At 36.4% G+C, this 113,965-nt stretch overlaps 10 protein-coding genes, 1 long non-coding RNA gene and 1 other non-coding gene across 13 annotated transcripts; 5 read left to right on the top strand and 7 right to left on the bottom strand.

Moving 5' to 3' along the window:
* Nucleotides 1-18,348: 18,348 nt before the first annotated feature.
* Nucleotides 18,349-18,955, bottom strand: LOC126802631 (sigma factor binding protein 2, chloroplastic-like). The gene has a single exon (XM_050530281.1). It carries the CDS (start codon nt 18,821-18,823, stop codon nt 18,428-18,430), a length of 396 nt encoding a protein of 131 aa, XP_050386238.1. The 5' UTR covers nt 18,824-18,955; the 3' UTR covers nt 18,349-18,427.
* Nucleotides 18,956-24,598: 5,643 nt separating this feature from the next.
* LOC126802981 (transcription factor TGA2-like) lies at nt 24,599-30,724 on the bottom strand. 2 transcript variants are annotated; one of them, XM_050530707.1, is made up of 9 exons: nt 30,503-30,724; nt 30,252-30,393; nt 29,992-30,069; nt 29,841-29,900; nt 27,805-27,882; nt 27,610-27,664; nt 26,470-26,741; nt 25,604-25,852; nt 24,599-25,014 (listed from the first exon to the last, which is right to left on the bottom strand). In XM_050530707.1, the coding sequence occupies exons 2-9, from the start codon at nt 30,312-30,314 to the stop codon at nt 24,868-24,870; spliced, it is 1,002 nt and encodes a 333-aa protein (XP_050386664.1). In that variant the 5' UTR covers nt 30,315-30,393; nt 30,503-30,724; the 3' UTR covers nt 24,599-24,867. The 2 variants fall into 2 exon arrangements, with proteins under 2 accessions (XP_050386664.1, XP_050386665.1); XM_050530708.1 differs by lacking the exon at nt 30,503-30,724 and having other exon boundaries at nt 30,252-30,496.
* Nucleotides 30,725-34,711: 3,987 nt separating this feature from the next.
* LOC126802986 (NADH dehydrogenase [ubiquinone] 1 alpha subcomplex subunit 6) lies at nt 34,712-37,208 on the bottom strand. The gene is made up of 2 exons (XM_050530712.1): nt 36,945-37,208; nt 34,712-35,075 (listed from the first exon to the last, which is right to left on the bottom strand). Exons 1-2 carry the CDS (start codon nt 37,155-37,157, stop codon nt 34,890-34,892), a joined length of 399 nt encoding a protein of 132 aa, XP_050386669.1. The 5' UTR covers nt 37,158-37,208; the 3' UTR covers nt 34,712-34,889.
* Nucleotides 37,209-45,950: 8,742 nt separating this feature from the next.
* On the top strand, nt 45,951-49,327 carry LOC126803420 (uncharacterized). Its single transcript, XM_050531230.1, has 3 exons — nt 45,951-47,839; nt 48,068-48,425; nt 48,525-49,327. The coding sequence occupies exons 1-3, from the start codon at nt 45,951-45,953 to the stop codon at nt 48,990-48,992; spliced, it is 2,715 nt and encodes a 904-aa protein (XP_050387187.1). The 3' UTR covers nt 48,993-49,327.
* A 5,577-nt stretch (nt 49,328-54,904) lies between these two features.
* On the top strand, nt 54,905-58,163 carry LOC126802987 (uncharacterized). The gene is made up of 4 exons (XR_007673037.1): nt 54,905-55,125; nt 55,287-55,452; nt 55,944-56,040; nt 57,389-58,163. It is a non-coding gene; the product is annotated as an uncharacterized LOC126802987 (long non-coding RNA).
* Nucleotides 58,164-63,682: 5,519 nt separating this feature from the next.
* On the top strand, nt 63,683-65,243 carry LOC126802980 (pentatricopeptide repeat-containing protein At1g59720, chloroplastic/mitochondrial-like). The gene is given in 2 exon segments (XM_050530706.1): nt 63,683-63,987; nt 63,989-65,243. Coding segments are annotated over 2 exon segments (1,560 nt in total).
* Nucleotides 65,244-67,465: 2,222 nt separating this feature from the next.
* Nucleotides 67,466-70,132, bottom strand: LOC126802984 (peptidyl-prolyl cis-trans isomerase CYP22). The gene is made up of 7 exons (XM_050530710.1): nt 69,924-70,132; nt 69,811-69,834; nt 69,625-69,712; nt 69,346-69,438; nt 68,301-68,333; nt 68,156-68,212; nt 67,466-67,781 (listed from the first exon to the last, which is right to left on the bottom strand). Exons 1-7 carry the CDS (start codon nt 70,088-70,090, stop codon nt 67,671-67,673), a joined length of 573 nt encoding a protein of 190 aa, XP_050386667.1. The 5' UTR covers nt 70,091-70,132; the 3' UTR covers nt 67,466-67,670.
* Nucleotides 70,133-70,563: 431 nt separating this feature from the next.
* Nucleotides 70,564-71,160, bottom strand: LOC126803422 (dnaJ homolog subfamily C member 7 homolog). Its single transcript, XM_050531231.1, has one exon. It carries the CDS (start codon nt 71,158-71,160, stop codon nt 70,564-70,566), a length of 597 nt encoding a protein of 198 aa, XP_050387188.1.
* Nucleotides 71,161-87,486: 16,326 nt separating this feature from the next.
* Nucleotides 87,487-89,459, bottom strand: LOC126802982 (chaperone protein dnaJ C76, chloroplastic). Its single transcript, XM_050530709.1, has 7 exons — nt 89,095-89,459; nt 88,913-88,993; nt 88,719-88,756; nt 88,494-88,573; nt 88,329-88,409; nt 88,060-88,168; nt 87,487-87,858 (listed from the first exon to the last, which is right to left on the bottom strand). Exons 1-7 carry the CDS (start codon nt 89,314-89,316, stop codon nt 87,717-87,719), a joined length of 753 nt encoding a protein of 250 aa, XP_050386666.1. The 5' UTR covers nt 89,317-89,459; the 3' UTR covers nt 87,487-87,716.
* A 1,630-nt stretch (nt 89,460-91,089) lies between these two features.
* LOC126804191 (small nucleolar RNA snoR127) lies at nt 91,090-91,155 on the bottom strand. Its single transcript, XR_007673150.1, has one exon. It is a non-coding gene; the product is annotated as a small nucleolar RNA snoR127 (small nucleolar RNA).
* Nucleotides 91,156-103,456: 12,301 nt separating this feature from the next.
* Nucleotides 103,457-106,293, top strand: LOC126803423 (uncharacterized). Its single transcript, XM_050531232.1, has 2 exons — nt 103,457-103,587; nt 104,608-106,293. Exon 2 carries the CDS (start codon nt 104,716-104,718, stop codon nt 106,291-106,293), a length of 1,578 nt encoding a protein of 525 aa, XP_050387189.1. The 5' UTR covers nt 103,457-103,587; nt 104,608-104,715.
* Nucleotides 106,294-106,517: 224 nt separating this feature from the next.
* LOC126803424 (uncharacterized) lies at nt 106,518-107,333 on the top strand. Its single transcript, XM_050531234.1, has one exon. The coding sequence runs from the start codon at nt 106,518-106,520 to the stop codon at nt 107,331-107,333; it is 816 nt and encodes a 271-aa protein (XP_050387191.1).
* Nucleotides 107,334-113,965: the final 6,632 nt, after the last annotated feature.

Raw genomic sequence — 113,965 nt, forward strand, 5'->3', positions numbered from 1 at the left:
TAACATGGAAATGCGAGGGTATATTGACCTTTTATACCAATTAGTCACAATTTTTCAGAATTCTGGAGTTTTGAGTTATTAATTTAATCTTGCAAATGTCGATTGATCCACTAGGAATTTGAGATTGATTCCTTATATAGAGTTCTAGAAGACAATTCAAAGAGTCATATAGTACTTGTTAGAATCATCCAGAACGGAATTTTCTGAAATTAGTTATGAATTTTCAAATTCAAGAGTTGTTACATTTGATTGGGTTATCAGGTTTTCGTTTGATATTACGGTTCATGTGTTTGCAATAAGGCATGTAAACTTCATTTGCATAACAATTTAAGGTAAAGGAAAGGTGGTAAACCTCCTATTGATCAAAAGTAGATGAACATGAACATGGAACGCTCACGTGGACTTCAACAAAGTAAAACAATGCGAAAGTACCTAACTAGACAAAAAGCGGTCTCTATGCTGAAACATCCGAGAGAAGCTCAAACATAGAACTTGTTAAACTTGTTAAACTTGCTAACTTATTCAAAGGAACCCAGAAACCACCCTTACGCAGAGGGGGGTTTCCCAGATTCAAAAGAAAAATAGACTAGTCTATTAACAAATTAAAGCAAGCCCAAATCCCAAACAAACATTCAGACCCTTGTGCACTGACAGAAGTCCCAAACCTAAGAGTTTGCCGACTCGGATCAGAGCACCCACCGCACCACCGCTACCAAGCACTGTCACCCCCCACTTGCTCACGCCACAACAAAAAACCAAGGGCATATATCCTCTTGATATATAGCACCAAATTTGTAGTTACTTAGTGAGATTTCCTTGTACTAATAGAACAGCATTGTAATGTCATAAATTTATGAAAACTGTATCTAAATATTTGTGTAGACACTTCTTTGGTTTATAATATACATTCATGGTTATTCGAAATTAATAGTGTTATAGCGAGAAGAGCCCCCTGCTATGCTCATATTGAGTTTGTTCAACATGAGTGCACACCAAGTTTAATTTAATCTTTTGTTGAACATCTAGTTTCCAGAGTTTATTCAAGACTTTGATGTTCCTGTGTTTTCTGAGGTCATCATAATGTAGCGAAGTTGCAGATTTAATTGAGATATCATTATAATTAAGCTGGACCCCAAATGCAATTAGTCATCTTCCTGGTGAGAAATGGGTATCGATATACCTAAAATGAACCTAACTATAATTTGGTCCAGTACAACATCTAGTTTAATTCTATTCCGTGAACCATTATTAATGTAATCAACAATAGTTCATTCAAATTAAGATTTTGCCTTCAACTAAAATGTATTAAAGGGCAATGAAAGACCCAATTAAAAGTCCTAAACATTTTTTTTTCATTTCCAATAATCCATCTCACACCTTGTGATGAACTCTCTTGCATCCAAGACACCATTTCCAGCAGTAGAGTTATTTTGTTTTTTCTTTGCCTGAAAAAAAAAACATTTTGTTGGATATTGTCTCTCATAATATGAGAACACTAATTATCTTTATCAATAATTAGTTTCCAAGCTAGCTTGGCCAAAGTACAATTTTAGTAAAAAACTTGTAGGGTAATTCCGAGGCCTCCAACAGATTTTAGTTGGCAAACTTGATCTCAAGCAACTGGGTAAAGCTTAGGATCAGAATCGCAGGAGAAATCTCTAGCACATTTATCCATAGTATATTTTAGGACATTTGGAATAACATGATCAGGAATGGCGGAGCTGTTAGATTGGATAAGAGTTAATCTAGCTGCTCTTAAAAGGGTATTATTTTTCTAACTTGCAAGTCTGATTGTCATTTTGAGAAGCAGTTCTTTTGTTGTAACAGTGTCTTTCCATAAAATAATATTATGAATACCTAAGTTGTTACAGGTGCTGAATCTGGGGGATCCTGCACCTCGTAGCCTGTATTCCGATGTGACAGCTCAGTGAGACCTGCACACAACATATGACAAGTCAAAAGATCAGTGGTGCGTCAGTCTTTAACCCTCCAAAGTTTAAGTTAGTATTAGGAGTGGATTTCAAGTTCAGGAGTTAAGAACTTAGAAATACGTTACATTTTTTAGGAAATTTCTGGCGGGTCATTATAGGTGCATTGCGAGAAGTACAATTCCTTATTTCCAATGTGGGAAACGTGCCTGAGCACTGTGCGTTTACTTTTCTGGCGAGCTACTTTGGACGACACCTGAGTCGGAGATTATGTGGCAGGTCATGCCAGCCTGGCATCTCGTCGGGTTGGGTCCCCTCCTGCCGGTCCGGCGACCGAAATGGGAAGATATTTTGACAGGAAATGTCTTGTCAGGGAGAGTGTTAACAAGTGCCTAGATCCCTAGTCGAGGAGATTCCTTAGGTGTAGATTTAAATTATTTATTTTCGACATATGATGAGGTTTCCTAGCCCAAATATGACTATTATTTTCATTTGATGATTCGAAACCTTCATGATTCTCCTCGTCACAACAAGAATCCTATTTCTTTAACATTTACGTTCCTTCTTTCCTTCTTTGGCTCCATTTATATTTCACCTAAATAACAAAACTAAGTCAAAACTAACTTTCTTAAAAGAATAACTAAGCAAAATGCAGGTAGTTAGACACTAAAAACATAGACAAATTATCGTCGATCACCACATAGCTAAGGATATTGTCTGCTTTGAGCCCACTAACCCGCATGGTTTTGTTCTTAAGGTAGCACCTCTAAAACGCGTTCTCAGTATAATAAGCTGACTTTGACCATATTTATAAGATATAGTTCCTTCACAACTGCATACATTTGCAATAAGACCACTAAACAAGTTATACCACATTAGTAGACATGTTGTGGTTCCAATATCTAAAATTCAAATTATGAAATTTCGACCGTCGGATGTGATCAGCATATATAAATACATATATGGTAAAAAATTCACCGAATTTTGATAAAGTTTGGGTCTCGATCGATGTGGTCAACATTAACTTAATTTCATCTAATTAAGTGAATTTGTTCTTACCCCCTCCTTCTTGACTAGTTTTGGTGGATTTTTTCAAGCACACACTCTCACATATATGTGATGTAGCAGCTCGTGTAAAATTTTCAAAAATTTTACGTTCCATGGATAAGGCTACCCATAGGTGATAATAAGCGTAAAAAGGTTGACCGCCTCGATCGGGACACAAACGTTATCGAAAATATGTGATTTTTTTACCATAACCATATTTCACTATACGTAACGCATCATGCGGACAAATTTGCAAAATTCTATTTATAAGATATAGTTGCTTCACAACTGCATACATTTGCAATAAGATCACTAAACAAGTTATACCACATTAGTAGACATGTTGTGGTTCCAATATCTAAAATTCAAATTATGAAATTTCGACCGTCGGATGTGATCAGCATATATAAATACATATATGGTAAAAAATTCACCGAATTTTGATAAAGTTTGGGTCTCGATCGATGTGGTCAACATTAACTTAATTTCATCTAATTAAGTGAATTTGTTCTTACCCCCTCCTTCTTGACTAGTTTTGGTGGATTTTTTCAAGCACACACTCTCACATATATGTGATGTAGCAGCTCGTGTAAAATTTTCAAAAATTTTACGTTCCATGGATAAGGCTACCCATAGGTGATAATAAGCGTAAAAAGGTTGACCGCCTCGATCGGGACACAAACGTTATCGAAAATATGTGATTTTTTTACCATAACCATATTTCACTATACGTAACGCATCATGCGGACAAATTTGCAAAATTCTATTTATAAGATATAGTTGCTTCACAACTGCATACATTTGCAATAAGATCACTAAACAAGTTATACCACATTAGTAGACATGTTGTGGTTCCAATATCTAAAATTCAAATTATGAAATTTCGACCGTCGGATGTGATCAGCATATATAAATACATATATGGTAAAAAATTCACCGAATTTTGATAAAGTTTGGGTCTCGATCGATGTGGTCAACATTAACTTAATTTCATCTAATTAAGTGAATTTGTTCTTACCCCCTCCTTCTTGACTAGTTTTGGTGGATTTTTTCAAGCACACACTCTCACATATATGTGATGTAGCAGCTCGTGTAAAATTTTCAAAAATTTTACGTTCCATGGATAAGGCTACCCATAGGTGATAATAAGCGTAAAAAGGTTGACCGCCTCGATCGGGACACAAACGTTATCGAAAATATGTGATTTTTTTACCATAACCATATTTCACTATACGTAACGCATCATGCGGACAAATTTGCAAAATTCTATTTATAAGATATAGTTGCTTCACAACTGCATACATTTGCAATAAGATCACTAAACAAGTTATACCACATTAGTAGACATGTTGTGGTTCCAATATCTAAAATTCAAATTATGAAATTTCGACCGTCGGATGTGATCAGCATATATAAATACATATATGGTAAAAAATTCACCGAATTTTGATAAAGTTTGGGTCTCGATCGATGTGGTCAACATTAACTTAATTTCATCTAATTAAGTGAATTTGTTCTTACCCCCTCCTTCTTGACTAGTTTTGGTGGATTTTTTCATGCACACACTCTCACATATATGTGATGTAGCAGCTCGTGTAAAATTTTCAAAAATTTTACGTTCCAGGGATAAGGCTACCCATAGGGGATAATAAGCGTAAAAAGGGTTGACCGCCTCGATCGGGACACAAACGTTATCGAAAATATGTGATTTTTTTACTATAACCATATTTCACTATACGTAACACATCATGCGGACAAATTTGCAAAATTCTATTTATAAGATATAGTTCCTTCACAACTGCATACATTTGCAAAAAGACCACTAAACAAGTTATACCACATTAGTAGACATGTTGTGGTTCCAATATCTAAAATTCAAATTATGAAATTTCGACCGTCGGATGTGATCAGCATATATAAATACAGATATGGTAAAAAATTCACCGAATTTTGATAAAGTTAGGGTCTCGATCGATAACATATTTAATTATGTATATTAAAAATATCTATAAATAATATAATTTCTTTATAATATATATATATATTCGGTTTTTCGGTTCGGTTTCGGTTTTCAAACGTCCCAAACCAAAACCACACCAAATCTTTCGGTTTGGTGCGGTTTTTTTGCGGTTTGGTGCGGTTTTTTTTTTCTTCGGTTTTTTTCGGTTATGGTTCGGTTATGGTTCGGTTTTTTTTTCGGTTTTCGGTTTTCAATTAACACCCCTAGTATGGCGTTATCGCTTTTGGAGTACAATCCACAATTTTTTTTTATAAAAGGTAAATGTCTCATATAGTACCTGATGTATGACTACTTTGACAATTTGACACATGATGTATGAAAACGAACAATTTAGAACCTGATATTCTCATTTATATTTCTTTTTGATACTTATGTCAATTTTGATCATATATTTCAGGGTTATTTTTGTAATTCTAGTTATCAACTCCATAAATCCACACTTACATTCATTTTTTTCGTATTATCTCCAAATTACCTCTCATTTACCTTCAAAAGTTTTGTATATCTCCTCTATTTAGCATCTACTATTTATATATATATATATATATATATATATATCTAAGGGCTATATCTAAATATAAGTCTTCTTAATATAGTTCTCGCATCCATTTAATTATTTTTTGGTATAAGTAATTTGAAAATAACTAAATTGTGATTGCACATAGGAAATTTATATTCTTTTGCAAAAAAAAAAAGGGCTAAATTATTTTCTATTTTTATTCGGCTCAAATTAATTAGTTTTTTGTAGGGACCAAACTGCAGCCCCTAGGTGATACTCATTAATAAAATCACAGAATACAATGGGGGTTCATTGAGCCTAAACCCCACAAAGCAGAAATCTCAACTAAACAACTGATGTATTCCATCAAACACCAATTAGCAAAGAGCGCATCATAAGCGACTACATTTACTTTACATGTATCAATAAGATATTAACCAATCCCAAGATAATAATTCTACGTAAATATACAATTGCAAAGCTCAAACTGTAATTAAGTAATGAACATACCAATATATACATAAAATTCACAGTATCTAAAAGTTTTGCTATTTACGGACTCACCATCTTGATCATCATATTAAGTCTATAAGGTTAGATAATGTGGGAGAGTTTACATCAAAGACTTTTGACGATTATTGCATGTCTATCGGAATTGAAGTAGAACATTTCGTTCCCCATGTGGATACTCAAAAGCCACTATTAAGAGACTTCAATATGTAGCACGAGCATTGGTGATGCACACCAATCTCCCTATTTCCGCGTGGGGATATGCAATACTACATGCAACATTACTTATTCGTTTCAGACCCATTGCTAATCAACACATTAGTGCATACCAGTTGGTCACTGGTTATGAGCCTGACATCTCACACCCTAGAACTTTCGGTTGTGCAATGTATGTGTCAATTTGCACTCCACAGTGCATCAGAATGGGTCCATAAAGACGATTAGGTATTTATGTTAGTTATGAATCATCAACGATCGCCTGTTATTTAGAACCTACGACAAGTAATCTCTTTACCGCACGTTTTGCGGATTGTCACTTTGATGAAACATTATTCCCGTTGTTAGGGGGATATAAGAACAAGGATGTTCAAGTGGAATGATGTGATTTTTTGTTGTTTGTACCCACTTTGTCTCATTATGATCCTCGTACATCATTTTATGAAAGTGAAGTCAAGCAAATCCTTGATCTACAAAAATGTAGCTAATACAATGCCAGATTCATTCGCGGATATCGCTAAGGTGATAAGATCACATATACCAGCTGCTAATGTACCTTCTAGGTTAGAAGTTCCTAAAGTGAGGACCGACACCACCTTAGGAGGTGGCGCCGTCGGCGTTACTGACCATAGTCGATAGGTGGTGACCACGGCTCCCTAGAGAAAAGGGAGACTGCGTGGTTCGCTGGATACTCGGCCTAGGAAATGGTGGATGAGTATGGCACAACAAGAATCAAAAGATCCAATGATTATCGACGTAGAAAATCCTTCTCACGAGATTATCTCTTATTATAGCTATGCTAAGACTTGACTATCTCAGAGGACACTATAAATGTCACTTTCAGAAAACATAGAAATCTTAATGAATTTCGAGAATGGATATGAGCTAATAGAAAGATCAACTACGAGTGTTGATGATGTATTTGCTTATTCTGTAGCTCATGAAATAATTGAGCACGACAACTGTCATAGCCCGGAAATTGGATGAAATTTTGTAGAGATGATCTTGAATAGCATAACTAATTATTGAATCGCTTATGGTGAAAACATTTGACCGAAAAGTGTGCCAAAATTGAAACTTCACTCTGAAATTACAGAGTGAAGCTTTACTCTTGATATGGACTATATATATAGTAATCTATTTGGGCTGTGACTTTATATATACATATATATATATATGGATGTGTAATGACCAAATCCGCCTCAATATGAAGTAACTATATGAAGGAAACTTCTCGGGATCGATCGACACCAGTCGATATGATTGATATATATATATATATATATAATGACCTGTAAAACTTTCATCCAATTCGGACCTCGTTTGACCGTCGGAATTTCCAGTAAACCAAAATCAATACTTATATGTCATAAGGGAAAACCCATTACCAAAATGCGAACACCAAAAGCTGTTTGCATATCTGAAATCACCTAATTTTTGTCACCAATTGTGTGCGGTCGCACCAAGGAAAACCATTTGGCAAAGCTCCGGTCAATGAGGATTTTAATATGTCAAAACGCCTCTTTTTTAATTGACCGTTGGTACGAACGGTCAAACCATGTCCAAACCGGACGAGATTTTTACGGGGTCCCTAAATATATATACCGATCACATCTACTGGTGTCGATCGAGCATATTTCGAACTAGAGTTGGTGATCGCCTAAGTGTCAACTAATGTATCATAACCTTTATATTAGGTTTAAAATAAACTATCGCATTATGAAGCGGCTATATGAAGGAGAAACTATCGCATAATTTCCAGTAAACCAAAAACAACACTAATATGTCCTAAGGGGGACCCATTACCAAGATGCGAATGAGAAAAGTTGTTTACATATTTGAAAGCACATAATTTTTGTCAACGATCATGCGTGGTCGCAACAAGGAAACTCATTTGGCAAATCCCCGGTCAATAGGGTTTTATTATGTGAAAACGCCTTTTTTTTGTTGATTGTTGGTACGGACGGTCAAACCATGTTTAAAATGGATGAAATTTTTACATGGTCCCTAAATATATATATCGATCACATCTATTGCTGTCGATCGACAATATTTCGAAACTAGAACTTATTTGTGACTTTTTTAGAATGTTTATAATAATTCTTTAATTGTTTAAAACCCTTAAATTAGAGTATTATTTTTTTTCCTATACAAGCCCGCAAGGCCCGTTGACGAGCCCTAGATTCAGTCCGGTTTAAAAGAAATAAAAAAAATTGAAAAAAAAAAACGAACCGAACTGAACGGTTTGGTTTTTAGTTTGGTCTATCAGAGAACCGCGAACCGAACCGAACCGAAGTTCAATTTTAGTTTGGTTTCCGGTTTGAGCCCAAAACCGAACTGGTTGAACTAAATTCCACCCCTATTGTCGTGTAGCAGCAGTTGTGTCGCACATAAGCATCTGCAACTTTCCGTCGCCATCAAGTTTGCCGTCGCCAGTGAGTTATGGGTTTGGTAACAACTTCAGTCGACTGGCCTAGCTTCGTGGGTCCCGGTTGCACAAGCGTGGTAGTCGTTTGAGCTTAAACCCAAATCCACTTTAGCTACTACAGTGACAGAGGAGTTGCAACTACACTGTTACGGTCCTCCAGCCATTCTGACTACCTTTTATGGGTGAGAACTTCATCCTCCACTTGAATTTATAAGTTGGAAGTGTTGAGGCGGTGAGTTTAATAAATTTGTTTAGTTTGGGGTTTGAGGCCCTAAGGTTTGGATTTTGTGGAATGAATGGTGGTTTGAGGTGTTGGTAGGTGGTAGCTTGTGTTGGTGGAAACGTGAGGTTAAGACTCCCGTTTGTTTGTAGGTAGTGTATGGAGTTTGAGCTAATTCAATGGTTGTTGATTTGGGGAGAAGTCCCATTATCAAAGTCAAATGACTTTATTTTTGTGATTAAGTGGGTTTACGAGGGTGCTAGTGAGATTGAAGAGGGCACCAAGCTCTTTGGATTATTTAGAAACTTTTTGGGTTAAATTAGTTTACTCTCTGTCTCTTTTTACTAAGTGAAGTTTTGTTTAACTTAGGTAATTGGGTTGGAACGGGTACTTGACTTGGTGATTAGGAGTTGCAATGGGTTGTAAGGTGAGTAAACCTCACTATATCTACGTCACTCTTGGCGGTGACTATTTCTATATTTGCACTTCCACTTTATTTAGTTAAGTATAATTGCATTATTTCATTTCTTATATAATTGGTGGCAATATATGTGTGTTAAATGGTAATATTATGCACATATATTGACGTTGATTATATAATGTTTCATTGTTTCATTGTTTAATTGTAGATTATTTTGTTATGATTATATTATATTGTTGTTATATATTGCGTGGAGGATGAGACTGAAATGGAAGAAAATGTACCTCTCGGTAAAATGGATGTTTGTGGATGGAATAACTGTATAGTTAAAGTGTTGTTGTGACGTTTGACCGGAAGGGAAGAAAATGTATATTCCGGTGTTATTGTTGTGAGTTTGGGTATTGTTGTGGCGTTGTCAAACTGTTTTACCAAAGTGGCGATAGGCAGTGTTGGAACCACACCTTGGCAGAGTGTGGGATGATTTATCTAGAGTTCTAGTGTTTGTGCCTACTAACCATGGGGCAAAGTGTTGTAACTCATGAATGGCTCAATTGGTGAGCATCATATGTGATGATGCTTTTGGAATGGTGGAGTAATGGTGGTTGAGTAGTTGATATTGTTGTGACAGGTTGTGATTGTGGTGGTTACGTTGTGATGTTGATGTTTTATATTGAGTATTTATTTGGTTTACTCATACAAGCTGTGAAGCTTACTGAGTTTTGTATTTGTAATCCCGGTGTACCAATTAATGATGCAGGGGGTAGTGCTACAGGTAATACTTCATAGCAGTGGAAGTTAGGCATGTAGGCAGTGGGGCCCAACTAGTGCAGTTTTTTTTTTCATTTTTGGTGAGATATAAGTAGATTATACAAACTGTACATTTCTTTACATTGTGTAAATTGAGTAAATATACTGATGTTTGTAAACTAAGTTATATGTTTAATCTCATAGTGGATATTCAGCTTCTGTAAAGTAATTTTAATTAATATTGAAGTTATTTTAGAGTTAATGTAATCTTAAATTTAATTTTTATTGTTCAAAATTTAGAGTTGTGACAGTTGTCACACATACTATTTATTCAACGAGAGCTAGCTGACTGGATGACCCTGGTGATTTTTTAGATCGATTTGATCTCTTCATTTGTAACAAGCAACTATGTAGAGTGTCATTTCCCATACTTTCTACCTGGAGACATGTGTATGATGATATATTACCTCCTAATCTTCCTAAAGTTCAAATTCTTAATTTGATCATGCTTTTCATCAAACCAACCTAGAGGTGGCAAACGGACCAGGTCGGCTGGTCCGTCCCATTTTAAGTGGACCAAAACCGTGTCTGTGCCGTGTTTGGGTTGGCCAATTTATTTTTCGTGCTAGGCTCAGACCGGCTCATTGACTTAAATATTAAGGCAAGCCCAGCCCACGACTCAAGCCCATGTCGGGCTGAGTTCGGGCCCGTTCCAGGCCAAGAAGCGGACCGGCCCAGCCCATTAGCATTATAAGACACAACTAACATAAAAACAATTATGTAACTAGAATATTTATTTTATATAAGTATTTAAAATAGTAAAATAAATAAAATACTACAATACATTTGATAATCTTATTTCTAAAACGTTACATATGTACAACTATGACTTTTTTATCACTATTTTAATGATATTTGTGAAATAATGTAGTTAATATAATGAAATAATCAAGAGATTTATATTTTAAATGTCTAATATTCAATTATCATTATTATAATTATTTAAATATTTATATAAATAATATAAAATTATTGTTTAACGAGTCAGCCCATGAATTTATCGTGCCCGAGCCCAAAACGGACACAAGTCGGGCAGCTAACGTGCTCGGGCTTTTCGAGCCACTTGTCAACCCAGTGAATTACAATTTAGCCGATTATGGTCATATTAATTTTCAAATTTTGAGTATGAGATTCTGTTGGCCGTAATTTATTTAGGCTGCACTTGAAAGTTCCTACTTGATAAAAGGTTGTTCTATAGTTTCAAAAAAAAAAAAAGCACACCAAATATAAACTATTAAACTTATGTTGCAAGATAATGAAATGAGAATAATAACAACGTAATAGAACATAATCTAAATCTAAATCTTTATTGATTGATAATAGAGCATATATATAGGTATTACATACGAAGTATCCAGAAAAATCAGGGATTCATATCTCTTACATTAAGGCATAATCTACTCTAATAATACCTAAGTAGGCCAAAACACACACAATGGTGGAATAATAATTCTCCCGGAACACTCACATTTGTGACGCATGTCTAGGTTTCATGGTACAAATAACGTTACCTCAGTAAAAATCTTATCAAGCAAAATAAAAACATCTTCGGTGAAAAACAAAAGTTTGATCGTAAGAGCACAACACACCATCTACATTTTATAGCATCATGTAAGGTAGACTGCCCATGATGTCTACAAAACAACTCCCCCTGATTACTGTCATAATTATGGAGTACAACTAACAATGTATACAACGTTCATTACATGCTTCTCAAAAATAGTACTGGGCTAATAATTAATCATTAATCTCACCAAATATCCTTAGATCATACAAATTATACTTAGCCAAACTTATATCTTAGGAAACAAGATTGCATAACAACTCAAAACAAGAGTTTCTAATGAAAATCAAATTCTTGCATGGAATGACCTTCACGCACTTAGATGACCATAACATCTTCATCACAACAAGTATAAGTGAACCGTAAACTATTTTGGAAAGTACACAGATTTCCAGTGACATAAAGCTCACAACCTAATTCGACCGGACCAGTTCATAGTGCTACGTCGAAGTTGACTAACTTGCAAATTCCCAGACAAAACTGTCATACTTAGCTAAAACGGCCATAACTCACTCAATACGACATAAAAGAAATGGTGGTGTCCCTGGAAATTAGACACATTGACCTTTCCATTGGTACTAAATTCACCATTTTTCATCAAGTGAGCTATCATGTAGGTCTCGTTGAAGTTGACCTACGAAACTCAACAGATTCTTATTTGTCACATTCAATGTGTCTTTCACAATGAAATGGGGGAATTGACCAATGAAAAACTGATTTCGGTCCGAGATGGAACCTGCGTTTCCTCCATGTTGCCAATGTTGACTACTACACTAAGGCGTGCGTTGATGTTGCTGGAGTTGCTAGTGGCGTTGGTGTGGAGAGGATTTGTGTTAGTTCACTAAGTGTGGAACAAGACCCTTGTCAATGGAACAATTCAAGTTCAATGACGATGCGTAGGCACATAGATAATCACATTATAATGAAAGAAATAGTGTCCTAACAACACTTATATATATGATTGTTTAGCTCATTGAATCTATTCATCATCCTTAGATAAAATAGAGAATCTAGAATTAGCTTTCATATGAACACGTATATGTGTAAGTTCTTGCAACCGATTGTATTACGTTCTCTCAAACGTTGCAATATAACTGCATAAGCTCTCCATGGTCTGGAGGCACTTAATCAAGCAATTAAGGTCCCTCAGGCACTTTCATATCTACGTCAAGATCCATTTATAGATATGCTATAACCACTATTATATGCTACAAATCAATTTTCATGGACACTACTACTGATACGCCAAGTATCGGAAAGTAATTATGTCCATAACGAGATAACATAAATCATCGTACTTAATACTAGGGTAATGAGACCATCTTTACGCCATAAGTCATGCAATGTATAACAAGGCTAACATAAGAAGGCTAGTTTAGCCTGTATTTATTCTTTCCACTTCGGTCAAGTTGCTCATCATTGATGCTTTACAATGGAATAAGAGCATAAGTGAATACATCATCAATCATGGGAGATCAATATATTAACACACGCGCGTGTTCATACAATCAATTGAGAGATTGCTTTTGTTCTCTAAGATCAACAAAAAGAACATGTAGTGTCCCACATAAAATTTAGTTGATAGACTTGTTCAGAGAATATTTCTTGATGATAGGCAAAATATTTGTGCCTTCGCACTCTGCTTCTTTCTGATTTTTTATTCCAAAAAATTTGATGGTCTCTCTCTCTCTCTCTCTCTCTCTCTCTCTCTCTCTCTCTCTCTCTCTCTCTCTCTCTCTCTCTTCCGAGTAGGAGCCAAGACCGAAGCTATGACCCTTACTAGTTCATCCTTGTGTTTGCCGCCCTTATTTCGTAGTGTAATACTACGGGTGCCGACAACACCACAGCGTATGATGGTGTCATCGCCGGCTGCCTTCCCACTGTCAGAGATGGTGCCAATGGTGTTAGGACCAGGTCATATGAAATTCTCCCATATTCTCAGAGTTCCATCCTTATCGGCACATCACAACATTTATGTGCAATCTTGTCACTTTCGCAATATCGATAAAGACATTGAGCATCAAATCTTTGACTTTCTGGAGGTCGATAATGCATTGGACTTTTTGCTTACTTAGAGCAGTGTGGGATCTTAATGAAATATAGTGTCACACCACGTCAATTACTGGCGTTAAAACTGGAACGGGAGCATTCCATATCTCCCCCCTAACGATGGGAAGTATGTCTCATCAAAGTGATTGTCTACTAATATCGCAGGATAGAGATCCACGGTTGTAGAGTGGAAATGGCATACAAGTGTTGGTGATTCATAACCAACCAAAATACTTAATCGTCTCATGTAGACCCATTGAGATACTAAAATTGAGGCACATAAACAATTTAATCAAATAGGCTTTAGTAAAAAGACCGTTGGGATCGTATCCAATAACTATTTGGTACGTATTAAATGCTTGGTTAGTTGTGGGTCTAAAAAGAATAAGTGTCGCTGCATGTAACATCATTGCATATCTCCATGCAAAGACCGGCAGGTTAGTACCCATAACAAGGCCTAAGTCTCTGCTGGATCATTCTGTGAATTAACATGAGGAACAATAGGTTCAACGATGATCCCAATAGGCATGCAATATCATCAAAGGTCTTGGAGGTGAACTCTCAAACGTTATCCAATCAAATAGATTTGAGAATATGGGAATGGTGGTGAGCCCTTAGTATGATAATCATGGCTAAAAATTTAACAAATGCATCATTTCTTGTGGATAGCAAAGAGACGTGTGGCCAACGCGTGGATACTTCAACCTATACCATAAAATACCGAAAAAGGTTCGTATTCAGGTTGGATAGATCCACTAATGTCACCTTAGATACGTTGTAAAAATGGAATATTTTCTGATGTATCTTTAGTATAGGAGGGTCTTTCTCCTATGTAGCTAAATACATAGCCTTTATAGAACGAGTGATGGCGAAGCATATTGGGAATGTTATTGCGTCACACTAGCTTTTGTTGACGTCTTACCATTGTGGAACTAGTTCGAAAGCATACCCCATTATAATCAACTCTACTGTGACATAGCCCAATGTATAATCAAATATATGATATATACATGATATTGGCCTCTCAAATGTTAAGTGAAAGACACGTATAGGCCATTCAAGAATCAAATAACTTAATTGGTCCATGCCATGACCATGTCCAGAGATAGGACTAAATTTTGTTTGATCATGAATGTTGATAACCACAAATTAATAGGGCATCAAGATGCTTCTCATAGTGCAGGTGACGTGCAAGTCACCTAAGCTACGACAATGAGCCATGAGGCGTCATCACAATTCTCCATTGTGATGATTTTCTCAATTTATCTCTTCCTATATGAATTTCAAAAAATTCGAATCATCAATCTCATCCATAATGACTCAAATGAAAATGTCAAAACCAATGAGGCAGCAAAAACCGAACCTATGATTCAAGAAATCTCAGGTTGCATAAAAGCTGCTGCTGGCATGCAAAGCTATGTCTACAGGCTAACAAAGTCATTACCGAAATTTGAAAAAGCTACTGTCAACAAAATCTGACATATATATTCCTCTCCATTCTTAACATAACCATGTATGGTCTTTAAAACTTAACAAGGCGGGAAGATTTATTAAACACAATCTCCGCACGAGATCCGTAAAACAACTACATGTGTCGTAGGACAATGTAGGTGGTTGTGTAATTAGCAAGACACTCGATTTCATTGCGGGACATCCTCAAAATAAAATTAAGAAAGTTAACGACAAGTTAGCTTCTCTAGACAATACGCCGTAAGATATTGTAAGAGAGGGGATCAGAACAAAGTGCAATCTCATCGAGTGTATCACATGGTAATAATACTACATTTTTCAACTAAGGAGGTGATAACGGATGTTAGAAAGAAACCTTCCAAATAGAGCAGGTGGTCACCAATAATAAAGTCGGTTGAGCTATGAAAAACGATTTAGAGAAAACTGAAAAAAGATAACTGAAAATCCATGTCAAAATATGCTCAAAACCGAATGAAACTTTGGCGGGAAAACACTTTCAACAAAAAATGTTGGAATGATGCTGGAAAAACGAGAAAATGGCAAAAAAATCGCCGTAAAACTCACGGGAAACTGGTCGGCGTTGGCTGGAAACGACCGGTATGGAGGCTAAACTGTAGTTTTAGGCAGGGGATGTCGGCTATAGGTCGAGTATGGGCGCTGGAGGCCAAAGGACAGCTGGAAATGCCAAAATACGGCCGAAAAAAGGCCACATACGCCAGAAAACATTTCTAGATAGGGAAAAGGCGTAGCGACGTCAAATTTTGATGTTCTGAGTTTCGTTTCCAAATTGTAAGTGTCAAATTCACAACGTAGTGCTATTATGGTCTCATGTAACCCAAAAACATCCAATTTAAAAACTACAACAAGTTGCAAAGGTTGAACATTCATGTTAGGTTTAAGGCAAATAAAATTCTCAAGAGATCAACTTGTAAACAAGGAATATGATAAATTTTATTGAATGTCAATCTTTATAACGGCACAATCAGACTTCCAATTCCAATAAACGAATTGAGCAAAAGACGATGAAGAAACATGACAATGTCAACGTCACACTAGAAAAATATTAAGCAGAATAACATAGTCAAAACAGATTGACTAGTGAAGAATCTATAGCAATAAAATCTTGCTTATCAAATAGGGCAAAGCCTTAGCCTGAGATTCAAAATTTGCTTACTTGAGAACTGAAGAATGTTACGTTCCAATCTCTAAAGTTTCCTCAACATAAATAGATACATGAGCCAAAAATTGCTAGTGTTTCTTAGATGTAAAACATACATCAAGGTCAATTCTGGTAAAACTATGGCATAGACATTTATTGAATCACTATTAAGTGTGTATCATTTTGGGATATAGTGCTACTTCAGAGTAGTTTGAATCTCAACTTAAATAAATGAATACGAAGACGATAATCCAGTTTGAATCTCAACTTAAATAAATGAGTACGAAGATCTTTGGATTATCGTCTATTGACATGAGTTTAAGAAACTCAAAAATTCAAGTAACAGTTGCAATAGCAACGCATCCAAAAGAAACGAGACTTGTATAGGTTTCGAATGATTGAAACTAGTCAAGTATGTAACCGGAATTAAAATGGTTGTGATGTATATGGTCACAAAATAATTGATGCATAATGACAATTATCATGATCTCACCCAAAACAGTAGTGTACACAGACGACCACAGAAATTGATTTATTCATTTTAAATAATAATGTGACTCCCCCAGGACCGTCACACGGAAAATATCGACCAAGAGGCGAATCATATCCATCATTGGTCTCATCAGCGCTATAAGAAGGTTCGGAAAAGAGACATGAAGAAAACTAATAGCGCTCGATAATTTATATATATATATATATGTTCAAAAACAATAACTTTAAGAAAACGTGCAACTTTAAGCAGCAACTTTATTATTTGGTCTGCCAAAATAAACCGCATTAAATTGAGATAATCTTCAAATTTATCTTCATGTAGAAAAACTGCTTGATGAATTTATTTTCCTTATCGATCTTCGTACTAATGGCATAAAGAGCTCTTGAGTAACATCCATCTCTGACATGTTTGTCATCGCAATGGTATGACGATTGATTATTTTTTCAATACGAGCACATGAAAAATAGTTAGACAATAAAACGTGTAATAAAACGATTAAATGAATTGGAAAAGAAAAGGAGAAAAGAAATAGGTTTTTAAAGCCCAAGGGGCTGTTGGGCTCGGCAGGCATGAGGCCAAAAAAGGGCTGGGTCAAGTTTGGGAGTCAACAACACGGGTCGGATATGGAGGAAACGGGTCAAACACGTTGCAAATCCGGATTGAAGACACTGTGGCGCGGCGGAGGCCCGATGAGCGTGTGAGTGTCGATCTGGGAAGCCAGTCCGTCGTCGGCGCTGATGAGGAGAGGTCGGAGAACACCGGTCTAGAGAGACGTCGAGCTGGGTTGTCGGAGCGTCGAGGGGGCTCAACGAGGTCGGGGCTGAGCAGCGCAAGGTTCTAGGCAGAGGACGCTTGTCATGGCTGGGTCTGTAAGCTTGAGGCGGCGTTGACCAGAAGGGTAGCGCCGGAGGGAAACAAGACGGAGGCCGGAACGACAGCAATAGCAGGTCGTCGGCCCGGGGATAACCGCTGCAGATCGGACTGTCGAAGAGGAAGATGGGGTGCCCAGAGAAGAAATCTGGGTGCCCATAGCAGTTACGGTTTGATTTTTATTTTTATTTTTACAACTATTTTTCGCATTCTTATATAATTTTCCAGCAATGTTAAGAAAAGGAGGTTGCCCGGGAAAAGATTTCACGATTATTTTTTACTCAGATATTTTAAAGTAAAGTGCAAGTTATAACGTATTGCAGGATAATACAAAGAGAATAATAATAATAATATAATAGAACATAATTAAATTTTTTATTAATTGATAATTAAGTCTATATGTAGGCATTACATACGAATTATCTCGAATAATCATAGAATCATAAATCTAAAATTAAGGCATTATCTACTATAATAAGAAAACCTAAAATAAGTTAAGACACGTACAATAATAGAATAATAATTCTCTCAGAACATTTGTTTGTATTAATTTGTTAAAAAAAACATTTGTATTGATTATGGTGTCTCATGTTCAGGACCCTTGTATAAAACCACAAACTGGCATTTACTTTGGAGAACTGAAAAAATTAAGCAAAGTATGTTAAATAAATGAAACAGGATACATATCTGTAATGGGTAATTACATATCCCTACTAGCTATAAGACTTAAAATTGATCAAAGCTTCTGAGAGCGTCGAGCTCAAAATGCCCAGTAAATGAATCAAACAAAGAGTCGGAGAAATAAGGGAACTCATAAATCGAATTGGAGAAAGGAATCTGACGATGAGGGAATACATGATGGTCACAATCGGCAGCCTTGAGTTGCTTCTCATAAGAAAAGTCGGCAACGTTCTGATTGTGGTGACCGTCCCCGCCGTTAGTCTCCATGAACCGCTCGGCGTCGGAGTCTCTGCCGGTGAGCTCCTGCACAAGATCCCTGAACTTAGAGGCACTAGTCTGAACCTTCATGGGGCTCGATATGTACACGACCTTCACCCCCTTTGAAGACCTGCTTCTCTTGCTCTGCTTGGGGCTCCGGTTGTTCACTCCCAACATATCCATTTCAAGACAATTTATCGAACACTTGCAAAAAGGCGCACTAAGAAATGTTTCGAAAAAGAGTGAATATTTGAAGTAGACAGAGTAGGAAAGTGGATTTATAACAAACTTTTTTTTAATACCGATTTATAACAAACTTTGCATACTGGGGTTTATATAAGGTAGGATGCAAAGTACGGAAATAGACGTTTTTGGTCTTCATGCATGTAAGAGTTTCCTGGAAGGAGAGAATGGAAAGAAATAGATGAATGTAAATGGAAATTACAGACGTACGTAGAAGATTCGAAACAGAAACTTAGGATGACCCGTAATGCTTTGCTTTATAGATATTAATGTTATTAAACTTCCATCAAAAATTGGAAAATTATATGAGTTGTATGACATACAACAGCAACATCCATCACGCATTCACACCACAACTCGAGGTGTATCAGTCTCTTTTTTCTTTATCTACCGTATGATCCTATTGTATGAGACGAGCCATCTGGAGGGTTCGATTATCAAATACAACAAAAGCAACGAGGGATAAACGGTCATGCGTTCCGCAGCCTCCTATGACTGAAAATGAAAGGGGTTACGTGGTGTCTGGAATTGAAGACGTGCTTGGTGCCAATTGGTGAGAGTTATACTTGGGGAGTAGGGTAGCGTTGTGGAAATCTGGTCAGGTTGGTTAAAATCTGATCAACTTGGGTTTGTTCTCTTTTGTTTTTTTTATTGGATTATCTCAAGTAACTATCAGTCACATGTTTTTATGGAACTGATGATGGGGATCCTCTTTAATTATAACATCTTTACTTTGTCCTAATTCTGACTTATTTACCAAAAGACCTTCTTTTTGGAACAATTTTTTCATCGGAATTTTTAATGTAGATTCTCACCATTTTGAATGTTGTCAATGTCATTATATCAAACTTATACTATATTAAAAGTAAACTAACAAATATGATGCACAAGCATACATCATACATTAATTTGATGTGTTATCTTACTTTTATCGAGCCACATCGTTTTCTTTTTTTAGTGAGTTTATTTTTTTTATAGAGAACTTATATTCATACCTTCTAAAATAATACTTAGATTTTTTTTTAAAATTAATATTGACCTTTTCAACTAATACAAATGTGAAATTACCAATACACACAAATATAAGAACAAATAAAAAAACTCAACACTATACATTTGATTTCTCAATTTGTTTTTACCGTAATAATTTCAAACAGACTCCTCCTTCACCTCGCTAAATTATGATACTATTGATTTCAATAATTCGCATGCATCCAAACACAAATATTGTTATCAATTTGTAGATGTTTATTTAAAAAAATTAAGTTGTTTTATTTTTCTAGTTTATTGTGATATGCCCGTTTAAATGCATTTTCTTGTTATAAAATTGTAGATAAATTTTATTTTCTTATTATACTGTAATTATAAACAAACCAGCTCAAGAGACTTGATATAGTTATAATAGGCTTGAATCAATTGAATGAATTTTCAAAATAAAAAATAGAGTTTTATTGATTTTATTAGACGATGGGCATTTTCAGAAAATTAGGGAGGTTTAAATAATATTTAGTTATTTATCAAAGTAAATTGGAGATCTAATTATCAAATAGGTCCAAATGTCGTTTTTGAAGAGTATGAATTAAAACTCTCTCTTTTTTTTATAATGAACACTTGCATGAAAAGAAAAAAAAATCTAAGGTTCAAAAATTGGGTGCCAATTAGCCTCATCTTTGTAAATTCTACACACAACAAGCAGAGATATGAATCCATGGAGAACTAGTAGAATTTGCCTCCAAATATCTATGTTGATCTAATTTCTGTCATTAACGAATCAAATTCATTCACATAAAGAAATCAATTCCAATTTTGTTTATTTGCTTGGATACGTACGTAGAGATGATCCAACATGATCCATCTAGAAGTCTGTTTTATCTCTCTTTGTAATCCACTACAAGAATTTGCTAAATACTACTTGTAATGGATTTTTCTTTTCTAACTTTCATCTGTTCATGCAAGAAAGAAATTACCAAAATAACTCTCTTGGTAACTTACACCAGGCAAATTCCAATTAAAAGCATTTAGCACATAAAAAAAAGTTCGCTAAATATTTATTGCAGCTAAATAATCGGCTATGTTAATGCAAATTTATAGTTGATTATTTAGCTAGAATAAGAATTGGGTGTGTCTATTACCACCCCATCATCTCCTTTGTTCACCCCATAAAGACTTTAATTATTGAAAGACTATATTACCCAAGTGCAAAATGACTATTAAGTACACTCGTTTTCTAAATTACATAATTATTAATTATATATATATATATATATATACAAATGTGAAAATATTTCTCTTTTTATCAAATGTGTTTCTATTTTTTTCAATAATTTTACGTAATTCGTTATTCAAATCATAAATCATTTCTATTAACTTAATAAATTTTTATATTACCTTGTGAACATTAGAAAAAAATTTAACACCAAAATCAATATTGAGAAAATGAAGTTGATAATCTACGACTTTTTTTTCTACAACTCAAAGTCGTTAAACTATGAATTTTTTGACATTTATATTAGATAAACACTTAAACTTATTTTTTTAATAAAAAGAAATATTTGAAGAATATGTATATGAATTAGATTACTAGAATCATAATTGGAAACTTTAGTATTCCTTTTATATATTGATGTAAATTAATTGAAAGATTTTATTTAAAAACTTTCTAATTTTTTAAATTCGATATGTCATATAAGGTAATAAAGACACGCTTGAAAAATTGATGAAATAAGTAAATTTAATGTTAATTTTAAAATGTGGGGTGAAATGAGTAGAGGATAAACAAATTAGATCGTGGGACAATAGCCCCACCCATAAGAATTTAGTTGATTATCAAGTTTAATTACGTCTAATTTTCATCGAGCATGTCAATTTAGATAAATAATCAGCTACATCGTTCGCTTCCAGGAGACTACCGTATGAATATACAAAGCTGTCGCCATTGAATATGAGTTTTAGTCTTCCGAGCCGTTGCCAATCTTGTAAGTTTCCGTGGTGATAGCGTAACCACCAATTGCTTCTTTAATTAATTGGATTGAAGGCTAATATTTTCAGTATCTGTATATAAAAATATGGATTCTTGATTGAAGATTTTGTAATTTGTATTGTATATCCGATGCTTCCCCTTTGGGAAAGAATCCGTGATGTATATATGGACGTCATCTTGTCCTGACCTTCGAGAAAGTCATCAACATGTGCATATTATCTCCAGATCTTGCATTTAGTCCATTGTGTAATTGGAATTCATTGAATCGCAGTCACACTCGGCATCCAGCATCAGGCCATCACTATATTCAACATGGTCAACTTGACAAGAAATATGTTTCCTCGATATTACTTGGCAGTGTTTAGCATCTCAATCGTCTTGAAGTTTCTCTCTTTATAAGACCATTCAACTCGTGTAAAAATTATCTATAAAAAAGGATGAAATCACAAAATTTCTACAAAAAAAATTTACAAATTCTAACAATTCTTCTATATTATTTTACAAAATTAAATTTATTTATACATATTTTAATATATATATATACATATATAATATAATAATATTTGACTTTATTAACGTTTTTCTTTTTTAAGAAGAGAGAAAGTTGTAAAAACAAGTAGAATAATTATTATATATACCCGCCACATATCTCACGTGACGTACCCCTTTAATGTATTGATTCATTTTTTTAATGTGATTGTTTCTGATTGGTTCTTTATGTAAATAAATTTTTATCATTTTCACCGCGTGCATGTTAGTTATACCATGACGTAATATGATTGGTTGGGTATATCACATGACAGTGTCACGTGGTGTGGCGAGTATACATAATAATTACCCGTACAAGTAATAAAGTTTAGAGATTTTTCAATAAATTATAAAGTTTTGAGAATTCTATAAATGTATAGATTTTCATCATCTCTCATCCCACTTTTAGTATAATAGAGGATGATTTACATGAACTGTTTGAGCCAAAATATAGTGTTTTTCCCCTTAAATAGAAATAATTTTGGTTCTATTAGAGATGCTTTAATTACCTAATGTATAATCCGAGTATTAAATTTAAATGTAGTAACTTGATAATGAAATGAGCAAATAAATTGTAATGCAAAGTGACTCCCTATAAATCGGAAACAGTTTACTTCCATTTCCTTTAAGCATGTTTGGAGATGAAGTTATTTTATTTTGTTGCGGATTCCTCGGCTAGATATGGACACCAAGTTGGTGTGGGCAGTTGGTTAAATTATGTGTCATGTTACACAAAATGCTCTTCTATTTGACTCTTTATCCATCTGTTGTAATCATAGTTTTACTCTGTTATTTTTATTTCATTTAATTGAAAAAGTAACTTTCTATCGATTCGTTCAAGTTACCTATCAGTGAACGCCCCCTATTCTCTGGCCTACCCTCAACCTTCTAAAGGGACATGACTCGTATCTAATACTATGTCCTCATGTGTAGCATTACATTGGATTGTGCATTTGATGGGGTTACTAGAGTTGTAGCTCGTAATGACTTGAGTGGTACCTAGAAGATCACGAGGGCTTCCTCTAGAGTGACTTTAGGATATGGGTGGGCATAAACTGAATTAAACAAGCAAAACCGACTGAACCGAACCGAAAATATGGTTCGGGTAACCAAACCGAAGAGATGTAGTTTAAAAATGAAGAAAACCGAACCGAAATTGGTTTAAACGGTTTGAAAATGGTTTACGTGATCAAACTAACCGATTTAAAACCGAACCGACCGAATTTAATTTAATGATTTAAAAAATAATAAATAATGGGTATTAGTACAAAAATAACAAAACATAACATAGAAGGTTGTCTAGTGCAGTTGGTAGAGCGCATGGTCGTTATATTCTAGGTCAGGAGTTTGAATCCCAACATTGACATTTTGATATTTTATTGAAAATCTATCAAAATGAGAAAAATATAATCTTTACATAGTTATTAATGAAACGTGCGTGTGATGTACTGATTTGTGACATCATCTTTAGGTAGGAATTTGAGTCTCATCTCTTGAAAAATTTAAAAAAATTACGTATAAGGTGTGAACCGAAACCGAACCGAATTTCAGTTAAACCGATTGTTTCAGTTCAAATTAATTTAATTCGATAAATAGTTTGAATTTCTAAAAACCGATTAAAGTGGTTCGGTTTCGGTTTAAACTAAAAACCGAACCGAACCGATATATGCCCGGCCCTACTTTAGAACATGATTAGGAATTGAGAAAGTAAACAACCTCCTTCTGGCTGCAGTAAAGAAAGGAGGAACAAAACCGATATACATGTACTTGTATGTCACTCTAAAATGGAAAGTTTGAAACTGCTTGCGAAGCACTGCACCTTGATACTGGGAGTCTCTTCCAAAAACAAAGGCCATAGAACTAAACGTTTGATTTGAAGCTAAAGAACAGCTCACATATACGCAATACTATGATGCAAACCTCTATCGACTAAAAAAAATACTATGATGCAAACTGTGATGTCAAACATCACTAGAAACCACATTATTTCGATGAGCTGTTTTGCCACCTAAACACTTGTGGAACAAAAAGTAGCAGCCAGGAATAATGATGCATAGTCCTCCATTCACCTTTTGGGAAGACTTGAAGACTTTCTTGTGGAGCAGAGAAGTGTGTGCGTAACACTTGAAGGTGTTTATTCATGTCAAACTTTCATAAATAAACCAGTCAAAGCCATATCCAGAACTCATTTCCAAAGTCTGTTACAATTACATCAACAATAACACTATTATTAACAATAAACAAATACATATCCAATAGTATTACAAGATAATATATAATGACTAGAATGAAGAAACGAAAATTACAGGATTAGCTTTAAAGATACTATTTCTGCGGCTACGACATAAAATGATTTTCTTTTTAAAGATGACCAGGTATATAATACCAGTGCTGTACTAGAGGATGTCAATTTCTATTCAGATGTTTTGCAGGCTACAACAATACCAATCAGCTCAAGAGCAACTGCAAAAGCGTTTTATTCTCTTGGACGGGCAAGCCACAGTGAACTAAGAGCTCGAAGTCTCGAGAAATAATCATTTATAGCCAAAAGTGCACGGGCGGACTGGCGAGTTGTCAAGATACGATGCATTTGTTGCAATGTTTGTTGCCGTAAATTGTCAGCCTAATATTTTGAGCCCAATGAAAGGATTAGAAAGTTTACTCATAAAACTAGGCACATGTGAAACAGATTAAAAATAAATAAATAAAATCATTTCTGGGTTTCTTATCTCTATTTAATTTTTACCATATAAACTTTTTGGGACGTAAATTCATCATCACAATCTCAGCCATTCAATCATACAATGAAGATGAGAAACAAGGCTGTGGGAGGTTGATGCCCAATCGAACAGTAAAGCTGTCCTAACAGTATTATTATTCATACAATATCTGTTTGGTTCATTCGTGAAAAGGAAAAAGAGAACTTGGGCATAAAAAGAATCTTTTAACAAAATTTGACTCAGAAAGTCGAAAAGTTCGGTCCTTATATCCAAAAGTAAAAACCAAACAGCCAAAGCACAGTTCAGAAATTCAGGAATTCATTTTTCTACCCCAAGTTTTGAATAAGAAACAAAGTCACTGGTCAGACCATTTATTTTTGGCCTTCATATTCTGACTATGTAATTATCAAAATTAACAGTTCCACTATCATGACGAAGGTTTGTGTAGTGACTAATGCAAAGACAATAAAAGAATGAACTATAAGGAATTACCTGGCGGATAAACCCTTCAAGAGTGCCTAGTTTTCCCATTGCCATTGCCATTTGACCCATGTAGTTTGCAACATTACCAGACGAACCTGAGGAGCCAAGAGATCCACTGGACAAAGTCTCAGCTAGAGATTGTTGCAAAGCCTCCATTCCTTGAGATAATGCGTCTTCTGCCTGTTGGGATGATTGCTGCAAGTTGGTAAGCCCTGCCAACTGCTGCTCTGTCAGAGGCTCCAACTGAGTAACAAGAAGCTGCGCAGATAGATATTTATTTGAATTGATCAAGGGGAGTGAGGCCACCAAAAGACACCGGATACAATCATACTTAATAACATATTTATAATAAAACTGTGTTAAAACTTCTGGAAAAAAGTGCAAGCACACGGACATCTGTTCTGTTTAAAGCACATGAATATTTATAAACATTAATATCAGCATCTAAAGAAGAGAGAATTAGCAATGTACATCATTGCCAACTTTAGGGGAAGGGACGACGTCAGGGGAGGGAGTCGACCAAATTCTTAAAAAAAGTACGATAACAACTGGGGTCAACAAGGAACATCTCTTTATAGGTAATCATTATCCCTTCCATTAGAAGATGGAACTGTTCCAACATACGGGTCATCGGCTGGTGTTTAAGAAGAGAACTTGAAAACCCAAAGATAGGCAGATGCTCAAACCATGTAGAACTTTATCAGTTCTACTAAATCCGTACGAAAGCATTTTAATTACCATTTCGGGCTTTTCTGTTTCTCGTTATAACTTCAGCATCCAATTATTGAGGAAAGTAAATTCAGGCTAGTTACAAGAAACAGTCAAAATGACTGCACTCAAGACCACACCCATGTCATGCAATCAAGAAAACTCACCTTCAGGAGCTCAGACGAACGAAAACCACCAAGCCACAAGAAACACCTTTCTGCAGGTGTTTTCCACATACCAGACAACAGATGGAATACATCAGCTTTAGCTGCTGTACCTTTCAGCCTAAAGATCTCATCATAATGTGCTAAGATTCCATCTACAATAATACGAAGCTCTGCATCACTTGCATGAGAATTTACAGCAGCTCTCAGTTCATTAACTTGCCGATTATGATCTTCCAGCCACCGCCCATACTCTACATCGAACGCCATTGCCCCTGCACATACATACAGTGAAAACGATAACGTATCTCATCCGCTGAAACTAAAGTAAGAGAAGAAGACCAAACTGAAAAGCATGAGATTTTCTGTCTTCAGTCTGTCTGGCATGTAAACATACAACCCAATCTGCTTCGGTAGTCTCCATTGTCATTTGTGTTAAACACTAATAATGTAAATTAATGGAAATCAATGTATCCTTTTCACTTATATATGAAAATAAGTCATTTTGCATTTAATGAAGTAGAGTAGTTGCTTGGGACATTTTAGCACCACAACATTAGACTCGTTAATAAATTTGTTTTTATGCAATATCGATGGTCAGACTGCATATCATTATTGACTAATTCATGGCACTCATTAAGTTAACGCGTAATGTGATTGCTAATACATCCCACAGAGCTAAAATAAACTACCCAACACAATTTCCAGAACCATCCTTTACATATAGCAACCAAAAGAAAAGACTGTTATCACCATCAAGAAACTACAATAGCTCCATTTACTATAATGAGTTAATGACACTCAATTAGAAATGCACTCATGCAACCAACATGGACCCAATTGATGTTCAACAAGTCCTCAATAATTATACCTCTGTGTGGCACATAAGCAGGAACACTAGCTGAATTAAAGTCCCCTAATTGTGTTTATAAGCCCTAATGTCTGTGTGTATGAGAGAGAGAGAGAGAGAGAGTTCTTAATTTCTAGGAATCAAAGAATGACCATTAATTTGATATCAAGCTCAATAACTACATGACCCAGTCACAATAACCAAAAGCATATCCCACAAATATCAGAAGCTCGTCTACCTTATTGTTAGGAAAAAAAATATTCACAATTCAAAACTAATGAAAGAAGGAATACCATTTCCACTTGTCGAATGAGCAGCGTCTCCTCCTGAGCCGGATATGAAGATTCCCTGAACACAAGAAAATAATATCTTAGGACATACAAGGAATGCACCCCTAACAAAAATCCATTTATCAGGAAGACTAGAGGCACAAAACAAATAAGAATATACATTAGTGGATACTATAGTGAGGAACAAATGAACTTTACCTGCTGTCTGGCTCGCTGAAGCTCTTGTTCTAGTTGACTCAGCTTCAAACGACTAGTTTCCAGCTGCTGAACATATGCCTACAGTAAACAAGTACAGATGCAACTCAATAACAACTTGCAATACCCGTATACAGAAGACTTACAATTTTCCTCTTTGTTTTTTGATTGAGAATGATAAGCATCTTACAATAGATTCCTCCTCTTTTAGTCTCTCATTGTAGCCATATGAACACCCACCTTTAACACTAGTATAAGAATTCTAAAGGGGTATGGTTGCATCTACATATGTCAGAAGTAACCCCCCCCCCCCCCCCCCCCCCCCCCCCATGATGCATCAGTCATTTTTCTTATAATAACTGGAATTCATTAAGGTTGCACATTTTTCTTTCGAATAAAAAAAAAGGCTTCATTTAGGAAGTAACCCTAACCGTACATGCATTAGTCTATTTTCATATGCCAACTAGGATACCACAACCCTGTGGTTAAGGAAAATCGGACCAAAGGAAGCAGACTTAGAGTGGAAACCCAAAATATTGGTAGGATTATACCTACCAATCAAGAGCTAGGATCTAGTTGTAAAAAAAGTGTCCAGTATTAGTGTAGTCCAACATCAAAAAGCCCTTATAAAGGACATATTAACATTTAAATGGGAAGAGAGAAGCTGACTGAAGGATCTATCAGGCTAAAAGAGAGTTGGGAACCATATCATACACGAATTGGAGGATCCAAGCATTAAAATTATATCAACAGTACATGTAAAGAGGATGAGTTGACCGGGTGAACCCATTTGTGATTTCCCTTAATCATCCATTCCTTTCATTAGTCATTCAACCTTCCAAAATAAAAGATAAGCAGAGCAGTTCATTGGTCTAGAAAGAGGACTTGCATAAAGTATAAATGTTTTCAATAATACATTATCTAGCCCTGGGCATATTTCTCAATTATATGTTTCCAAGGGGAGTGATTTTGGCTTCTCAATTCTAATCTTGCATTCGCTTTCATCTACTTTGCAGTGGGGTTCAAGTAGTCAAATATGTTTAAAAGTAGATTGCCAAAATCACTACCCCTTTTCCAAAAGAATGTAGAATCATGCACGTGATCTACATAAAAAGGAAAAATTAATCAAAAGAGCTGTTTATAACCCCCCAGAGTAAAAGAGGAAAGATACTAAATTCTCATAAAACCGAATAATCCCCATTATGAGACACTACACTGAATCTGAGGGAAGAACTGATGTCCAACCTAAATCAGCCTCACATATCTAATAATGATTTGTATATGGCTAAGTATGCTAGGCCCCACAGAGACAAATAATAGCTGAAAGCAAAAATAAAACCCACTAATTAAAGTTTCAATCCACGCTGCTTTTATAATCCTAAAATTATGAAATCAAATAGTTGAAAGGACAAAATGAAGAAAACTTTCAAAGACACATGTAACAAGATTTCCAGATTAAGACCAAGAAAGAAATAAATGATAGATGAATAATGAGTTTACAATTTCAAACCTTGAGGTAGACAAGATTGAATCTCCTAGAGTTTACGAAATTATGCCAAGGAAATAATTTTTTCATGGGAATTCAAACAACTAGATCATGCATTCACCCTAAACCCCAAAGTTTCACCATTTTCCCATATTGTTACAAAATTGTGCCAATGTAATAAAGAAATGCAAACGAATAGATACAGAAAACCATATGGACTTCCAACTCATCACATGTTTGTTTCACCGTCAGCTGATAATTGACAACGACACTCGCATGCATGCAGACACTTGTGAGATCATAGCTGACAGATAATATTATTCGCTAAACGACTAAACCTTTATATGGGAATCTAAACAACTAAGAATATAAATCCACTGACTAACATATTTGAAACAGAACTATTGGACTAAATAATTGTCACTATTCTGAAGCTAGTAGGACACTGGATTTTAGTCTTAATTTCCAAGGAAAAAGCAATAACTACATAGATACTAAGAAGGCAAAATGAATGCATACAACCAAGTAAATAAAGTAAGGAAAGAAAGCTTACTTTCTTCCTCAATCGACTTTTTCTTGCAGCCTCCCTATTTTGAGCAAGCCTTCGAAGAGTCTGCAAAAGATAATTGAACAAATAAGCATCTCAGACCCAGCTAGATTCAATTCACATATCACATCAATATAACAGACTTGCTGACCATCACCTTCTGATCCTTGGGGTCTTTTGATTTATCACTGGAATCAGAAACCGCGGCATTGATGGCATATTGATCTCTATCATACTGCACAAACAGAGTGCTCAAAACATCAGATGTATGGAAATTATGCACTTAACATCTACTCTCACCACGAAGAATGCTCACACAACTAGAATTGAACTTGCGAAAAACCAATAATTCCAAATAGCATCCAAATTCCAAAAACAAAACCAATATATGACCCAAAACTGAGAGAAGAGGTATACCCTTTGATTCTTGTCATCAGTATCCACATCTGTAGAAATATCAGTCCTAGGACTATCAGCCATGGTGGGTTCTCTTCTTCTTCTTCCCAGTTCTCAAGGTTGACCCTTTTTCTGACTGCAAGTCCCAGATGTCCAAACAAAGCTACATCCAGAAATCAAGCAATCAGAAACTGCCAAAGATGGAATCTTTCATGATTCCACAGAAATGAAAATTCAAAGATGGGGGGGGGGAGGCAAGTGAGTTTGCAGACCTTATCAGAATTGTTGGAGTGATTCAGAAGAGATCAGAAGAAGAAGAAGAAGCAAAAGGGTTTGGAGGACAGAACCTACTTTACTCTTCTCTTGTCTTGTGGGTTTTTTCTGGCTCTGGTCTTCTGTGGAGGTTTCGTTGAATTCAACACAGTAGTTTTGCATCAGCGCAAGCTATTGTCCTAAAACTTTGACTCGCTCTCCACCCACTTTCCACTTGAGCACCAAAAATTTGTTCTTTCCCAGTTTTGGATTTGTACCTTAATTATGGAATATATCATTTAGCATCCAGAAAATGATTACATTTATTGAGAATTTCCTTCTTTTAATATGGGGATGCTCATTCTGGTGGTGCCAGTTTATGCCCAACAGAATATATAAAATGGTAACTTTGTAACAAAAAAAATGTAAAATGGTAACTCTTTTATTTAAAGGCAACAAATTTGACCCTTCCGCAGCGATTTTTGTACTTTTCTATGACACAAGGTCCAACAAAGAATAAAAAATTACGTAGTCCAAGTGCACCTAAAATTCAAAGGTGTTGGGTAGACCAAAATAAACTCTGCATCCAATTTATCAAAAAATTAAAATTTGCATTCCAATTTGAGAATTCTTTTTGTCTTTCACCTTTTTCTTTTTCTTTTTCTAGAAATGATAGTCTACAAGTAAAATTTATGATCAAGTGCCTCAGATTTGCACTTAGGAAGTTAGGATCCAACCTTCATGAGGAAGATAAAAGAGCATTTGGCTTTAATGTAATACCAATTGTATGTAGCACAGAAAATGGCTTTGTGTGGAGGGGGGTTTCAGAACTGAACAGATACTATTTCATGTGCCATATTCATTGGAATGTAAGAATCTGACCTCTCTACTTGATTTGATTTTGATTGGTTATAACTTATGTGTTACTTGCATCATCCTTACTCATTTTAATGTTAAATCTAATCAACATAAATTCAAGCAGGAACAACCGTTCTAAAATTACAAGGGTTGTTATGGCTGAATTACACTAACAAAAAAGGATGGGTTTACTTGGATAATTAACGGCTCACTTCTCAGCTTCTCCGTTGAATACATACGACAATGTAAATAATTAATAAAATCAATGAAAAACGGAGAATTGGATTTATAATTTCCTCACAATCTTGTTTCAGCAACCACAGTTATTCCCCAATGTAGTGTTTCGTAGTTTCACAGAGACCATCCTCAAATTATGTACTCCAAGCATCTCTCTCACCATCCAATGTCGTTAAAGAGAGTGAAGAGATGTTGTCATTGTCCCATCAAATATCACTTATACAATATAAAATACTTCTCAATCAATCCAAACTCAAGTGTGGAACAACAAAGAAAAGCCATATGTCTTCAACTCTTCTAGGGTTTTGTCTTTAAGGCTTCTTTTTTTTTTTTTTGAAAGGGAGGCTTCTTTCTTTTACGTAGCTTAGGCCATTTCCAACCCAAAAGGCTAAAAAAACTCAAGGACTAAAATGTTTGTTCTGTAAAATGAAATTATTCATCGATATGACATTAACCTTCTCAAACCCGTTAAGGTTAAAATTTAGCCCTAAATTATATTTTAACATTTTGAATATGTTATATATGTTTAAGTATTATTTATAGTATAGTCATTAAGATTGTTTTTATTATTAAAGAATTTTTTATCATAATTAAATAAGTTAGATCCGATATTTTAATTAGAAAAATTTTAATTAAAATTATGATTAGCTCACTTTTTTATTTCAGGTGGTTCTTCAAGTTAGTTTTAACATTATAATTACATATATCATCTCATTTTTTATTTGAGAGCGAGGATATTTCATTCAATCATATTTGACATAATAAGATATATTTAATAAAAAATAATGAAATGAAGCAATCAATCAACAAAAATTAAAATTTATTCTACTAATCATCAAAATTAATGTTAATTTTTTTTATTGTATATTAATTGCAGTTAATAAGATATGGAGACATATTGTATAAACAAATGTGAATAAAAACTCACTCAAATTGCTAAAAAGCATTGTTAAGAGCTATTACCTTTTAGCCTTTAATTTTAGGGAATTAGAGATGAAAAGTGCTAAATAAAAGTCTTTTAACACTCAATTTAGGTGGTCAGAGATGGATGGAGCACACTTTCATCTTGATCTTCATCAGTTGGACCAAAAAGTGTGTGGGCGTCTGGCGACCCTCACTTTGAGATATGGTCATATTTTTGGGTATTGTAAGGTGTGTGGCCTACTCGAGTATCGTTAGAATTTCAGGAGGTCAAAGATGGATCAAGGTAGTCAGTAAGGCTTAAGTGGTGATGCGGTGTCACCATGGTTTTCAGGGTCAAACTGTAGCAACTATTGCTTGAAACCCTAACCGTAATCCTAACCCTAATTTCGAAAACAGGGTTGGATTTTGTTTTGGATTAGGCACAGCAGCACAAAAGCCAAGAATGGCCATGGCACCCCCCCCCAAATCATTATTCTTTATGTTAATCTTCTATATAACTTAGTTTAAATGAGTTAATTGTATAAGTAATCACATATAGTGGCACCATGGATATATTGTTTTCGGCTCTGCCACTGATCGGGCATGCTTTCTGGAAAGCCATCATCGAATGAATACCCCTCTCATTATAAGACAATAGAACTTCATGTTCTCGTTTTTTGGTGTGTGTTTGTCGCTTGGAGTGGTGGAAAACAACAAACCTCTCTTGCTCCATTCAAACCTCCAACTTGAGTTCAACCTTAAGTTATCTACTTGAATGTGTAGGAACAAGTCACGACATTAAGAAACCTGCATTTATTAAGCTGAGACCAATTGGAAAACGTGGTATTATGGAAAACTCTGTCGTTGAAGCCCCAACCCTGGAACTTCCATTTAGGGAATAGTTGAGTCCCCATATGCTGATGGGAGGCTTCATGTTTCTCCTAACTTGAAGAGGAAGGTTGGCCGACTACCTAGCTAGCTCTAAGAACGAGCTTAAAGAGACAGTTGAAGGGGGGAGACTACCACTCATCCTCAACGTGCCAAGAAAATGAGCTTTAAAGCTCGCGAACTAATTCTCTCATTGGATGGCTCCATAATCGTGGAGGTTGATGCCCTCGATTCTTCAAAAGCAGAGAATGGTTCATCTTCTTTTGGGACAATCCCTTCTACCTAGGGAGATCCCGATTTATTTTTCAATAAGTTAGATGATTCTAATAATATAGGTTACAGATTTTATTTTAGGGTTATATTCATCGAAATTAACATAACCCACAAGAGTAGATCGTATTTATATTAAATCATTCACGTTGTGTTCAATTTTGATTCTAGAATTTTTTTTATTTTTTTTTACGATCATGTCTAAATGAATTGAAACTCTATTTCTTTTACTTTGATAGCAAGGGCAATATTTTGAACCGACCTACTTTGATTTTGCTGATGTTGACGATCATAATAGGCTTATCTTGTTTTGTTTATAGCTACACTCAAATAGTTGCCTGAATCATTGCAATTTATATCGTTTTTATTTCTTGGTTGAAGTACTAAAACAAAAAGAAATCATCCACCTTTCTTAAGACAAGTGACCCTATTTCTAATGTCTAGTGGTTTGACATGAGTTGTTCTCGTTGTTTTCTGTTTGCTTTGTTCTATAATCTGTCAGTATCAATAGAGCTAATCTTGCTTACAACTCACACACAGTCAGTCAGGAAACTCGATCCTCTACATGGTCTCCAGACTCTCCACTAGAACATCATCTGCACCACTCATCGCTATCTCCAGGTCAACATTTTGACTTTTCAGTTTTGGTTGGGCGTCCCTGTTGACTTGGCTTGAGCAAGAAAAAACCAACGTTTGTTCGTTTTGTGAAGGACTAGCTTGTCTAGCTTGTTATACACCGATACGTATCTGTCTCCACAACCCGTCATTATGAAAAATGTACAGATTGTGTTGCCTAGTGGAGATCAAACTTGAATTCGAGCTCAACCACAAACATGTATAGGCAGTACAGCAACTAATCTAGCCCACATTGGTGTACGAGCGTGTGACATATTGGACTCGCTTTGTTAACAAATGGGTATGTTGATATTTACAGCTTCGGCAACAGAGTGACCAAACCCATCAAGGTTACTGTACTTGCTTGTATGCAGGTACACTATATATACTTCAAATAAACCATACACAATAACTTAATGCCATGCAAAATAATATGCCAGACAGCTCCAAAGGTGCGATTGATGCCCATGTTCTTGATTTTAAAGCAATAGTTACTTCATAACAGAAATTCTGTTGTGAGCTTAACGATCTACTTTCCGATTCAACAAAGATACAAAACCTTCGTCAAGTTCATCTTTATTTAGGAAGTACCCAAAAGAAAATTCACGAGCGCGCATTCAAGGAATGTTGGATGGTTCAAAAGTAATTGGTCTTGTAGAAATCTTTGAGGAAATTAGAGGCGCCCTGGTCCTTTGCACCTGTATCCTGCATGAGCCCTTCGCGACCCACAACGTACTGGCCAATGATGTGGTGCCGCTGCTTTGCATGCTCAGTGATGTTATTTAACTCTTCCATTGCCTTGAAGAGCAGCATATCAATGACCTGCACAACAATGCTATTCATTATATCAGAATTGCCTATAAGCCAGAAATCACACTATCATGAAGCATTTAGCAGTTACAAGTAATACCAAAGACCCTGACATATTTTTATTTACCATTCTGATTTAGCGCCAATTTAAATCAACCAAATTTAAAATCAACTCAATGTATAAACTCCTAACATTTAATTTCAGCTAAGACAGTACATCCATATTCCATATTGTCTGGTAAAGTTGACTAAATTTGGAATTGTCATAAGAATTTGTAACGAGACATTTATGATTAATTAGATTTTTTTTCACTTACAGCTTGAAAAAACTATATCACCGATAAAGATAGGTCACAAATATTATTCAATAAATAAAAATATTAATTTTTTTCACAAATTGAAACTGAGAAAACCACTTAAAGGTTATTGCAAAAGTAGAATATACAACAAACAGACAATTACTCCTCTTCTTATGCCATTGGCATAACAGTGGCATTATAATCACACTCCTTCCGGGTAGCGTAATAGTAAAAAAATAAGGGAACAATTTTGAGGTCAACATTTAACACTATTATCAGTAGTACCATTGGGAAGTAGACGTCAACTGCACGAACTGACATGGGGCAATATGAAAACGTGGGATTTAAACAGTGCAAAGTGACCATCAATTAGCCACTAAGTACAGATATAATGATATATTGCAAATGGTGATGGAAAACGCACTGATCTCAAGGAACTAATAGATTCTGGAAGAGATTATGGCATAGGGTTGTACCTCATAACGGATGAGAAGTTTCTTTGATGTGTAGCTCATTATATTTCTACCTAGTATCTTTCTACATAAAATTCCAGGTAATCAAAATGGGTAGTGACTTTATTCAGGTCTTGAATCAAACTAGTCCCAAGGCAGGATATCGAAGTAGTAGAGGCTCGGAAACTGTTTTACATGAAATGTTACTGCAAAGTATCAATGTCTAAGCAAGATCAATTTTGTTCGGTTCCCATCATTTCTGCATGGATGGAGAAATAATGGGAACAAACAGGCGAGAGTGAACTGGGTAGTGAATAAACAGAAGATAAATTTGATTTACTCAATTGCTCGGAATGATGGCAGCATAGAAAGATAGTGGGCGTGTGGTGAAAATTGTACATATTAGGCACAAACGATTTCAACAAAAACACAATTTTCCTATACCAGATTGCATATAACACCATACTGTACCCTCAAAACAGTCTAGCCCCAAATTAAATACGCTGTTAGGATGTAGACAACAATAACTCATATCAATCCTCCCTTATAAGACCTCAATTATTCACACTCCAAATCCAATATTCTCCTTAATCTCTGACCGCCACTACCAGCATAAAAACTGCAGTTGCGAACATTCAAACTTCTGACTCATTGAAAATGAAACTTTCTGTAATCATTCACAGATCGGACACAATTATTTTTTGTTTTTGTTTTTGCACTTTCTATCTCAACAAAATCAATAAGCTCTATGGTGAATAACACATGCTAAAACTCCCTTGCTATGATATAAATCAGCGATCATTCAGACTCCAAATTCAATACTCTCTCCAGTGTCTGACCTCCACTACAACCATGCAACACGACAAATGAAATATCACAGAAACCGCAATCGCAAAAGATTGAAGGCTCCAATTCTTAGAAAACTAAAGGCAGCAACAATGCAATGCAAATCGGAATTTATTCACAATGGGACCTGATATATTCACTTCCTATCTATCTCAAGTTCTCAACTAACGCAATAGCCTAGATCATCCAATTTTTTACCCAATTAGGGCTATTCAAAATTTCAGAGAAACAAAGCGGCGTCGTTTCAGGTGTTTATAGAGAGAGAGAGAGAGAAGGGGGAGGACCTTAGGGTTGGTGACGGAGGCGTGCTTGCGGATCTCGGCGGCGACGACGGAGCGGAGGTGGGAAGGGGCGACGACGTCTTGGAGGTTGTAGATGTCCATGATTGTAGGGATGGATCTGCAGGCGGCCCTGAAGAAATCGAAGACTCGGTGACGAGCTTCGTCGAGAGACACAGAGTTCGGCGGGACCTTCACGCTCCGGAGAGTGAACGACATTTTTGTGCTCAGACTCGACTCGCTCACTTCGGCTTGCCCAATGGTACCAGTTATTATACGGCGTCGTATCACTTTCAGGAAATGGGCTTCGATATATATATCTATCAATCTATCTTCACTAATAAAATGCTCACAAAAATGTCTATTTTGTTAAAAGAAAACTTCATTAATGTGCTTTTATTAAAGCAAATAAATGAATTAGTTAATGACGTTTATGATCAACGGATGTAACTTTAATTACCATTATAATTATCATTTACTTCTATTGTAATCTTGACCCTTATATAAAGGGGATTATCAATTAGATGAGTAGACTATTCCATTTTTTCCTACAACACGTTATTAACACTTTGCTTTACCTTTGAGTTTTTAGGCAAAGAAAAAAAAAATATAAACCCTAGAAAAGTTTTTTTTTTGTGAAAAAATTGCAGAAGAAAACAAAGAAATTTGTTTGTTCTAAGGACACCCAGAAATCTTTTCTGGGCACCACCATCTCTTCTTCAATATGCCCCAATCGGTTTTTCCTCGTCGCCGATCCGGACCCGGCCGCATGACGACGCCGTACGACAACGATCAGCGATGCTCCCTCCTTCTTGGAACCGCCGCCATGCTCCCAGCCAATAGGACCGCCCAGATTAGACGACGATTCGGCTGGCCTGCAGACCAGCGTTGCTAGAAGCCTCGCTCGTTCCGGATCGTCAACGCCATCCTAAAGCCTCTGCCTTGCACAGATCACCGTATAACCCATCTCGTTCCGAGACGACCCGATCGCCAACGCTGATCCTCTCCGGCGCAGGATTAGCAGCGACGAACCCGATCGATGTGATCGACAACCCAATTGTCCTCTGTAGCGAACCTCTCAAGTGCTCCATCATTCCAGATTGATGCGCATTGTTCCGATCTCCGACGACGTCAACCCCTGAAAATCCGTTGACGACGCGTTCTTCAATCGGCGAAATTCCGACACGGTTTGGTGCAGCAAACCCGACCCACGAAAATAGACTTTACCCATGTTACCAAAAACGTGATGAGCAACATGGAATCAAGAAATCAAGAATTACTTAAATATGCAGTTTATTTGGCAAACTGACAAGTAAGATCTAAATTAGTATTGCCGGTTTTATTAAATTTCATTCATATAAATGAAATTATATATGTTACGTGAATAAAGTAGTCTCTGAATATCATGACATGTTATATGCTATGCAGATTTAAATTTATTTTAAATTTAATTGCTTAACATGTAATTGCATCGTAATGTTATGATTTACGTTTTACGCATTATATTTATACATGGTCTTTGACACGAGTATAATAATTGCCTTAGCCTTGTATATTATGTAACCGTGTTACTTGCTATGTTTATTATTAAAATTTTATTACTTAGCATGTCATTAAATCATGATGCTATGATTTAAATTTTCAAACATTATATATTTATACATGGTCATTGGCATGTATTATGAATACGATAATTGCCTAAGTTTTGTAAATTACTTAACCATGTTAAATGATATGTCTATATAATTTTATAATTATGTTATTTAGCATATTATATGAGAATTGCCATGATAACAAAATTTCATGAGAATTTTATAATTTAAAAAACAAAGAGAGGACAAACATATTCTTGTGATAAAGTATTTTCATGAAGCATCGAAAAATACGACCATTTCAATTATTGGTCTTGCAATCTGATTTGTATTTCTTTGATATTCATTAAATTTTATATCTTTACTATGATAAAGCAACTTCATAAAGCTCCAGAGTGGCCATAATGTATTTTGGTATGTTTAATTTTCGTGTAAGTCTATTTAGAATATTAGACTGCGAAACTAATAAGTCTCGTACTCTATTTACAGTTGGTTAAACCAACACAACATATATTAGATTTTAAAGAATTTGAGTACCGACTTTCCCTACAAGCCAACCAAGGCTCAACCATGATCGAATTATGCAAACATGTTTTCCTGCACGTAATTTGGAAGCACATTTAAAATCTTGAATGACAAAGAAATGTCTTTCAGAAAAAAGAGGAAAAATTTTCAGAACGAACTATGGATAATAATGAAGAAATAACCCTAAAGCAAAAGACAAATATTATGAACATGTAGGTTCATACAAACCGATCCATGGAAATTAATAACAATGTACCGTTTGAAAAATGCATAGGGAATATGATATGAGCAATGAAATGCCCTCTTACAAAAAAAAATATAGAATAATGAGAGTACGACAATTTGAAAAGATATATTCAATATCAAACTACGAGGAGAAAACTCCTCAATTTTAAGAGCGACACAAATCTATGTCAATTCAAAATGTTTCAGACTTCGATTACAGTCCGCCACTAATTTTCTAAGATATAATTGTCATGGCTATTATATATGCCTAAAATTTCGGTATTGAAGTACCTTTGGATTGGACAATACCTTGATGCAATCGTTGACATACAACCAAGGTTATGAATTTTCTCAATAAATTGAGAATATTCGAATATTAATATACATAGTTCGATCTTTAATATTTTGACTTTGTGAAGTTGCTTTACTGCGAAGTACTACATAAAATGAAGCAACTTCACAAAATATTCGTATGACTTCAATACCTGAATGCAAATAAATGCATCATGTGATTCCCAAAACTAATAGTAATGAAGAATAGTAGTACTATATATGTGGTTAAACCTAATAATATTAATAAGAATCATTAATTTCTAATCTTTTGGGATTCACAAAATACATACCTTATGGGATGAGCATATCGTTTTACAATCTATCAAAATTACTCTAAAGAAATTGAGTTTATATTCAATTTTTATGTCCCAACTATGTCCATTGACACTTTATGTAATAAGAGCCAACAAAAGACAATCTAACTGTTGTACATTTTTAAATATTTTTATATCAATAACTTTTTCATGTGAAATGAATAAGTGAGATTACAATTGACTTCTTTTGTATTATCTCTAATGATTACAGATGTAACCGAGTATTAGAGAAGTGTATAAGTCCATTTAGCAAGTATATAAGAAATTGCTTAATGCATCTAACAACGTCAAAAGAAATTGACCTTCGGGATTTTAACATATTTGGGTTTTGACACGATTTACTGGGACACCTAGGTCGTGATATGTGTGTCTATATATTATAGGAGTTACACCAGGACACCAATATTTTGGAAAAATAGAAGTAAGAACAACATAAACAAAGAACTGTGAAAATCCTTAGAATATAATTTTATGCAGGAATTGAAAATGTGATTTCATTCCCATATTTCGTCGCTCCCCTAAGACGGAACTGTGAAATGTTTGATGCATAAGTATATGCAATAACACCATATTATGCTTCTTATATCCATTGTGATTATGTATATAAAGCTAATCATTCAAATCTTATCAATCTCTTAAAGAAACTTGGATTGAGATCATCATATGCAAAGGACATGTATTCTCATTGTGTTCAAGGATTGAATCAAACGAAAATTATGTGGATTAATTCAACCAACTTTGGGACACTTTAAATAATTTATGGTGTTAGTTGATGTGCTACTAAAACTAATGATACTTATGCTAGTTACAAACCCACTTGGTCACATGGAAAATGACTAAAGTATTAGTCTTGATATTGGTATATGGTAATACGCACCAATTTTTACGTTAATGGTAATGTAATTTTTGCAAACACAACTTATTACTCACTAGTTTTTGGCTATCACCTTAATCATTGTCAAAGGAATTACAATCGATAACATCGAATGATCGAAATACTTGAGCTCGCCAGGATTGACACGGATCTAGAATCTTTGAGCTCAACTAAATAAACCTACGTGCCAAATTGCAACGCCACATCGCATAATGGTGAAACCAACTAATGTGAATAAATGTTCTCACTGGAGACGAGCATCCAGATAATCCGCTATATTGCAACTTTGACAAGCGATCTCTTTTTCCGCTAGATATGTGGAATATCACTTTGATGAGATAAGAATAAAGAATGTTCAAGTGGAACTACAAGAATTATTGTGGTTTGTCCCCACTGTGTCTCATCTTGATCCCTACTATTGAACAAAGTGATGAGATCACAGATATTAGCTACAAATCGGCTTGCAAGGTTCAATGTCCTAAGAAGAGGACATGTTGCCACCCAAAAGGAATTGGGCATTGCGTTGCCACCATAGATGGTGGCATGTTGACACCATAAAGTGGCATAAATGGTGTCATAGGCCATGACTCTCCAAGGAAGAGGGGGATACCACCTTATGTTCGATATATACTCGATTTAAGGAAGAAAGTGAGTTAGGCACAATTGGATCCATGGATCCATAATTTCAAATCCGCCTCATGAGAATTCCTGGATTTTGGTTATCACTGGGGGACGCCTCAGATATAAGAAAAAATCCTTGAATATATAGAGATCTCTACCAAATACAAACCACATGAGGATGTAGGATATTGAGTCTTCATATCGAATCATACTTCGTTGAAAAATAGCAACGTAGTAATTTTGGCCTAATGAAAAGAAGCGATCCAGCATGAACTAAAGTTCAGTAACAAAGAGATAGGTATTTGGGCAGGTGAAGACGACACCACAAATGTAAAACCTATCATATATCTTTGTTAGGATGCAAAGTATAGACTCACCTTATGGCGCAAGGTCTCTCACAAACGCACTGGAATCGACTACGAGGAAATATTCTTTTGTAATGGACCATAAAGAGATATTCTCGTAATGGATGTCATTGCACTCCACAACCTTATTAGTTTGGTAGTTTCCGAAAAACTGACAAATGCAGCTTATGGTAAAATAAGGTATCTCTATGAGGATCAAAATTAATAGATATACATGAAAGTCATAGAACATACTTTATCCACTCAATAAATAGTTCTAGATCACGTAGTGTTACAAAAGGAATTGAAACGTTCACGAAGTAAAATACTTGATTATGAATAGTGATCAGATGTGTTATGTCATTGCGTATTCAATATGGATTTGCAGAGTCTTTTGATGAACTAAAAAGATGTCGTCATTATAAATCTTAAGTCGAGAATGAAAAAGATCATTGGGAAGACACAGTCTCAAAATGGATCTTGAGGACCGTAATATTGATAATTAAACCATCAATCGGCTTTTAAGCATTCTAAAGGTTAAAAGTGAAGCTTCCATAGCTTCCATGATCAGTCGAAGTCTTTAAAAATATATCTGTTTTCGTCTAATTGAAAGATGACGAATAAGTGTTGGGAAATGAGATTCTCTATACAAGTGCAAAGATACATTATTGCACTTAACACAATAAACTTGACTCGACTTCTCATTCGTTGTATAGCTTAGCGCCAATGCAACAACAATACCTAAAGGTTTAGGTTTATAGTCCCTATAAAGAAAAGAGAAAACAACATCATGAGAATGAATACTATCCACGTCGTTGCATATTTGGCGTAAAGAAATATGTACCAAATAAGATGCATCATTAAATATGCAAAAGTTATCAAAGTTCTCATGATTAATGTAAAAATCAAGGGGAGGTGCAGACATCAGGGGGAGTCTAACACATATAATTTAATTTCAAATATCATAAGTGTGTTGTGCTCTTTTCCCCTTCGACCAAGGTTTTATTTTCTCTCATTGGTTTTGTTACTTGGCAAGGTTTTTAATGAGGCAACACCTTATGCACCATTATATCTTTAAAGTCGGCACAAGAGGGAGTATTGAAAGAAAAACACCATTAGTGTGCATTCGTTAAAGCAAATAAATGAATGAGTTAATGACGTTTATGATGAACGGATGTAACGGATCAATCACCAATATGTAGCCTTAATTACCATTGTAATTACCATTTACTTCTATTGTAATCTTGACCCCTATATAAAGGGGAATGAAATGAGTAGACAATTCCATTTTTCTCTACAAAACATTTATTATTATAAAGAATATTGTTATTACTACCTAAAATTCTCTATCCACACACCCTTTCAAATGCTCTATGCCACTGGCATTTACGTGTGTATATTTTCACAAATTGCACAATCACTTTAAAAAGTAGTTGGTTTTAGTTTATCAACATGATAGAATTTCTAACTTCCCATTAACGACAATCTTTTCCTGATTTCACTACCAGAAAAAAGACCTTAAGCGACGAAAACAAGTTTGGCTAAAACGTTTCCTCGTTTAGGTAAGACCTTAAGCGACGAACAGTGACTGAAACTGTTTTCGTCGTTCTAGAAGTTTCCTACACGACAAACATATAGGTTTGTCACCTGAAATTACCACTTAACTGACGAAATGTGAGTTGTCGGTTGTCTTTCGTCGTTTAGGATTATTTATGCACGACAATTAGATTTTGTCGTTTGATTTTACATAAACGACGAATTGTTTAACTTATACGACGAAAGTGTTTGTCTCTTAAGTGAAATCACGAATCCATATCCTTATCTGTTTCTAGATCTCCAGACAGAGACGCAAAAGAATAGAGCAAATGGCGATTCCCAGGTTTTGGAGAGAACTTCCGTGAAAATGGTCTCAAATTTCTTAAATATCATTGTACCACATCTCTACACACTACTTTATGGCGGTATGTTTTCTTTTCCCCTCTTTTTGACATGTTTTCCAATGAGCTTTTTATCTTGCTTGGTTATTGATTTCATCTGGTAATGATATTATTTTTCTTACTTGGTAATGATATTATCTTACTTAGTAATTATATATGAATCATTGATTACTCATTAGCTTGTAAGTTGGTGTGCTTAATTTGGTAATTATTTTTTTTAACCTTATTTATTTATGTTTATTATAAATAATATATATATATATTTTGTTAATTTTCTGCATAAATAATTAATTTGTATTTTATTAGTGCGATGAATGAAATTAAAGAATGTTAAATTCTTTTATTCTCGATATTTAGCCTTAGAAAATCTCGATAATTAGTACGTGTTATTCAATTGTTTTATTAGTATGTGTTATGACATCATACACAGAATATGGACATCTGATGAGTGCTCGATTACTCGACATCAATATTTAACCCTGAACACATCATAGTAGTATAAAGCAAGAGGGTATCGTTCACAAACCGGGGATCCAGCCAGGGCTTAGGATCACAATACTTACACGAATTCATAAAGGTTTTAAGGTTTGATATAGATTTTGGATTGAATCATAAAAACAGTAAATAAAATCTAAACTAATATATACATGTGATCAACCAACCAACACATAAACAATCACCAAAACAACTCACATAGAGGGAATCGAACAAGTTCTATCACTTCTTATTGAATCATGCCGAGACATATATTGAGCAACCATGGATGGATCATGCATTTAGGGTTCTAAGCAGTAACCTAAACGCATAGACACTTAATACATTCGATCAAAACCAAGCAGCCATAATCGAAATTCTAACATGTTCATCTTAATCATGTAATCCCAAAGCCATGCACATTGAATTCATCAAGTATGTCACTTACTTAACCAACAACCATGCAAATCGAAAACCACATAAACAAGAATAAACATGTTCTTAGCATAAGTCTTTTATCCAACAACCTAAATATCATGCTACAAGCATAGTCATAACACTTAGAAATCGAAATTTGATCATACATATATTCGGCAGAAACCAAAACAGAAATTCATAAAACCAAAACAATTTTCGAATCCTCCATATAAATTGAATCAAGTATCTATTTCATAGACAAAATTGATACAAGATTAAACTACTCAAATCGCAAGCTTCATCCAAGAACAAGAATAAAACCAAAACCGAAATTAAACAAGAGTGAATCATGGTTACACTTTATAAATCAAGCAATCCACAAGTGTAGCCGAGACTTCTATGGATGAAACCTTCTTCACAAGCGTGTTTGAAGGCTATTGATAGGTGGGGAATGGTGGAATCGGTTTTAGGATTTCTTGGAATGGTGAAGGATGAATTCGGCAGAGCTATGGCTGTGTTTGTGTGTAGGGCTGATGATGTTGCTGAATGGAGAGGCCGGCCTCTATATATAGAGGTTTAGGAAGCCTTCTTGCCGTGCCAAAAGGAGATAGAATCCAATTGGGAAACTGAAATCCTCTTTGTTATGGATTTGGTTTATGTACTCCATATCCAACTTGATGTAGGAAACCAAGTCCAATAGGGAGATCACTTTAAGGGCTGCACGGTAATCTCTTGGTCCAACTAGGAGTAGCTAGGCCGGCCTCCTCTTCTCTTTGTTCAACTCGAATATGATTTCCTTGTTCAACTAGGAATGCAAGTCGGCAACTCTCCTTTCTTTCCAAATATGATTTGTCTTTCCTGAAAAGAAATCGTCGATTAAGGAATAGGAAAGAATGAAAATAGGAAAGTAGAGTCCTAGTCGAGTAAGGAATCCTAGCTCAATCAGGAGTTCTAACACTTAGCACAATTTCATCATCAAATCATCTAAATTCGAAATAGCTCTACCTATAGCATACATATGACAAATATGAACCTAAAACAACTAAATAAGAAGTAACAAAGCATAAGAATAGGGCATATAAACATTAAGAACGTCACACTTTGTGTTCCTATCACAAGAGCTGGATGTTGCTCGGTAGAGAGGACCCACTTTATTTAAACGGAATATTTAATTTCGTGAATTGGGCAGTCCATAATGGTAATGGAGCAGAATGGTACAAGTGCCCGTGTAGAAAATGCTGCTGCAACGACTGGGTGAATTGTCACTTTCTGTATCAACACCTTTCACAGAATGGCATGTGGCAAAATTATACTATATGGACGGAGCACGGTGAAGTTCCCGTTCACAATCGTACAATGGTTGATTTTCGAGATGGTTATATTCATGAAAGTGGGTCATCTAGTGGTACTATTAGTCATTCTATGGACCATACCATGAAAATGCTATACGATGGCTTCCCATATGCTTCAAGATATGGTCAGGGAGAGTCATTTGAAAACGTGACAGTTAATGAAGAGATAATAGATCATGAAGAGGCAGTTGACATGACTGATTACGATAGATATAATAGGTTGGTCACTGAAGCGCAAACCCCTTTGTACCAAGGTTGTGACGTGACTGTTTTGAGTGCAATCATGTCACATATGCAGTTGAAAGTGAAGCATAAATGGTCAAATATCAGTTATGATGGTAATTCTGAATATATTAAGAGCATGCTACCTAAGGAAACCCAGTTTCCTGAAAGTCATTATAAGACAAAGAAGATCCTGAAAGACCTCGGTCTCAGTTATGAAAAAATACATGCTTGCAAGAATAATTGTATATTGTTTCGTGGAGATTTTGCAAGAGATGATGAGTGTCATGTGTGTTTTGAGTCGAGGTGGGAGCCATATTCTTTGTATAAGAAGAAAAAGGTTCCAGTAAAGGTGCTTCGTTATTTCCCATTGAAACCTAGATTGCAACGTCTTTACATGTCTGCGGACACGACAAAGGAGATGAGATGGCATGGGTTAGAAAGGGATGATGATGATGTTCTTAGACATCCAGTAGATGGGGAGGCTTGGAAACATTTTGACATATTATATCCTGACTTTGCAACAGACATTCGAAATGTAAGAGTCGCAATTGCAATAGACGGGTTCAATCCTTGGGGACAACAAAGTTCGTCTCATAGTACTTGGCCTGTTATTGTTGTGCCATACAACTTCCCTCCCTGGATGCTAATGAAGAAGGAGTTTAATTTTATGACTCTATTAATTCCTGGTCCAAAGTCTCTGGGAAAGTGTCTTGATGTGTATATGCAACCATTGATTGATGAGTTGAAAGATTTATGGATAAATGGAGTCCAAACATTTGACAGATATACTGGAACTTCATTCATGATGAGAGCAGCAGTAATGTGGACCATTAGCGATTTTCCTGCTTATGGAATGTTATCCTCTCAAACCACTAAAGGGTACAAGGCATGTCCGGTATGCTTGGACAACATACATTCTACTTGGCATGCTGGAAAGGTATGTTACATGGGTCACCGTAGATGGCTTCCAATTGATCACGAATGGTGGTTTGATGCAACAGCATTTGATGGGAAGCAAGAGTTTGATATGGAACCTAGACATTTATCTGGTGATGAAATTTTGGAAAAGTTAAACTCATTCGATTTTGGTCGGCTAAGCAGTCAGCCGAAGTTCCCGCGACCTAAGCGCCCTGAAGATCTCTTATGTTGGGACCACAAGAGTGTGTTCTTTGAGTTGCCTTACTGGTCAAAATTGAAACAAAGACATACCATAGATGGCATGCACACAGAGAAGAACGTATTTGACAGCATTATCGGAACAACTTTCGATTTTAAAGAGAAGACAAAAGACACTGTTAAATCGCGTGTGGATTTGGAATTTCATGGCCTACGGCCACACTTATGGGTCAAAAGGAAGGGGTCAAAAGCTGTAATCCCTGTTGCATCTTACACAGTGAAGCCATCTTTGAAACCATTAATATTTAAATGGTTTCATGATGTAAAGTATGCTCAAGGGTATGCATTAAATATAGCGCGTTGTGTTAAAGTGGAGGAACAAAAGATTTCAGGAATGAAGACCCATGATAGTCATGTGTTATTGCAGCGGCTTCTTCCAGTGGTAATTAGACCCTATTTGCCGGCTAATATGGTTGATCCATTAATAGCCTTGTCCAGTTTCTGGCAAAAGTTATGCGCTAGAGAACTGAAGAAGTCAGATGTCCTTAAATTGTAAGGTGACATTGTTTACATCCTTTGCAAATTGGAAAAAATTTATCCACCCGCTTTTTTTGACATCATAGTTCACCTCATGATCCACCTTCCCGATCAAGCTCTACTGACTGGTCCAATACAGAATACCTGGATGTTTCCCATAGAAAGGTACAATGTATATAACAATACATGTTTTTTTTATATTTACATACTTTTTGTGTATAATACTAACTCCATATATTTCAGGCAACTCGGAGGTTATAAAGGCTATGTTAGAAATAGATCTAACTCGGAAGGGTCAATAGCAGAGGCATACAGGGCACACGAATGTGTAACCTACTGTAATTTATATCTCCATAATGCAGATAACACAGACTCAACCAATGTGGACATTATACATAGATTCAACCTTTCAGTTGTTTCTAAAGAAGTAAGAATGTTTGGTAACTTACCAAATTCAGAGAAATTGAGTGAAAATGACCTCATTGAGGCTCATTGGTGTGTACTGCAACACTGTGAAGAAGTCGACAAGTATCGAGATTATCATAAGGGACAAGTTCAACAGAGGCATAAGAAAGAATTTCCAAATTATTTTCAAACATGGGTACGTTCAATCTTTATAATATCTATAGTGGTCACAAAGTATATTGAATTTTTGTTGTGGTCAATTCTAAATTTTTTTAAGTTCTTTGTCTACAAATAGGTGAGAAAGTTGCAACGAGATAATAGTAGCGAGTACTTCTCGGAGTTGCAACATTTGGCTGGGAAGCCTCAGTCACATAATGTATATTCGGCTTGTGTTGTAAACAGCGTTAAGTTCTTGACAGAGCGACGAGATCAAGGGCGAAAGACACAAAATTGCGGCGTTATGGTAGGGGGTGAGGATGAGGAAGATGCATATTATGGGATTGTTGTTTCTGTTGTCGAGCTACTTTATGCAGCTGGTATGCCAATTGTGTTATTCAAGTGTAGATGGTTCAATACTAACCCTAATGTTCGCAGGAGTACAATACTAGATCATGGCTTGTTATCAATGAATACAAACACCAGTTGGTATGAGAATGAGCCATTCATACTTGCTACCACGGCAAAACAAGTGTTCTATCTTGATGATCCGAAAGAGGGTGGGGGTTGGAAAATAGTTAACATGATGTCACATAGAAACATATAGGCTGCAACCACACTTTTACGGGGTGCCGAACGAGATATTGAGAATGTGGTAGTTGAACCATATCAAGAACTTTCTAGCTCTCAAATCCCCGACACAAAGACTATTCGTACGAACGACATGTATAACCCTCAAGCTATTGGGTATGTTCCCATTGACACTTTAGAGTTCGACTTTGATCCACTACAGTTTATACCACCTGATGAAGAGGACTTTATTGACGATGAAAATGAAGATGAAGTTACAGATGAAGAACCAGATGAGGATCCTCCAGAGGACGGTCTAAGAGATGAGGATTCATATGACAGCGATTGATTACTAATGTGTATTGTCGATGAACAAATTAATTTTAGCTTACCAAATTCTAGATTATTATTTTGGATTATATTCCTTATTATTTGCATCTTTTTTTTCCAAGGATAATTATCATACATTAGATGAATTTTTTATGGATAATTGCTTGACAATTATGTTGTTAGATTGCATCTAACTATGTAAGATGCATAATTTACTCCTATTAACTGCTAAATTAAAGTATTTATATCAAAATATATAAGAGGAAAGGGTATAATTTATGTTGGAAATATTGGCGGTTTTGGGTTCCGCCATAAATTTTTGCCTAAAATTTGAAACACTAATTAAAGTAATCAACATATAGGTTTGGTCGCTTAACACCAAAATAGAGGCGGTAGTTTTCCCACTAAATTTTTGACTCCAAAATTGAATTACTTAAAAGTGGAAATATGAAACAACATGTTGTCGTATAAGTGGGTGCTATATATACTCACAGATCACTTTCGCTAGGTATAATTCCAAATCACCCCGAAATCTCTCTCTTTCAATTTTAGCCTCTGTATCTCTTTCTTAATCCCAAATCTCTTTATTTCAATCCCAAATCCTTCAGCCCCCGTATCTCTCTCTCAATCCCAAATCTCTTTGTTTCAATCCCAAATCCCTTCAGCCCCCGTATCTCTCTCTCAATCCCAAATCCTTTTGGCCCCTAATTTCTCTATATCAATCAGACCCTATGTTGAGCCCAAATCTTTTCAGCCCCTAAATTTCTCTCTTAATTACCAAAAATAGTTCTCTTTCAATCCCTAAATCTATGTCTCTCTCAATCAAAGGCAGAGTTTTCGACTGGGTTCGACGATTTGGGCCACGGTTTTGGCGTCCTATTTAATTCTGTGTTGTTCGGTTTAAACAAAAGGTGGAGGAGAATCTATCATCGATCATACCTACATTCTGAGTTTTCTGGCAAGTGTTCTCCAATATATATTGATCTGCTTTGTTAATTTTCTGACTGGATTTACTAATATTAGACTCTTAGTACATATATTGGGGTTTTACTGCGTATGTTGGTGGTTTTTCCCCTAATTGATTTGTGTTTTATGTTTTGCTGATAGGGAAGAAGATGCCACCTATTAAGAGAAAAACTCGGTTGAGGGAAGCTGAGGTCCTTTTCAGGGAAGAGGTTATAAAGCAACACTGCGAACCTAGGTTGCCCCCTACGATGGAGCAGTCTCTGGAGGAGTTTCTTGCATCAGCTCCATCGACTGAGAATGACAACTCCCCACTAACTCCAGTCTCATCATCCGAGGATTCTAATGAGTTCCAGCCCATCAGCGTTCGGTGCAAACCTCGGGAGGCTAGTGCACCTCCCCCACAATGCAGAAGAGGGGTTGTGAACAACACAAAAGTAGCAGACATTGTGAAAAGGTCGGGGAAGACGATTGATGTCGAGTGGACTGAGTTTCCCCAAGGTCATGTTGATCAGGATATAAACAGCATCGTGGTCTCTACAATTTGCTACTATATACGGGGACAAGTTAAATTGATTGCAGGAAATTGGCGGGAGCTCCCTGATACAGAGAAACTGAAGGTGTTCAATGGACTCATAGTAAGGCATAAGTTAAATTTAACTGCGTTCATAAAAATATTTTGTTATTGAACTTAATTAATGGTTTTGATGATGATTGTATGTCTTTTTTAATATTGATTATAAACATGATGGTATGTGGAGATGGGTCAATGATATGGCGACTTCTCAATATTGTGAGTGGAAGCATAAGTTCTCTGACTACTATAAGATCTACAAGAGTGAACGTCCTCCTTTGGAGCTTTTGCACAGGCTGGATGAGTGGCAATGGCTTTGCCAACACTTTGAGTCACCAGAGTTCAAGGTACAAGTTTTGTAAATAGGTTATGTGGAAGGTGCTTCTGTCCAATATATATCATGTGTATTTTTATTTATATATGATTGGTTTTTATGATTGGTTTATATGTTTAAATTATTATTTTGGTGTGGTTGTGCTATTGTGTTTGATATGAGCAGTATTTTGCCCATAATTGTTTGGTATTGCATCATATATATGAACTTCTGTATAGTCAATGATGTGCAATGTGTTTCTTTGTGCATTATATTTATTGATCATTTCGTTTAACAGAAACGATCATCTGCAAACACGGTGAACCGCGGAAAGAAACAATTTAACCACCACACAGGGCGCAAACCTATCATTTATAGGGCTGCTGAGCACAAGGCCAAGGGAGTTGAACTATTCTGCATTTCAGCATATGAGGAGTCTAATGCAATTGCAACTGAGGCAAAAGCTGCTGAGTTAGCTGTAAGTGGTTCCTTCTTTCACCTTAATTTCTTGCACTTCTATTTCAAGTTTTAAAAATTTGCATTGATAAAGTTTCTTGGTTTAAGTTGTTAAGTAGTTTAACAAGTGTAGCTGCACATTGTTATTGATAACCATGGTTGTATTTGGTGATGATTTCATTGTATAGTTGTTTGTTTGTATTTTGGGTAGTATTGTTTTGTGACTAGAAATTTGAATAATTGAAGTTTGAAACCAGAGACTTTTGATGGAGTTACTGATTGTTTAGTTATAGTAGAAATTGAAAGATGTCTATGGATTTCCCTTGACAAGAATAACATGGACACTGTCAACAATTATATTGTTTGTAATCATATAATAAATTGATATGAGCCTGCAACTTTGTTGTTATCATCATAATTGCAGGGAGGTTCATGACTTTGGGGGAGATGGTATAAATGCTTGCATTTATATGGTCTAGAATCATGTAATAAAATATTTGTTGTTTTGTACTTGTAGATACAAATGAGGGCTAAGGTCCAACAAATAAAGGAGGATCAAATGAAAAATAACCCCGACATCCCGGTCGATAAGCTACCACCTGTGGACTATAAAACTCAACGGAAGGTGCTTGAAGATACACTCGGAGAAAAAGCTGGGAGGCAGACTCGTGGTCTTGGACGAGTTGTTAAAGAAATCAGAGAGTCGTCAATGAGTTCTGCTTCACGCTCTCAATCAAATGATGTTGTGATGGAAGAGAGAATACAAGAGGCCAATGAGAGGGTTGCCAAAACTGAGACAAAGCTTCAGATTTTAAAGGAGAAATATGATCGAATCATAGCTATGTTAGGGCCACAGTCCCAACAAACTGATGGAGAGAATGCCAACTTCTCCTCCCATATATCAGAATTTTCATAGTTTAGTTTCCAATGTTGAATCTGTAGTAGACTTAAGCAAATCTAACTATAGTTTCCTGCCCCCTTTTTGAGTCTTTTGTTTATGCCTCTAGCTGGGTATGTATACATGTCCTATTTTTGTAGTCTTATTTTACTTTGCTGGACAAAGTAGTTTTAATCTAATTTGTGTTTTTTAAATTTCTATTCCATAATTATTTTATTGATTAAATCAGATTTACAATAAAAATATATAAATAAAAAAAGCAAACGTATATATAGAGCGACGAAAACTATCTACTTGTAATTAATCAGTTCTTATGGACTTAGACGACGAACAGTTTGGTCTGCCAGATTTTTAGGCTACGAATATTGTCGTCGGGTAAGGATTCAGTGTTACGTTGCTTTAATACTCATACGACGAAATTGATTTCGTCGTTACGGTTTACCGACGATAATTTCCTCGTTTAAGAGTGATAAATATTCGTCGTCTTAGATGATAACGACCACTCACAATCCGTCGGATACGTAATGAGCTAAACGACGAAGGCTTAACTTTGGTCGTTTTGGTACTTAAGCCACGGCCCCTAAACGACGAACCTTAAACGACGAAATATCCGTCGTTGTGGTTATCATACGAGGAAAGTGGTCTCTTAGCCGACGAAAACAGTTCGTCGTTTTAGACTTTTTTTTCTGGTAGTGTTTTATAAGAGTAAATATAAAGAATGAACATCATGGTTCAAGAGTGAAGCCTTGACGGTTGAACCTTGAATATGGGTGAGAGGTGTGAAGCCATCTCCTACTTCCTGTACATTTAAACATTTTTTCTAAATTTTTTTTACTTTTTTTTTATAATTTACTATATTTTGGAGACTTCAAAAGTTTGGTGAAACTGTTGACACTAAATTCACGTTTTCTATTATAGTAGTAGAGATTGAGTGTTTTAATAGAGAACTATGATATGTTAATATTTAATAACATTATCCTACATATATATGTGTCAATAGGTGTGTTCACCCTTATTATAAATGAATCAATCCATAAAATGTAATTGTTATTACAGTAAATGACAAAATATAAATAAAAAAATAAGATAAAATTTTGGTAACCATGCAAGATATTACTTTCCATTATCATTCAAACACTCTAATCAATATTAAAAAAAAAAGAGGTGGGAAAGAGTGAGAGAATATCATTGCGGATTTTCTTATGTGCATCAAGACATATCGGGATTCTAGTACTATTATTAAGAGAACATGCTTTGTTAGCTAAAATCGTTGTGAAAATACATGAACACGTTTAGACCATAAAACTGTCCACTATATCCACTATTTGCAATAAGATCCTTGCAATAACACCCTATTTTATTTTATAAAATTAATTAACACCACTATTATGGGTGTGTTTCATTTTAGTATATATTTAACCAAACAACCAGATAAAAAAAATACGACAATATAAAATTCCAATTCTTGTACTTGTGATAAAAAATGATGTAGTCTATATCTATATATACAATCATATAGTACTCTAGAGGACTAGAGCTCACCAATGAGTCTCTTAACAACTGAAGTATATTCAACTATATATATAGAATGTCTACTTCGAATTAATACTAGTTATACACACTTCAGTGTTCCTGCCGTTTCCCTTTATACGATGTCTAGTTCTTATGAGATACCTAACAAAAATCATATGAGACGGTAGGCAATAGAGTAGATTTCTCGCCATATATATATATATATATCATATATATATATAATTAATTAATGAAGCCGAGTACATTTTAGGTAAATATACAAATGAAGTAGGATTGCTCCATTAAGAATTGAACAATGGAGATGATATGACCCAATTGAACAACAATCCCAAGTAAATACCATAATGATGTATACATATATTTTTTATTATTAGAATGCTTCTATTTTGAATACTTGAAATTTATAATGATAATTGTACGTGAGAATTGAGAAATAAGATTTTTTAAAGTCATGAGACGGTAGAACGAGGTATGTCCCGTATTAAAAGAGTGAAATGAGACCAAAGAATTAGATGAGTCTCATCTTGTCTCGTTCCATCACATCCCGTGCCGGCCCTACTCAGACTAATGCAAGAGAATGGGCCATCTCTCGTCACAGTGAACATCGGCTCAAGGGGGCTGGGCAAACACTTAATTCGGACAATCCTATATTAAGTGCACTTAATACTTCCTTAAAAAAAAAAACAAACTCTTGTCCGATGTGGGACGCTTTCCTTAAAATAATAGAGACATCTACTCAAAGTCGGACTCTCACTCTCTCAGTTCGCCCAACACGTGGGTGTCGACTCGCACGTGCTTCTTCTTCTTCTTCTTCTTCTTCTTCTTCTTCTTCTTCTTCTTCTTCTTCTTCTTCTTCTTCTTCTTCTTCCTCTTAAAGCCTAACGTTAACCTCTTCCTTGAGTTGGTATTCGAATTTGATTTCTTCAAACCCGGCATGAGCGATTCTTCAATTCCCAGATTTCCAATACAGTACTGACTACTGAGTTCCCAAATTTCTTCCTCGATGCCCTCTCATGTCATCCTAGATCTCTTTCTGCCTCGACGAGTCGACGTAGAAGAAGAGAGAAGCTCAGGCCCTGATTCTTCGTTCTGCGAACCAACCGGTAAATCAAACCAGTGTTCGTTTTCTTTTGTACAGATCCCCTTATGATCAAATTCCCCTTTCTTCGGCTCTTTGCTGCAATCGTCTACATGTTCACAACTGCATTGCTTCCTAAAGTTGTTGTTAGTTTCATTAACAACTTAAGAATATTAATTCTTGCAGTCGGGATATTACCTGCTTAGTATTGCTGGCGTTATGAAGGCAGTGCTCACATTTGATGATGTAAGAGTATGAGCAATCTCTGGATGCAAGGCCACTCTGGCAGACCTGATTGTTGCAGGGATTTTGATCAATGATTCGAATGGTGCTCCATCAAATGTCAATTCAGGTTAAGATACGATACCACTGCTCATGACCAGGGCCGGCCCTGAGAAATGTAAGGCCCAGTGCGGGAAAAAAAATTGGTCGACAATTTGCATAAATTTCTCAGATTCTGAAAGGGCCATTTTACACCAAATTCTTATAAAAAAATGGGCATTTTTACACCAAGCCTTTTAATTAATTTCCTTGGACCCAGTGCGGGTGCACAGCCTGCCCTCTCAGGGCCGGCCCTGCTCATGACTTGAACTTACTTTATATTGAAATTTCTTTTCTGCCTTCGTGTGTTTTGGTAAATTTAACACACACACACACCTGGCCCCTCTTCCAGGTTGAACACTCACTCAGGGACGTGCAATCTTATTTCTGAATTCTTCTTTTTATTTTTGGTCTTTAGGGATAGTTCTTTTATGTATTGTTGATTTGCTGGAAAACTATAATAGTTACTGAAATAGTAGTTCATTTTGTACATCTCCATACATGCGTCTGATGTGTTTGCAGTGTTGAGTAATGAAACCTGGATATGCTGCAAATGCAGCCTCCAAGGCAGCGGTGGACTCCATAACCAAGGTGGTTTGTCGCCAAGTAGTCCTCTCAGGTTATTCCTAGATTTTTATTTCCTTGTTTTTTTTTTCCTTGGCTAGTGTCTGCTCTGTGCCGTTCCCCATATTTAGTGTTTATAGGTCATTGTCTATTCATGAAAGAATTATTGGTTTTCCGTAGACAATTGATACATTTTTGTGGAAACTACATTGGTAAACATATTTTTGATAGATCCCAAATTATACATATGTTTATAATTCTTGTTTAAATTCTATTGTTCTGTTAGTTTTGACTTTTGAGAGTAAAACCACCCTGTTGTGTTTAGCTTAAAAGGTATAAGCCACATTTGATCATAAACTACCCAATCTTCTTCTTAAAAGCTACAGAAATAGTTAGTCTCTCTATAGACTCTCTCATGAGCGCTGGGGAAAGCTAATATGAGATCATTGATAAATTTCCTTTGCTTTAGAGTCTCAAGAGCTGGTAATGCAACTAGTTTGAACAACTGCAATAAGACACCGTTTAGTGAAGGCTTAGACACCTAATTACTAATTGTAGCCCACAAGGTATATTTGATTTGGTTGATAACGAGAGCTTCTGTCATGGACGCAATTGAGCAGAGATAACATGGATGACTGTTCAGTTGCTTTAGTGCTGGGATCAGAGTCACCGTAATTAACTGGTAGCCGCCCCCTATTATTATTATTATTATTACAACACTGTTTTGGAATGCCCTGGAGTGATGCTACTATGTTGAGAAAGAAGGGGCTGTTATATATGAGTCGCCCACTGCAATCCATCATGACTGCCATTGCGACCGTAATGTCTTCAAAAATCTAAAAGGACTTGCACCCTACAGGACAGTTCAATGTCCTTGAGTGATGATATCTTTTAGTATATGTAGGATGAGAGCCATGCCCTTAGTGTCAGGAATGAACTTTGTGGCATCACTGCTGCACAACGAGTACTGTAACACATTTAAGCAGGAAAAATAAGTTGGAACTTGGAAGTACGCATATGCCTAGTGTCAAGACAATCACCCAACATTTGTTTTTACAGGCTATGAGAGTATGAACTACTTTTTAAGCAAGTAAACTTTAGTGTTTGCAAAGGAGACATGTAGACTTTAGTCAATTAGAATGCATGCATGCGATTCTTTTTTATGAGCTATTGAAAAGACTTTGCGTCAACCAGTATATATGTTTTTCAGAAAGGTCAGTAGAAAAGAAAGTTGTCACCCATGACGAGAACGGTCCAACGGGTGGCGCATTTTCTCATAAGAAGTAGAATAATGAAGATTTTTAGATTATATGACTATTCTGGAGCATTAGACAATCTATCTGTAAAAATCAATTTAAATTGTTAAGCTAATATATTTCTATTTAACTGTTACATGACTCCAGCTGATCATCATATATGGTGACCAAAACTACCCCGCAGTCTTCCCTGAATCTGAATGGGGCATTTAGCAAGTGTAATGGGTGGTATGCGTGGAGTCGGTTGTGCGATTGCCATCAATTGTTCGTGATGGTTGAAGCAAGCAGTGTAATTAGCTTCTCAGCTGAACAACACCTCAGTTTCACAAACACAAGTGGGTTGGAGCAGATATTTCAGACCTATATGAGGTGAAATTCATCTTTGACAAAGCCGAACAAGCACCTGGTGGCGGCCATCGTCAACTGTGTTGGGGTTTTGGTCTTTTGGATTCATTGTCTCCATCTTTGGCCTTCATCACTGTACAGGACTGGGATACAATTTGACCACCAAAGAGGCATTTTTGGCTTGTAGAGACTAATAGTGATGATCGAGGCGGAAGAGTAATATTGATGACAATGGCAATGATCATAACCTATAGCGGGATACCTTCATCCACGCCGACTCAGATTTTATATAGTAGTAATATCACGATGCAGGCAAGCACGCTTAGGATGATTTCTTTTCACTCCATCAAAGCCTTCAAATTGCACGTACTGCAAAAGCTTTAACTCTACGTAGTTGTATGTATTGTAACTCCTATCATTATTCTGGTGGAGCTGTGGAAGGAGTCCCATTTAGAATAGGAATCCAACTTCGCTAAACTCCCATACTAGCTTGATTTATCTAATCCTTGAACGCAAGGGCTTCCCGAGTTTCAGGCGAAGAGTTGTACTAGAATACTCTATATAAATCCAATTCCAAATTTCCAACCAAACGTCATAGTTTTGATCGACAATCGACGCCCATGGCTTCTACAATATCCAAGAACAATAAAAAACAGGAGGCTGCTGTTAAGGCACTAGACGCTGCAGAGGCCTACTTCAAGCTCCAAAGGTTGGACTCTGCAATCAAAGAGGCCACACAAGCGAAAAAGCTCGATTCTAATTCGCGCAACGTCGACAATTTCATCACAGCATACAAGATTCACAAAGCCGTGTCCTGCAAGAAAAACTGGTACGTGGTTCTTGGAATCCCTGAATGTAGTCATTCATTAATCATCAGTAAAAGATATAAGGAATTGGCACTCGTGGTGCACCCTGATAAGAATGTCTCTGCTGCTGCTGAAAGTGCATTCAAGCATGTTAAAGCTGCCTTAGACTATCTCTCTGACCCGGTCAGAAAGAAGGATTATGACAACTCTTTGTCGAAAAAGAAGGCTTACGGTGCTGCCGTGTCATGCAAATCCGCCGCAACAGCTGCTGCCAGAAGGAAAGCCGCGGATGATGCTGCTGCTGATGAAAGGCATGCTGAGTCATGGGAGGAAGAGCTTGCAGCAGCAGCCGCTGCTGCTGCAAGGGACTCTGCGGCTGCTTCTAGAAGGAAAGCCACAGTGGCTGCTGCTGCAAGGGAGGCTGCGGCTGCTGCTGCAAGGAATGAAATTAATGCTCGAAAACGACGTTCTAATGTGCCCATGAGTGAAGTTGAGTCTGGCATAAATCTAATAATGAAGCACTCATCAAATTACATGGCACGCAGATTCAGTGTCTGGTGATACCTACAATGCAGGCGGCCAAGTTAAACTGTTGCAGGTAGCTTTTCTGTTTTTGTATATCTACTAGTATGCGCTGCTTCCATTTTGAGGAACCAAATTCATAAGAGAGTACTTGGGTACGTACTTAGTTTCTTTTGCAAGTTATACAATTTTCGTAATTGCTCATATTGCTTATATCTGCTTCATGAACAATATTGCTTGGTTAATTGTGATATCTATTTTTCTTATTTCTATTCTGTTTATATAAATCTTTCTATAAATGCTGTGCATCACTGGTAGGAGTTAAAATTTGTTCACCTCTGGGTAATCGATATGGACCTGCAAGATGATCGAGGAAAGAGTCCTATCAGGATCTTTCATATATTGTACTTCTTCATGGCTTCCCTATCAATGTGAGTAAAAACTTCTATAATCGTCATACATACCTCTTGGTTCCTAGAGTTCGCCAATACTTATTGTGCTCCAGCTAAGAATATTACTTCTGTCTTTTTTTTTCGTCAAAAGAATTGTATGCAAATGTATAGAATAGATGTTGTACAATAACGCATTCAAGATGAAATCTTGAGCATTTAGACACAATTCAAAAAGAAAACTTGACTCAAAACTATATGTTTCGGGTGGCTGAGCTACTCAGTCTGTCTGACTAACAGCATGTTGCATAGAGATAAGGTATTTATTGGCTGAAGGAGATCCTTAATAAATAATATCTATCAAAATGCTAAATGATGATAAATCACTGTCTCGGATGTGCAGCATTAGCTTGAATTTAGCTGACAATCAGTGCACTCCCAACAGTAGCTTGAAACATTACCATACCCCGCTGCAGCTCTAACTTTGCATTGTAGATTAATATAGCAAGCAACTCATTATGAAGAGGAGAGGATATCTATATAATAAGTTTCACCGAAACCAATGCTATGAACTTACCTGCTGAGTTTATATGAGGCATCATCCCGATAAATCACATAAAACTGTTGACTTTTCTGCAGTTTAATTAAGGGCATCTCCAACGGTCCACACCCATACCCATAATAGGTTGTCTTTTGTCAAAAGTCAAAACGATATCTCCAACAACAAAACCCATTTTAGGTTTTGAGTCCAGCGCCTATAATACCGCCCAAAATGGGTGGAGTGCTAAGGAGGAAAAGTCATAACTGTAGCTAAGACCTGCGGAACAAACACAAACTAATGGCTGTATCTAACGGTCATCACTTATCATAGCCTCATTTAATTGATTAAAATATAAAATTAGGTATGGGTTTGAGTTACCTTTGTTGGGGATAAACAACAAAAGTACTTAAAATGAGTTTGGGTGTCTTAAAATTTGAGTTTGAGTATGAGTGTTGGGTAGATTGATGGAGATGCCCTAATTGCCTTGCAAGTATATATAATTATGTATTATGACTGTTAACCATACTAGGCCATGGCATTAGACGGTTATCAATGGGTTGTGTATGGTTGAGTTTGTGTCGGGTTAAAGTGTTTTATACGTTATAAAATATAATCTCAAACCCAACTCATTTAATAATCATGTCAAAAATTTAAACTCAAACCCAACTTATTAAACGGATTATCCGTTTTCAACCCGAGTAACACATTATATATATATATATATATCGTGCAATTTTGCATAAAATAAGTAATTAAAACAAATATTTAAACAAAATAACAAAGTAATTTTTTTATTACCTATATTGTAATTCAAAATGAGTAAAGACTTATTAAAACCGTATTACATATGATGCTATTTTTTTTAAATTGGTCGTGTATATGTTTATTTATATAGAATTTTTCTTGATTTTATATTAATCGTGTCATGCTGGTTCATTTTATGTTAGCAGGTTGACCCATGGTTGACCCGATTATTAAATGGGTCATGGCGGGTTAACCCCCCACTGACCCGCTTTCTAATCATGCTGGTTCAACCCGCTTTCTAATCATGCTGGTTCAACCCGCTTTATTTCGTGCGGGTTTCGATTCGTGTTATCGGGTCGTGTCGGAATTGACAGGCCTAGCAGTAGTACTATAATCTTAATTAGCCAGGATTGTACTATAATCTTAATTAGTACTATAATCTTAATTGGTACTATAATCTTAATTAGCCAGGATTGGACATGGACATGTTTCCACAATTTGTCATTATGCTGTTTTCCCACAAGCTCCATAATATGATTAACAATTTATTGAAGATATTGCCTAGATGGATAAGATGTTTCCATTCTCCAATAACAATTGCTTGCAAATAAAGTTGTTTTTGTTTGACCAACTTATCTTCTTTGCTAAAAACAAGTTCCCTGTGCCTGCCCAGTCCCTAGGAGGCTAGGAGTTGGGAGCCATTACATAAGATATGATGGAGAACGAGAATTGATCCAACCTAGTGAGTTAAAGGTAAAATTGAGGAAATGGTGTTGGGTAAAGAAAATTGATTTGAAAATTGGCAATTCATGTGTAATGAGGTTGCTAGTCACTAGATTGTTCGAACGAAGCGAATATTCAAATTATTGATCCGATTTCAGCATCTTTTCATCCTTTGGCCAAAATGTCAGTTTAAAATGCATAATACATTTCCATAATGGGAACGACAAGATCTACAAAACTCACTGAAGTGAGCCATGTTAGATTTAAGTAAAAAGAAGTCGGTTTGGTATTTTCGAATATGAATTTAATATCTTTTTAGATTTTCTAGTTTATATTAGTTTTGTTTTATTATTTTATTTATAACCATGAGCTTTTAGGGTTTGGTTGTAGTTTCCTTATGGTTTGTTTTATCATATTTAAACATCCTTAAACGGGTGTAGATGCATCAATCATATTATTATTCAATCAATTGAGAGTTTTCTCTTATTTTCTGATGGATTCTAGAGTTTTATCCAAGAGTTTATTACTTGTAAACTCTCCATCTTTTCTAGGGTTTAATGCTTGTTTGCCCTCCGTACCTCCTCTCTGCGTCACGATATTTTTTTGACACAGTGCATATTGCCCTCATACATATCCTTTAGTACTCACTACAACTCTAATATGAATAAGATTGCGACAAGTTTCGAACGGAAGATAAACTTGGCCGAGAAGAAATTTCCTAATCATATAACTAAGAAGAAACGTACCCGCCCTTTTAGCCAGTTTCCAAGCATATCAGTTCTTATTAGGAGAAATTATTATATATACCCGCTACATAACTCACGTGACGTACCCCCTTAATGTTATTAGTACATTTTTACTGTGTTTGTTTCTGATTGGTTACTTATATGTAAATAATTTTTTATCATTTTCATCGCGTGCATGTTAATTATATCATGGCATAATATGATTAATTAGTACACCACATGATAGTACCACGTGTTGTGGCGTGTACACAGAATAATTACTCTCTTATTAGAACGCTTCCGAGAGACAAAAGATGATTACATTTGTAGCCACATCTTAATCAGGAAAGCATAAATAGTTGAACAGTAGCTTCAAATTCAATCATAGGAGTGTGTAGTGTCTAAATCTGACACCATTTCAAAGCTTGTATGAGTTGTAAGGCGAGAAATTTTGATAAATGACCCTTTTTAGTGCTTGAATTGATTTTTGACCATGTTTTTAGAAAGAATTGAAAAATAGCCATATCAAAGAATCAAAAGTCTTTTCTGCCCTTATTTAAATTTATGTAACTGATTATATATTATATTTTCTAATCTTTCTCAATTCATACAATTGTCCAAGGTGCTCTTCCCCCCGCCACTTTTTTTTTCTCAAATTTCCTCCTTTCTTTTCTAAAAAAAAAAAATCATTCAAGATTTTGATGCAAAATCAAATACTAGATTAATTGAAGGTGATCATAGAGTAACTAAATCGATTAATGATAAGGGCTAGCTTACTGACACCAAATCAGAGTCGAACATCCATTAGCAATTAGAAATTCTTGGTAGAATTTTATGGTATAGCTCCTAAGATAGTGGTCCCCGCGGTCGTATCAACGACGCTAGGTAGAGGGAGGAGAATAGGGTTTTAATCTGTCAATACTCATAAGAATTCTATGATGTTAATGAAACATAAACTTTGGACCTTGGGTGAGAGTTTTCAGTAGACTGTGTACTCCTCTACGTAAACATAATATAATGTTGATAGTTAAAAAAACATAATGTTGATGATCACTATGTCTTTAATATAGATGGACGGTGTTTGTGTACATATATACATGTATAATACGAATCAATTCTTTCAAATATTACCAACTACAATAAATAGTTTTTTTTTAGGGAAATGAATTTATTTCCTTCGCCTCTTGTGGGGGTGAAAGATCATCCATCTTGTCTTTTTTTTTTTCGAGTTTGCTAACACTGAGAGTACCTAATTGATGTCATGGGCTTGATATGTTAGATTTCAAGTAGTTTGATTTAGTTTGGGAGAGTTACTATGTTTTAGTTTTTGGCTTTAGAGTTTTTTCGTTCTCGTTTAGGATTGTTTCAGACATTGATTTATATAATAAATCTGATTATGCGTATTTTATTTACTTTCCTTGAGTTTAGTTTACCTTTAGTTTAGTTTACATTAAAGGTGGTATGCCACCTCATGTGTATTGATTATTATGGTCGTGCATAGCAATGTCAATGTAGCAAATTCACTTCTACCAACTAGTTTAGATAGAAAACTATTCACGCCGTCACATGCTGTTCTAAAACTATTCACTCGGTCCTTTATCCAATGCCTGTGAATGTGATTTCACGTTGAACTTGGCAGCCTGAAAATGGCTCTGGCAATCCCACCGAGTCATCGCCCTACTCCTCCCCTTCCTCCTCCTCATCACCACTATCATCTCCCTAATAATGCAGACTCACTCTCACTCGGCCATCACAACCGTCTCCTCCACTTGTTGAACGAATGCACAGACATGTCTCATCTGAAACAAATCCACGCCCACACACTCCGCACCACATCCCCGACAAACCCACACACCCTCTTCCTCCATTCCCGAATCCTCCTTTTCTCTTCTTTGACCGACATCCACTACGCCTTTCGGGTCTTCAGTCAGATTCAGAATCCCAACTCTTTCGCTCATCCGAGGTTGCTCCAGAAGCTCCGACCTCAAAAACCAAGCCATATTGCTCTACTGTCAAATGTTGGCGCAAGGACATCCTATGCCGGACAAGTACACGTTCCCTTTTGTTCTCAGAGCTTGTGCTTATTTGTTTGCGTTATCAGAAGGACAACAGATGCATGCCCACGTTGTTAAGCTTGGGTTTGGTTCAGATGCTTACATCGGCAATAGTCTTATTCATTTCCACGCTTCTTGCGGGTGTTTAGACTACGCACGAAAGTTGTTTGGGAAAATGCGTGACAGAAGCATTGTGTCTTGGAATGTTATGATTGACACGTTGGTCGGGGCCGGCGAGTTCGAGACTTCGCTGAATGTGTTTGGTCAGATGCAGAAGCTGTATGAGCCTGATGGGTATGCAATGCAGAGTGTTATAGATGCTTGTGCTGGTTTGGGGGCCTTGTATTTGGGAATGTGGGCTCATGCCTATGTGTTGAGGAAGTGCGATTGTGGTGTAGCTAGCAATGTTTTGGTGAACTCTTCGTTGGTTGATATGTATTGCAAATGTGGGTCTTTGGAAATGGCTGCCCAAGTGTTTGAGAGAATGCATAGACGTGATGTGATTACATGGAATTATATGATTCTGGGATTCGCCATGCATGGAAAAGCCGAGGCAGCGTTGAGGTGTTTTGATCGGATGGTTAATATGGAGAGTTGTGAGCCGAATTCCATCACTTTCGTTGGTGTTTTGAGTGCGTGCAATCACCGAGGCATGGTTGAAGAAGGTCGTTGGTTGTTTGATATGATGGTGAAAGAGTATAAGATTGAACCACGTCTAGAACACTACGGGTGCCTAGTTGATCTTCTTGCACGTGCCGGTTTCATTGACGGAGCTTTGGATTTGGTGACGACAATGCCCATGAAGCCGGATGCCGTTATATGGAGGAGTCTTCTTGATGCTTGCAGTAAGCATCAACATGCCAGTATTGAGCTAAGTGAAGAAGTGGCCAGGCAGGTTCTTGAGTCTGGAGGAGAGGGCATTTCTAGTGGTGTTTACATGCTATTGTCAAGAGTATATGCTTCAGCTAGCCGATGGAATGATGTTAAATCAATTCGAAATCTGATGACAGAAGAGGGTATAGCAAAAGAGCCTGGCTGTAGTTTAATAGACATAGACGGTGTTACACATGAATTTTTTGCTGGTGACATATCTCATCCCCATAGTAGAGAAATTTATCAGGTCCTGGATACATTGAATGAAAGACTTAAATAGCTGTTCGCACCTGAGTAATTATCCACAGGCACCTATGGTTCATTAGAAGAGTGAAGTAAAACTACAGTACTCATTGTGGTCTAGGACTTCACAGTGAGACACCAGGCATTGCCTTGCGCTCTACATGTACTTTCTAGAATCTTAGCGCAATGATCGCCAAAAGTTGACCCTATTGATCTCAACATCTCAAAGATGTTTAATGGATTCCAATGGTCGATAGATCATGCTTGATTCCGACAAGATGAAATTATGAAGATGACATCTGCTCCTTCATGGATATTGGTAATGTTACACTCAAGAGTCTCCTATTTGAATACACTTCTCATCATGCTTTTCATTTTTTCCACAGTTAGATCTACTTGCTTTGCATGTTACACTCTTCTATCATGATAGATGCAATTTACTTGAGTCATAAATTAGCAAGCATAGACTCAGTTATGCTGGAATAAACAAGGAAAGTGAATATAACTTAAAGACAACAATGCTCCAGTGGTTTTTTTAATCATATTATAAAGGGTGCTTTCAGTCAATTTTCTTCTATTAGTCATTTTATTATTTCCCTTGATGATTCTATCACAGTAAATTTTTGGGGTACAACAAAACTTTGTATTCTCAAATGGTATTGGAGGGATGGTTCTCTTTGATTTTTTTTTTGGCATATTTCTTTTTACTTGCTTTGCTATATAAATCCTCATTTTGATCACCTTTTTGGTTGCCACCTTCCACCTTCAACGCTGAATTTCACTAAACAAGATGCTTGAGCTGTAATGTCAAGCTGCTTCTCAGTGTCTTTCAGTATGTTGGATATATGAGTGAAAGCTAATTGAGGTTAGTACTTTTGGTTTGCGATCATGATAGCTTGACTGGTGAAAAGGATAGTTTATGTTTATAAGTCTTTCAAAGGTTGACTAATTGGCTTTAAAGTCTTTCTGCAGTTGGGGTTTATGAGTCTTTGACGAACTCTAGACCCTTGGCAAAACGCTGGAAGCTATTAGCGTGTGGCTTTGGGTCCTAATGCTACTTCTTTAGCATCACTTTGTATACCTAAATTAAAGATTAAAAATTTGGATGAATCTCGACTTCATTATTGCTGAGGTACGGTTGCAATACCATACCATTCTACCCCAAATATAGTCCAAATTTTGGTTGCATGCTCCTGATGGCAGTACAAATCGTGAAGTGATGGTCGTTGGTAATTGCTTAAGTCTGATCTAGGCTGATCTAGTTGAGCTCACTTGCTACTTCCCATGAGAATGAGATAATGTGCATCTGGTTTGATATGATCAAGGAATCAACTTAAATCAAGAAAGAAGGCGAGTAAATATGAGAGAACTAGAGAATAGGTTTTTGTTTTGTTTTGCCAAATTGACCGAGCTCTAGCGACCTGTTGGAACAAGGATTAAACCCTTGGTATTTGATCCACGAGGATGTTTACCATTGGTATTTGATCCGCTATTTGCCAAAACAAGGATTAAACCCTTTGATCCAAAGAATGTCGAATGCCATTTTCTGGTATATATACAATTGTAAGAACATAGCAGTTTTTTCAGAGGCAAGATGTCACTAGTCGTAGCCGGTTTAGGTTTTTACAGAATGCGCATGATCTAAAAGACAATACAAAGAGCCACTCATATCACCAAAGTACTCTTTTAGCGTATTTGCTTGCAAGTCATACAAAAGAGGTATAACAAAAGGAGGTATGCAAATGATCACAAAATACTAGTAATTTGAGATCCCAATATGAAGAGGTAAAACTGTTATTCAATTACAAAATCGTGTAATTCCTGTTCCTATAAGCTTATATCGTAATCAGACAAAAGAAAGCTGGAGAAAATATGAAACCCGTCTACATACAGAACAACAAAGGTTGGTGCATACTTGACTGAATAAGTTTATTAATTTTGTGCATGTATCAATACAGTCAACAAGTAGCATCTCTACACTTCAAGGTGTTTAAAACTAGAATCAAGTAATGAGCATGTATATAAAAGCCTACAGAGGTCTGCCAACATTGAAATGCAAGACTTTAAACAAATGATTTAGAAATGGTTATTCAACCAACTCTAGGGAACCCCGGCATAGTAAATCAACAAACCCCAACCAAATTACTTTATTCAAGTTCAATCATATCTAAAAACTGTTGAGACTTTAAACTTAAAATGCACTCACTCGAGAACCAAAGCAGGGTTCAAAAACATGAACCATTAACTACAAAGACAAAATGAACCCAAATTCCTGCAATAGATTAACCCTGAAGATCAGTTTGATATAAACAATTATCCAACTTCATCAAGAGAAGTCAAATTATACATGCAAGTATACGGGGCAAAAGTACCATTGCTCTTAAAATGGATGGTTCTGTAGGAAAATTAAGATTCTACTGGTTACAAAGATTCTGACAGTGTAGCTGCTTTCTTAACTTGAGTCTTACATCTCCCCACATTCAGAAATAACACAGGCTAGTTTAGGGCGATTATTTGGTCCTGTGGCCACATTCTCAATCTTCCTAACAACCAAAAGTCCATCTCCAAGTACTCTCTGCATAAAAATCCATATGAAAAACACAGATCATGAGGACCATATACCAAGGGTTGTGCCACAAAAGTGGAAATAAATAAAGTCGGTAGAAACAAGAAACACTGCATTGTGTAACAACATCTTTGAGTTCTCCCATGGAGTAAACTTTGAAACTATTATTGGCAAAATGTGTTTGGAATCTAGTAGTACTTCATCACAATTTCATGCCACATTGATTTTCATTCAAAGCTTTTTAGTCAAGACTTGTGTTTTTTCCCTTTAGTACCTAAATTATTCAACTTTTATCATCAATAAATCAATAGTAATCAGATGACTGCTAGGTTTATGTAAAGCAATGACTACAGGAACTGACGAGATAAGCGATCATTGCTTACCCCAAAAACAACATGCTTGTTGTCAAGCCAGTCACATTTTGAGCAAGTTATGAAGAACTGCAATGAATAAATAGAATATTAGTAAATACTGACACACTTTAATAATTATCTGTGAGACTAACTGCAGATTGAGTTGTTGGATTACCTGGCACCCATTGGTATTTGGTCCACTATTTGCCTGAAAAAAGATTGAACCATTAGATACATTCAGTTTTAAATGTAGAATGTCATATTCTAGTATATATGCAATGGTATAAACATAGCACTGATGCAGTTTCTTCGAATGCAAGATGCCACTATGGATCCTATGTTATTCGAATGGCCACGAGGACCCTTGTTTTGTTTTAGCCAGTTTAGGTTTTACACAATGTCCCACGCCAAGGGTTAGAACACAAAGGACCTATAAGATGCATCTGGCAGATTCTAACAAGCCACTCAAATCAGCAAAGGTATCTTTACCGAATCTGCTTGCATGCCATACATAACACAAGTATAACATAGTAAACATACGGAGGGATGAAAATGATCACAAAAGTTGTGATGTTTTGAAATCTTGATACGAAGAGGCAAAACTGACAGTTAATAACAAAAATTGCATAATTCTTACTTTTATAAGCCATCCCAAAAGAGAGATAGACAAATTATAAGTCTCATCTAAATTCCTAATATGTGAAGTTCAGAATTACACAAGTTGGTATCAATGCAGTACACAAGGTGTTTAGATCAAGGAGCAAGTAATGAGTATGAAATTATATATCTTCAAAGAATAGAAGAATAGATACAAATCTGCCAACATAGAAATGCAAGATCCGGAGAAACCAGACATTTAAAACAACCAACTTGAACGGCTTAACTAAATTGTTCTTTCAAATTTTACTATATTTTAAAAGGCTGCTGATACTTTATATTGAAAGTGCATTGACTACAAGAACAAATGGGGGTGAAAACAAGGAACCATTAACTACAATGACAATCTTGCACCCAGATTTTTGCAAAAGATTAACCCTGAAGCCATGATTGAGAAATGCAATTTTGAAGCCATCAATAGAGCGGCCCAGATTTTATGTGCTCATAAATGAGTGACTGAAGGTCCCAATTAAAATCCTGAGATTGCATCAAAGGAAGGAAACGCTCAACCTGTCCACCTAACAATCTAGGGGAACAAACTAGAAAAGATGGAAAATGCATACCATTGACAAGAGTCCGGGACCAGTGTGTTTGGCATCGAAATTCTCATCATCAAACTTAAGTCCGTAAATGGAAACACATCCACTACCATCACCCTGCAAAGCAAAAACCTCCTGATGAGCCTCTTATAACAAGTGCAAAGAAAAACAGAACACGTCTGACCTATTCATAGTTGGAACTAGTGAGATAAACACGAACAATCAACAATCGTCAACTCCGAACTGAAAGAAGAACAAATAGATTTAAAACAACTTGAAATGAAATTAAATAAAACAGAGTACCTTAAGAAAGTCCCCTGCTTGAATCATGAAATCCTTAATGACTCTGTGGAACTGGCACCCTTTGTACCCAACCGGCAATCCGGCTTTTCTGCAAAATCACAGACCCAAATTTATACATACAAAAAAAGAAAAAGAATCACACCAACAAAACCAGTGAACATCAAATTCGAAGCTGTGATGGTGCACCTGTACTCGCCGGTGCAGAGTTGCCTGGGAAAAAAAGTGAAGCAGAAAGAATGAGTCTAGGAATGAAACGACGGCGTATGGAGAGAGAAGGAAAAAGGGAGCGAGGGAGGTGCCTGAAATTTTCGGCGGTTTTGGGGGCGATATCGGCGAAGAGCTCCATCTTGATGCGGCCAGCGGGGATGGTGCCGATGGTGATGTCGAAGAAGACGACCGGGTTCTTAGGGTTAGGGGGACGCACGTGCCACTCCACGCCTCCTCCGCCGCCGCCTGATGCCGCCATTGTCTGAGAGTGAGCTTTGATACTAGGTTTTTAAAACTCCGGTTCCAGTGGTTCCCATTTGAGCTTTATATAGCAGGCCTTTTCTTTTTCTTTTTTTTTTTAATAAAACATATGACCACATTTGGTCGAGTTCCATACTGGAATCCAATCTCCTAATCTCGCTCAGACTCATTAGATTCGAAATCCCACAATCTTGATGGACATGACCATTTGTCCTAACATTGGTCAATCTAGAAAGAGTAGCTGGAGAAAAAATAGTCCTATTGCATTTACGGAGATATGCAAGTGAGCTGAGCAAGGGCGGAACTAGCCACCGGCTCAAGCCCTATCAAGAATATTGAGGGAATCTTTCACCTTGTTGAGTTGGTTGAGTTTGTAACATTTTTCACATAAAGAGGAAAAAATACAAAAGAAGAAGAAGAAGAGGGGGACATGAACCAAAACCTCTCTATTGAAACTGACATGTCGATCAATTAAGCAACCCGACACACAGATATTCTCACACAACAAGTCGGTTGGCCTGGTTTCGTTGTCCTCATGATCTTGATAGTCTTCTTGAAAAAACCACGATCATCTTCATTACTACTGGTCTTGGCATGGAAGCAAGCCCTTTTGCGAGTAATCTTGACATTGGAACCTTGAAACGACAGCGTACTTAATGACTTGTCGTAAGCCTTCTTTTTGGCAGGGTCAGCGAGAAAGTCCCATGCTGCTTTGACATGCTGGAACGCCCCTTCTGCAGCAACACAAGTGTTCTTGTCCGGGTGGACAAAGCGAGCCAAATCTTTATATTGTTTCTTGACGGTTGCGTAATCAGTAACCTTTTGGAAGCCAAGAACACCATACCAGCCCTTCTTTTCTGACACAGCTTTATGGATCTGGTATGCCTGGATGAAGTGATCGACACCTTGCAGATCGGGATCGAATTGTTTGGCCACCATGGCCTGCTTGATCGCCAAATCGAAGTGTCGAAGCTTGAAATACTCCTCTGCAGCATCTCGTGCCTTTGCAGCAGCCATCTTGGCGAGGTTGATGAGGGGATCATGAGGATATGAGTAATTGCTTGCCATGATATAGTTCTGGACTTCTGGCCTTGGTCGATGAACTTGGAAGAAAGAGTAGGATGGTAATGAAAATTAGTAACCGAATAGAGGTGGGATTTTGATTAGGGGTGGACACGGGTCCATTCAGTTCGGTTTTGGACAAAACCCATAACCCAACCCAAATTTTAAATTCGGTTCGGTTCGGTTCGGTTTTTCTATTTTAGAGACTGTAATCCACAACCCAACCCAACCCGTACCGTTCGGTTCGGTTCGGTTTTTTTCGGTTTTACCCGTATGTAAAATACGTAATATTATATATATATATATATTAATTCATCTAATTCAGACCTCATTTCACCGTCAGAATTTTCGGTAAATTGAAAACCACAATTATGCCCTAAGGGAGGATCCATTACAAAGATGCGAACGCTGAAAGCCGTTTGCATATTTGAAGTCAACTAATTTTGTTACCTATCGTGCGTGGTCGCACTGAAGAAATCTATTTGGTAAAACCCCGGTCAATGAGGTTTTATTATGTGAAAACGCCTCTTTTTTGGTTGACCGTAAGTCCGAACGGTCAAATCATGTCCAAAACGGACGAAATTTTTACGGGGTCCCTAAATATATATACCAATCACATCTGCTGGTGTCGATCGACCATATTTCGAATTAGAGTTGACGATCACCTAAGTGTCAACTAATCTATCATAACCTTTATATTAGGTTTAAAATAAAACTATCGTATTATGAAGCGACTATATGAAGAAAACTTATAGGGATCGATCGACACCAGCTGATGTGATCGGTATATATATTTAGTGACCCTATAAAAATTTCATCACCCCTCATTTAACCGTCAGAATTTTCGGTAAATCGAAAACACCACTATTATGCCCTAAGGGAGGACCTATTACAAAAATGCGAACGCCGAAAGCCATTTACATATCTGAAGTCACCTAATTTTTGTTACCTATCGTGTGTGGTCGCACTGAAGAAATCTATTTGGCAAAACCCCAGTCAATGAGGTTTTATTATGTGAAAACGCCTCTTTTTTGGTTGACCGTAGGTATGAACGATCAAACCATGTCCAAAATGGACGAAAATTTTACGGGGTCCCTAAATATATATACCGATCACATCTGCTGGTGTCGATCGACCATATTTCGAATTAGAGTTGGCGATTGCCTAAGTGTCAACTAATGTATCATAACCTTTATATTAGGTTTAAAATAAAACTATCGCATTATGAAGCGACTATATGAAGAAAACTTCTAGGGATCGATTGAAACCAGCTGATGGGATCGGTATATATAGTTAGTGACCCTATAAAAATTTCATCAAGTTCAGACCTCATTTGACCGTCGAAATTTTCGGTAAATCGAAAACACCACTATTATGCCCTAAGGGAAGACCTATTACAAAAATGCGAACGCCGAAAGCCGTTTGCATATTTGATGTCAACTAATTTTTGTTACCTATCGTGCGCGGTCGCACTGAAGAAATCTATTTGGCAAAACCCCGGTTAATGAGGTTTTATTATGTGAAAACGCCTCTTTTTTGGTTGACCGTAAGTCCGAACGGTCAAATCATGTCCAAAACGGACAAAATTTTTACGGGGTCCCTAAATATATATACCGATCACATCTGCTGGTGTCGATCGACCATATTTCGAATTAGAGTTGACGATCACCTAAGTGTCAACTAATGTATCATAACCTTTATATTAGGTTTAAAATAAAACTATTGCATTATGAAGCGACTATATGAAGAAAACTTATAGGGATCGATCGACACCAGCTGATGTGATCGGTATATATATTTAGTGACCCTATAAAAATTTCATCCAATTCAAACCTCATTTGACCGTCGGAATTTTCGGTAAATCGAAAACACCACTATTATGCCCTAAGGGAGGACCTATTACAAATATGCGAACGCCGAAAGTTGTTTGCATATCTGAAATCACCTAATTTTTGTTACCTATCGTGCGCGGTCGCACAAAAGAAATCTATTTGGCAAAACCCCGGTCAATGGGGTTTCAATATGTCAAAACGCCACTTTTTTAGTTAACCGTAGGTACGAATGGTCGAACCATGTCCAAAATTGATGAAATTTTTACGTGGTCCCTAGATATATATAACGATCACATCTGCTGGTGTCGATCGACCATATTTCGAATTAGAGTTGGCGATTGCCTAAGTGTCAACTAATATATCATAACCTTTATATTAAGTTTAAAATAAAACTATCACATTATGAAGCGACTATATGAAGGAAGCAAGACGGCTAAATAATACGCCTCTTATACATTAGGTCAATTAAGTTAGAAATTAGGTGCGGCTATGAGGCCGACTACACTATTTTTTTATTAAAAAAATAATAATAATGTAAAATTATAAATATGACAAAATGATGTCGTTTTGTAACGTTGACCATTGACTTCAGGTTTTTCGGGTCGGTTCGGTTTCTAAGGGACTGAACCCAAAACCCAACCCAAACAGATTCGGTTCGGTTCAGTTTTTTTATTTTCAGTTCGGTTTTATTCGGGTTTCGGTTTTTTCGGATTCGGTTAGGGTTCGGGTCCGGTTTTTTTCGGTTTTCGGGTCAGTTTGTCCACCCCTAATTTTGATGCTTTGGTATTGTGAGCCAATATGCTTATTATTATATATAACGTCTGTACGAAACTTGGGCAACACGTTACATGCAATCGTGAAGCTAGCTTGGCCAAAACGTAATTGGATAAAAGGAAAATTGGAATTTTTTTTCGTTTCCTGTTTTACTAATTTCTCTTTCTTGATATATACTACGTTCTCTTTGTGCGCCCCAGTGTACTTCCTGGCGTGGATTAGTAATGATCTCCTATACTTCCACTAAATTCCAATGTTTTCAAATGCGAAAGTGAAGGCGAAGACGACTAGGAGTCGCCTCGCTAAGGCGAAGACGACTAGGAGTCGCCTCGCTAAGGCGAAGCCTCAAGGCGAAAAAGCGACCGCCTTTCCAACAAATATTAAATATATACATTACATTTATAAAAATATATCGTTATAAATAACATACTTCAAAATAACATGAAATTCATTGTTTAGTTCTTTAAAGGTTCCAAATACGATTTCAATGACATACAAGAGTTCAAACATAGACTCAAATTACATCAATGTAAAGAGAACTACACTTCAATCGTCCATATCATCATACTCAAATCTAGTCACACCCACATGAATATGATCACAATCATTGTTGTTGAATGTAGTAGTATGAGGAGGCAAAGTAAGATCTTTTATCTCATCTTCATCATCTCTAAGTAATGCAGCAAGTTTTTTCATTTTCTGCTTGTTTTTTCCTTTACCTAAAGAGAAAACTTGGAATTAAAAATGGAATGATACATATATTCTAAATAACTAAAAAATATGCATATTAGTAAGAAACTACTTACTTGAGCATTTATCACTCTTTCTTTTATTACTTTTATCAGTGGAAAGTGGGTAAAGTGGCTCATCAAGGCTCATATCTTCATCCAACACAAGCTCATCATCCATGACAGTCTCCTCTGATGGCTCCACAGAAATAGGTACTCGAGTTGAAAAATTTTGTTCATAACAATCAATAGGCACATTCCTTATAGCATCCACCTTAAATACATCCTCTTCAAGCCAAGAAATATCACTTGAGAGAATTGGATCTTCCATCTCTGATATCCATTCATCATCAGAATCAATTTCCTCTACTAATATAGGGTCAAGCTTCTTTGATCTTCTTCTAATATTTATCTCCCTTAATAAAGAGTTGTACTTCACATAAACCAATGCATTTAATATTTTGTGTTCAAGTCTATTCCTTTTTTTTGTGTGAATCTGAAACCAACATAAGAATAAACTTAGAAGTATGCAACTTATTATATAGTTAAAGTTTATAATAACAATCAAACACATGACCGTACCGACTCAAAGGTGCTCCAATTTCTCTCACATCCAGATGCACTACAAGTCAAGCTAAGGACACGGACTGCAAACTTCATCAACTCAGGTGTTTCTTCTCCAAAACGCTCACACCAACTTGCTACAAAAAATAAAAATAGCATTATTATTATCTACAAACACTCAAGTATAGACATTTGTATTATAAAAATAACATACGAGGCATTACCTGGATTTCTTATCTTTCTAGAGTGTATAGCAATCGGAGTTCCAAACTCTCCAAGGCATTTGTCAAACATCTCCAATTGAATACAGCTTTCAAACGATCATCAAAAGACATCATCTGATCCATACATTCATACAATCCCTTCTTCACTTCCATAACATTAGAGAAGTTGTCCACATAATGCAATTGAGGGTTTAGGTAGTAACCGGCAACATATAAAGGCTGATGGAGTTGAGGAGTCCACCTTGCATCAATTTTATTCCAAATTGGTTGATAGTGTCTGATGTTCTTCTTCAAACTAAATGCAATCTTCTCTTTGGCAGCATCCATCCGTTCATATATGTACCCCATAGCAGGTCTTACTTCAGAATCAACCTCCCTCAAGGCACACACTAATGGCAGCACACATTTCACACAAAAAGCAACATCACTCCAAAAGTTCTTCTCAAAAAGAATAATGGCACGAACCTGTATTGCTTCATGGCTTTTAACAAAAGGGCCTTCAGCCCACTGCTTGCTATTAAACATCATTTGAAGAGGCTGCTTCTACTTATAGATGCTTTGAAGAGTGAGAAAGGCAGTTGCAAAGCGAGTCACAGCTGGTCGGATTATCTCTTTGTTGCTTGTGAATTCCCTCATCAAATAAAGGACCCATGTGTGACCATAGAGAAATTTAATCACTTGCTTAGCACTTTTAATTGATTTCTCAAATATCGTCATTTTGCTAATATCTTCAAGCATAAGATCAATACAATGTGCTGCACATGGCGTCCACCACAACTTTTCTCGTCTTTGCATAAGCCTAAGTCCCGCATTCTTATAATTGGATGCATTATCGGTGACTATTTGAATCACATTCTCTTCCCCAACTTCTCTCACCACATCATCCAAATATTTTAACATCAAAGATCCATTTTTCACACTACCGGATGCATCAATGGACTTCAAAAAGAAAGTACCAGCTGGACTTTTCACAAGAAAATTAAGAAGCACTCTACCCTTTCCATCGGTCAAACCATCCGACATAATGGAACATCCATATTTCTCCCAAGCTTGCTTATGCTCTAACAAATACCTATCAATGTCTTCGACTTCTTCCCTAAGAATCCAAGTTCTTAATTCATGCATAGAATGAGGCTTAAATCCTACACTATACTTAGCAATGCCCTATACCATAGCTAACCATTCGACAAAAATCTTTTCTTAACTCTTTTTTGTAAGCCTCATTCAATACAGTTTGTTTAGGCTCCGAAGCCACATATTTATCAATCGGTCCTATAACTTTTGGTTGGACAGTAGTACTCCCACATTCTGAACTTAGTTGGTGTTCAACAACATTACTCTCACCACCAATACCTGCCCCTATCTCACACAACATAATAGTTCTCTTATTTTTATCATCTTTAGCATCCTTAATAGCTATTTGAAATTCGTTCTTTACATCTTTAGGGACTTTATTACAAGCTTTCATGCCACCTGAAATGTCTGCTAAATGATGCTTAAGCCTAGAGATAGTGCCACTACATACTTGATTACAAAAAACACATCTAAAATATTTCTCCCCTTCAGTTTTCTTTGTATACTTCCAGGCCTTATCTCTTCCATCTTCCCTTTTCCCACTCATCACTAACATAATTACCAACACAATCACACACAAACAACAAAAACCCAATAGTGAGCAAATCAACATAACCATTTACAGAAAACTAAGAGAACTAATAGAGAGTAGCAAAGATAACTAACTTGATAAATACCAGATCAGGTAGACAGATTGAGGCTGGAATTTGATGTGTGCAGACTGCAAAGGCAATGAAAATATTCGGGTTGATTCATGAGTAACAACAAATATTGACCGAATATGATTAGTCTAATTAAAGCATTATATCATCTACATGCACCATACCTTAATTACTCCCAGTTCACAAATGAGGCAATAGACTGAGAGCAGAGAGAATGGATATGTCCAAGCGGCTGAGAGAATGGAGAGGCTGAGATAGGTCAAATGGATGTTTGTTTAATTAACATACCAAACGACGGATGATTATAGGTTGAAAGGAAGTTGGTTTAATTAAAAAACGACGGGTCGTTTAATCCATTGATTATATGTCTTCGTCTTCTTCCTTGAAACGGGTCGTTTGGACGGGTCGCGCCTCGCATTCGGATCTCAGCTCCGCCTCACCGCTCCGGGCGTCGCCTTTCCAGCAGCGCGTCGGCTTTAGAGCAAGCGAGGCTTTTCATCCCCGCTCCGCACTGAAGCGCGCATCGGCGTTCTCGGCGTCGCCTTTGACAACATTGCTAAATTCCAACTGGTAAGACATCAATATTCAGATTCACAGTCTGAAATTAACTTCCTCACTGAACAAATTCCCGAAAGACGGGAATTAACAAAATAAGATATTTTGTGAACCTGTAACGGGGTTCTGGAGATCAGATCCATGACAAACCATAATCAGGAAATGGAAGAAACTAAAGAAATTAAAGAAACTAAGAAATTAAACAATAAACTGATATTGATTCTTGGATGTCCTTACAAAGATACTAAATTGCCTTATATAGTAATAGGCAAAACCCTAAAAACCCGTTTAACAGACTACCCGAGTCCAATAACCCGTTACAAGGAGGCCCAACCCATAATATACTATATAAACTCGTTACAATGCTGCCCCCTTAACATAAACTTGTCCTCAAGTTTCACATTTTCCAGGCTCTCATATGAGATGTCTTCCGAAATCAGATGGCTCATGATCATTGTTGTCCCCGTAAACCTTAATATAAACTGAGCAAAAGCTGTAGCAACAACTGCCTTCAAATTTCTGACTGACATGAACAGAGCACACAAGAGCAGCATAAATGAAGTACCAAGAGCATAATCGACGATGTTGACGGGTTGGAAAGCCATACCAAATGCAGTAGCACTCGTGTTCAACAATTTAAGAATAGTAGTGTCACTACCATGAAGAGCAGCATGACTATCGTCACCTAGAGCATGGGATAAGAAGTGAGCTGCAGAAGTAGAGAAACCAAGGACCTGGAAAATGACATTAAGAAACAAAAGCTGTTCACTTTCATCACCGAAAGACTTCAAGACCTATTGAAGTCTTTCGACAGAAATGGCTTCATTCCTTTGCATAGCACTTCAACATCACTAATGTGAAGCCTCACATATAGATGATAAGTGAACATGAGCACATTCCCAGCATTTCTTGATTGGCTGTCCATCATAACATCAAGAAGCAAACTCATTTTATACAACTTGGACTCAATCAGTGAACACAAACAATTATTAATCAACCTTGTATCCAGAGTAGCCACAATGTCGATCTCTAATATAGCACAAACCAGACAAAAGCACAAAGATGTTGCAGATGTAGTTCCATTGCATGTCATGATTTGGGAGTAATCGTACCTGTATATGAGAAGAGCAATCCTGGACAATTGGAGCTCAAATAACCACTTGCAAATTAGCTTATACTCAGAAATGAGCATCAACATCTTCTCACAAGAATATAGGAACTCTGCTGAAAAGAGTGTCAAACTCAAGGCCTTTACATCTTTGCACAATTTACCTATGAGCTCGATTTTAAAGTCTTCTTTAATCACATGCCAAGTTCCCGCAATAGAGAGGTCAATAGATTTACCCACAATGCAGAAGCTGCTCTTTGATTCATCCAAATACCTGCCTTCATGATCACAATATATGGTAACATACAGACTTGTAACCACATCTTCATCTGAGCCTGTCACAATTGTCCCAGCAACTCTTCCAGAATCATCACTATAACTCCAAGAAGTTATAGTTCCCATCTCTGCACCTGAATAAGACCCACCATTCCATTCTTCACTTCTACCCTCTTTGTCGTGAATACTTGTAAGAGAAAAATTGATCCTCCCTGCATCAGACAAGCCATCTGAATTTGGCATTTTATCAAATAGATTGACAGCATGGTCTTTTCAGGCTTTGCCACACAAACTCAGTCCCTTATCATTAGTTTTAACACTGATACCCTTAGGCTTATGAGTACCATCACTATTTTGAAACATGAATCCAGAACTTGGAATGCTAGTACCCGAATTCCCTTCAGGAGGTATTGAAGTTGATAAGGAACCATATAGAGAAGCACTAGCAATATTTCCTACAGTCTGTATGCCTTTTGAACTAAGACCCAATTCACCAGGTAGAGAAACATTAGTATTTGCACCAAAGGCGACACTCCGAGGCTTACTAATTTCTCTGCCATCTTGGAGCCTTCCACTCAAATTGCCAAGAGCAGGCCTTCCACTACTTCTAATCGTAGACCCCATACTAACATCCATGTTATGTCTTCCAACATTCAATTTGTTAGCAATTTCAACAACAAAATTATCCTCACCACTACTTACATATAGCACCACAGCAGGAATATCATTACTCAAATTCCCATCACTATGATTCAAATTTAAGTTTGTATTGGGAGACTGAAGATTACCCTCAGCAACTGTACCTGCGTTAGTTGACAAGGGTAGCAGAGACTGCCATACAACCCTTAATGACCGCAGCTCCTCCTTGAATTCTGACATGAAGGTATCGTTGGATATCCTCAACGAGTCTCGCAACTCACACATCTTCGTATCAATGCGCTCCTTGTGTGAAAATTGCGCGGAACCTGGTGGTGATGACACAAGTTTCCCACTCCCCTTAAGGTCGACATCGGATCAGAATCACCAAATGGCACCTCCGAAACACATACCCGATTGGGCTCTAGTGAAATTGAATGAATATAAGGGTTGGGTTGCTCATGAGTTCGGGGTGGATAAATAGATTGGTTTGTGGGAACGAAATGAGGTTGGGAGATGGTTGGTATAGTTGTGGTACTGGTAGGGATGAAAGGCAATGTGGTAACTGGTGATAGAGTACTTGTTAAGGTTGTTTTTGTTATCTGACTTGGTCTGTGTGGCTCAGTCAAAGTCAAAGCTTGTTAATAAGTTCATGCAGTTTAGGAACATAGAGTTTGAATTGATTAGTAACAGCTCCCATGTTTTTGGAATGTGGTTGTTTTGTTTTGTTATCCTTTTTTGTAAAGGCTATATAAGCCTAAGTTTGCTTTCAATAAACTTATCGAAGTCATTCAGTACTTCTGTGTTCAACTGTGAGTGTTTGAGGGCTACAAATTCTGGTATCAGAGCCCCATCACAGGGCCTGACCAATAGGAGAAAAGAAAAGAGTGAGTGAGAGCCAGAAAAGAAGAGAGTGATAATGGATACAGAAGGGAGCTCTGTGCCAGTTTCAGTTCCAAAGTTTGATGGCCACTACGATCATTGGGCCATGACAATGGAAAATTTCATTCGGTCGAAGGAGTGTTGGAATCTCATAGAGCCAGGAATTCCGGAGTTACCAAAAGAGGCTGAATCCAGTAGGCCAAGATTGTTCTCCTCAGTGGTAGCAGAAAGGACGCAGCAAATAGAAGGGCAGCAGACGCAGACAAAGGAGCAACGTCAGCAACTGGAGGCACAACGTAAGCTGGTGGAGCAGATGAAGCTGAAAGATCTCAAGCTGAAGAATTATATGTTTTTAGCCATAGATCGAACAATTTTGGAGACTATCCTTGTCAAGGATACGTGTAAACAAATCTGGGATTCTATGAAGCTCAAATATCAAGGAACCAATAAGGTGCAGAGAGCAAAACGACAAGCTCTAAGAAAAGAGTTTGAGGTCTTGCAGATGAAGGCAGGAGAAAGTGTCAGTGAGTACTTTGCTCGTACCTTGTCAATTGCCAATAAAATGAAGAGTCATGGTGAGACAATGGCGCAAGTGGTGATAATTGAGAAAATTTTGCGTTCAATGACATCAAAGTTTGACTATGTTGTTTGTTCTGTGGAAGAATCAAATGATTTGGACACTTTGACAATTGATGAGTTGCAAAGTAGCCTGCTGGTACATGAACAGAGGATGAAGGGACATGAGAAAGAAGAGCAAGTTCTTAAGGTTTCGGTTGAAGACAGGTTTGGAACAAGAGAAAGAGGACCTAGAGCATTTAGAGGAAGAGGACGAGGTGGAGGCAGACAAAGTTTCAACAAAGCCACAGTGGAGTGTTTTTAAGTGTCACAAGCTAGGGCACTTCCAGTATGAATGTCCTAGTTGGGGAAAGAAAGCCAACTATGCCGAGATTGATGAAGAAAATGAGATGCTCCTCATGGCATTTGTTGAAGCTAACAATTCAAAAAGAGAAGAGATTTGGTTCCTTGATTCGGGTTGCAGCAATCATATGTGTGGAAATAAGCAGTGGTTTGCAGTTCTGGATGAGGAGTACAGACATTCAGTAAAGTTTGGTGATAACTCAAGCATGAGAGTGATGGGCAAAGGCAACATAAGGCTTGAATTGAATGGAATGAATCAAGTATTGACTGATGTATACTATGTGCCTGATTTGAAGAATAATTTGATGAGTATAGGCCAACTTCAAGAACGTGGTCTAGCTATTCTTATACAAAATGGGAAATGCAAACTGTATCATCCAAGGCGAGGTCTGATTATGCAATCCATGATGACTGCTAATCGCATGTTTGTGTTGTTAGCTAGTATTGTACTTGAAGATCCAACATGTTTGCAGACAACTTCAGAAAATATTTCCGAGTTGTGGCATAAGAGGTTTGGGCATTTGAGCTATAAAAGTCTGCGCACATTGCAATACAAAGAAATTGTGAAGGGGCTTCCATGTTTCAAGGCTGCAACAAAAACTTGTACTGAGTGCTTGGTGGGCAAGCAACACAGGGAGATTATTCCAAAAAGAAGTCAGTGGAGAGCAAGTCACAAATTGCAGCTTGTACATGCTGATATTTGCGGTCCTATCACACTAGCATCCAACAGTAACAAGAGGTACATTTTGACATTTATCGATGATTTTAGTCGAAAAGTGTGGGTGTATTTTCTGTTGGAAAAGTATGAAGCTTTTGCTACTTTCAAATCTTACAAAAGTCTAGTTGAGAAGGAGTCCAATAGTTTGATATGTTGCCTACGGACTGATAGAGGAGGAGAATTTACTTCTAATGAATTCAACAATTTCTGTAAAGCTAATGGTATTAGCAGGCAATTGACGGCTTCTTATACCCCACAACAGAATGGGGTAGCTTAACGTAAAAACCAAACCATTATGAATATGGTAAGGTGTTTGCTCTGTGACAAAGAAATGCCTAAAGAATTCTGGCCAGAAGCTGCAAGGTGGAGTGCTCATGTCATTAATCGAAGTCCTACGTTGGTGACAAAGGACAAGACACCGGAAGAGATGTGGAGTGGAGTGAAGCCTAAGTAGACTACTTCAGGGTTTTTGGATGCCTTTCTCATGTTCATGTGCCGGACCAGAAAAGAAAGAAACTAGATGATAAGAGTTTTCAATGTGTGCTTCTTGGAGTCAGTGAGGAGTCCAAAGCATACCGATTGTTTGATCCAGTTTCAAGAAAAATCATTGTGAGCAGAGATGTAATTTTTGAAGAAGATAAGAGTTGGAATTGGGGGAGGACAGTTGAAGAAATGAAGCGAGATGTTTTGACTTGGGGTGATAATGATGAAGATAAGAAGTATGATTCTGAACGTGAAGAAGAAGTTGAAGAGGATAAAGAGGCAGAAGGAATTGAAGCAACAGTCACTACTTCCTCAACTAGCGACACATCAACTGATGGTTCACCAGCCCCATATGAAGGAAGAGAGCGACGACCACCACCTTACTTGCAAGATTATGTAACAGGTGAAGAGTTTTCTGAAGGAGAAGATGTGAACCAGCTAGCAATGTTCACATCATTTGAAGATCCTAGTTCATTTGAAGAAGCAGAGAAAGATGCAAGGTGGAGGCATGCAATGGATTTGGAAATTGAGGCTATTGAGAAGAATGAGACATGGCAGCTTACTACCTTGCCTGTATGAGCAAAAAGGATTGGTGTAAAATGGGCTTTCAAGACCAAACTGAATGAAGCAGGAAAAGTTGACAAATGCAAAGCGAGATTGGTGGTTAAGGGATATGCACAACAACGAGGAGTTGATTTTAATGAAGTATTTGCTCTAGTGGCAAGATGGGATACTATTCGAATGGTATTAGCACTAGCTGCACAGAAGGGCTGGGTTGTATATCAACTTGATGTGAAAAGTGCTTTTCTCTATGGTGAGTTATCTGAAAATGTGTATGTGGATCAGCCTTTGGGGTATATTCGCAAAGGAGAAGAGGATAAAGTGTATAAGCTTAAGAAGACACTCTATGGTCTGAAACAAGCACCGCGTGCTTGGTATAGCAGGATCGAATCATATTTTATCAAAGCGGGTTTTGAAAGGTGTTGTCATGAATACACTCTTTTTGTCAAGAAGGAGGAAGGAGGTAAAAAGTTTTTAATTGTAAGCTTATACGTTGATGATTTGATCTTTACTGGGAGTAATGCTTGCATGATTGAGAGCTTTAAGATGTCTATGAAGAAAGAGTTTGAGATGACTGATTTGGGGAGGATGAAGTATTTCCTTGGTGTTGAAGTTATACAAAATTCAGAGGGGATTTATTTGAGTCAGAGAAAATATGCTCGTGAACTACTGGAGAGATTTGGTTTGCAGAATGGGAATTCTGTGGAAAATCCTATTGTTCCTGGTGTCAAGCTATCTAAAGAAGGAGAGGGAGCTGCAGTTGATGCCACTGTGTACAAGCAACTCATTGGAAGCTTAATGTACATCACAGCAACCAGACTGAATTTGATGTTCGTGGTGTGTTTTTTAAGCAGATTTATGGCTAATCCTATTGTTCTTCATATGCAAGCAGCTAAGAGGATGCTTCATTACTTGAAAGGAACAGTGAATTTGGGTGTGTTTTACAAAAGAGGAGGAAATGAGAAGCTATTGGGGTACACTGACAGTGATTATGCCGGAGATGCAGATGATAGTAAGAGTACTACAGGCTATGTGTTTATGTTGAGTGATGGAGCAGTGTCCTGGGCTTCAAAGAAACAACCTGTGGTGACATTGTCTACTACAGAGGCAGAATATGTTGCAGCTGCAGCATGTGCATGCCAATGTGTTTGGATGAGAGCAGTATTGGAAAAGATTGGTCATATACAAGGTCAGTGCACTACTATTCTGTGTGATAATAGTTCCACTATAAAACTGTCCAAGAATCCAATTATGCATGGAAGATGTAAGCACATAGCAGTAAGGTTTCATTTTTTGAGGGATCTTGCAAATGATGGAGTAGTGGAGTTGGTTCATTGTGCTTCAAGTGATCAAGTTGCAGATATACTAACCAAGCCTTTAAAGCTTGATGCTTTCTTGAAGCTTCAAAGTGAGCTTGGTGTTTGTGAAGTACCTGGTATAAACTGAAGTTATATATACTTCAGTTTAGGGGAGGATATGTTAAGGTTGTTTTTGTTATCTGACTTGGTCTGTGTGGCTCAGTCAAAGCTTGTTAATAAGTTCCTGCAGTTTAGAAACATCCAGTAGAGTTTGAATTGATTAGTAACAGCCCCCATGTTTTTAGAATGTGGTTGTATTGTTTTGTTATCCTTTTTTTTAAAGGCTATATAAGCCTAAGTTTGGTTTCAATAAACTTACCGAAGTCATTCAGTATTTTTGTGTTCAAGTGTGAGTTTTGAGTGCTACATTACTCTCTATATAACAGCCACCACTCGAAGTGGGTGTTGGTGTTTGGGGGTAGGTCAAAATAGTTGGTGTTTGTGGGTGTTGGTATGGTTAATGGAAACTTCCCGACTGTTGCAGCAGCGGAGAATTAGGGAAATATATGTGATTATGGGTTTGTGCTAGTGGATAAACCGAGTGGTTAAAATTAACCATATTACCCATCTGAGTGTGAATTTGGGGGATTGGATGTGATGGCGGCGATGGTGGGTAGCATTGGCAGTATTGCGGTGGTGAAGTGTGAGGGGTATAAGAATATGAATAGGGAGAGAAGCCGGTGTAACCACTAGGATGTAGGGGTGGCATTCGGTTTAAACGGTTCGGTTTTAGGGTCAAACCGTAAACCAAACTGAAATTGAACTTCGGTTCGGTTCGGTTTACTGTTCGGTTTTTCAATATGGCAAACTGAAAACCGAACCGAACGGTTCGGTTCGGTACGGTTTTTTTCGGTTTTTTTTTTTAATTCTAGTTTCAAAATATTGTCGATCGACACCAATAGATGTGATCAACATATATATTTAGGGACCATGTAAAAATTTCATCCATTTTGAACATAGTTTGATCGTCCATACTAACGATTAACCAAAAAAGAGGCGTTTTCACATAATAAAACCCCATTTACCGAGGATTTGCCAAATAAGTTTCCTTGTTTCGACCACGTACGATCGATGACAAAAATTATGTGATTTCAAATATGTAAACAACTTTTCTCATTTGCATCTTGGTAATGGGTCCTCCCTTAGGGTATATTAGTGTTGTTTTTGGTTTACCGGAAATTCCGACGGTCAAACGAGGTCCGAATTGGATGAAATTTTAAAATGGTCACTAAATATATATACTGATCACATCGGATGGTGTCGATCAATTCCAATAAGTTTCCTTCATATAGTCGATTCATAATGTGATAGTTTTATTATAACCCTAATATAAATGTTATGGTACATTAGTGGACACTTCGGCGATCGACAACTCCAGTTTGAAATATGGTCGATCAACACCAGTAGATGTGATCGGTATATATATTTAGGGAACCCGTAAAAATTTCGTCCGTTTTGAACATGGTTTGACCGTCCGTACCCACGGTCAACCAAAAAACATGCGTTTTCACAAAATAAAACCCCAATTGACCGGGACTATGCCAAATGAGTTTCCTTGTTTCAACCACGCACGATCGATGACAAAAATTACGTGACTTCAAATATGTAAACAACTTTTCTCATTCGCATCTTGGTAATGGGTCCTCCCTTAGGGTATATTAGTGTTGTTTTCGGTTTACCGGAAATTCCGACGGTCAAACGAGGTCCAAATTGGATGAAATTTTAAAATGATCACTAAATATATATACTGATAACATCGGATGGTGTCGATCAATTCCAATAAGTTTCCTTCATATAGTCGCTTCATAATGTGATAGTTTTATTATAACCCTAATATAAAGGTTATGGTACATTAGTGGACACTTCGGCGATCGACAACTCCAATTTGAAATATGGTCGATCGACACCAGTAGATGACTAGATGTGATCGGTATATATATTTAGGGAACCCGTAAAAATTTCGTCCGTTTTGAACATGGTTTGACCGTCCGTACCAACGGTCAACCAAAAAACATGCGTTTTCACATAATAAAACCCCCATTGACCGGGACTTTGCCAAATGAGTTTCCTTGTTTCGACCACGCACCATCGATGACAAAAATTATGTGACTTCAAATATGTAAACAACTTTTCTCATTCGCATCTTGGTAATGGGTCCTCCCTTAGGGTATATTAGTGTTGTTTTCGGTTTACCGGAAATTCCGACGGTTAAACGAAGTCCGAATTGGATAAAATTTTTACAAGGTGACTATATATATATATATCAATCATATCGACTGGTGTCGATCGATCTTGAGAAGTTTCTTTCATATAGTTGCTTCATATTGAGGCGGATTTAGTAATTACACATCCGCTTGTATATATATATATATATATATATATATATATATATATATGTTTGTTTTAGCAAACTTATTTGAAACATACATATATGGGCATACATATAAACATAGATGATTATATATACATATATAACACTACAAAAGAGAAACATATAATATAAACCTAAAATCATATTAATCAAAACAAATATTCGGTAAGATAAACGTAAAACGAGATTATTTTATAAATAATTCGGTTTTTCGGTTCGGTTCGGTTTCTTATGTGCCCAAACTGAAACCAAACCGATTAATTCGGTTCGGTTCGGTTTTTCTTGTGTTCGGTTCGGTTTGTGTTCGGTTCGGTTTTTTTCGGTTTCGGTCCGATTTTTTTGGTTCGGTTTTCGGTTTTTCGGTCTTAAGTGCCACCCCTACTAGGATGGGCAGAACTCCCATCAAGCACTGTAGTTCCCGTCGGAGTCAAACCAACAGAAATCGGAAACTGTGCCGCCGCCACAGGCATTCCCAGTGGCCCTTGTCCCGTCCCCATCGGCCTAATCGATGGGCTCTGATACCAGATGTAACGGTTCTGGAGATTAGATCCATGACAAACAGTAATCAGGAAATGGAAGAAACTAAAGAAATTAAAGAAGCTAAGAAATTAAACAATAAACTGATATTGATTCTTGGATGTCCTTACAAAGATACTAGATTGCCTTATATAGTAATAGGAAAAATCCTAAAAACCCGTTTAAAAGACTACCCGAGTCCAATAACCCGTTACAAGGAGGCCCAACCCATAATATACTATATAAACTCGTTACATAACCATTTAATCTATGAGGCCAGAATCTTATAATAACCCACACCTTCAGTTGTAGAATCACATGTTCAAAACCAATCTACATGTTGTGTTGAAGCTTTGGATTGCGTCTTTGGCTTTTGATATCGATTGTTCTCAAACCTGGCTTTAACTATTAGAGAGTATAGCAAATCTGCCTCAGCTGAACTATCAAAAGGTGTGCTCAAGATGCTACAAAATAAAGACAAACAGAAAACAGACTCGGTTATAAGCTTGCATACGACAGTATATGGAAGGCAATAATATTCTAGTCTAACCATCACATTGAAGATCATGAATCCGCAATTTAACTTAGAAGCTTTGAATCAAATTTAGAATCCACAATGTGTGAATGACTGAAAAAATTTAGGGATATATCTACAAAATAAGCACCTGACAAGTAGCTCCTCCAAAACAATCCTTTGAGAAGGTGTAACATAATGAATACAGCTTCTGGGACACTGACCAACTGCAAGCTGAACTTGGTAATCTTCTCCGTGTCCTAATAACATCAAAATCCATTTATAAACTGAACTGCAATCTCGACAATGTTATTACCTAATAAATCCCTCAATAATCATTTACATTATACCATAAGCTTCATCTTATGTTGCATCTAAGAACAAAATGAAACAAGAAGAACGATAGCAAAGTAAACCAACCTTGAGAAGTCACTCTTGCAGTCCCGGTTGAAGCAAAAGTGAAGACATGAGGAGCTCTTTGTACACATGAGTATGGACAACCTGCAGAGTATTGAGAAAGAGTTGTGTTTATGACCAAACTGCTTTCTGCGACGTTATAGTAAGAAGAATCAATGTTTTTTTTACCTTTTCCAACACAAAGAGCCTCATTAACAAAAACATCAAAAGCTTCACATTCTGGGTTATCAAAAGGATCTAGGCACTCCCTACAAGTTCATTCACAACAGGAAACAATTAGCGGTTGCATAACCATATTACATCAGAGTGATCAGACAGTTCAGACTACGAAGCGACCAAAACTATGATTCCTAACAAGCAAGTAAGCCTCAGTGCCACTGACAAAAAGCTTACCCCTCGATGATCTCAGTTCGGCTGAAATTGGACAACATCTGCACAAATTATATCACTAACTATGTGTCACTATTCAACAATAAACAACAGAAGATAAAACTAACGTTATTGTGAAACCCAGCTTTCCATACCATGCAAATAGTAGCAACACATGTAACTACAGTTTGCAATACCAAAAGGAAGAACCAACCAACCTCATATGCCTGAATAACACGACGGATCATGGTATCAGAATCTTTTCCATTCCTATTCACATCAGGATGAAACTCCTTCACCTATTGTTTTAGCACTAATATATCAGATTCGACCATACAATATTAACTTAATGATCAAATAAGAAAAAAAGCAAAAACTTTGATTGATGCAATGATGATACTTTGGCTCGGAAAGCGGCTTTAAGCTCGGCAGGTGAGCAAGTTGGGTGGACGCCAAGAATAGAGTAAGCAGAGGAAGAACTGGAGAGGGGAGTTGTTGAGCCCTCCCCGGTGCGGCCATCACTGCAACTCTTCACCTTGAAGTTGCGGCGGTGGTGGTTAACAGTTCTAACGGCTTTTCGAAATGGAACAAGACTACTTCTGCAGAGTGATAAACGTTCCATTTCTTATGTTTAGATTTGGTCTACTCGAACCAACAGAGTTGAAAAGCGTGAAACGCTGCGTTTCAATGGGTGGGTCTTTGTTGGCTAAACACCACACAAGAAAAGTCTTCTAAATTATGTGCTCTGCTTCTAATCTTTCAAGTCTTTCTAAGCCCTTCACTACGCGCTTGATCATAGACGACTTCTTTTGATTAGACTTGTTTTGTAGCTTTATATTTGCCTTATTTTGAATGTTATTACTATGGTTTATAGATCAAGCGTGACATCAATGCTGAACTTCAATCACCCTGCAGGGTAGTGATTTCCGCTTGATTGTGCGCTTTTTATTACCAGATTGCTTCTTATGGTGAAATTGATACTCTCCAAGTTTAGCATTGAGAATAAACACAGCATCACTAGCTCGTAGAGATGAAATTTTCCATGCTCTATTGTTTCTCTCCTTCCAAACACTCCTCAATTAGTAAGGAACACTATTCCAAGCTTGGAAAGATGCATATCATTGCAATGACATAACTACTCATGGAGGTTTAAGTCGATCAGTGTTGGTGTAAAGCAGATGATAAGCAACTCTTGGATTCCAGGACTGCAAAAGGACATCATCAACTCCTTTGATGCATTGCATGGGCACAAAAACACACAAGTAACAGTTTCTATCTGGACATGCCTTGATAATGGCAAGTAGTAGCTGTGAAGAATAATCTCCTTCTAATGACCTGGTATAGATGCATGCTGAACCCCCTCTCAATCCATTTCGGTCCAACTCCTGGTGATTCTGGTCCAATGGTGTGCGGATGACCAACTTGTAACTCAAATGTAGATTATCATGTATGCCTATGATTTTGTTACATAAAAAAGCATAATCAAACCAGTTTTATCCTCAGTAACCAAGTTCAAGTAATCAATCATCAGAAATAATTTCCTGATAGTTCATACTTTCTGCGAAGTAGCTCTATATCTGAAAAAAAAAATACAGCTTAGTTAAATCATGTCAAAAGGTGGATCACTCACTCAGAAATAAAATATTTACTCAGATACACTTTATTCAGTCTCCAGTCGATTATGCACAGATACAATTTAAATCAAATTAAGACCTGAATTGACTAGAGCACAAAACATGCATACCATACGATCACATACAAAATTCAATGGGCTGAACCAGTTCTTCTAGTAGTTTGGTGATATTATAAAATATTGTGATTGATCAAAGGTTTTAGAAAAAAAGTAAGACTATCTAACAAGTAAAAAAATTATGTGAAAGTTTGTATGAAATAAAATATATTAAAATATAAACTAACTTAGTTATCTTCACATTTTATTGCAGAAATGAACCCAATAATTATGAAGGACAAAGCTCATGAACGGTAATGTTTTATAGGTGAGCTGGGATGGCTTGTGGACTGCCTCGACTCTGATAGAAATACCAATTGATAGTCATTTAAGTACATAAACTAGCAAAATAGAAGGCAATGTAAAACAAAGATAACCTATGAGGCTATGAATTATTCATAAGAATAAACTGCATTTATTCCAATACCATGTCATGCTATACTAGTGAATGACTACGAAATGTAAAAGCAACAGAGGGCTAAAAGGAAAATGTTCTGGAGACAGAAGGAGTGAAAAAGAAAAGTTCTGGAAAAATTCTGGTCAGCACGCAACCAATCTCTATTTTATCATCAGAGAGATATGCTTCTACAAAAGGCAAGTTTCTGTAGCTCATCAAATCCATATCGAAGACCTCCAATGTGCCTCTCTAAATAGGATGTTATACAAGCTAGAGGAAACTGAATGCCTCATGGAGCACATCAAATATGATTTGGCTAATTTGCATCATCCCAGGGACGCAGGGATATAATGAGAGCCAGGAGGGAAACACTTGAGTTCAAGGATTAGATAAACCAAGATAGTATGCCCCTATGGGAGTTTAGAAAAGTTGGGTTCCTATTCCAATTCGGACTCCTTCCACAGTTCCACCAGAATAATTAGAGTTACAACACATACAACTACGTACAGTTGAAGCTTTTGCACTACATACCGTTTGAAAGCTTTACAATGCAGTACGTACAGAATTTAAAGCTGTGATGGCCTGATAAAAATCATCCTAAGCATGCTGGCCTGTGTCTAAGCCTTCACTAAACGGCAACAACATCAAGTGATCATGAACCATCTTACCTCAGTTGTTCAAACTGGTTGCATTACCAGCTCTCGAGCTAGAGCGAAGGGGATTTATCGATGATCTCATATCGAATACCTCCAATGTGCCTCTCTAAATAGGAAGTACTGCCGGATATAAGAAATTGAAAACCTCATGGAGCGCATCAGATATGATTTGACTAATTTGCATCATCCCAAAGATACAAAGGGAGCCAGGAGAGAAACAAGAGAACCCACAAAAATCACCCATTAGCACTCTCAAGTAAAAAAAACATCTTAAGTACCTTGTCGATTAAAGCTAAAATGTGCTAGATATACCTTTCGCATTCTTTGGTTGAAAAGAATGTGAAAAGTATATCTCACACATTCTGGAGCCAGGAGGAAAATTACTGTAGCTTCATCAAGGTAGTTGAGAATAGAGGGGCCGAAGCCAAGACACACTGCTTGAAGGTTGCTCAGAAAACATCTTGAAGGTTGGACTTTCCAATTTCGGCATCCTCCGTGTCGACTTGACGGGAGATTGGATAATGAGCATAAATGTTTGCTTAAGTCTTTACATAGCTGAAACAGAAAAGCACTGAAAGTGGATATTTGAAGAAATCACACGACAGTTATATACAAATGCAGGACCAGATAAGAGCATAGAAAAAAAGAACAAAGACAAAAATTATGTTTCAACCTATACCTGCAAGAGAAAAAGGGGCCAGCACGGAGGGAACATTAGTAACCCATCAAAATTTTAAATTCCATCTAAGCACTATGTGTCAAAAACCCATATTATGCCTCCATCCTCTGCAATATGACATTAACCTCAACGCACCAAGAAAAAATAAATAATGAATCTGGACATGATTAAAAAAAGGTAGACACCAAAGATCAGGTCTTAGTGGTCTCACAAACTCTTACAGAAGTTGTGACTAGCCCAACCAAACTGATGACATATATGAGAACAAACCAATTTCCTATAGCAGAAGCAACTCTGGATATACAATAGCAATTCTAGTACATATACTTTCAACATATAATAGTCACATAACAAGAGCAATTATGCAATTCGATTATAATTTCTTACCCGTTAGAGAAAAGGTTAAAGATTCATTTTGTTATGCTAGCATGGTAATTAACTAATTAATCAAACAACTAGTGTCCAACAGTTGTCTTGACAAGATTGGAATAGGGTCACCAGTTCACTCGAAAACGTTAAAACTGGTGGACTACAACCCTGAGGAAAACCATGATCGGAAATATAGAGCATACCTCGAAATGTGTTTAGGTACTTCACCCCTGATAGCACCCCTGCACCAATTCCACCAGCTATGCATCATCCAAAACGATGCAATGTAGTGCTTTTTAAGGACGCAAGTAGCACTTGGGAGTTGGGATCTTCTGCAAGTCAATACCAACAGTTTTCCAGTTCACTCTCAAGTCTCAACTGGTTTTCAGGCTCTTGGGTAACCATACTACAAATAAAGTTGCACACCAGAAATCAACAACTCCCCAGTAGTTTTGTTTTTCGAAATTGAATAAAAGTGACCAGATTAACGAATTAAAACATAGAACCAAGAAAGTAAATCACTCATGAGAGTACTATGGTGTCTAAACACAGGACTAGTAATTAAGTAGAGCAACGCCGTCAATGGTTGAGCATTTGAGACTAATAGAAGAAAACCAAATCCCAAATGCTGGAGAAACAAGAACTGAAATAACAAATTGATGAGGTTACCTTTTTTGTGTGTGTGTGTGTGTGTGTGTGAGAGAGATCTGGGGAACTGAGTACTACTGTATTGGAAATCTGGGAATTGAAGAATCGCTCGTGCCTGGTTTGAAGAAATCAAATTCGAATCCCAATTGAAAGAGAACGTCAACCTGCGCATTAAGTTGAGGACGAAGAAGAAGATGAACGTGCAAGTCGACACCCACATGTTGGGCAAACTCAGAGTTATTGTATTTTGATTTTTGTTGACTTATTTTAATTAACAGATTTTTTAGAAAATTCACATTAAAATCACTGACTTCAAGCATAGAAGTTTAGTTGATTTCTATAGATTTCTATTTGATTCGTAAAATTCACAAAATTCATATCGATCGACTTCTACAAATTTTTTAGTACTCATAAAAAAATTAAAACTTTCTTTTTTTGTTAATTAAGAAAATAAGGTATGGTAACTAATTAATGTGCATACAATGTCTGTCAATTACAAAGCTTACGGTTTCGTTGCTTCACTATCCACAGTTATGTGATAATTTGTTTTACTCTCGAGTGCGCCTTAAGCATCTAGGTTGGTTTGGTTCTCTAACGCCTCGTGGGTGTTATTAAACGGGGACTTAATGCACGCTGATAAAATTTTCTATAAAACAATTTTTATTGTGACATCAAAACCCAAAATAAATCAAGAAAAATAATTCCAAACACACCAAATACTAAAATTGGGTAGCGGTTTTATAGAGGAGAAGATGAGAAAGTTTTTGGGCATGGTCTTGTAGATTGGTTCCCACAGATAACGTCGTCGTCCATGGCGACAATGCTCGACGATAAATTGTATGGAGAGAGAGAGGAGCCGAGTCGAGGTATCCCCCTCTCATCCCAGTCTTTTTATTTTTATCTCTTTCCCTCTGTCGGTCGAAACCGACTTCCTTTTTTTATTTTATTTTAAATTGATTAGTATATCCATTAATATAATTAGTATAATAAAATTATGTTATGGTTTTCGGGTATTACATTTATTCTAAGAACATTTATTGGTTGTGGCTATTATAAAGAAATTAGAGAATCTCAATTATTTATAAGAAAGTAAGATAAACCCTTAAAATTTAATCTTTTTTTTCTTATGTACTTCTTTCATTGTCATTATTTTTATTAGTAGCATTGGACATGTGTCCACAATTGAGAATGAGGTTTTAGTAAGTATAAAGATAAAAGGTAAGAACATAACATTGATAAGAAGAAAATAATCAAATGGTGAATAATCATGTTGGGTTGTAGGAAAAATAATCGGTAAAGAAAAGGCAAAAACAAAATAAAGAAAACTAATAGCTGATGAACATTGATCTTTGAATGAAATGAGAAAGTCCATAGAAAAGTCTATGCAAATCATTGGTCTAGAGGCTAGACAATTTTTAGACTCTTGTGTGTATATTTTACAATATAAAGTCTATGAAATTCCATGAGTTTATAATTCCATATGTATGAATGATATTTTGAATACCCACATACTTCTATTCATTTTAAAAAGTCTTGATTGAATACCTCCAGACTCTCATAGATTTTATAATGACTTTTAAAATCATAATTGAATACACTTAGATTTGTATTAAGAATTAAAACTATGTATTGAATACACCTAGACTTTTAAAATTCATGAATTTCTTTTAAACTCTCACTAATTCCATATACAATACACCCCCCCCTTATTTTAAGGAAAGTGTCCCATATCATTTAGCACTAACTTTTATCTATCATAAAGAAGTTAATTTTGATCATAACTTCCCATTATCCACTATCCATGTTTGTTTTCCTTTCCACAATTTTTATTTTTACTGTATAGTTCTTATGTTTGTTTATAAGAAACTGATGACAAAATGGGTAAATATGTCAATTCGTAATTTGATGGTGTTAACGACACGCCCCTTAAAGGGCTAAACATTGAATTATTCGGCTTACACTTGGCTATCATAGCCCTAAATTGCCACTTTAGGATCCAGTTAGGCCCAAAAGCCTAATACATGCATTATTAAACTCATAAGGTCAGTTTGGTAATTTCAGTAACCACACCCTATTTGCCTCTACAAATAGACATTTCCTCTCCACAAACAAGGTAAGCATTTACTCTCACTTTTCTCCAACCTAACTCTACATGCTTATCTTGTAGCTGACTTAAGTATCTGAGCGTTGAAGGCCGGTCAGCCCGGTCTTCACCCCATGACGTTGTGCGTTCATGATTTACAGGTGACGGAGAGCATTATAGGTTCGCCGGAATTCCTCCACAGGATTTCCGCCGAAACAGGTGGTACTCTCATACTCGTTTTATAATAGTAGAGATTAAGTGCACTTGATATAAGATTGCCCTAATTAAGTGTGTTAGCCCAACCCACTTTGGTTGATGTTCAATGTGACGAGAGATAACACATTCTCTGGAAATAGGCCATATTCAGTATGAGAGGGTTTTATTGGGCTCAGAGCTATAATTTAGCCCTCTTCTTAATATTTTTTATTCATTGAAATGGTGAATAAACTCCAATAAGGGAGGGCTAAAATTTAGCCTCTGATGCAGGATGAAATAACTATATCTTTATTGAATGATATGAGGGCATATATATAGGCATTACAAAACCACATTCTCGTAGGATTCGGGGTTCTAATCTATTACAGAGATGTGAATATATCTTTAACATGAAACTTAATAAGGATAAAACACACACAAGAGTAGAATAGTAATTCTCCCGAAACACTCCCCCTTGTGTTACATGCCTAGGTTGCATAGCGCACAACGTTACCTTGGTAAAAACCTTGTCAAGTAAAACAAAAACTTCTTAGGTAAAACAAAAACTTTATCGAAGAGAAAAAAAAAACAAAACGCACCAACTACTTAATGATCTTAACATGTGATGTAGACTCCCCCTAAAGTCTACCAAACTCTAAAGTTTCAATAAGCGATACATGTCAATATTGTTCACATGTTTCACAAAAGTAGATTTAAGCAAAGACTTAGTTAACAAATCCGCAACATTGGATTCTGAACTCACGGGAGGCATCATAAGCTCCTGTGAATGAGGGGATGTCACCACCAACGGCCTAAATGCCGTGGAGCTGCCAAGAGGGGCAGGCTCAGCCTCATTGTGCAGTGCACAAATAGACACGGCCTCACCGTGTGGAGCACAGGTGAGGTGGTCCTCAAATCGCTGTCGGGACTTGAAAAATGGATGACCATGTGAATTCTTAAGAATTCGAATGATCATATCACGTCCAGGGTGCCCGAGACAGGCATGTCAAAGCATATAAGAGTCTGAATCAAAAAAGTTGCGTTCAACCGTATATGATTCAAAGATTCGAATGTAAGTGAGATACAAACCATTTCCCGAGACTCTTCATCTTCTCTAAGATGCGGTGCTGGCCTGCTTTCTCAGAGGTAACACAAAGATATTCATCTCCATTTATCAACATAAGTATCGAGGTGAAAACCGTTGGCACCTATGTCCTTAAAACTTAGCAAGGTGCAGGGAGACTACGACGCATAAAGAGCGTCAACGATGTTGAGAGTCGTACCATTAGGCAACATAAAAGAAGCGGTGCATCTTCCTTGAATGATGGATTTTGAGCCAATCATTGCAGTCATCGAATAAGTCGAAAATACTAGATCCGTGAACAACTGCATGTGCTATAGAACAGTGTGGGTGGTTCCGCAATCAGCTAGATACTCGATTTCGCCGCGGGATATATACAAAATGAAAGAGAGTCATCGACACAGGAACAATTTTGTACAATACACCATAGAATATTGTAAGAAATGAGATTGGAATAAGGTGCAATCCCATCGAATCTATCTCATGGAAATAGTACTACATTCTTCAACTAAAGAGTTGGTAAAACATGATATTGAAGGAGTGAAATACCAAACAGTAAACTAGGATGGTAAAAACTATCCAAAATTGGTGTAAAAACACACTTAAAGAGTGCCGGTGAGTGTAGATAACGGACTTGGAGAAAACCGAAAAAATTAACAGGAAAATCAGGTCAAAATAACTCAAAACCGGGAAAATGTGGCAGCAAAAACTGTTGGAAATATGCCGGAAAAGTGACGGGAAACAACGAAAAATCGCCGGAAAACTCGAAGGAAACTGGCAGAAACGGGATGGTCACGCTGGAAATGCCGGAAAGTGGCCGGGAAGTGGCCAAAACGCCAGAAAATGTTCCGAAAACGCCGGAACAGTAACCGGGTACGGCCAAGAGGCCAAAACGACGTCAATTTTTGACGTTCCAAGGTCCGTTATTCAAATTTTAAGTTCTAAATTCACAATGTAATGCTATTGGGGTCTCATGTAACCAAAAAGCGTCTAATTTAAAAACCAGGTGATTTGTACACGTTGACCATCATGCTAAGTGTAAGGTATATAAAATGCTCAAAGAGATTGACTTGTAAACAAGAAATTGAGAAATTTTATTAAATGTCAATTTTTAATACATCACACACGAACTTCTAATTTGAAAATCAAAAAACTATTACAAAGTCAATGAAAATAACAATGGCGGTCAGCCATAACAATACTTGAAATCATAAAGTTAGAATAAGCTAAAAACGACTAATCAAAGTTGGGAGTATCCATTATAGGGGCCAAAGGCTTAGCCTTGGAAGCAAGGTGCTCGGGCTTCATGGAGATGTGGCGAGTCTTGATCTCAGGGTCCTCATCCACATGATTCGATTCGGGTTGTAGAAACTTCTTGTAGGCGAAGTATGCCTTGGTCATCTCTTTGCTAGCACAACAATCGCGATTAAAATGCTTGAAAGAGCTACATTTGAAGCATGGAGACTTGTCATTACCGGAATTGGAGGCATGAGGAGGCACACAGCCTCATTGCGGTTTGGGATGGGGACGGCCTCCCCCTGAGGGTGCGGCGCCGCCACCATCACAGGTCCAAGTGTTAGACTTGGGCCGAGAACGGTCTGGTTGCCTCCCACCACGAGAAATGTTGTTTTGTTGCTGGTATGGAGCGTTCCTTGATTGAGTCTTTTGCTTAGCAGCTTTCCCATAGTTAGATTGTGGTGTAGCAATCGTTTTTGTGCCAATAGGTCTATTGTTATTGTTGAGGAGGATCTCATAATGCCTCTCCTTCTTTGTCAAGAGCGCCATTAAGTCGGCGAAAGTACCGATCTTCCCTTCTTCTACATGAGTGTGGTACGTATGAGCTTGAACCTCATAGTTGATTAGAAATATGTCCAATGTGTTATTAAGAAGATCTAGGTTGGTCTTGATGACACCAACGGTGCCAAGGTCAGATTGTAGGCATAACATATCCTGATTGAAGTCATCCACTCTCTTATAGTCCAATAGACGAATGTTATCCAATTTAAGGGTTAATTCAAGGAGAAGCTTATCATGAACGTTGTTGTACCGCAAACGAAGTTTGTCCCACATCGGGTAACCAGACATGAAGGGGAAATTGGGCAGATTTAGCAACTGTGCTGGCAAATAATAGGAAGGCACAGAAAGTAACAAATAAGGGATTAACTTCATTATTAGAAACTAAATTAGTGAATATTTCAAACAAATCCTGAAATTCAAAACTACCTGTTATCCAATAAAAACCTAAAATTTCTAATAATAACCCCAAATCCCTAACACGATTAGTTACAAACGCTTTTTGACAAGCATTCGCCGCACTAGGTCGAGTGAACCAAAAACCGATTAATAGATAAGAACACATTCCAACCAATTCCCAAAAAATATAAATTTGTATTAGATTAGAACTAATAACTAATCCCAACATTGAAGTAATGAAAAAACTCATATAAGCAAAAAATCTCACATATCCTCGATCATGTGACATATAATTGTCACTATAAATAAGGACCATAACCCCAACACTAGTGATTAAGATTGACATAATAGAAGTAAGTGATCAACCAAGGAGCCGAATTCTAACGAAAAATCATTATTGATGGTCCAAGACCATATATATTGATAGACAAAATTATTATTTAGTTTCTGAATAAATAAATGGGCTGAAAAAATCATAACTATACTAAATAATAAAACACTCGGAAAAGCCCACATATGGCGAAGATTTTTAGTTGCCGTTGGAAAAAGTAGATGTCCTGCTCCTATTAACATAGGAACGGGAAGTGGAATGAATGGTATGATCCATGAATATTGATATGTATATTCCATAAAAAAATCTTAATTAATTGTTTCTTATTCACCAGTTCTTAATTTCTTTTCTTTTGAAAGCGGTTGATTAATAAAAAAATTAAGATATATAAAATAAAATTTAAATATAATTTTATTTTCCAGCCTTAATTATTTGGAATCTTTCCAAAATACTTCAAATGAAGACGAAGAATTAGGATTAGTCAAATGATATAAACAAGTTACGAGCGAAAAAAATATGTACTGTATTTGTTATTAATATTGAATTGTTAAATAAAATTATATGAAGATAAAAACTAAAAATTACAATTTGGATCTAATTATTACGTATTACAATAAATTATTTATATCTATAGAGCAAGGCTAAATAATGACAGCAAAAAGATAGTTAATAGGAATCATAGGGCCCATAACTTGACTCATAAAATCTATTTCCCATAAAAAAACCTATTTATTGCAGTTTTGGTTCGGGTATTCACAATCATTCTTTAGGATCTTTTATGTTCAAGTATTGTATTTTGAGAGTTGGATGGATGAGACGTCTCATGAAGATGAGAGCCTGAGGTCATAGGCGGGAAATTAGCAGGAGGGTCGGCAAACATACCTTAGATCCCTCGGCTCTCAAAAGTGAGTTCTATGTCAGAAACCCAGCGGTGGTACTCATTGCCTTCTAGATCAAGAAGGCCAAATTCCGGTTGTGATGACGACGACATCTACAAAACGAATACGAAATCGATTAGATTCAAGTATAGCATGAATTAGAAGGGGTGACGTATATGGTCACACACAATATTGATGCAAACGGTGATACTCACGATCGCACCCAAAACAGCGGTGCACTTAGGCGACCACACGAAATCGATTAACTTCCTTTTCAAAACAATCGTGACTCCCCCAAGATCTTCCCACGAGAAACATCGACCAAAGAGAAGAGCGGCGAGTTCCCTTGTTTGGCCTCATCTATAGTATAAGAACGGCGAAAGATTGAAGTAAGGCCAATATTGCCCGATATAATATATCTATATGTTCAAAAGTGGGAACCCTGATTAAAAATTACATTTGAAGGTGTGGAAAAGACGGGAGTAGCTTCTCTTGAGTGAAGACATTGCTTGTTAAGTTCGCGTTGTTTGCGTGAATATGCCAGAGGAGCAATCTTGAAAGCTTTGATGCAGGGTCTTGCGAGACAAAAAATTGATTTTGCGGGACGAATGCAGAGGAGGCATGCGGAGCTGCGGGGGGTTGCGGGCAGAGGCTGCAGAGGGTTGCATTGAGTGGCAGGTGGGGCTGCAGGCAGGGGCTTTCGCTGACGAGGAGTGTCGACGGGACAAGATGCCGGAGGCCGGAGACAAGGGCGGCCGGCGGAAAAAAAAAAGATTTTCTAGGGCTCAAAAAGTTCAGGGTTTAGGGCAAAGATGAGCAAGAATTTTCCCTATATAAAGGAGCACAAATTTCATATGAGAGGAGGTCTTAAAGCACAATGTAGACACCAAATGATCATAGACCATCCATACATCTTCCCCATTCAATTCTTTTATGTTTTTTTGTTATTTTTTTCTTAGTTATAGTTTTTTAAACCTTTTTCTAGGGTTAGGATGATACCATATCATAATTGTTTATGTTTTTGATGTTTAATTGTTGGATTTATAGTTTCTTTATGATGAATTCTTAGTCACTATTTGAATTGATATTTTATGTTTAAGTTCTTGGATTGATCACCTTAGGGCTTTGCATATAGTAATTAGAAGATGAATTTTAGGCGTACGTGCAATATAATTCAACTTAGCTTCTTGTGATTAAAAGTTGTGAATTACATTATTGTCGTACCTGAAGTAATGGTTTGCATGATTCTCTTGTTTTCTAGAACGTAATGAGTCCATGATGTTAAATTTATGTTGTACCTGGATAGACTGCATGCTAGGATATATGACCTTTGCCGTACTTGGAGAGTATCATATACTTAAGGAAAACTTTGGTCTAAGTGTCGTACATGGACTTAGATACGGGAATTGTCATCTAGAGATACAAAAGAATTCATTAGTTGCATTGATACATAAATATAATTATTAGTTGTTGATTCTAATGCTCTAGGTTTCTATCGTTTGTTTCTTTTATAATTTGTTATTTGAAAACCTAAAATCTATGTTCTTAGTTTAGATCAATTAAGTTAGGATTAAATCGATTCTCAATCCATAGTTAGAACGACCTCATACTTGCACACTATATACTAACGACGATTCGTATGCTTGCGAGTTTTAATTAAAATTTCACAACATTCAGCAACAACCTCAATGGGGTGGTTAAGTTCCAGGCCGCGTTAATAAACATCGAAAATGTCATGTAGCTAATGAAAAACTGTTAAAGGATTATTTTGTAGATGACCCAGTGTACCCTCCCAAAGATTTTAGCGTCGTTATAGGATAAGAAAAGAGGTATTCCTACGCATGTCCAAGTGGTGGATCCATACTTTAGGCAGTCACAAGATTGTGCTGGGCGTCTAGGCTTCTCACCTCACTTGAAGTTGACGTGTTCACTTCGAATGCTAGCTACAACATGCTCGGCTGATACATTAGATGAATTATTCAGTATGCCTCAATCAACTGCCATTGAGAACCATGGTCGATTTTGTCATACCATTGTCACAATGTATCAAGAACGCTATTTTTAGACTTTTACAACAGAGGATCTTGATAGGTTGCTATAAAGAGCTTAGCGATGAGGATTTCCTAGAATGATAGGTTAGATTGATTACATACATTGGCAATGGAAGAATTGCCCGATGGGATGGCAAGGTAGCTTTAGTGGCAAAACGAGGAGGCCAACCATTGTTTTTAAAGTTGTGACAGGTCCAGACACTTGGATATGACATTCTTTCTTTGGAATCTCGAGAGCTCAAAATGATCTCACTGTTCTGGGACGTTCTCCACTATTTGATGTTGTTACTGCAAGTGAGTCACCACAATTGAATTATTATGTCAATGGTACTCCTTATGAGTTTGTTACTACCTTGCTGATGGTATCTACCCAAAGTGGGCGACGCTGGTACAATCCATAAGATAACCTGAGAATGAACAAGAGAAGTATTTTTCCACAAAACAAGAGGCATATCGCAAAGATGTGGAAAGAACATTTGGAATTTTACAAGCACGATTTGCAATTGTTAGGCAACCTGCAAGAGGTTGGGATAAATATTCATTATCGACAATTATGTTGGCTTGCATCATACTTCATAACATAATTGTGGAGGATGAGCGAGATGACTACTATAATAGTGAGTCTGATGATGATGACCCAAACCCAAATAGGTAAAGGAGAGCCCGAGCAAAAATTTATGATGGCCCAAGGTTACCCCGTGATCCAAGAACTGGGCAAATTACTATGGCAGATTACATGTCTCGCTACCGAAGGATATGTTCTAATATTGGGCATAGTAATCTCCAAAACGATCTCATCAAACATGTTTGGTCAAGAAGGATATGAGGAGGTCAAGGTGTATGACAATTACCTTGTTATTATAATAATTGACAATATATTGTCATAGTGTGTGAGTATTCTTTAGTTTCTTTTTAATTCATTGTGTGTTGTATGTCTCGATTTCTTTAAGTTTAATTGTGTGGATTGGCTAGCTTGTTTGGTTTTTATTGTAATAAATAAAAGTTCTTTTCACAATTTTGCAAATTATTTTAACATTTATTTTTTGATTGAAAATGTTACATAAATAAAAGCAATTTAACATGACCAATCAATTAAAAAGGAGACACTAATACAAAAGAAACTAATTTATATCAACTAAAACTCATTCTCTTCGAAATGACCGGGTGGCATATATGGACGATAATCATTCGAGGTTGAGCCGGTTTGCATCATTAATTGCTTCATCCATATCTCTCTCGTCGATCCTCCTTCATCTTCTCCCTTATTGGTATTGTCTTTTCCGCCTTTACATTATCTTATGTCAATTGATCCATGCAAGCTTATAACTTATCTTCAAAGGCTTTCCTCTCATTTTCTTGGTCCTTGGCAGGGCCGGCCCTGAGGGGGGGCAGCCAGTGCTACCGCACTGGGCCTGGGCCTAAAATTCTAAAAAAAATTTATTTGTTTGTTTATTGATAATATGAAATTGTGTTGTACAGCCTGTACTGCTATGTTTCTGTGGTCTCACTGCTCTGGAGCTTTTTCTTTGCCTTCGATCTCCTCTGAGTCCTCTCCAAGGTGTTTATCATTATCAAGTCCAGGTGGATTCAACTTTACTCCAAAGTAAATCTCATCTCATGTTTGTTTTCCCCTTTGTTTCTTCTTGTTTTTATTCTTTGGATCTCGTCATGTTTTTTGAAATTATTGCTTGTGTGAGTTGTGTCTCTATCTAGTTTCTATCTACTGCCCTGTTAGAATAGATTTGGAGAGGGAACCTTGTCTTTATATCTTTGTAATATGTGGAAAGGGTTTCGTTTTCATTAGGTTGGGGGGATCGATTACTTTGTTCAGTTACTGTGTCTGTGTGAACTTTGATGCAGGGAGTTTGATTCATTAGTTGATAGAGAAGGCTTGAGGTTTCAGTTTCTTTGTGAGTAGTGGAGCTAGCTGTAGTCACTTTTCTTACTTTGTCATCATGATTGCTTAGTGTTTTGTTAGGTTATAATCAAGTTCTGAAATATGTATAATTGGATGGCACCCAATAGAAAAATATGTGATCTGCACCTCAGTGGGTAGGCATTACATCAAGCTAAGATATGTTTATTTATACATTGTAAATCATTTAGTTAAGTATCAACAAGCTTATCCTTTGATTGAGACTTGTTTCAGTGACCATTTGCATGTTTGGAAAGCTTATACGTTCAACAAGATATATGTTTAGTTTCATGTAAATCAATCGGTCAAGTGTGAGTCCTAAAGCATAAGACTGCATTCTGCAAATCAGCTTTTCTGAGTTTTGAACCCAGCAGCATTTTAACTGAAAATGACACATTTCGATGCACTATTTGAAGTTATTTTCTTCATGGAAGTTATAGCATATATCTGTTGGAGCTTTCAAGCATTTAAAAATAGATGATATAGTGCTACTGACGTACTAGCAATGTGGTCTGTTTGGAATCATAGAAACTGGTGGAGTCATGTCAATATGCATGGGTCTATTCTACATGAGAAGGCAGAGAAGCCATTAATTTGTCTCTTTGTTTTGTTTGATTTCGATTTATAACTGGGATTATATTGTCTCTATTCTACCTCTTGGGTTGTGTTGTTACATAGTGTAATTTGGTTCGGCGTTGTTACTTGCAGCGAAATTCTGATGTATTGAAGGCGGTGATGTAATTTGATCAGTTGTGCAATATTCACCATCCAGGTTCTATCGTTCTATTATTGTATTACAATTTTTAGTTTAAGGCAATGTTTCATAAAAAACAAGCATCTGGTGGTTCTAAAAAAAAACGAAAGAAACTAGAAGAAGAAACAATAATAAAACCTCAAAGAGGTTCTATTCAAAAACTTTGGAATAAGAAAAGAAACATTTCTTCTGGAAACCAAAGTGAAAATGTAGTGAATCAAAGAGCACAAGATATTGAAGAAACCACAAATGTGCCTGAAACTGAAAATCTGGTAAATGAAGAAACGACAAATGTGCCTGAAAATGAAAATGAAATAAATGAAGAAACGACAAATGTGCCTGAAAATGAAAATGAAATAAATGAAGAAACACCAAATGTGCTTGAAAATGACACTGTTGAAAATAATGAAGAAGCTAATCATGTGTCTGAACATTCAAATGCTTCATTATCTGTGAATATATATGATCCTAGAGTGTGGGATAGTCTAGATGAAAAAATGAGAGACTTGCTTGTAGAAAAAGGTCATGTTAGAGAAGCCAATATTAATTTTCCAAAGGATAAGCACAATAGGGGGTTCTCCACATACTATTATGATCGAAAATTAAGAAATGGACAACTCTCTGATAGAAAATGGCTGGTTTACTCAAAAGAATTAAATAAAGTGTTTTGCTTTTGTTGTAAAGTGGTAAGACAAGCCCGTTCTAAAAGTCATTTAGCAGATGTTGGGGTTGATGATTGGGGACACCTAGGTGAAAAACTTAAGCAACATGAAGAGACTGCTGAACATTATGCCAACCTTAGAGCCTGGGCTGAACTTCGAGTAAGATTGAGAACAAATCAAACTATTGATAAAGAATTGCAAGAGCAAATAAAAAAAGATACTGAACATTGGCAGCAAGTTATGATCAGGATAATTGCTGTTGTTAAATGTCTTGCAATGCATAATTTGGCATTTCGTGGAACAAATGAAAAAATCTATGAAGATTCAAATGGAAATTTCTTGGGCTTTCTTGAATCAATAGCTGAGTTTGATCCAATAATGAAGCATCATTTTCGACTCATTCAAGATAAAGAAATTCATTATCATTATCTCAGTCATAAAATACAAAATGAAATGATAGCTATGTTGGCATCATGTGTTAGGAGTGCAATAATAAAAAAAATTAAAGCAGCTAAATATTTTTCTGTGATTCTTGATTGCACTCCTGATGCTAGCCACAAAGAGCAAATGACTTTGATAATTAGATGTGTTGATGTTGAAAGTCGCCCGATAAAAATAGAAGAATATTTTCTGCAGTTTTTAAATGTGGAAAACACATCTGGCTTGGGTCTTTTTGGTGAATTACAAGCTGCTCTTAACTCTCTCGATTTGAATATTGATGATGTGAGGGGACAAGGGTATGATAATGGTTCTAATATGAGAGGGAAACATCAAGGTGTTCAGAAAAGATTACTTGACATAAATCCTAGAGCTTTTTATATGCCTTGTGGTTGTCATTCTCTAAATTTGGTTCTTTCTGATATGGCAAACTCTTGTTTAAAAGGAAAATCTTTTTTGGGGCATGCCAAGCCATATATAATGTGTTTGCTAATTCAACAAAGCGATGGGACATTTTGCTTGAATATGTGGATGACTTAACTTTGAAATCTTTGTGTGTGACACGATGGGAGAGTCGTATAGAAAGTGTGAAAGCAATTAAAAGTCAATTTCCAAAAATAAAAAATGCTTTGATCAAATTAGCTGAAGTTTCTGATGATTCTAAGATAAGTTGGGATGCTGAGAAATTAGTTTCAGGTGAATTTTCAAGTTTTGATTTTGTTCTGAGTTTGGTTATATGGTATGACATCTTGTTCAAAATCAACATGGTGAGCAAAAACTTGCAGTCTAAGGATATGCTTCTTGATGTAGCTATTGAAAGTTTGAAAGGGCTGGTTTCATTTTTTGAGAAATATAGGGAGAATGAGTTTAATTCTGCTATCACTGATGCGAAAGAAATTATTGATGAAATGGGAATTGAACCAGTTTTTCATGTACCGCGTAAGGCTACAAGAAAGAGACATTTTGATGAAAATCCTAATACAGAAAGAGAACAACAATCTGCTCAAGAAAAGTTTAGAACAGACTACTTTCTTGTTTTGGTTGATATGGCAATTTCTCAATTGAAAACCAGATTTGAACAAATGGAACTTTTTGAATCTATGTTTGGCTTCTTATTTGATGCATCACGGTTGATTGTATTGGATGATGAAGGAATGAAAAATTGTTGTCTAAACCTTGAAAATGCTTTGAAACATGGTGAGGATTGTGATATTGATGCTAAGGTTTTACTTTCAGAATTGCAAATATTGCAAGATATGTTGCCAACTGAAGCATATGAAACTGGAAAGCCATGGAGTTCCATTGAAATTATGGAGTTCGCAAAAAAAATGGATTTCTTTCCAAATATTTTGGTTGCTTATCAACTTTTGTTGACTGTACCTATTACTGTGGCATCAGCGGAAAGAAGTTTTTCAAAACTAAAGTTGATAAAATCTTATTTGCGGACATCTATGGCTCAAGATAGGTTGAATGGACTGACACTATTGAGTATTGAGAAGAATATGCTGAAAGTTGTTGAAGTTGAACATATTGTTGATGACTTTGCTTCTAAAAATGCAAGAAGGAGTCATTTCAGATGAGATGTGGTTCATATCTAATTGTAGGTACAAGAGGTGCATGTTGGTACTTGTGCTCTGGGGTAATGGTTTTATGTCCCCCCCATTGTACCATGTTTTAACATATCAATAAAAAAATTTCAGGCGTGGGGATGAGCCTCCTAGCATTGCACTTGGCTAGGTTCCAAATCCCGAAATTTTTTTTTTGTTTTTTTTTATTTTTTTTTGTTCTGTAAGGGCCCATTTTTTTTCTTCGCACTGGGCCTCAAATCTCTCAGGGCCGGCCCTGGTCCTTGGCTTGCTTTCTTCTTGCAGGATTTCTTCTTATCGGCCTAGGAATCGGATCCCTAGATGAAGTCAGTGTTGAATTATCACTTTGGATAAGATCATCAGCATCATCTTCTAAGGACATTGGGAGATTTTTTGTACCGGTGGTGGACCAAAATTTTCATCCGGTGGTGCATTAAATGTTACCCAGATTTGCACAATTTGTAGCAACTATAAAAAGCGAATGATTTTTCCTTCATGTCTTCCCTAAAAAAATCATCGGGAAGGCGTTGCTATAACAATATTTTTTAAGTAAATAAATAAGAATAATAGATCAATAAACAATATTGTCACATTATAAAAAAAATAACAAGAACAAAACACAATGATATTGAAGAAAATACATAAAATTATGAAAAAAATCTCACTTAATCTATGTGATTCGCTCCACTTTGAAGCCCCCTTTTGGCACGTGTGATGCATGAATGCCACTCATTCATATGTGGGAAGATGTATTTTTGCCATCGAGACTTACAACTTTCATAATTTCTTACATTCGGAGGATTGTCGTGGAAACACTTGATATATTTCGCTCCCCTTGATTCCAAATGCCATCCGATTTTTGGCTAGTACACTTCGTAAGATTTTGAGAGACTTTCATATATGCAACACAAATAGCTTCATTCTCTTTGGTTGTCCAATTTACACCTTTGTTAAAAGGGGTGGACATATTTCAAAGAAGTAGAAGTGATAGAAGATGGTGTAGAAAGAAAAAAAAATAAAAGTAATGAAAAAGAAGTAGAAAGTGTGAGTAATTAGAAGGAGATGATGGAGGTTTTTTTTGTTTTGCTTAATTTTTAAAATCTATTTATTACTCATATGAAAACGAAAAAAAAAAATCATAACGGCTACTTGTCAACCACCATCTTAATTATAGTGCATAATTATCAACCTTTGATACTAATGAACACATAATTGCCACCGTTGGATTTTATTTGATTGAAAGACACCATGTGCAGCCTTTGTTGATTCGTGTGGAGCCCATAAGGGCCAAATCTAGCCCTCTCCGCTCCACTGTAGCCTTTTAGCTCTATATCCCTAACTCTATTGGAGACATTTTTTGCCAAAAAGTGAGACCTATGGCCCATTAGCCATATTACTAAAGATGGCCTTAGTCTCTGCGACTCAGAGCTCAAGTTAAGTTCGTTCCCCGATCCCCGATCCTGACGGCCCAAATACAAGAAGAAATGTGAGGGTCCCACACAAGAGAAAAGAAGAGGAAGAGGGACCAGGAAAAAGAATGCAGGCCCAAGTAAAAAAAAAGGCCTACAAAACAAAAGAAAAAAGATGAAGAGCTTAGAAAAAAAGAGACCAAGACAAAAATGAAGGGCCTAGAAAAAAAGAAAAAGAAAAAAAAAGAGGTCTAAAAAAAAGATGAGCACGAGGCTTAATGATACACAAATTGGCCTCGAGTCTCCTAAGCTAATACAAGATAATGCCAATCTCTCAGAGTGAACATTTTTAGTAATTTTTTTTACTTAATAAGATGATTTTAATTATTTTTGGTGACGTAAGAGTGTAAAAAAAAACCCAAGACTTCTTATACTTTATTATGTGAAGTTGTAAGCAGCATAGAATAAGGCGCGGTCGTGCGGGTATGTCTCACCCCAAGATCATTTACAGTTCGAGATGCAACAATATTCTCTGGAGCCCTGAGTTAATAAGCAACTGAGGCCCAAAAAAATAAATAGACGAGTACAAGGCTTAATGAAACATAAATAGGACTCGAGTTTCCTAGGCTAATATAAGATAATGCCCCACCTCTTAGATGAAACATTCTAGCAAATTTTTTTTTTTACTTTATAAATTTATTTTAATCATTTTTATTGATGTAAGAGTCCAAAAAACAAGAAAAACCTAAACAAATATGTTGTTACTGCAAAAGTGTCTTAAAAGAGTTCTTTAAATGTAGAGCTACTTCATGTCCTAATTCAAAACCGTCAAAAATATTTGGAGGCCCTATGTGAGATTGAAACGACAACCCTAATTTTTTGTGAATTAATACATAAATATATCATTAAATAAATTAGTTATAAAACATTATTGCAAAAATTTTAGTTGCATACAACCAAATAGATACAATTTTCCTGTTATTTTATTTGATTTAAGTCTAATCCTATCTTATTCTCTCATTTCTTTAACAATGTAACAATGATATTTTCTTAACAAAATATCTATTAAACAAAAACTAATAGGCAGAAAAAAATATAAAAGAATGGTGAAGAATAAGTAGTATATCTATCCAACAAATCAAGAAAAAAAGTTGAAGAAAATACAAAAAAAAATGATGAGGGATCTTTGGACAAATGTATGTACAAATTAAAGAAGACGATGGAAGGAGATATGGCCAAAAGAATGAAAGAAAAAAAAATATATATATACAGTTTTAATCCAGAGTGAACCTTCACTCTGAAATTACAGAGTGAAGTTTCAATTTTAGCACACTTTTTGGTCAAATGTTTTCATCACAAGTGATTCAATATTTATGTATGTTATTCAAAACTATCTCTGCAAAATTTACAGAGGTGATCTACACATTATGCTTTTAAAAGTTGAACGGTGGAGATGTGAAAATGCAATCGAAAAGTTGGTGAATGAGCTATCTATTTTTTAAACCAAAAAAATGGACCCCTCACTAGAAGGGTCATGTATGCACTTCAATGATGTGAATCGAACCTGAACTAGTGGAATGTAGAAGAAAGTGAGTGAACCTCAAATTACCAACTAAATCACCCAAGATATTTTACAAAGTAGCCTAACTGCAAGATTAATATATGTATTAAGTGTATATATATAAGTAATATAACCCTAAAATTTGGGGCCCTGTGCCATCGCTCTTCTCGCACACACCTTAAGAACCGGCCTTGTCCTAATTGTAGAGGTACCTAATTTATAGGTAAAAATCCATTTATGTTCTGTATAAGACTTCTTAATGTCGTAAACCTACTCATTATGTAAGGCTATAAGCAGCACTGAATAGGCTGTGAGTATCTCACACGCCGGGACCATTTATGGTCCGAGATTCATCAACATCTATCTGAGTTAACAGAGGCCCGAAAACGAAATGGGCTTAACTGCAGCTTTGAGTCGACCAGAAGCTCAAGTGACAAGGATACAGTATAAAAATATACTTTTCTTCTCCTAATTACGTGTTTCTCTGTGCTTCTGGTACAATATCTCTAAGTTAAAATGTGCCCTTTTTCACTTTTTTGTATCATGATGTCACTTTGAGCTTCTCCTTAAATTTGAGGGAAGAGTCCTTGCCCGTTGGTCATTCATTGCTATGATTTGATAGGTCCTCCACTTGAATGTTCTGAAAGTATTTAATTCTTTTGCTCTGATTTTGTAACGGCACGATACTACGACTTTGGATTATATGGCTCTAAGAACAAAATATCATGCTGATATGTGGAAGTGAGTGATCTCTTAGCTTGCAAGAAGCCATTTACATTAGGTGATGACATTGTCAGTGTCCTAATGTAGCATTTCCAAAGGAATCCATGTCTTGTCTATTAATATCTGTCGTTCATCTATGGAAATGATATGGTATTATGCTCTCTATTCTTTGATGCTTGTGTGGTATCAAATTAATTGTCCTATCTTTTGATAAGTTTCTGGTTGGTTACTTGTCTCATTTGGCTCAGCTGTAAAGCTTTGTTATAAAATCGATGCATTATCTTCCTATTTCTAGTAGCTAACGAAAATCTCTTGATGTTCTTTATATATCTTATCATAGAATTTGAGTTTAGACTCTAGACATCAAATACCATGTTGCACTTCATTTCTAAAATTGGTAGCGAGCCAATTCACTCGGACAAATTACTTTCTACTCCAAGCACAACATGAATCTGAATCTGCTGAAGGAGCTTAACCTGTCGATGATAAAAACTGTAGTTGCTGCAGCCTGCATGATCAATGTGGTCATCTAGGGTTCTAAATTACTGAGTGGTTAGAGATGGAAATCTAAATGTGGAGGCCTTCAGCATTTGGATTATTGCCACTGCTGCATTTGGACGTTGGGGGAGAGGGACATAATTCCACCTTGAAAGTTGACACGCCTTTCATAACTTGTACACATCCGTCTTGAGTTTTTCCAGCATTCCAAGTCTTGAAGATTAAATATATTTATATACTTGTTTTTTTTTTCTACGATAATGTTCCTAGACATGATACAGGGTTGTATAATACTATAATGTATAAAAATTTAATGGTTTTCAAGTTGTATAACCATTTTGTTTAGCTAACTATTCGAACATATGAAATGGTGCGGCTATTGCCACCCCACCAACTCATTTATTCACCTCGTAAAGATTTTAATTACTGAAAAACTATATTATCTAAGTGCGAAATGATTATTAAGTGAATTAATTATATCAATTATATGTATACAAAAAATACTTAATTTGTCATGAAATACAAATCTTGTCCACCCGAATCTGAAAATATTTCTCTCTTTTTTATTGAATAATTTGTATTTTATGTTCGATAATCATATGTAATAGGTTATTCAAATATAAATCATTACTGTTAACTTAATAACATTTTTGTAATACCTTATGAACATCACAAATAAAAATTAGGAGCGTCTATTTATACCTCTAAAAATGACATTTAGTCCTCCTTGGTAATTAGACCTCCAATTAATTTTGACAAACAACTAAAATGTTATTTAGACCTCCTTAATTTTCTCAAAATGCTCAAGGTCCAATAAAATCAATAAAACTCTATTTTTTTTTTACTTTAAACATTCATTCAGCTGATTCTATTATAACTATATTGAGTCTCTCAAACTGGTTTGTTTAGAATCATAGTATAATTAACAATAAAATTTATCTATAATTTATAACAACAAAATGCACTCAAACGGACAAATCACAATAAACTGAAAGAATAAAACTACTAAAAAATTTATATAAAAAAACCGTCAACAAAGTGAGAACATTTTTTTTTATGAATGTGAATTATTGAAATTAATATCATCATAGTTTAGCTAGATGAGAGAGGAGTCCATTAAAATTATTACGGTAAGCAAAGAATTGAGAAACCAAATGTATGATATTGAGATCATTGTTTATTTATTTTTCTTCTTATATATGTGTCTTGATAATTTCGCATCAGTTGACAAAGTCAATACTGATTTGAAAAAAAAGGAGGTCTTAATGCTGTTTTGAGAGGTAGGAATAAAATCACCCATATAAATTCTAACACCATAATCAATCTTTTTTCATTACTTAAAGTTTTGAATATGAACTATCTGACATTTATGTTAGATAAACATTGATTTTTTTTTTGTAGAAAAAATTAAAAATGAATATATAATTAAGAAAGAAATATATTAGTCAGATTATGATTATATTTAAAAACTTTATTATTCCTTTTATAGTTTTGTAAATTAATTGGTGTAAAAAATTTCTTTTTGAATTCAATATGTCATATAAGGACAGTTTTGAAAAAAGAAGTGGGTGAAATAAACAAATTTAATGTTAAATTTAAAATGTGAGGTGAAATGAGTTGAGAGGGCGAATAAAGTAGATAATGAGATGAGAATCAATCTTTTTCATTACTTACAGTTTTTAATATGAATTATCTGGTATTTATGTTAGATAAACACTGAATTGTTTTGTAGAAAAAAATTAAAATGATTATATAATTAAGAAATAAATATATTAATTAGATTATGATTCTATTTGAAAACTTTATTATTCTTTTTATATTTTTGTAAATTAATTGGTGTAAATAGTTCCTTTTTGAATTTAATAGTTGGTGAAATAAATAAATTTAATATTAAATTTATAATGTGAGTTGAAATGATTTGAGATGCGAACAAAGTAGATATTGAGGTGTAAATAGCCGCCCCCCGTTTGAATTGAGAACTCCAATAGTAGCCATTACAATTAAAGATCTCAATTTTGAAGCTGCTTCATTTAGGCCACTTGGCAATGTGATTAATAATTGCAAGGTGGCATTTACACTCTATATAGTACCGTCCCGTCACCGGTGAGTAAAGCTTCGCCACATTCTCTCACATTCATCAACAGTGGCACAGCCAGTGGTGTCCAGTCACACCTTAAATCCCACAAAATGAGCAAATTACAAAACCAATTGCAATACAAATTGTTTAGGTCGTCAATTCGAATCTATGAAAGATCAAGAAAAGGTGATACTAGTTTAAATTTGATGCCAAATTAGTGGAGCTTTGTAGAAACAATATGGGTAATCTTACAAATTAGTTTAAATTCTTATTTTAGCTAACATTTTAATCACATTTTTATATCTTAACCGTTCAGATCTTAGCTCATAATGTATTTTGTTATAATTTAAGACATTTA

The sequence above is a fragment of the Argentina anserina genome, chromosome 7, assembly GCF_933775445.1.
Source record: "Argentina anserina chromosome 7, drPotAnse1.1, whole genome shotgun sequence".
Taxonomy (NCBI): Eukaryota; Viridiplantae; Streptophyta; class Magnoliopsida; order Rosales; family Rosaceae; genus Argentina; species Argentina anserina.

Excerpts from the sequence above, each read along its gene's own strand:
- LOC126802984 (XM_050530710.1), bottom strand. The coding sequence starts at position 70,090 with ATGGCGGCATCAGGCGGCGGCGGAGGAGGCGTGGAGTGGCACGTGCGT. Across the intron at positions 69,835-69,923 it reads AAAACCGCCGAAAATTTCAG|GCAACTCTGCACCGGCGAGT; the intron begins GCACCTCCCTCG and ends TTTTTTTCCCAG. Across the intron at positions 69,439-69,624 it reads AAGCAGGGGACTTTCTTAAG|GGTGATGGTAGTGGATGTGT; the intron begins GTACTCTGTTTT and ends TTTGCTTTGCAG.
- LOC126803422 (XM_050531231.1), bottom strand. The coding sequence starts at position 71,160 with ATGGCAAGCAATTACTCATATCCTCATGATCCCCTCATCAACCTCGCC.
- LOC126803420 (XM_050531230.1), top strand. The coding sequence starts at position 45,951 with ATGGTTGATTTTCGAGATGGTTATATTCATGAAAGTGGGTCATCTAGT. Across the intron at positions 47,840-48,067 it reads AAGTCAGATGTCCTTAAATT|GCAACTCGGAGGTTATAAAG; the intron begins GTAAGGTGACAT and ends CATATATTTCAG. Across the intron at positions 48,426-48,524 it reads CAAATTATTTTCAAACATGG|GTGAGAAAGTTGCAACGAGA; the intron begins GTACGTTCAATC and ends GTCTACAAATAG.
- LOC126802982 (XM_050530709.1), bottom strand. The coding sequence starts at position 89,316 with ATGGAACGTTTATCACTCTGCAGAAGTAGTCTTGTTCCATTTCGAAAA. Across the intron at positions 88,994-89,094 it reads AAGCCGCTTTCCGAGCCAAA|GTGAAGGAGTTTCATCCTGA; the intron begins GTATCATCATTG and ends CTAAAACAATAG. Across the intron at positions 87,859-88,059 it reads TTGGAGGAGCTACTTGTCAG|CATCTTGAGCACACCTTTTG; the intron begins GTGCTTATTTTG and ends TTTATTTTGTAG.
- LOC126802986 (XM_050530712.1), bottom strand. The coding sequence starts at position 37,157 with ATGTCGTTCACTCTCCGGAGCGTGAAGGTCCCGCCGAACTCTGTGTCT. Across the intron at positions 35,076-36,944 it reads CCTCCGTCACCAACCCTAAG|GTCATTGATATGCTGCTCTT; the intron begins GTCCTCCCCCTT and ends ATTGTTGTGCAG.
- LOC126802981 (XM_050530707.1), bottom strand. The coding sequence starts at position 30,314 with ATGGCTGATAGTCCTAGGACTGATATTTCTACAGATGTGGATACTGAT. Across the intron at positions 30,070-30,251 it reads CTGATGACAAGAATCAAAGG|TATGATAGAGATCAATATGC; the intron begins GTATACCTCTTC and ends CTGTTTGTGCAG. Across the intron at positions 27,665-27,804 it reads TTCAGCGAGCCAGACAGCAG|GGAATCTTCATATCCGGCTC; the intron begins GTAAAGTTCATT and ends TCTTGTGTTCAG.
- LOC126803424 (XM_050531234.1), top strand. The coding sequence starts at position 106,518 with ATGGTGAGCAAAAACTTGCAGTCTAAGGATATGCTTCTTGATGTAGCT.
- LOC126802631 (XM_050530281.1), bottom strand. The coding sequence starts at position 18,823 with ATGGATATGTTGGGAGTGAACAACCGGAGCCCCAAGCAGAGCAAGAGA.
- LOC126803423 (XM_050531232.1), top strand. The coding sequence starts at position 104,716 with ATGTTTCATAAAAAACAAGCATCTGGTGGTTCTAAAAAAAAACGAAAG.